Consider the following 121,409-nt stretch of genomic DNA (forward strand, 5'->3'; position numbering starts at 1 on the left):
GTTTCCATTTTCAATGGCAAATCCACGGACAACTAACAGGCATTAGGACGAACGTAAAGACGGCGCTTGAGACGCACAAGTCAGCAATATTTCTGATGATTTATTGGCTTGAAGTTTCGTGCACAATGACAAACAGGAGTGCAACATTCTCGAAAAACAATAAGCAGAGTGGACTGCCATAACATCAATGAAAAACATTACCGCAGTCTTCAACATGGCTGTGTTTACAGTTAGAAATGTCAAACAAATTTCGCCTACGCAGGCGATTGTAGACCGTAGCCCGAATCTGTATCTGTGTGCATGAGACTGTCTGAATAGGCGGATCTTTTGTGGCGTCATTGTTTATGTTTGCCGCGTTGCATCATGGGAATCGTGTGGCAGAAAACACCGCTAGATACATATAAATTGATTGTTTTGCACGTTTGGAGGAGGATTTAGAGAAGAGGATGGTTCACTCTTGCTGTGTGGTGGATTGTACGGCTCGTTGGGGGCCTGATAAAAAGTTTTTTCGAATTCCCTCCGAAAAGGATCGTGAAAAACGAAAGAAATGGTTGTGTGCAATTAGGCGATTGAACCTGGATGCTCCGAAGCCTGGATTCCTAACGTTACTGATCGAGTTTGTGAGGCTCATTTTGTTCATGGTAGGCCTAAGTCTTAGTGACTATGTATTTATAGAAGATTGAATAAAATAAAAAATAATAAAACTGAGTCAAATCAACCGAGTCATATGTTTTCGCGTTCTGATTCAGGTGTCCCAAACCGCGATCCACAGCACCCAGACTACCGTATTTTCCGCACTATAAGCAGAGGCGCACCTTCAATAAATGGCCTATTTTATAACTGTTTTCATATATAGGGCGCACCGGATTATAAGGCGCATAGAATAGAAGATACTGCTGTCAAACGTTTGACTGGGTTTGCGTTATGCAGTGGTCACCAACCTTTTCAAGCCTATAAGATCACATCCAAGTCCAAATGTAAACCAAGATCTTCCACTTGCAAAAAAATATGAAAAAACAAGTGGCTGAGCTGTAAAACCTTGTTTATACTCGACGCGTCCGCATGAGCGCGAAGGTAATAAAAAAACTAGTAATATCCGCCTGCTCGGGCAGATTCGGCTTTACAGCGCGCGCGCCTCCGCCTCCGCATCCGCAGATGCACGACTTTGAGCCGAATCTGCCCGAGCAGACGGATATTAGTACATCTCATCATCACCCAGTTTGCGCGTCTAAATCAGTTGTATGGTCTGGTGTTCAGTCTAAAACAAAACAGTTGCTCAAGTATAAATGCCTCGTCTGTTTGGGGAGTTGCACGCACAGTCAGCGGAGATCTCATATGGGCTTTGAATAACTTCGATTTTGTCACCAATACAAATTTTGAGCTTCTCTCCAAACCTCCTCCGGTCTTCAGATGTTAAAGTGCTTATATATTGTGGATTTTGCCCGCTAACTCTCTTGAAAGTGCTCGTCGCGTCTTTACAGCCCGCAATACTGTTTGATTTGTTGCCACACAACCACTCGCGCATGCGTACAAAGATGTCAACAAAGATCCTCCTATACCGGCAGAATTCACAGTTTTGTAGTAAAAAGAGACACACCATGCAGAAGTATAATTTGCTGGTATGTGTGTGTGTCAGAGCCTGCCGTTGCTGTGTGACGCACGTTCGCTGCGGGCGTATCGTGACGAGCTGGACGCGCTCCGAGAGAAGGCCGTTTAAATCGATTCCCTATTTTCGTTTTCGAAACTTGTGTTGGTTGGTCCGATCTATTGTGCAATCGATTTTCGAACGTAAAGTGACAGCCCTAACACACACACACACACACACACACACACACACACACACACACACACACACACACACACACACACACAACTCTCCACGCACATACTCATATGAGACGCGAGCACACACACACACACACACAAACTCTCCACGCACATACTCATATGAGACGCGTGCACACACACACACACACACACACACACACTTGCGCACATACTCAATGAGACGCGAGCACACACACACAAACTCTCCACGCACATACTCATATGAGACGCGAGCACACACACACACACACACACACACACAATAGCCTAAAGATGTGGAAAAGTCGATCAAAAGTGTGGCTACATTTCTTCAGCCTCGATGCCAACAGCGCGCGATGCAGTATTTGCGGTAAAATAATTGCTGCAAAGACCGGTACCACGACAAATATGATGAAGCCCTTGACAGTGCACGGAGTAAACATAAGAGCAGAAAGTTGCTCCGTCTTCGACTGGTATGAAGAGATACCTTGTTGATCACTCTGACAGTGTTTATATTGCAATAATGACCTACTGAATGTACACTGCCGTTCAAAAATTTGTTGGTTAGTCAGAATTATTTTTCAGTAAGGATGCATTAAAGTGATCAAAAGTGACCTTAAAACATGTGTAATGTTACAAAAGATTTCGTTTCAAATAAATGCTGTTCTTTTGAAATTTTTATTCATCAAAGAATCATGAAAAAAAAAATCATAGTTTCCAAAATATTAAGCAGCAAACTGTTTTCATATTTCTGAAGGATCACGTGACGCTGAAGTAATGATTTTGAAAATTCAGCTTTGACATCACAGGAATAAATTACATTTTGAAATATATTCAAATGAGATTTTAAATTGTAATAATATTTCACAATATTACAAGTTTTACTGTATTTTTGATCAAACAAATTCAGCTTTGGTGGGCATGAGCTCTTTATAAAAAACAACAACATTTTGTTCCTTTGTGCACTGGCTAAGGAGCATGAGTCAAACTGAAAAAAATAAAACCAAAGTTTTTCTGAGGTAATGTGTTATGCAATCTTGTTAAAATGGATTTCATAAAATTGGTATCGAAAAAAGTATCGTTCAGGAACCGGTATCGAAATCAAGGTATCGGTATCAGTATCGAAATTCTTTGAACGATACCCAGCCCTAATGATGAACGTGATTCCAATCAGATTTGAGGGGCAAGTTTACAGTTTATGTCAAGTTTAGAATTACAACAAGGGTTAGTTGTTATAGTGTCTTTACTTTTATTGTTGTTATAATTTAAATATTATCCTTTTGTTGTTATAATTTAAATATTATATTTAGTAGTTTACTAATTTGCCAATAGTTGCATTGACCTCGGTTAATTTGGTTTATTTTCACAGTAATTGTTTTTTTGTTTTGTTATAAAGGCCTGTGAAAGCAGCCAGATGTTCTTCAGCAGCAGTGAAGAGGCGACACCGGGTTTGAGCGCTGAGCCCGGGCCGAGTAGCAGCACTCCAGGTAGTGTTTTACCCACAATGACTTGCAGTATTTCTTTTTGTGTAAAGGAGCCCAACAGCAAACTTTCACCATGAATATATAAATACAAACAATAAACATCAAATGACTGCCAATAATGTTGGAGGGAACATATGGAGACAACATTAAAAATCTAAATATTAAATTAATAATTTGATAATCTTTCTCCTTAGCTCAATGGCAGCTGAATATGAGAGGAAGAGCAGACAGGATCAGCTCTTCTGTGGGTTCGTCTGGTGGTTACAGTAACAGCCGAGCGGTGAGAATACTTTACTTTTTTTTGTTGAACAAATCCATTTCGGGGTTTAACTATTTGTGTGAACTAATTATATTTTGCCATAAAGGAGTCGAATTTGATGTCCTGGCGAATTTTACAGTACCTACATTTAACCATTAGATGGCGTAACAGCGAATCAACTCTAAATGGTAGATTATAGCAAAGTCCCTTTAGGTAGGGTTGGGCAATATGGCAAAAATATATCACGATTTTTTCCAGGAAAATCACGAATTTATCAGTATTCTTTTTATGTTGGTTTTACTGTTCTGCAAGTGTCTGAGCATTACAATTGAGCGTGAGCAGAGCAGACAAAATAGACTCGGCGGCGAAACCCTCGCTTCACTGCTGCTCACGCGCTGCTCCTGCTCCCAGTGTGAATGCACTCATTGATTAACATGCACGCCAAAAATAATATGCGTGAAACGGCCGTAATTCACAAGGTTTCCTACATGTGCGTTCCGTGTGCATGTGTGATGCTGATGTTGCGCGATGTTAATCATGGGGAGCCCGAGTGCATTTGACCGGCATAAAATCGGCATATGTCAGACTGACCGGCCGGTCGCTGGTTATGGCCGATTACGTGAAAATCGGCCAACTCTGGTCACCAGCGGATCAATCGGTGCATCTCTACTCCTAACTTAATAAAATAAGCTTTTTTTACTATGAGGAATTATTACATCAAAATGTAGATCTGTGTGCAGGTAGACTACTTTATCTGAATGAAATACATATACCTCTCTCGCATTTGCTTGTGTGCCAGCGATTAACCCTCTGTGTGCCAGTGTTGGCACACGTGCCTTAGGTTGCCGACGTCTGCATTAAATAAAAGTAATTTTGAAGAATGTGGGTTACCAAACAGTTGCTGGTTCCCTGTGACTTCCATAGTATAGATTATTTTCCTACTATAGCAGTCAATGGGGACCAGCAGCTGTTTGGTTACCCACATTCTTAAAAATATCTTCTTTTGTGTTCAGCACAAGAAAGAAATTAATACAGGTTTGGAACAGTGAAACCTCAGTGAAAAGTGTGTAAATTGCGCAAAGCAAATCATGTATTATATCTGAATGATGAACGTGATTCCAATCAGATTTGAGGGGCAAGTTTACAGATTACAACAAGGGTTAGGTGTTATAGTGTCTTTACTTTTGTTGTTGTTATAATTTAAATATTATCCTTTTGTTCTTATAATTTAAATACTATACTTTATTCTATTTACCAATAGTTGCATTGACCTTGGTTAATTTGGTTTATTTTCACAGTAATTGTTTTTTTGTTTTGTTATAAAGGCCTGTGAAAGCAGCCAGATGTTCTTCAGCAGCAGTGAAGAGGCAACACCGGGTTTGAGCGCTGAGCCCGGGCCGAGTAGCAGCACTCCAGGTAGTGTTTTACCCACACTGACTTGAAATATTTTTTTTTGTGTCTCCAATAAAGCAGCGCTTTACACAGGAAACAGGAAACTTTCACTATGAATATATGAATGTAAACAATAAACAGCTATGCATATAGATAGTACAAATGACTGCCAATAATTTTAGCGGGAACATATGGAGACAACATTAAAAATAATTTATCACTTATTTATATAATTTTTATAAAAATAAAGTTTAAAGTGTTTCTGATAAAGATGAACAAAAATGTACTAATAATTATCACCTCACACACACTGATTTGATTGGTATACATTGGAATACATCACATCGAGCGTATCACATACGATTAGTCGCCTTGTTGTAAACCATCCGTTTGTTGTGTGCAGTGGAAAGTCACCTTCAGACTCTTGAGCCCCACTGCATATCGACCATCTGCACTCCTGATCAGTAGATAAGATGTGTGCATGAAATCCCACACCAGTTAAATAGCCTTACTCTTTCTCCTTAGCTCAATGGCAGATGAAAATCAGTGGAAGAGCAGACAGGATCAACTCTTCTGTGGGTTCATCTGCCCACTCCACACCTGCACTCTCACACCCTAGCCGAACACCTCAGCGAGACCTCAACAGTATGCAACTAACTAACTAACTTATACCTGAAACAAGTTTTGTGTTTTGTTTTCTGGATTGATATCACTAGTCCTGATTAATTACTTTGTTTAGAATGAACGTACTAAACCAACTGATAACTCACTGTGCAACTCTTTTAATATAGTGACAACGTCTTCATCTGCATCTGCATCTGCATCTCATGCGTCCTCTGTGATAGTGGCTGTGGTGGAGGGACGTGGTTTAGCTCGGGGGGAGATTGGCATGGCCAGTATCAATACCAAATGCCCAGAGCTGGTACTCTCACAGTTTGCAGACACTGGAACTTATGCTAAGGTAAAGATGCATCCATTCTCCAAACCCCTTTTCCTCTGTAGGGTCACTGATAAGGTAATAAAGATGAAATCTGTTATTGTGAAAGCAACAAACATTATGTATTACATACATATATAAACATATATATATATATATATACATTTTGGTCGCATTTAAGACTGAAAATAACTGTGTGCGACTGTGAAAAAATATCTAGGCGCACTGGTGCGAGTGACCCGATTCACATGAATATAAGTAATACAATTGGAATAAAAAGTACAACTCCCAAAATGCATCTACACTGAGCAACAGTTAAGTTTCGTACTGCGATCGGCTGCTTTTCATGCCTTCAGTCAAAGAATTTGCTTCAGTCAGCAGAGCAAGTGCAAAAAACGTGTGCAACGGACTTGCAAAGCTAAGATAATGAGTTTTTGACAATTTAATGCAGTAGAGGACTATGCACTTTGTAAAACTGACACCAATGATTTTAAATGTTAATACAGGTAATTACTAAGCTGCATAACTTGATGCCTCTGGAGATTCTGATGCCAGACACTGCTAGTGTGAAAGGACAAGGAACAAAACTCTACAGCCTCATCACTGAGACCTTCTCGGTATCATACTTGTTTTTTATCTCTATTTTGGCTATAAATCAGGCTTTGGTGACTGTAAATTAGCACTATTGTCAGAAATTTTGTACACATCTTATTTAACCGAGTTTTAGAATTAGAATCTTATTAACTGAGTGCAGAATATTTCCTTTTTTACCTGTGCAGTCAGTCACATTCACTCCTCTTCTGAGAAAGTACTTCAATGAGAAGAAGGGCCTGGAGTACATACAGCAGCTCTGTGTCCCTGAGTTCAGCACTGTGCTGATGGAGGTGCAAACCAAGTAAGCCCTCCATCTTTATGATAAACTTGGGTTTTATGCATTTCAAGGGATCTGTTTCATATTTTTGTTTTAGTTCCAGGATTTTGGATATACATAAGATTTGTAGTAGGGATGGGCATTTCAAGCAAAAATAATATTCGAAGATTGCTGGGTGTTATTCGATTATTATTCGAAAATCGCACCCCTCCCCCACATGCACGCACAGATGCATGTATAGGTTACACACCAGAGCATGTGAGCGAAGCGGAGCGGTGTGACGCTTAAATATAACTTTAATTTAAATTTAAAATTAAACATGTTTCATAAATGTTTTGTATAAAGCCTTTCTTTAATGTGAATTTCATTTTGTATAAATTGTTTCTTAATTTTAATTAATGTTTCATCAACCAATTGCTGATTTAATAAAGCCATATAAATAAAGAAGCAAATATAGCAGACAATATAATCAGGACACGAAGGCCCCGGTGCGATCACTTGCATTGCACGTGAACTGGAGCTCGTCTCATAAATGAACCAAAACTCAGCGGATAAGCTTCTTGTCTCACAGACCTGAGAAATATATCTATAGAAAGCTTGAAATGTCTTCTTTTAAACAAAACAATTCAAAACTAAAAGAAATGGGCTACTCTGAAGTGTGCATTTCTCTCTATAGGCGCGTTTACTGGCGAGTCAGCATCGTCAACTTTATCTTTCCAGCCGACACTGATACAGAAAACACTAGTTTATTAATAAACAATTAAAATGTCTCATGCATAATCATTACTTTTGCCGTTTTTTTGTGGCAAGCTAGCTTTATGCGTGCGCTTGAGATGTGGAATAGGCAATATATTACGAAAACGCTCATTATGGTTTAGTATTCTCTCCCATATATATTTAAGTAATTCAATTAATATAAATATGCGATTAGACTAATGGCTTAAATAAACAACTACTAGTCGACTAGAAAAAAACTTTAATCGTGCACGGGCAGCCCTACTTATTTCACACATTTTCGAACCAGCACGTCACAAAGGGCAGGGTTGAGTGAGCGGCGCTGAGTGGACTGAGCGAGCGAAGCGGGATCTTCAGAAAGGCGCTCTCCGCTCTGGAGGAAATATTACCAATCCACTCACATGCTCTGGTGTGAGACAATGTGTTCTTCTTCCAGGGTGGCCGCGGGTCCTTAAAAAGTCTTAAAAAGTCTTAAATAAAGTTTTCCTAATAAAAGGCCTTAAAAAGTATTAAAATGTCTTAAATTCAGATTCGATAGGTCTTAAATATTTCTGGTCACGTTACCGCTAAAATTTCTCCAGTCTGACGGACCTAATGTCCGTTAAATAACCAGTGAAGCATCGAATCGCGAGAATGATTCCGATTTTATTACATAAACAGCTACTGATAATGATAATGTAGGCTTTTTCTGGTAACGCTGTTTCGTTATTTAAAATGTAGGCGCGTTGTAAGAGACGCCGGCGCGACCACAACATTGCCCAACATCAAATGGCAAACGTAAAATGCAAGCGGAACGAAACTGCTCGTTATTGTGTGGTTGAAGGACCATTTATCAGTTTGGACCAAAGCAGCGCAAGCCGATCTTGATCAAGCGACACTGTTACTACACAGCGCTAATAAGAGATCCAGTAAAGAAAGCATTTGAATTCACCACAGAAGTAATAACATCGCTGCGAGATCTAGTGAGAAACATTCACATTTCTCTGTTATTAATGGATCAAACAGCGCTGACGTGGAAACCAGGAAGAAACATTGTGCCATGAATGAACTATCAGTGTCCACAGATCAGCAACATTTACCATGGATTTACTGTAGTAACACTAACTGCAACCATGGACGTTTGGCAGGAATAGTACAGGCTATAATGCTTTCAAGTAACACGTCGGTTTTATTTTGACATTATGAATACAATTGCTGCCCTCAAATGTTAATCTGAAATCAAATAAACCTTTGTTTATAACTACTACAATATTACATTTCATTTTTTCCAAGGAGCTGTTTTGTTTTATATGCTTCTAAGAAGAGTCAAATATAGCTCTAAAATTGCTCAAAGTAAAAAAAAATATCATACTTTATGATGTTAGTTTTAATATAAAAAATTTAAATCAAGGAAATTTCTCTGGCATTTATTTCTTTATGCTGTATCAAAAACGTACCAAACCGAACCATGACACAAGTGTATCGTATCGAACTGAACCGTGAATTTTGTGAACCGTTACACCCCTAATATATACGCATGTAATATAATGTGTATTTCCATCACAGGTTTGGTCTTAAATTTCATTCAAAGTGGCATTAAAAAGGTCTTAAAAAGTCTTAAAATTAACTTGTTCATATCTGTAGACACCCTGTCTTCTGTCTGAGAGTTGATTGACAGCTTTTAGATGCGTTATTGGCAGCGTCACTCTAGTTACATGAACGTGTCACCACCGCATCAGAACCGGAAACATGGTGATTTTTTTAAAGACAATAATCGCACAACCTATTCGATATTCTATAATAACATCAACTAATCGAATATTCGAAAATCGTGACTCCTCCTTAATTTTTAGTGATGCACTAGTATAAGAACTCCACCTATATGGACTCAAGATAGACATTATATCAGAGGTGACCTTTCACTATGACAGTGGGAAATATTTGCCTGTTTCAGTTCCATTTCATACGAGAGATATGAATGCATTTCCATAAATATAACAATTGTCTAAATGTAAGACAGTGGTGCAAAACTCAGCTCCTTGATGGTCACAGCCCTGCAGAGTTTAGTTACAACCCTGCTCCAACACACATACCTGTAGTTTTCAAATAAGCACTTGATTAGATGGATCAGGTGTGTTTATTTAGGGTTAAAGCTAAACTCTGCATGGCTGTGGCCCTTCAGGAACTGAATTTTTCACCCCTGATTGTAAGACATATTAGGATGAATATGACTAAAACAATAACAAATAAAACATGTCTGTCTATAGATACTACTGCCTGGCATCTGCATCTGCCCTACTAAAATACTTAGAGTATGTTCAGAACTCAATATATGCTCCTAAGTCACTGAAAGTGGTCTTCACTGGCAGTGAGCAGACAGCCATGATTGACGCGATATCAGCCAGCAACTTGGAACTAGTAGTGAACCACAGAGATCACAGGTTAGAAATTAAAGACACAGAGCATTATATGTCTGCAGTTTTAAGTTGACCTGAATTCCACAGATAACTCCACAGATTTCAAAAGAATTTGAACACCTGTCATCCACAAAGATCTACACATCCTCTGCCCCAAGATCAGCTCCATTTCACACAGTTTATCATATTTAAATACACACAAAGAATGTAAAAAAAAGCACACAGATTTCATTTTGGTGTGACAGAAGTGACAGTTCCTTTTTTCTGCTTTTAAAGCTTTGCCTAAACTTTGTAAATATAACTATGTGCACATCATCCTACAGTCCCGTCTCTAGTCCCGTCCTACATTGTTCTTGCCATTTCACTCAGATATATGTCATTATAAGGAAGAAAAGGCTATCAAAACTTCTGTTTCATGCCGACTCTAATGTCAGTAACCGTATGCTGTTATATGCAGAAGTGAGCACACTCTGTTTGGGGTCTTAAACTACACTAAGACTGCTGGTGGGGAGCGGCGGTTACGCTCCAATATTCTTGAGCCCCTGCTGGATGAGGTCACTATCAACTCACGTTTGGACACCATAGAGGTGATCACCTGTTATCTGTATGTTTTTTTTTCACTCAGTTATTCTGTCATTATATAAATAATCTTCTCATTGATTCATTTCCAGGAGCTGTTGCAGAATGAAGAGCTCTTCTTTGGTCTGAAGAATGGTAAATCCTTCATTTTATTTGTCAGTTTTAGAGACTTTGTTTCAGGCTGTTTTTCCTCCTGGTTTTACCCTTCGAAGCTGCAGTTTAGCACAATTAAATGTTTATTAGCTCTGTATTGCACCACATGTGTAAGCAGCATGTAAGTGGTTTGCAACAGCAGGCTGATGTTGCAAATGATGACACATTCACACTAATGGTGTTTCTACTGTGTAACAGAGCAATACAGAAAAAAAGTTATTTTTAGGTCACTGTATTGAGTATTCAACCATGGTTATCAGGAGTGGTCTACTGAGAATTATGGCAAACTTGATCGTCATGAAATCTAATTTCAAACAAACCAAAACTACAATTTTTGTAGTCAAGTATTGACACACACAAAAACACAAGAGAAAAACAGGTTATGTACCAAAACTTTACAGTGTATACTGCAAACTGTTTAAGATGCTCTAAGCGATGTTGGGTGACGTCACTTCTTGTTGACGTTCAAAGTATTCTCAAACAAAACGGAGACTAGCTCGACCCTCCCTCCTCCTCATCCCTTCCGAGCTTCCTGAAACAGTCATGAACCATTTAGAAAAACCAAACTGGATTTAACCTGTCCAGCAAAAACAGAGCAATCTGAATGTCGGATTGGAAGCCCTTCTGCCGGCGGAGTTCTCGCCACCTTTTGAACGCTTTTCCGATGTAAATTCGGGACTTTGCGCGTTCCTTCTCCTTTTCCCTGTTATTTGTTCATCGGAACGTCGTCTCTTTGATCGTGTGTCGGCCATATCAAAATTCTCAAGAATATACATTTTTAACATTAGTCGTTGTCTTGGACATCTCTCCTCTAGCTAACTTCCCTCTTCATGCTTCTCTCTCCTTACTTGCTGCTTATGTGTGCAGTGTGAAACAGGCCTTACTTGTTGGTGATCTTAATAGCTCTTCATTTCCTGGATCACACCTACCTAGAATTGCACCCACAATCGTAATGTATTAATGTTTACCAGATGCCTAAATATTTGCCTTGCACCACTCCATGGTGGGACATTATTGATGTGCTTTTATTCACAGCCATTGCACAGTTCCTGGATATAGATGAGCTGCTGTCTGCTCTTGTTCAGGTCCCAAAGCAAGAGACGGTAGGCACAGGAAACACATTTTCCAGAGTACTTAAAGATGTTGCTTTCTTATAAAGGTGATGGGGTGGGTAATTGATTTAGCTAGTTTTTAAAATTCATTTTAATTTAGAATATCATTGCTGAGAGAATTTTACACTGTCTACAGGTCTACACGGAAAAAAAGTAACCTACAAATGGTAACATCTAAATTAACTGGTTTTTAGTCAAAAATAATATTTAACATCACTGAATCAACCTAAATACATTAATTTATACCAATAAAACTATTTTTATGAGATAAATCTGGTAAAAATATCTCTTTAATTGCAGTTTACAAATTGTTACATTATAGTTCAGTAGCAGGCACAATTCAGTAGATTATAGACTACATTCTTTAGCGAGAGAGACATTTGACTTATAAATTCAAGCTTTTCATCTTCAAAATGACTTTTAAACCATTGTTGTTTGAATTAGTGACCCTCAATAGTTTAACAGTTAATAATCTTTTTTATGTTTTTCCATGTAGATACCGGTGGCTGAAGCAAAAATAACGCAAGTAATTAAGCTGAAGCACATTCTAGAACTGGTCCCATCACTGAAGGTAACGTGGGCATTTTTAAAACAGTACTTTAAGACTCAAAAATAATTAAAAGGACTGTACAGAATCTGCAAAGAACCCATATTTTAACTAAACTTTTTATGCTTTCATCTACCAATAAGTCAACATTAAATCAAAATTGACATTATTTAGACATGAAATCACATTTTTAACATTTTGGTCACTGTAAGTAACAATGTTAATGTAAGCAAGTAAATTTCTCCCTGATAAGGCGATGCTGCAACATTCCAAAACACCCTTGTTGGAAGCATACTGTACCTCACTTGAAGACAGCAGGTAATATGTTTTACACACTTAGCTATGTGAACCATTTGAATATGTAATGACATCTTGCACAGACAAGCAACAAGAAAGATGAGTCTGATTTGACGATGTGTTGTGCATACAGCAATAACACAGGAGGCACAAAGAGTCCCATGTATGTGTACAGAGTTCAATCAGCACTTTCATATGTGCATTTGATGGTTTAGTTCTAGTATGCAGTCCATCAGGTTTTACTATTTGATCTTTAACGTTTGTGTTGGATTAGGTTTAACAGCATTCTGGATCAGATCAAATCACTGATTAATGATGACACCAGCTATATGAAAGGCAGTTTGACCATGCGCACACAAAAGTGCTATGCTGTGCGGCCCAACGTCAGTGAATTCTTAGATATTGCACGACGAGCCTACACAGAGGTGATCGATGACATAGCAGGTGAGCTCCTTAACTACTCCTTAACTCCTTAACTACTAATTCATCTGCAATAACCACACCACAACAATATGTTCAATTACCATTAAATACATTCAATATTATTATTGAATTTTAGTTCCTGAGGTCAACTCTTAATGTTCATAATTTAATAAAAAGTTTGTAAGTTTGGTGTTGTGGTTGGCCATGTGTGCATATGTTCAAATGAAACATGTTTAATTTCCAAATTCCATCCTGTTTATATGTTAGTCATGAACATGAGCATTATTGATGTGTATGTGTTGTTGATGATCAGAACTGGTGGCTCTGCATGGAGAGAAGTACAGCCTACCCCTCCGAACAAGTTTCAGCAACACACGTGGCTTCTTCATTCAGATGAGGCTGGAGGGTGTGGTCTTACCTGGGGGCAAGTTACCAGAGGAGTTCATCAAAGTGAGCAAAGACATTAACTTAAAAAAATGATTGAACGTTTTCATAAGTGTTTAATGTAACATATATTTAATACATAATCTGTGTGCATGTAAGATAAACAGTATAATCATTGACAATAAACATTTATTGCACTTTCCTGGCTATAGGTTAACCCTATAAAGCCTTTATCATATTTGATAAGGACATTTCTAATGCCTTTAAATGATCAACATTGCTGAAAAACCTGTTGGGGGGCAATGTAACCAAAATATTTATTTCTTACAGTGTAATAATTAGTAATATAGAGTATATATATATAAACTTACCTGCCACTTTATTAGGTTCACCTTGTTAGTACCGCCAGTTGGACCGACTTTTGCCTTCAGAACTGCTTTAATTTTTTCGTGCCATTGATTCAACAAGGTGCTCAAACATTTTGCAGAGATTTTGGTAAATATTGTCATGATAGCATCAGACAGTTGCTCCCGCTGTTCTAACACATCCCAAAGGTGCTCTGTTGAATTGAGATCTGGTGACTGTGGAGCCCAGTTGAGTTTAGTGAAATCATTGTCATGTTCAAGAAACCAGTTTGAGTTCTGTGACGTGGCTTGTTATGACATGGCACTTTGGTCATAAAGGGATGGACATGGTCAGCAACAGTTCAGTTGGTATTAGAGGGCCCAAAGTGTGCCAAGAAAATATCCAGCACACCATTACAGCACCAGCAGCCTGAACCGTTGAGACAAGGCAGGATGGATCCATGCTTTCCTGTTGTTTATTCCAAATTCTTTCCCTACCATCTGAATGTCACAGCAGAAATCGAGACTCATCAGACCAGGCCAGGTTTTTTCAACCTTTGGTGAGCCTGTGTGAATTGTAGCCTCAGTTTCCTGTTCTTATCTGACAGGAGTGGCACCAGTATTTCCTCTGCTCCTGTTGCTCTTCTGCTTCAAGGTTTGATGTGCTGTGCGTTCATAGATTGTTGTGTGTTCAGAGATGCTCTTCTGTAAACCTTGGTCAAAATGTGTGATTATTCAAGTTACTGATGCCTTTCTATCAGCTGAACCAGTCTGGCCATTCTCCTCTGACCTCTGGCATCAACAAGGCATTTTCACCTTCACAAAGAGCCCATTTTTCTCATGCATATTATAGTTTCCCAGGAAAATTATTAACTGCGCTATATATTTCACTATTATACTTTAATATATTTATATAATATATCTTTATTAATTTCTTTTATATCTTTAAATCTTCCAGAACATGCTTGACATAAAAACAAAAATTAAATGTGTGGCACGTTATATATCACATATGTCGCACTGTGTAGCCCTGTTTAACTATCCATAAATACATTTTTTAGAACAATCATGTTAAAATTTGAGTTTCAAATATGACATGTCTGTGTCTGTTTAGCTTCATCGTGTTTTGGTTTAGTTTAAATCTCAATGTGTATATAAGCCCTTGGTTTCCTCGGATGTTTGGTCTTGTTTGTGTTGTGTAGTTTCTGTTCTGATTCTTCTGCGATTTTTTTTTTATGCTTATTAAAAGTCTCCTGTTTTTATTTGAATTTGTGTGTTTAACTACATTATGTGCAGTTCAATTAATTATATTTTTTCAGACTATTATTTCATATGTCAGGCTTTACAGGATTATAGTGTTGAATATGTGCTAATATGAATATGTGAACAAGTGCTAATGGGCTTAACCTCAACACTATAGGTGACCAGACAGAAGAGCAACTGCTCGTTCACCACTGTAGACCTCATGAAAATGAATGACCACTGTGAGGAGGCTTTGAAAGACATTTTTCACATGTCCTATGTGTGAGTATATGGTAGCTCAAAGTAAGTAAATATTTTTTTTTTTAAATCATTTTAGTCATAGATGGTATTTATGTGCACTGCAGGGTTGTGTCCAAGTTACTGAATGAGGTCTATGAGCACATCCACTGCCTGTACAAACTGTCTGATGCTGTGTCAATGCTGGACATGCTGCTCTCTTTGGCTCACGCCTGCACTGTCTCAGATTACGGTAATGTTAAGCGCCATAAAGGCGTAATGTAGATTATTACATTTATGTGAGGACATACATTTTTCCATCTTTAGATACTGATAGCATTGATTTCTTTTTTATTACTTAATAACTTAAGTATTTGTTTCCTTCAGTGCGTCCTGAGTTCACTGATACATTGGCAATAAAGCAGTGCCGCCACCCCATCCTGGAGCGCATTTCTGGGCAACAACCCATCTCCAACAACATCTACATCTGTGAGGGAACCAATTTTGTGATCCTAACAGGCCCCAACATGAGTGGCAAGTCCACCTACCTTAAGCAGACGGCCCTCTGCCAGATAATGGCTCAGATAGGTACACAGAGTTGCTATTATAAAAATAATATTTACTAATGTTTAATGTTTACTACTCTTTTGGTCACTAGATCACTCTATTATTCCCATACTTGCAAACACCACTAGCATAGAGTAATTCTGTGTGGGTAATGATGAGCATGTTTGGGGTAAGGTCTAGGTCTAGAATAATGGATTAATTTGCATGATTTAGCACCAGCTGTCTCCTAGTCCTGCAGGATCAAAACAACCTTATTCAGAATGTCTTCTTTGTCCCAGGATCCTTTCTGCCTGCGGAGTACGCCTGTGTTCGTATTGCGGATCAGATATTCACCAGAATAGGAGTAGACGATGACTTTGAGACCAACTCTTCCACATTTATGGTTGAGATGAAAGAGGTAAATTGTGGAAGAAACAGTTTTATACTGCTAATCAAGAACATTTTATTGATATTTCATCAATGAAAACTTAAAGTATAGTATCAAGTCTTTAAATGTGTATTTACACGTGTATTTTTGTGTTCATTCTGATATTTCCATGTAATTTTCTACTACACACAGTACTTTTATATAGAGGCATATACAGATAGGTCTGAAGCTAGTTTCACATTCAGTTAAAGTATTTTCTCATTTAAATACTTACTTGCACTCCTAGGTGTCTTACATCATCCACAATGCAAGCAACAAGTCACTTATCATTATTGATGAGCTGGGCCGAGGCACCAGTCCAGAGGAAGGCATTGGTATCTGCCACAGTATCTGCGAATTCCTCATCAATATTAAGGTGTTGTATTTATTTTATCAAGAGTATATTTTGATACAGTGAAGAGGCATATAGAAAACATAAATATTTATACCAAACATACTTGATCGGTTATTCTAACATTGCTCTACTCACAGTATTTCAGTAAGTGGCTAACAAAACTTGTGCTGTAGGCCTTCACGCTCTTTGCCACGCACTATCTTGAACTGTGCCAGTTGCAAACTCTTTACCCCAACGTGGAGAACCAGCACATGCAGGTTCAGCACGTCCGCGGAGGAGATGGCAGAGCAGAAAAGGTGGTCTACACATACCAGCTCAGCCGAGGACATTCAGAGGAGCGCAACTATGGTGGGTTAAGACTATTCCAAGCTTTTCTAAACTGTTTAATCTATTCTATGGTGGTATAGAATTATATAAGTCACATTTGCATATCTGTTGAACGTGTGGAATAAGTGAAGCCAACACATTTGCTGTGTTCCAATTCGCATACTATCTGTTCTTAATAGTATTCGAAATTAGAATTAGTGTGTTCCAAATCGTAGTATTTTGAAATGGTTATTCCAAAGATACCCGGATTGTCTACTCTTTCCGGTTAGACCCTGAAGTGCAGATCGATGCGCACTCTAATGGCTAATATTGCCCACAACCCATTGCGTGTTAGACGAGGATTCGATTAGAACTCAGAAAGTGTTAAAAAAAAAAATGAAAGTGTTAAACTACAAACATGGCGGATGTGCAAAAATGATGGTTAAGTAGAGATCTTAAGAAGTGATTTGAATGATTAATAATCAGTATCTAACCTGACGAAAATATATTTATTCAATGTTATCCACAAGATATTTAATCTGCAACAGCATTGTGAACTTTTATAAAGATACGTTTGGTCATTAACTTTTAAATGCATCAATTTGCAAACACATGAGGAGAGTTCTCTGCATGAAAGACCCACTATTGGCAGCTCAACGTACTACTGCATTTCTCTCCGTTTTGGTAGGATATTAATTAATATGTGGAGGATTTTAATTGATAAGATGATTGACAAGGCAGTTTAAACGGTGACAAGATGCACACAACTAAGCAACAGCGGTCTGTTAAAGACGCAATCATGACTAAGTTGTATGTCCTAAAGCTTGCATTTTTTAACAGAAACGTTGAGGTACATAAATACGTATATACAGGGCATAGTATAAGTATGTTGTCTGCTGTTTTTTAGGGATAAGAGCAGCAGAGATGACCAATTTGCCACCAGAAGTTATTGAGGAGGCCAAAACTGTCGCAGCTAAAATCAGCCAAAAGCTGTGGGTATGTAATGCTTCATGAATTATATACTCTAGAGCAGTGGTTCCCAACAGGGGGGTCGCGGCCCACAAGGGGGCCTCAGCGAGCTCTGTGGGGGGTCGCGTCATATTTTGAAAAGTGTTGAATAAGCATCAAGAACGATCATATTAGAATAGCTAATGAAAAATTTGCTAATTAGCAGACCAAAAAATGGACAAATTTGTAATTCGTCCTCCACAAAAACGTCAGAGTCCCACTGATTCGCCTACAGCTGCTGGTAGCAATGACCCAGACATACTGGACCCAGGTGAGGAAACTCCCACCAAGTCTGTTCGCGGTGCTAGCAGTGCTAGCAATACGAATACGGGAAACACGAAATGCAGGAAATACCAAGACAGTTACCTGGACTATGGTTTTATTTCATTTTCTCGTAGCAAAGACTCTCTGCCCCAGCCACAGTGCATTTTCTGCGCCAAAGTCCTTGCTAACGAGTGCATGAGGCCGTCCAAACTAATAAGACATTTTCAGACAACTCATCCCCAATACCGCGACAAGCCCAGGGCATTTTTTGAACGCAAGGCAAAAGAATTGACACTCTCGCAAAATGAGATGAGGGAAATCACAGCTACTGACAAGAAACTTTTAAAAGTATCGTATACAGTTGCTGAAAAAATTGCCAAAGCAAAGAAAGGGCATACAATTGCAGAAACTTTGATTTTGCCATGCGCAACAGAGATCGTCAAGGAATTATTTGGAGAAGATAAATCAAAACAATTGGCTAAGATACCATTATCAAATAATACAGTCAAACGTCGTATCACAACAATGTCAGAAGACGTGAGGGATCAGCTTTCTGCACGACTTCGTGGTAATAAATTCGCACTTCAAGTAGACGAGTCTACTGATGTTTCAAAAGTGGCACAGCTCCTCGCATACGTTCGTTATGAATGGGAAAACGAAATAAAAGAAGATTTTTTGTTTTGTAAAGAGCTGCGTACCACGACGACGGCAAACGATATTTTTGAATCTTTGGATAATTTCATGAGATCAAATGAGATAAACTGGAGCGACTGTATTGGTGTATGTACTGATGGAGCTGCTGCGATGACTGGCAGGCAGTCCGGGGTAGTTCAGCGTATCAAAGGTGTTGCACCCCTTGCGATTTCAACGCACTGCTTTCTGCACAGAGAGGCGCTTGCTACAAAAGAAATGGAACCCAGTCTCCATGGAGTTTTAGATGTGGCCGTAAAAATTGTGAACTTTGTGAAAGCCAGAGCCACCAACTCCCGGTTATTCACTGCGCTCTGCGAGGAGGTAGGCGCTGATTACCATACCCTGCTGATGCACACTGACGTGAGGTGGCTGTCCAGAGGGCGGGTGCTGATGCGTCTGTTCAGCCTGAGGGAGGAGTTGCGTGACTTTCTTGCGGACAAGAGACCAGACCTTGCTGAGTTTTTGGACGATGACAAATGGCTCGCTCAACTCAGCTACCTTTCAGACATATTCGGTGAAATGAACAAGCTTAACAGAGCAATGCAAGGTGCAAACATAAACACTGTGGTGCAGCACGAACGAGTTGAGGCTTTTAAAAGAAAACTGCACCTGTGGAAAACCCGTGTCTCCTCCGGAATCAGTGACATGTTCGAGCACACCCATGCATTTATTGCAGACAGACATTTGAATTTTAAAATCATTCAACGTCAAATAACAGTGCATCTATCAAAGGTCCTGGAGAAATTTAATAGTTATTTCCCAGCTCTTACTGAGGAGCAAGCAGCTGATTTTCTGTGGATCAGAAACCCCTTCACTGAGAATATTGAAGCAAAGCTTCCAGCTTCTCTGCCATCAAGACTTCTGGAAGAGCTTATAGAAATATCCTCTGATGCCAGCCTGAGAGCCCGTTTCAGTGAGGTCCCATTGGAATCATTCTGGTCTGAAATTGCAGAAGAACACCCAGTCTGTCACACAGCTGCAATGAAGGTGCTGATTCCCTTCAGCACCACCTACCTTTGTGAAGCTGGGTTTTCAACCATGACAGCCCTTAAAACTAAATACAGGGCCAGACTGACCCTTGAGGATGATATGCGTCTTGCCCTGTCAAAGATCTCTCCACGAATTGACAAAATTATTACTAACTGCCAGCAGCAATCCTCACACTGATTGATATTAATCAAATAACATTCAAATAATCAAATAACATTCAAGTATTGAGGTCGCAGACAGCATTCATTTTGAAATATCCTATTTGTTCTTTTGTGAATACTGCTATTTTTGTATTGTATTGAATACTGATATTTCATTTCAAATAGGGCCAATTTATAGGCTACTTAGGAGAAAATAAATAATTACAAATGGCCTATTGATGTTTTTGTTTATTGTATTTTCAGTATATGCTATTATTTTTGCATATATAAATATATTAATTATCTGTTTATAGTAATAAATATACCGTTTGTTTGAAAAGTATTTTTTCTGTCATCCTTGCTGCAAGCTTACAAGAGTGATAATATCATTAAATGTGAAGGGGGGGGCCTGAAATATTTTCTTGGGAAAAAGGGGGTCTCAGACAAAAAAGGTTGGGAACCACTGCTCTAGAGGTACAGGAGAAAAATTATATACAGATAGCCTGCAGAGTTAGTTACCTTGTATCTCCATTGTCTTGTCCACAGGCCAAGCATTATAGTGACCCTGCCACTCGCAAACAAAAGGCAGACTATCGTCTAGCCACCAAACTGCTGCAGGCGGCCCGTAACTCACGGTTGGATCCAGAGGGCCTACGTCAGTACCTGAAGGGCTTGAAAAGGCAGTATTTGGCTGAAATTGAAGATGCGACAGAGTCAGTAGAGATAGAGGAGTGAGGTCTGGGGTGAGAAATAGGTTGGTTGGGTAGGAACATTTGAGAAAATAACATGTTCGTGGAAAAATGTTAAATTACGCTTCTTGAACAAAGTCAAGGAAGTTGTTCTGATAGACAGAATTTTTTTTTGTTTAATTCCAAGTTTTTTATAAAAGTGTTTTTTCACAGTGCAAGTTTGAATTGTTCAACTTATCAAATAAAATGTTATTTTAAACTGAGACCAAAACCATATGAGTCCATGTGTTCCACTCCGGTCTGAGGTGATTAAAACCAGTGGTTCTCAACTCGTTTGGCCATGATGCACCTCTTGATCTCTCTTTGATCACAAAAACTAGGCATTTAAATATCATCTTACTAAGACATATTATTGGGAGATATAGGCCTGGTTTCACAGACAGGGTTTATATTAAGCCAGGATTAGGAATATCCAATCGTATCCTAACCCAGGGGTGTCAAAACTCGGTCCTGGAGGGCCACTGTCCTGCAAGGTTTAGCTCCAACTTGCCTCAGCACACCTGTCTGGAAGTTTCTGGTATCCCTAGTAAGAGCTTGATTAGCTCCAATCCCAATTACACTCCTGAACCAGCAACTTTACAGGACAGTGGCCCTCCAAGAGCAGGAGTACTCCCCTGCCCTAACTTCTATCCCTCAAACCCATTAGACGTCCAGAGAGGAGAAGCTGGACGTCATTTGATTCTGAGTACCACTTGCAAAACAACGGCACTGACATATTTTTAAGATATTCCAGAGGAAGTTGCTTTCAGTTAAAACGGCTCAAACATGCATTTTAGTTTGGGACTACGCTTAAACCTCGTCTGTGAAACCGGGGGATTGAGTGACATGATATTTATACATACATTTTATGTAACTATACTGTTATAAAGATCTGATTGATTTACAAAATTTCATCTTACGTTTCGGCCATATAAATATCCACCAATTTGCTTGCTCAGTTTGGCTCTCAATGAAACTAAGGTGTTTTTTATCCCCCTTCTCAATAATGAGCTCCAAATTCTCTTATTATAAAGGTCATAAAAGCCTGATGCATTCATTATTGTATGATAAAACATGCATTTTTTTTTTAGATTTTCTTTTAATTAGACTTTTTTGACTATTATTGTACGTCAAGCTTTACAGGGTTAAAAAAAATCTATAAAATAAATAGTTCTGTACAGTAGCTGTGCTCCTTAAAGGGATAGTTCACTTTGAAAATAAATTTTGGTATGTTTTAGCTTACCTCAAGGGCATCCAAGATGTAGGTGTCTTTTTTTCCGCAGTAGTTTCAATTTGGATATTTTTAGGTCAAACCGTTCTTGTCTGTCAGTCAGATAATGCAGGTCGATGGTCACTGTATCAAAACACAAGCACAGAGTCCAAATTAAAACAATTCCTCATCGTCCAAATTAAACAATTTCCCATCGTAAGTACACATTGATGGCCTAAGACACAAAACGAGCGGTTTGTGTGTGAAAATGAACAGTATTTATATCGTTTTTACCTCTTGTAACACAGCACACGTCCAAATGATCTGACGGCGCGGGCGGGTATAGATGTATACATAGATGTCGCCTTGGCTACGGTTTCGTTCTAATGAACTGCAGTAGCAAAGGCGACATCTAGTGTATACATCTATACCCGCTCGCGGGCGGGTATAGATATATACACTAGATGTCGCTTGGCTACGGTTTCGTTCCAATGAACTGCGTAGCCAAGGCGACATCTATGTATACATCTATACCCGCCCGCGCCGTCAGATCATTTAGACGTGTGCTGTTTTCAAGAGATAACAACGATATAAATACTGTTCGTTTTCTCACACAAACCGCTCGTTTCGTGTCTTAGGCCGTCAATGTGTACTTACGATGGGGAATTGTTTAATTTGGACGATGGGGAATTGTTTTAATTTGGACTCTGTGCTTGTGTTTTGATACAGTGACCATCAACCTGCATTATCTGACTGACAGACAAGAACGGTTTGACCTAAAAATATAAAAATTTAAACTACTGTGGAAACAAAGACACCTACATCTTGGATGCCCTTGAGGTAAGCTAAAACATATCAAAAATTTATTTCAAAGTGAACTATCCCTTTAAAGAGCCCAACCCATCCACCAACAGCAAGAACTGCTCTTCTCGCGAGATTTCCGTAACCCGTCACCCCCGGTCTCTCTGGCAGAGTTCCGTCTTCTTCCCTCACTGTGCGTTTCATTCCACACTGACCTGACCCTGCCAAAGCGAAACCAGCAGACGTGCCGCCTACAACCGGGCCGGAGCCGCAGTCCACAGCGCTTCCCCTTCAGGAACGCCTTTACACCCCGACAATAACAATAACCGCGAGGACACCGCCGCAGGTACGTGAAGCAGCGGCTTTATACACAGATAGTGAAGTGAAGCGTGAGTGAATGGAGCAGATCACACGGGGCCTAGCGCACTTCTCGCTCCGCAGATCCTTCATGCCATGCCGCCGCAACACAAGCACCCTCACACGGGACAACAAGGGTGTGTATTAAAACCGTGAAGACCTGAGATCCTAGCTGTCGGTCGACCGTACATATGTGCATCGCATGGGGGTTTTAAACCTGCTGAACAAGCTGATGATGTCCGATCAATCCACGGCACGCCTCTCTATATACAGCTAAGCTAAGCTAGTGATACTAATCAGTGCGATAGACCTGAAGATATGTTCTCATTTCCCTGCTGTGTTTCATATTACTTGCTTGACTGGACAGTCTCAGCACACGTTGTGCTTCTGCTGCTCGTTATTCGGTCAGTCATATGAGGTGTCTGTCAGTGCCTTATTAAACGTCTCGACCAACTTTAAATCTTGACTGCCATGAAGTAATTTCAGCGAGGGACAGGGACTTTGCTCCTTGCCCCCACTTTATATTGTCTTATCGTAGGCGTGAGGTGTTAATATGCACCTCACAATGACACAAATATATTGGTTTGTTTGGACTTATCGCTGCCATTAGAGCCTGGCTTGATTTAAGTAGCCCTTCTGCGTTGCACACTTCCCTTGATGAAGCAAACGGAAAGGATTATCTGTCAGTAGTAGATGGGTGGCTTTAAATAGTCGACATAAGTTCGCGCATGCGCACTGACATGTCTTTAAAGAAACAGAAGGGAGCCTATATGCATCCCAGTTGTTAAAAGACCTCATGAAATCAACATTTTGCTTTTTACTCCATGTCTTTTATCTATAGCATTTCTAAAAGTTCTACTATTTAGCAGGTTTAAAATAAACAGTAATTTATAATGGAAAAAATAAACCATAAATTTCTCCGACACATTTAGAGAGCTACTTTTAGGTTCCAGGAAGTAAAAACCCCATTCATTTTCTCCATAGGGGAATTGATTTTGAATGATAACATATAAACCTTTAAAGTCCTTAGGAATTGATTGGGTATTTGGCATTAGCCTATTGGTCTATGCCATTTGAGTGACAGGTTGTCCCGCCCTCGTGCCAGTAAACGCATCATCAGAGAAGAGATGAGCTGCAAGAGGGGGAGGGATGTTATTTTGATTAAAGATTACTTGGGCACATGAATTAAAAAATAATGATGTGCACCGATAAATCATTTATAATCGATATGGTGATGTTTCATAAAAAAAAGAAAAAAAAAAAAGAATTGTCCATTTTGATTTCATGGTGACTTTAAAGACAGACCTACTCTGTTAATTGATGTTATATCTTTCTGTTGAAGCAACTAGTCCTAATTATTTCAATTTATTTTTTTAAATCATGTTTAACAGTGGAATTCCTGGTGAAATATATAATGGCTTAATCAACCTACGCTATTATTCTACTTAAATATTTTAGGGATGCACGATAAATCGGCCACCATATCGGTATCGGCCGATATATGTTCAATTTTAATGTTATTGTTATCGGCCGATAAATAAGATTATTTCCTTCAGCTGAAAGATACGCACTGTTGTTCGCCATGATGGTTCTGAATCACTTGAAATATAGTTGGAATCACTTAAAAAAGGAAAATACAATTAAGTGCAACTTGTGAAAGTGAATGAATGGAAGTCTGTCATATAGGCTACATAAAAGTATGAGAACATAATTATAAATGTGTGCTTGGGACATGGATTCAATGGTGAGACTTTTGTTTTTGCAATCAGGCTCTCAAAAATTATATTAAAATTTGGATTTAGATTAATCTGCCAATATATTGGTTATCAGCTTTCAAATATAAAGAATTATCGGTTATGTATCGCCTAAATTAAAATGTTCATATCGATGCATCCCTAAAATATATAATTTATATATATTTATGTGCATGCTGCCAATGCCATAGATATAGTTTCTATATACATAACATCTTTAATAGTTTTATATATATTTGTCCATCATTTTATTTTGATTGTCGTTTGCAATTTTTCATTAAGGCCATTAATTACTCAGTCGGGCTTGTCAAATGCTTTGTTGCTTCGGATCAAAGTTTTTATGTTGTGCTTCACCTCGTAGCTTGATTGGTTTGGTTTAAGGATATAACTCTGTAACAGACTTATTATTTTTTTATCCCAATGGGAAAAGTATTTTTCGAACCAAGGCTACTGAGAAGTGGGCAACACTATTGCACTCAGGGGTGTGTGCACATTTCTGTCCTATCAGATGCTCTTAAGGTTGAGAATGCCCCTCCCACTATTACCACCTGACTCAGACTAACAACCTCAAGTCTCTAATCATGGTCCTTCGCTGTGATGCTATTAAAATGTATGATTTTTTTTTTAATTTGTGATGTTATTAAAACAAAAAGGATATGTCCAGCCCCAACTTCCTGTTATTACAATGTTATTACAGTAAAGAAAATAGTGTTCTTGGAGCATTTTGTAGATACGGTTAGAGAACTTTGTTGATATTGGTGTGGAGCTGCTCTTTTCACGCTTTGGGGCAATATGTAAGCTTAGTTTCCTCTCTTTGTCTGAATCATTGTTCTAGAGTAGTGTGTGTATTTAAATAAACAAAGAGAGGAGTTTATGTAATTAAGATTAGTAGATGACTTCATTTTAACTTCCTGTGCCTCCTGACTTACAAACAAAGGGTTTTCTTTTTCTTACATGCGTCTGAGAGACTGTTTGATTGTTTTAAATTGTTCAGAACAAATAATAGTAAAACTGGATTAGTGGCCGACCAATATAAATGTTTTTGATGGCCAATGCAGATGCCGATATCTTGGAGAGCTGGGTGACAGATGGCTGACATCGCACTATTTAATTTAAAGATAGCAAAAACATACATAGCAATTACCACAATTAAATTTTGTTTGTTACATCATATTTACTAAATTATAAATAAATAATTTGAAAATTAATAATATGAAAAATTGAACTTGGAAAAAAAAAGTTATACTTTAGATGGCAACTACTTGTTTCTATAATATTAACGCTATTATACTTTTTCGTTAACGGAGACCGTCACCTAACGAAGTGGGAAAATGCTGAAGTTCTCAGTGTCAAAATAAAACTTCCGACTCCCTGGCAAAACAGAAAAACATATCAGCCGATTCTGATAATTAAAAAAATGGCAAATATTGGCTTTGGCGATATATCAGTCAACCACTAAACTAGCGATGAAACAGTTACCAGTTTGATGATAAACCACGATAAAAAATCCTGATGGTTAATATTGCCGTTTCATATTTTACTTATCATTAAAACCATATTTGATTTTCGCAATTTGAAGTACTCACTGTAAATAAATACTGTTCAGCATTAAGCAAAGTTAGCAACAGTCTAACGCAGGCGTAGGTTTTGTTTTGTGTGGAAGGCAATGTGCTGAAATTATATGAAAGAATGTATGAATTAATTCTATGAACATGTAAGAGGGAACCGACTGTCTTTAGAAAAGTTTCAATGGCATTTGCTTTTCATCTTCGCTCTGTGTAATGCCTAATAAACAAAGACATTACATATAGGGAGACGGTGCACTCTGATTACTTATGAATGGGAGAATGTGCAACGCCCAATATAGCGAAAAAGCCCCGCCTTCTAAATGAAAGAGCCAATCGCTGATTAGTAAAGTCAGTGTGTCACCGGTTGCTATAGAAACAGGCAGTGTTCAGAGATGCTCGCTTAGGACTGCACATGCGCATTAGCTTCATCCAGGCTAAAAAATTCCTGATTCGAGCATTTAGAAAAAAAAATTGAGACAGCTATAGTCAAATTTCATTGGTGATTTAAAATATGAGATTTAATCCTAAATTTGGCGAACGGTTTGATGAATTTGATGTTTCCCCTTTTCAAAGAGATAGGAGATGGCCGAAATGTTGCAACAACACGACTGCCTTTATAATGTCTCCTCATATAATGTCTACGACACGCTGCCGCAACACAGTATCTATTTAGTTTACATCTGCTTTCGCGTGAGATCACGTGAGCTGCCAAATCTGGCATGATGATCTTAAAGTCCCCCTGTGGTCAATCATTTTATCCATTAAAACTCATCTTTGATCACCAAAATTACCATTCCTTAAAATAGCCTTAAAATGTAACTCTACATCCTTGCCTCATTTAGTATACGCGGTTCTATGAAAATGCAAATTACCCCCCGCCTCCACTCACTCACACCAGCTCAGAGATCCACTCGTTGACGATCACACGTTGATCTGATTGGTTACAAGGTAGTTTGTGACGTCAGAAACACAAGCGATTTCAAACCGCGTTTTTGAGACTGTCTTTGGTGCAGTTTTAAGGAGAAAATACTCAGCAATGGTGTCGACTTATGAATTTGCTCATGCTTTGACTTGAAGCACATTAAAAACACCACATAGGCATATAAACAACTTTAAAAGCTTGGTTTTCGCCACAGGGGGACTTTAAGAATATCTTGTACTGTAAGATGTGCCATGATTTTCAAATCTAGTAGTGTGTGCAGGTTTGAGATTTAAGAGAAGAAAATCTGTGCAGATTCTCCTTTATATGTGTGATGCAACCAGCTTTCACAATCGGTTAATATTTAAAAACTCCTGTTATCTGAGCACGGCTTAAGCTCTGGTTTACACATTGGAAAATGTAGGCCAACCAGATATTCCATGCATGCAGACAGTTCGCATACTGTACTATTGCAGAAATGGTGATATGATCTTATGCCATTCTGAACATAGCCAGACGAAGTGTTTACGGATCCAGATTAGAGAGATGCATAGGCCTGGTTTCACAGACAGGGCTTAGATTAAGCCAGGATTAGGCCTTAGTTCAATTAGGATATTTAGTAGCTTTTATAAACATGCCTTAAAAAAAAAAAACATTATTGGTGTGTATCTTGACAAAACAATAGGCACGTTTCCATTACAGATTTGCGCAAAACATTTGTGAATTTTTTTTCTTTTCTTTTTCTAAATGTCGACAAACTATTGCAAAATGGCAGCGTTTCCATTAACTGATGTTATGCCACTAAAACTTCATTTTTTCCTCTCGCGATAAGTCATTGGTAGGTTTATGTATATCCCAGCCACCGCACTGGCCATTATTATTAATCAAAGAAGACTCTCGTGTGTGTTATTTGGCTGTTGCCTTTGGCTTGCTCAGTTGGGGATATTTTGGGGATATTTAATTTTAATTTTATCAATCAATAAATTCCACTAGAAACAAACCTTGTTGTATTATTTTAATGTAATACTAGTCTGTGAAGCTGCTTTGATACAATCTGTATTGTGAAAAGCGCTATACAAATACACTTGACTTGACTTGACTTGTTATCCAGTCATTAGTGGCAAGGAAAGACCCTTATACTTGAGAGCGGCACATATGAGGTGTTTCTCCCTCATATCTGCTTCGAGGTCTTGATTGTGGCATTTCTTTGAGGTTTAGAATCCAGTATTCCTGTAATTCTTCTGTCTTTTATGAAATTTTACGAATATTTCTTTTTCGAATTGCCTGAAAAAAAACACCTCATGCTTGCGTAAAAACTTTTTTTGCGATAAATGGCAATTTTTTGCGCAATTTGCCGCGTTTCCATTACCCTTCAAATTGCGCAAATTGAAATTGCGAATTGAAAATACGCCCAGTGGAAACACGTCAATTCCGCGAAAACTCCCATTTATCGCAAAAAAGTTTTTCCACTCGCATGAGGTGGTTTTTCAAGCAATTCGAAAAAGAAATATTTCGCAAAACTGCAATGGAAACAGTTTATGCGCATTTACTGGATTCTAAACCTCAAATAAATGTCGCAACCAAGACCTCGAAGCAGATATGAGGGAGAAACACCTCATATGTGCCACTCACAAGTATAATAAGGGTCGTTCCTTACCATTAATGCTTGGAAAACACACATACATCTCCTTCGATTAATAATAATGGCTAGTAAAAAAAAAGACATATTTTAAGACATGTCAGGGCAAGTTGCTTTGAGTTAAAACGCTAAGCCTTGTCTGTGAAACCGGGGGATAATAATGCTGTTGATCAGATACAAGGCCACAGTTCCAGAGTGCTTCATAAAGCAACAGTCTCTCTCAGATCTGCCATAAACACCTCATCCTGTGGCGGCGTCCACAGACGCATCGCTTCTCACTGACTCTCAGCTTTGTTTTCGCTTTCCTCTCAGCAGGACAAAGAAAAGCACACGCAGTTCAGAGCAAGTGAGCGCACCACACCCATCTCCACTTTGTTCTCCATGCACAGGGCTGTTTGAATCCAACACACGTGAAGCCAAAGAAATGTGTTTCCACTTACTTAACAAGGAATATGCAAGTAAGGGCAATGAGCAGATTTGGCTTGCGCCTCAACAGATGCTTGTCCCGTCTTGCATGTTTCTAAAATTCCTTTCCTTCATTTCCCTTAGTCCAGTATGCTTTCACACAAGTATTTGCTTTTTTATTATCATATTTTATTATATATGTTAAATATGATTAATTCCTGCGATGTAAAGCTGAATATGCAGCATTAATACTAATCTTCAGTGCCACACAATTCTTTAGAAATCATTCTAATATGCTGATTTGTTAAACATCTCTTTTTTTATTGTTAGTGTTGTGCTGCGTAAGATTTTTGTGAAAAACCATTACACGTTTTTTTCGGGATTATTTGATGAATAGAACATTCAAAAGAACAGCATTTATTTTTGTAACATTACAAATGGCAATTTAATGCATTCTTGCTGAATAAAAGTATTAAGTAAAATAAGATAACATTGGTAAGATAACATGATAGTGCTGGTTTCAAATCTACCTATAATGAAATGTGAAGCAATGCAATATTTATACTTTAATGGAGTTACTGATTATTGTAGATTAGTGCCTTACATTATTTCATTAAAGGAGAGGCAACTGCAGCCCCAGACATTTAGGCTCTTGTCCATGCATGTACGCAGATATAATTAGTTGTGTCCCAAAGGATGCACAACACACTATGTACTTACGCATTATGTACTCAACTGTGTAGTGTATGAATTTTGTTATTTTGCCATTCAACATCAGAGTCCCCCTCAGCTAAAATACACATGAATCAAAAATAAAACATGAATTTGGAATATTTTACTATTAATGATTAATCTAATTATGTCATTTTTTTTAATGGTCACAACTTTAGTTTTATCTTTCTTTTCTCTCTTTTTTTTTTGCAGTCTGATTGTTGAACTAAACATTTAAAAAGTTGTGTAATTGTTCAAGCAATATATTAAAGTTGTATATTAAGAACTTACCCATGAATACAGTTTTAGGTACTCACTCACTACACACCCAATGGTCCCATGTATTGTTAGACCCAATAATCAATATACCAATTATGTAAAATGAATATTGGTGGAAAATATTTCTCAAGCTCATTATCGATATATTCCTTATTTTATGCATCATTATCATTATGATGATAAATCTGAGAAAATCTGCAGAATACATTTTACATTGTTTTAGATGCTGACAATAGTACAGTTTTTTTCTGGTAGCTGATAGTATAATCGAATTAGAAAAAATATTTAATGTGCATGAACGGGACAGTAGAATTTTGTAAATGACAAGCATTCCAGTTCCACCCCAATTCTCTCTGTCTGCCTTGGGACTAATTGCTTGTTAAGAGTATGACATAGCCAACAAGAGACTATTTCCAAGAAATAAAGATGCATCTGAACTCTTTACTTCTGTGCACTAAGTAACGTTGTGAGATGTGACCGGAAAATGGAGAATGTTAGACTGATGGCCTCTTTAAGCACTCCTGGGAAATTATAATAGAATGGTGCTCCTAAATGTATTCATAATGTAATCGGCTTATCCAGATTCCCAGCACAGTGGATCTCTCGGACACGCTGAACCGAACAGACTTTTGCTTTTGCTCTCAGACAGAGAGCAAACGGCCGTTCCAGGACCTGGTGCTTCTTGTCGTTGGTTTTCCTCACTGTCCTGAAGGCAGAACTCAGTCATGCGTGTCTTCCAGCACAACAGGGCACTGTTTCTGTTTGCTTCGGATTTTGTACGAAAGCACTCAACCAAACGTCCACTTTTATGGCTTCCATCAGGAGGCTGTCTATTTTTTTTTTTCTCCTTAGGTAATCATTTTTTGATAACACGATACAACAATGAGCAATACATTTGTTACATAACTTTTTAATCTTTGTTAATGATTTATTCTTTTGGTGGATTGCATGTTCAGATATTCATACTACAAAATATTCTGGGGGCCATGACATTTTTGTGAAAATGACCAAAAACGCTGATGGTGGCTGGTAACTTAATATAAAATAAACGCTGGTGGAGAAAGAGTGAACTTTAAGATTAATAAATGCTTTAATGTTAACAAAAGAAACTTTATTGTAAAGTGTTACCATTTTTGTCTGTCAGACTTTGGGTTTTTATACAGATATAAAATATAAAAAAACTTTTATCTTTTATTTTAGCTAGTTTCCAGTGCAGCATTTCTCATTTTCGTTTAGTTAACGTTTAAGTACTAAAATATCTCAAACTAAAACTTAATATAAACTATATATAGGCCTAGACATTAAAAAAAATCTATGAAATTGACAAACACTAAATAACTCAAACTTGAACTTAAATTAAAATGAAAACTGAAAATATAATATTAAAAATTATAATATTTGACCTTTTGACCACGGGGGGGGGGGGGGGGGGGGGGTATTGTTTTCTTCCCCTGGCTTTAATATTAACCAGGCGCAAGATTGACATTCAGCCTGAACAGATTTTTTTCTGCACTTAAGAAAAGGCCTTAAATGGCTAAGCTTTGGACAGATTAGCATTGAGGGGGGAGTCAGTGCCGTTTTCAGATCTGAGACCACTCTGCGTCAGCGTACTGGAGTGACATTTTCCCGGCTGGATATTTTTGTTGCTTGCAAAGCCCCTCTGCACTTGAGTTTAGGATGTCAATTGAGTTAGCAAGGGTGTCTTGAATGACCGTTCTGGGTTGGCTTAGCTCCGCAGTGTCATCGGTTCAATAAAGAAATACTATTCATTTAATTTATTTATACAATATATATATATATATATATATATATTTATATATATATTTATATAGTATATATGTATATGTGTGTATATATGTGTATTAAAAACACACACACACACACACACACACACACACACACACACACGTGTATGAAGAGTTCAGATGCAAAAGCCTCTAAGTGCCATCTGAAATTTTCTTCTAGAATGATCATTTTTATCAAGCTTGTATGTTTGTTCAGTTATTTCACTTTAATGGCAATGAAAATTACCTATTAATTGTCATTAAAGTGAAATTACTGAACCTAAATATATGAGCTTGATAAAAATGATCATTCTAGAAGAAAATTTCAGAGGGCACTTCGAGGCTTTTGCATCTAACACTCTTCATATATAGAATGAATAGTATTTCTTTATAATATAATATAATATAATATAATATAATTATATATAATAGAGGCAGTTTTAGTTATATTAGTTCAGTGATCATATTACTCCTAAACCGTGTCGGTTCATGCTGAGAAAAACGGGCGTGCGTGAGCGAGTGTCGCTTGCTAACAGGTACTTAGCTCGGTGTCAGTAAGTAAACCCAGATTGCTGCCCTCAGCACACACACACTAATTGGCTCATACCGCTGTGAGAGGGTGGAGGTGGAACAGACAAGCCGGAGAAATGGAGGAGGTGTGCTTTTTAGAGTAAAAGAAAGAAGTAGATGTCAAACATAAAAGAGGAGGCGTTTCAATGAATACTGTTGGTTGGCCATATTAGAACATCTTATGCAATTTGCTGAATAAGTGTGCCATGATTTCGATTTTTTTCTTTTTCTAAGGAAGGTGTGCTGATTTTGCTTTGCCTGAGGCGTTCTGTTGTGCACTGCCTTTAAACGGCAACTGGTGAAACAACAAATGGCTGTGGTAGTGGCATAGCCTGATGGCAAATTGACGACACATATCTTTATCTCATGTTGTTTAAGATGATAATGAGATTAATTCAATTCAGGGGTGATCTGATGTGGTGTACATTGTTGTGTAGAATTAGGCCCTGCTCTATATATCCAGATATTTGGGTCAAAACACCTTAAGGTCCAGTGAAATGGCTTGAAAAGTGAAAACTTGCAAAGCCACACTTCTTTTTTAGCTTATGACATCCACAGTTGTATTAAAAATTAAGTTAATAGACCCCCCCCCCCCTTTATATTTATCAAGAAACAGTTACTACAGCAAAACCGTGATATGTTTTAGTAATAGTGATGATGTGTAGTTTGATAAGCTTGCAATGTAGGCTTGTACATGTCACCAGTGTTATATCTTCTTTTTAGTGCTGTCCAAAATGCAAACCTGGACTTCATTCGCCCCAATAGGAAGCACATTATCAGCGTTTGAATCTGTGTGCTAGGGCTGTGTATTGCCAATAATCTTCTTTAAAATGCCTTTACTGGAGTGCTGAATTGCAAATATCCACACCGCTATGATCAGATGCTTTCTAGCTGCTGTTTTCTCACTGCTGTCACTTTTGATGTGTGTTTATTTTGTTATTGAGAGGAAAGCGTGCACTACATATTTACATATTCAATCGAAACGCCTCTCGGAGCAACGCGGATGGCTTCGGGATGTTAAGCGAGCTCTTGGATTCAATGTGTTTGGATTCAGCTTCAGCGCTGTACACCGTATAATTATATCTAGGTTTGCTAATGCTAACGTTAACAATACACCCGTCCCTTGTACTTCTCTACGTCACAGTTTACGCTCTGAGATAACTTTGCCATATAGGGGTCAGAGTTAAACCAAACACAAAGCCACTGACACGAATCTTAGAAGTAAAACAAATAAATATATATCGACAGTGTTTTTGAGAACCTATACAGAATCACTACACTCATACGATGTGCCATTTAGCTGAAGTGCAGAATTGTCATCAAAATCTGTATTGGTGGGTGAGAGAAACTGAAAAGCATAGAAATTTACAAAAGCAAGGTTTAATCTTCTAAATGCGCATTTTGTCATTGTTAGCAAGCACACTAAGCTTATAGATAACCTCAATACTGACATATTTGTACTGAATGCCACGAAAGTTGAATTTTAAGTGGGCTATAAAGTAGGTCCAAATAGACCAGGTGTGCAAAACTGTTACTTGAACCCTAAATAAACACACCCGATCCTGATCTACGGGTATGTGTGTTGGAGCATGCTTCGAAACTTAACACTGCAGTGTTAAGGCTGTGGCCCTCAAGGAACTGAGCTTTGCATGCCTGACATAAACAATGTTGATTCTTTGTAGATTGCAGTATTCAGTTGTTTGTTTGGCCCTGTTGTCATGCATCCTGCTGGACTGAACATTTGTGCTTACCGTGTCTTTCTTCTCTTTATTGTGTTCTTTAAGAATGGCGCTGGACATGGCTGACTCACAGTACCTTCTCATCCTGGCACCGTCGCTGGTAATCGCTCTCATGTTCCTCTTTTTCTGGCTCTTCATGAAAGAGACTTCCTACGATGAGGTTCTGGCCCGCCAGAAAAAGGACCTTAAACTGCCTCCCGCCAAGCCCGAGGCTCGTAAGAAGAACGAGAAAAAGAAGAACAAGAAGAAGGAGACCGGCGGAAGTGGAGTGGGAGAAGGAGGTGGAGGCGGCGAGTCGGAGGAAGACCTGAGGGATTTCGATACATCTGATGCCACTAGTCCTGCCTCAAATGATGAGGATTCTGAGGTGGTACCCATGAGTCCACCTGTTGCTGCTCCGGTCCTGGCAGAACCTCCGTCCGGGATAAGAGAGAGGAAGAAGAAAGAGAAGAAGCCAAAAGCTTCTCCAACTCTTGCCCCAATGGTTGCACCCCTCTCCCGTACCACCCCAACTACTCCTCCTGCCTCAGAAGAACCGGAAGTCAATGGTTCAAAACCTGCAGTCCGTAAAGAGCAAGCCATCCCGCTGACCAAGCAGTCCAGCTCACCTCAGGCCACGCCTCCTGTCCCAGCTGAGACTACCAGCAAAAAGAAAGCCAAGAAGCAGAAGAGTGAGTCTGGTGAGTGGACTAGCTACAAATGTGAATGTGTGTCAAGCAAATGCCATGTAAGTGGTCAAAAGCAGTTTGTGATTTTTCTGTTACAGTAGGAATATTAGGCTTTCACGTCTTATTGCGCTTGAACAACCTAAAATTGCTCGACCGTTTAAACTGGCAAGACTTAAAGGGGTCATATAATGCCATTTTTGTACAAGCTAATATGATTCTTTAGGGTCTAAATTAAAAGTTTGTAATATACTTTAATTAAAAATTCTCATTAATATTGTAAGAAAACACTCATTTTACCTGGTCAAAAACAGCTCTGTTTTCAGCACGCCGTTTAAGTGCATGTGTCTTTAAATGATAATGAGCTTTGCTCACCCCGCCCCTCTGTTCTGTGCGTACACAGTTTGTAACATAATAACACAATAACCATAACACGTTGTACATAGAAAACATGCCGTAATGTACCCTGAGTGTAAACAGCCGCATTCATCGTGAAGCGTGCTAGCGATTTGCAAAGATTAATATAAAGATTAATATAAAGGTCAATAAAATGTTACACTCACTTCAGTTCTTCTGGAGGTGCAGCAGGAACACGAATAGTTGGTATCGATCCTTTTTTCAGGAGCAGCTTCTTAGCAAAACCAGCTTTATACTGACCCTCGTTTGTAAAGCAGTCTGGTGTGTGAAATGATTCCCGCAAACATGAAAGCATTGACGTTGATCGTGGGGAATATTCCCTTTGAAAACAAACTCAGCCACTGTGTCTTCAGCGGTTCGGATTTAGGAACATCATCAACATGACTGCTGTGTTCGTTGTTACACCCAAGAACACCACAATCGCTTAGACGCCATTCTGCTCATAGACAGTGCTCCAGCGTATCAACAATGACGCGCGGACTATGATGACAGACAGCTTGCTCACGAGCGAGGACGGGACTGTGTTGAAACGCTGCTGTCAATCACAAATCGTGGGAGGGGCGTCCGACCGTGTGACGTCACTAGGTCGAACGGCTTGATTTTAGAGATTGGAAAACATACAAGGAGATAAAAAAAAAACCACTGGATGGATTTTTATAATTTTATGATGGTTGTGTACAGGCACTGCCAACACACATTTCAGAACAATCAACTTGTAAAAGTGCTTGTACCATTATATGACCCCTTTAAAAACACATGCGAATGATGTTTCATTTCACCAATTGGTCCAGTGACATTTCCGTCAACTGTCCGAATGTATTTCACCAATAGCCGTGGACTCAACTTGGACTTAAAGTCCAACTCAAGCCAGAGTAAAAATCCATCACAAGTACAAGTCCATTAAAAGTTGTCCCAACTCTACACAATATAGACACTGACACCTTAAAAACATATCATCAGGGAAGCACTAATTAAACGTCAGTGATTTTTGCCAATGATTTCCAAAATGGAAAAATTTTGGCTAAATATTTTAACTTTAAAAGATGTTGCATGGTAACACACTCTAGAATTATGGCAATTTCTGCATGGGCGAGCCACACAATCATTTTTGAATAATTCTCTGAAGATAACTAGCTCTCTTTTCACACAGAAGAGCATCCACCTGAGGTCAAGCTCGATCTGTCTCCTCGTGTGGTGAAGGAGGAGCCTGTGATCATGGAGGTAAAGGTTCAGGACGGAGCCGCCCCTGTTTCTGCAGCAGCGCCACCTAATGCCTCCAGCGGCAGTGGCCGTCGAAAGAAGAAGCAGAAGGTGGAACCTGTTGTCTCAGGTAGGAATACACCAAAATAAGACGAACTAGAGAGGATAAAATTCGCAGTTGAGTCGACAGTGAGAAAAGACTTCTTTGAAAAACATAAAATCATACTGACACCAGAGTAAACTTACTAGCCAGTGGCGATTCTGTTACTTTTGTGTGTGTAGAGGGTGTGTCAAGCTCCAAAACGTCAAAAAAGCACCATGAAAGTGGTTATAAGCTTTCGTAATTCATTCGTACATATTTAAACTGCATATTCAAAAATGTTTCCATGACGAAAATGTTCTTAAGACTTTTATTTTTGCTTTAAAGTGTTGGTCCCCATTCACTGATATTGTATGGAAAAGAGCCGCATGAACATTCTTTCAAACTTCTCCAAAGATGAATGATGACACAATTTTAGTTTTGCATAACTTATTCCTTAAGTGACTCCTGTGGTCATATTTGTTTCAGTGGACGAGGCACATGTCCAGTCCTCTGCCCCAGTCGCTCAGACTGACTCCGCTGCCCCGACAAACCACCAGAGCAACCAAAACAACGAGACAACACCTCCTGCTCCCGCGCCCACCAAACATGGCAAGAAACAGAAGAGTGAAACCAACAAAGGTACTTGGCATCTTCACTGCATGTTTTACAGTAGCACACAAAAATGTATATGGGTATAATATGTGGGGATTATAGTCGGATCTTAATTATTTAAATCAATTTTATTGATACTTAAAGTGATACTTCACCGATTAGCATTAAGCTTTGTATCAGTAGAAACCCGGTAGTATTTTCGAATGACCGTGCTTCCCTCCCTCATGTCCCCTTGAGACGAGAGATTTCTGTATTGCGTGTCTGGAAAAAAACCTCAGATGACGCAAATATCGTAATTTAAGCGTCATCTGAGGCTTTTTTGGCCAGAGGCGAGAGACTCCTGCCAGTAGGAGGAGCTCGTCCCGCATGTCTTCAACCCGCCCATAGGGGGATCTCACCATAAAATGGTGTCTTTTCAGTTTAGAGTCGACTAGTAGCCTAGTTGTGTCATTTCTCCCGATACTGCCCTCTGTAACCGGTAGGCGTGGCTTGGGAGTGGCCTCGTAGGGCAGCGAAGCAAGTGCATTCTGGGAGTTGTTGTCTTTCATCCACATGAGCCAAAAATACATTTTCTTGCTTTTCTCAGTCTAGAAGGCACCAACTTCTAAAATAATTTCACATTTCTATTACATAAATGACCCTATTTAAATACACATTCATCTTTCCAGCGGTGAAATATCCCTTTAAGTATATTCATAATCAGCATTTCGCCCACATTCGCCACCATCTTGGAATATTTGTTCCACTGCGCCTCGTATAAAGCATAATGGAACGGCCTTCTCCACGAAAGATGCATGCAATCTTCTTGACTTAGAATTTGTCCTGAGGGCGGCATAGGTGGCAGCATAAAATACTGCCTACGGAGGGTTTTAAAATGAATTTCCTGAAGACCTGCGGTGTGAACAGGTGGCTGATACGTGTCTGTTTTTGTGCAGAGAACTCTGAGGTGAAGCTGAAGGAGTTGCTGGCCAGTCTGAGTGGACTGGTGCTGTCAGATACTGATGTGGTCAGCCTCGTCTCGCTGCTCAGAGACAAGAGTCCCAATGCTTTGGACAACTGGTACAAGGTTAGAGGATGAGGTTCACTTTTATTTTTTTGTTTAGTGCTTTTTGCCGTCATGCAGTAATGAAATATGTTCAGGAGTGGAAATTTGAGTAGTCAAATTTCTGATGATTCTTCTGGTTTTGTTTTCTTAGTCTGCAGCTAAGTTTGAGCCTTCGGCCCAGCAGCTCGCAGAGAAAGATCGTCTTCTGAGCACGCTACAGGAGGAGGCGTCCATTGCCAAGGGCAAAGTCAAACAGTTAAGCCAGGTTAGTCATTTATGTCTCTTATGTTTCCTGATGTGAGTACCAGGCTTCCTGGTTTGGATATAGGTGGCACTTTCCATGAACAGGGTTCAAATTAATGTCCCGCTTAAAATAAAAAATTTGTTCTTCAGATATATCAAGGAAAGAATCTCATTTCTCTATTAGTAGAACATTGATTTACATTGATTGATTGGTTATTATTTGATTACATTTTTTTTAAAAGTTTATTACTAGAAAATAACCACATGACACAAATCAGGGTTGTAAACTCTGTTCAGCCAAAGTTTGGTTTTGTAGAAATTGCAAACCTCATACAAAATGAACCTGCTCATATAATATTACATTTAAATTTCTTAGAAATAAGGTTCTGAATAATTAGCTATTAGCATCAATTATAACCTATTACCTGATAAAAATGACTAATTAATTAACATTTTCTGAGTTTTCTGACATTTGCATAGTGCCACATAATTGCGCTGTAAGCACGCCATAAATATAACTGTGTCAGCTTTGCTTGGTTTTGATGAGGATGGTAGTAATTTATTGAATGGGACTTCAGGAACTGCAGGCTGAGAAGCAGAAGACAGGCCGTGTGGAGTCTGTGCTGCATGAACATCGTGTTGCCAGAGATAAAGACATCATGCAGGCTAAAGCTCAGAGCTACCAGGAGATGCAGATTAAGGTAATTAATCTCGTTGCGTTGGCTGGTAAGACTGTCATGCAGAGGGCCATGCGTGTCATGAAGGAGCAGGAGGATGGCGAGCTTGATGTATAACGGTTAGTGAGAGCATCCAATGACGTGAACTTTCTCTCTGCAGTTCCAACAGGTCAGAGAACAGCTGGAGAGTCAGATCGCTCGGCTGCAGCAGGAGAACGGCATCCTGAGAGATGCTGTGGAGAGATGCTCCACCACCAACCAGATGGAGAGCAAGTGAGTTTTTTAAATTTTTTATTGACATTTTCCGGCTTTTCTGCTGAAATGTGCTGCACAAACTGTTAAAGGGTTAATTAACCCCAAAATTAAAACTCATCAATTACTCACCCTCCTGTTGTTCCAAACCCATAAGACTTTTCGTTCATCTTCGGAACATAAATAAAGATCTTTTTGATGAAACCTGAGAGATTTGTGTCTCTGTATTGACAGCTACACATCTGACAATTTGACGCTTCAAAAATTTCATAAAGTGATAGTAAAACTAATCCATATGAATTGAGCGGTTTAGTCCAAATTTTCTGAAGAGACTCGATCACTTATATACTTACTGTATATATATGATGAACAGATTTAATTTAGGTTTTTATTCACACATAAACATTTATCAACTCACACATCAGTTGTGGTAAACAGAAGCTCAAGCATGTTCGCTTGACACGCTAGAACCAATGAAGTTCATTCTTGTGTTACGCAGCACGTTTGAGCTTCAGCAAGAACCAATTAGGTTCTGTTTATGTTCGCTGATAAGTGTTTATATGTGAATAAAAGCCTAAATTAAATCTGTTCATCATATAAAATGAGTCTCTTTAGAAAATTTGGAATAAAACGCTCAATTCAAATGGATTACTTTTACGATCTCTTTATGAACTTTTTGAAGCATCAAAGTGGTAGATGCGTAGCTGTCAATGGAGGGACAGAAAGCTCTCAGATTTCATCAAAAAGATCTTTATTTTTCATCTTCATTTTCGACAACACGAGCCAAACTCAGGCCTCAGCTGCAACTACAGTGTTTGTAGGCGGGGCAAAGTATGCGTAGTTTGTGTGCTGTCAGTGAAGGCCATAGGCTGGCATTATACAAATTTGTTACAAACCTATGTTGCAAAAGTGAATCCGGAATAGCTGCCAACTCATTTCGACAATAACTTTTTTTGTCACTGATATTGGTGGAAAAACTGGGAAATTTCCACAATTTTTGCTAACTTAAATGGTTTACATTTAATGTGTGTTTTCAGGCAGTCATCAGAGCTGAATAAACTGCGTTCGGAGTACAATGGCCTGATGAAAGAGCTAGCGGAAACCAAAAACAAGCTGCAGCAGGAAGAGTTGCAGCGGAAGGGTCTAGAAGTCAACTACAAGCAGAATGTGTCTCAGCTGGAGGTGCCGATCACATCACACCCACAAAGCCATTGCACAATACACATCTTTGAACTGAATCCCACTATTATTAGAACACCAAACAAGGCATTCACAAAATCAGTTAGCCCTGTTTTATGATGTGTGAAGTACAATATAAAGCTAATTACGTTGTACTATTTAGAAGTGTGACTTAAAACATTCATGATCAGATATGCTAATTGGCCTGAGTTTTGGAAATTAATATGAAACCAATGTAGCTTGCCAAGCTACTGATGATTTAAAGATGCTGTCAGAACTGCACAAAGAAATGAGTATTAAAAAAAGAAAAAATATATTTTAATGTTTATCAGATTTTAAAATAAAATTAACTTTTTCTGACAACAGTGTGAAATTTAAATGTATTGAAATTTATTGTGTGAAATTTAAATGTATTGAAATTTATTGTGTGAAATTTAAATGTATTCAATTCAGTCGACTTCAGTTCAGTCAAGTCGACTTAATTCAGTTCTGTCAAGTCGACTTAATTCAGTTCAGTCAAGTCGACTTAATTCAGTTCAGTCAAGTCGACTTAATTCAGTTCAGTCAAGTCGACTTAATTCAGTTCTGTCAAGTCGACTTAATTCAGTTCTGTCAAGTCGACTTAATTCAGTTCTGTCAAGTCGACTTAATTCAGTTCTGTCAAGTCGACTTAATTCAGTTCTGTCAAGTCGACTTAATTCAGTTCTGTCAAGTCGACTTAATTCAGTTCTGTCAAGTCGACTTAATTCAGTTCTGTCAAGTCGACTTAATTCAGTTCTGTCAAGTCGACTTAATTCAGTTCTGTCAAGTCGACTTAATTCAGTTCTGTCAAGTCGACTTAAATTGAAATTTGTTTCATTTAGTTGATATTTCTTAATTTTCGACTTGACTTAATTGAATAAATTTCACACAATTAAATATCAAAAATATCAACTAAATGAACCATTGAAAAAAAATTTAAACAGCTGTTAACCAACTTTTTGTTTATTTTGCCACGACAGAAAAACAGTGACAACAACAGTTAAATAAGCCTGAACAATTGACATTTGGCAGATCTGATTTATTATTTGTTTAAATACTTACTCATTTAAGTACCTTTTTTTATGTGTTGATGAAATGAATTGATTTGGTCAAACAAGCCATCCTTGGATTTTCCTGTACTAAAGACAGAGAGGAATCTCAAGGAGGGTGTGTTTGATTATTGCTTCTGCTCACTTTATGGCTTGTGATTTGAATGTACTTTTTCAAACATTAATTTTAATTTTCCATACACTGCTACTTGTCAAAATTAGCTTGTTACAGAAAAAGCTACTCTTGAAAACAGCTACGCTTCTGTTTAATGTCTGAAAAATGTCCCTACATTCAGTTAGCTAATCTCCAACACTAAACCGTTTTGTATCTTTTTGCAGGATGCCAAACGTAGTTGGGAAGATCTGCAGAACTATTTACACAACGTGAGTGCTGAGAGAGAAAAGCTCCAGGTCGCTAAACAAGGTAGAAATACACGTGCACCACCTTAAAGACATCAAATGATCTGCACTGGCCACTCAACACGTGTCTCCTGTGTCCATCTCAGAGCTGCAGAACAAGCTGATGGCTGTGGAGAGTGAGATGACCACGAAAAGCAAGGAGATCCAGAGTCTCCACAGCAGCCTGAAAGACTCAATCTTCTTCAAGGAGCAAGAGCAGCAGAAGGTCATGCAGCTGGAGCAGAAGGTCAGGCAACTGCTGGAGGCAGCGAAGCACACCATGCAACCTGACGACCAACTACAGGAGCAAGTCCAGGTACTTCTTACAAGTCACTGTACACCTCAAACTCAACAGAAGCATGTCTGCATGTTATATCGCTGCTGATCAACACACAATATTATCGTTTGCAGGATCTTCTTAATGAAAACAAAACGCTGAAAGTTCAGATTGATAATCTTCAGACTCAGCTCAATGCTCAGGTATGTGTGTGTGGACTAGTGGATGAGGGTGAATCTGTCTCTGCTTGTTGGTGGACATTAATGTTTGAGTCGTTTCGTTTTTTCTTTTAGGCTACGACAGCATCACATTTCGATGAGCTTCAAAAACTGTAAGTGATCGCCTCAAAGCTTACTTGTTTTTTAGTTTCGCATAGAGGCCTGTTTCACACTGCATATGTAAGCAGTTCATATATATTTTGCCACCCATTTTAACAAGCTAGGTGACAGTATTCACACTGGCGGTGCATAGCAGAAACATGGCTGCAGAAAATATTGAAAATATATATTTTTTACGATATAATAGGCATATATGAAGTAACTTAATCTACTCATCCATTTAAAAAAAAAAAATTTGCTTATAATATCAATTGCTTGTAATATCAAGAAGCTTGATGCAGTTGCAGTGATAAACAGATATAGAACTTCATATTCAGTAAATCTGAGGGAATTCTAATGGTTTAAGCAGTTTGAAGATACAATTTGGGGTTTAAATTCCATTCCATGTTGATTAATTACCCTTTGGATTAGGGCTGTGCCGGTAAACTTGACAACCGCACCACCGCGGTTGTAAAGCGCCACCGCGGTGGCTGAGTAGTACCGGCGGTGTTTTGCCTAAAAAAAATTTTTGTATATGAATGCTGTTTTACATTAATATTATGACACACAAAGCTTTGTTTACAAAAGAAATAATAGGTTTAGCAATTAAATGTTATATCGCAGCCATGGAAAAGTTTGAATTCATGACGAATGAGAGAGTTGTAGCCTACGTGAGACCATAAACTTAAGCTTTGTCGGCTTTAAATTCTGGTTTGCGATCTGGTCACCCGATTATTAGCGAATTTAAAAATATTCCATTAGTTATTCCTTATAGAAAGCTTGAATTATCTACTTTTAAACAAAACAATTCAAAACGAAAATAAACCAACTAGCATTATGTTTTCCATATAAGTGTGCATTTCTCATCGTCAACTTCATCTTTGCAGCTCGACACTGACACACACACACGCACACAAAACACTTTATTAATAAACAATTCAAATGTCTCCTTGCTATATTTGACACGTACATAATCATTACTTTTGCCGGTTCTTTGTGACAGCTGTTATGTGCGTTATTTGCAGCACTGCGTCACCCTCCGGTTACATGAACGCGTCACCACTGCATCAGCACCAGAACATGGAGATTTTATTTTAGAGAATGATCGCACAACAGACATTAGAACATTAGATATTCTATAATTAAATCAACTAATCGAATATTCAAAAATCGTGACTCATCCCTGCATGGAATCTCTTTTTTCTTTTCCCATATCTTCACTCGCGTCTCACCCAAAGACGCGTTAAACGTTTCTTCCTTTGTTCGCTTTTAGGTCGATTATTTTCGTATTCTTTACTGTGTTAAAGTAGAAAAACGCTGTAGGACAGATAGCCAACATTTTTACTTGTAAGTCAAATTATTTTTAACACAGTTTGTGCTTGTTAGACATATGATAATTGGTAAGGCGCGTCAAGTTCATTTTGTAAAGCGCGTTTCACACGCGCGGGTGATTTTAGTTTTGCTTTCTCTGGCAGCGCGCAAACAGCTTAAATGCCTTGCCCTTGTGGAAGATAAAATTCGCTCTTCATACCTTTTACAAGTAGAAAACATGAGGATATCAGAAACGAGATCGATGGTCTCTTTCCTGCTCGTGTCCACATCCCTCTCAAAGCGCAGAGCGGTAGGCTTTATCACGCGCCTTTGTGTGGAAAGTTTTTTTTTTTTTGTTTTTGTTTTTTTTAATAGATTCAACTTTATTATATTATGTAAGTTACCAGTATTTACTGATATTTATTTCAATGCTTTTCAGGCTTTAGTGTGTTGTTTCTTTTTTTTTTTTTTACTCAACTATTTTACTCATAAAGGTAAAATTTAACACTGCCATTCAAAGTTTGCCTCACAAACATGAGAAATGTATCTATAGAAAGCTTGAAATGTCTACTTTTAAACAAACCAAATTGAAAGCGAACACTCTCCAAGTATGCAATCCACATGAAAGGTGCATTTCTCTCTAAAGGTGGATCCACTGCAGAGATGACAAGTCGGCATCGGCAACTTCATCTTTGCAGCTGACACTGATTCAGAAAACACTAGATTATTAAAAAATAATAAAATTTCCCCTTGCTATTATTTTCAACACATTCATAATCATTACTTTTGCTGGTGCTTTGTGGCAAGCTTTATGTGTGCGCTTGATAGTGGGATAGGCTATAGGCCTTCATTACGTCTTTATACATTATTGCCTTATTATAGTTTAGTATTTAGTGATTCAATTAGTATAAATGTGCGATTAGTCGACTAATTGCTTAAATGAACAATTACTAGTCGACTAGAACAATCTTTAGTCGGGCTGGCAGCCCTAAAATATTGTGAAATGTTTTTACAATTGTAAATAGTTTTTATATATATATATATATATATATATATATATATATATATATATATATATATATATATATATATATATATATATATATATATATATATATATATATATATATATATATATATATATATATAACATTTCTTCTTATCGATTTTGAAAACAGTTGTGCTGCTTAATATTTTTGTGGCAACCGTGATACATTTTTATTTCAGGATTCTTTGATGTATAGAAATTTGAAAAAAAAAAAAACAGCATTTATTTGAAATAGGTTTTCTGCTAAAGTCTTCCTCACTGTCACTTTTGATCATTTCGGTGCATCCTAGCGGAATGAAATTATTTATATATATATATATTTTTAAATATATTTATGTATTTATTTATATAAAAAAACGCACTGTAATAAGTAATATTTAACCAAAGAATTGAACCAAAGACTTCACTTTGAGAAGTCACTGAGTGAAAGCATGATTACGCCTGCAGTGTGACACAGGCCTGATGCTGCTGCCGCATTAAAACCTCAGCTTATGAGACAGTAGAGTATTTGATGTTTATTACACAGCTATGTGGAGTGTGATTTGGACCAATTAGACCTGCTTTCTGCCAAAAGTCCTAACATGGAAACGGACTTATCACTTGCCACTTTATCGCACCTCACATGGTTGGGCAGTTTAAGGTGGCAGCTGTCTTAAACCTCATTATACATTATTCTGCATGTGTCTCTCATTAGGCTGGCTGAAAAAGAGCTGCAGAGAAAGAGCCTAGAAGATTCTCTCAATGCTGAGAGGAGCAGCGGCGCCAGCAGGGAGACCAACATGCAGGCAAGTGTCACCACTCACCACCATTGTTTTAGCTCACACCGGTTGAACTGAAGTTTGATTTCCGCTGTGTAATAAACCTGTGTCTCTCTCTGCTCTCTGCAGGCCATGCACAATGAGAATCTGACACTGAAGGCTGAGCTCCAGAATCTGCAGGCACAGATTTCTGAGCAGGTTAGACTTCAGTTGCTTTTCTTTCCACGAATCCACTTATACATGTGAACTTTAACGCACACCACTGTCGTGTCTTCTCTTTCCCCAGGTTGTAACTGTGGATCAGCTTCAGCAGGGGTGAGTGCATTGATAAGCAGATGGTTAGAAATATTAACATTATATAGTGCACACTAGTGCTATACTGATAATACAATTCTGGCCAATACCGTTAGCCCTGTTATTTTCATGTTATGGCCAATTAAAAATCAATATCAGTAATTGATTTTTAGTAAACAATAGTTTTATAAATTACCAGGGTTCGAAATGACTTAGGACTCTTGGGGGGGTCCCCTAAAATTCAATTATTACAAATTCTGAAGACTACATTGCTACACTATATACTGTAGGCAAAATTATATGGACCAATCTTGAAGGTGGGATAATGGTCTTGGGATGTTTTCATGGTTTGGGCTAGGCCCAGTATTGTAGTGGTGCCTGGAGAAGTGGCTATAATCTAACAGGTAAACCTCTAACTCTGGAGCAACAAAGTTGCAAGTTCTTTTTCCTCTTTTTCCCTCAGAATTGCGAGATATAAAGTCAGCATTGGATGAAATAAAGTCGCAATTGCGTCTTATAAAGTCAGAATTCTGACTTTTGTTCTCACAATTGCGACTTTAGGCTATATATCACGCAATATACTGACTTTATAACACATAATTGCGAGTTTATATCTCGCAATTCTGACATCTTTTCTCAGAATTGTGAGATATAAACTAACAATTGTAATATATAAAGTCCAATTCTAAGGGGAAAAAAGACGGACTTTTTTTTTTTTTTTTTTACCTCAGAATAGTTTATATCTCACAATTCTGACTTTATAACACGCAATTGCGACTTTATATCATGCAATTCTGACTTTATATCTCTTAATTGCGTATTATAAAGTCAGAATTGCAAGATATAAACAAGCAATTCTGAGAAAAAAAGTCAGAATTTCAAGTAGCCTATATTTCTCGCAATTGCGAGTATAGGCTATATCTCATAATTCTGACTTTATAACACACAACTGCGACTTTATATCACGCAATTTTGACTTAACACACAACTGCGACTTTATATCAGGCAATTCTGACTTTATAACCTGCAATTGCGACTTTATATCACGTAATTCTGAGATAAAAAGTTAGAATTGTGAGATGTAAACTCTCAATTGTGAGAAAAAAGTCAGAATTGTGAGATGAAAAAGTCGCAATTACCTTTTTTATTTTTCACTCTGTAGCGGAAACAAGCTTCCATAGTCTTCTGTTAGCTGGCAGATCATTTGGCTAAATTGGCTTCATACACATAACCTTACAGCTAGCAAGAAACGTTGACAAACGTAGGCTACGGACCCTACTCTTCTAATCATTACACTGGGTATCTAGTTAATGCAACTTTTGATATAGGAACTCGAACTCGTAATATTTTACTATAAGCAATTATGGAGATATAAACATAACCGAAGCACTTACAGGATTTTCATTCAGGTTTTCACTCTTTGTGAGATTTCGTTTTGCCGCGTTCAGCTACAGTGCGTGTCTGCGGGAGCACCACAACAACAATCTGTGACGCTGTATAGGAACTCACTCGGCTAATAGCTGCCCTGATTGCTGCCTCGCGCTAGGAAATAAATTAATTACTGTTATAAATATAAAACGTCACTAAAGACCTATAATTTTCACAATCATTTTTAATGTTAAAATATATTTGTCGGGGACCCCCCAAAATCCAAAAATAAATTCTTATGGGGGGGTGCCTAATGACTTATGGAGGGTCGGGGACCCCCCCGGACCCCCCTCATTTCGAACCCTGTAAATTACCCATGGTCTATGGCCATCTGTATCAATAATATTGAAATATTTTTTTCTTTATTACATTTTATTATCTTTATGATTACTTTGTGTTATTAAAAAGTGTATCTAAACTAAAAGACAAAGTAGAATGCAATATGAAAATTAGCATATGAAAATCCACGTCATGGATTTTTTTTATAGACGCTTGTGAAACGAAATGGAGATTCATAACGAAAGTATAATTCAGAGCTGAAATAAGTTTATTTTGCATTTCTAAGTAACATTAGTAAAGTTTGTAACCAATTTTATTCACGAACACAACTTTGTGTGGAGATTGGACTAAAATATGCAAGTTCTTCCTGCCAGTAATCTTTGAGTATATAAACGGTGACACATTGTTTATTAAAGATTATTAAGAAATGTTTGCCATATTATGTGTCCTTAGCCTTCAGCACCGAGATGAGAAGATTAGAACGGTGGAGACTTTACTGGAGTCCAGTCTCATTCAGGTGGCCAATAAGGAAGAGGAACTAAAGGTGAACAAGAAGAGAAAATTGTTTATATTTACTTTAGTTTATATTAGTTATAATAGTTTATTTTTTATATATATATATACACATTGTTTTTTTTAAAACTAGCTAAAGCACCTTAAATTCTTATTTTACTGCAGTTAAATTATTAATTTAAATTTGTTGTATTGAATGTACCTTTTAATTTTTTTTTTTTTTTAACAGGGCGTCATAAATGAGTATGAAGCTTTGAAACAGCAACTGGAGGCAGTACAGAAACAGTCCACAGAACAGGTAGCAAGCCACACAGAGACATTATATGTGGAGGAGAGAGTTGTACTGTGTTAAATGCCTGCCAAAGCTGCCCACTCACATTCTTCCTGTTTCGTACCCTCACATTTTTCCAGACATTATCAGAAAAGGCTCTAGAAGAGCTACAGCAAAAGTAAGTTGCATAGTCACGACTAGAGACTATTGAGTGATTATCATCACTCAACTATTTCTTGAGTGATAAAATGTAAACTTTCTGTTTCTATCAGGATTCAAGAGAAGGATGAAAAAATTTGTTCAGTTGAGGGAAGTTTGCAGTCAGCAATGGACAAAGAATCGGAGAGGAAGAAGGCAATAGAAGTAAGTCTGTGCTGCATGTTCTGTTCATCTAGATGATTCATTGCTGAAGTCTGTGCTCATCCATTTGAATGATGGATAAAAGACTGATGCAAATTTGTCCACAGGATCTACAACAGCAGGTCGAGACTCTAAACACTGAACTTGCTCAGCTGAAGAGCAGAGAAACTCAGGAGTCAAACTCAGACTTGAGTGCCAAACTTCAGGAGCTTCATGCCCAGTATGTATCTCTCCTCTCATGTGCCTTTTTAATTGTCAGTCAATTCCAGATTGAAAAATCAAATGGCATCTTTTTTTAAAGTACTTGTTGTACCTTTAAAAGTACCTTGTTGATTATATGGATAGTTCAGCCATGAAACTCTATTTGCGTTCTGATTGGTTGTTTCAGTGTAACGCTCAGTCAATTAAATTTCAGTATTAATTACCACTTCCCTTTATAACTGCAACGCATCAAAACAAATTCAATAACCGGGCGGGAAAAAATCAAACATAAAGCAGTTTCTGAAAAAATTTAGTAGATTTCATGGGGCCATATATTATAAGGTAACTTATTCTGTCGCGTTTGCTTATAAGCAAACAATTTTGCATTCATTCTCAAGGTTTAAAGGAACACTCCACCTTATTCACCTTCTTTCCTACATTTAGATAGGTGGGCAAATGCATTTTTGTCTCAGTGCATGCATTGTTTTAGTTTGACAGGGTCAGCGCTAGCTTAGCTTAGCATAATGAATGGAATCCTTTGTTGCCAGCTAGCATGTCCTGAGTAAAAGTGATATAAAAAAAAAAAACCCACCTAATTACTTCTTGTGGCCTGCGTATTCACAACAAGTACAAATAGCGATGCAGATTAACACTAGGCGATTTCCCTGGCAGATATTGACTTATATATTAAGGACTATATTAAGGGGGAAGCACAGGCGAAGCACTGCTACTTGGGCGTGATATCTCTGCGCCCTAGTAGCAGTGCTTCGCCTGTGCTTCCCCCTAAAATAGTCCCAAGTCAATATCTGCATAGGAAATCGCCTAGTGTTAATCTGCATCGCTATTTGTACTTGTGAAAACGCAGGCCACAAGAAGTAATTAGGTGGGTTTTTTTTTTTTTTTTTTTTATATCACTTTTACTCAGGACATGCTAGCTGGCAACAAAGGATTCCATTCATTATGCTATGCTAAGCTAAGCTAGCGCTGACCCTGTCAAACTAAAACAATGCATGCACTGAGACAAAAATGCATTTGCCCACTTATCTAAATGTAGGAAAGAAGGTGAATAAGCCCTATTTAAAAAAACGGTGGAGTGTTCCTTTAAGAAACATGTAGAATGTATTATCTTCCCTATTAATGGTATGAAATGAATACCATGATGCATTTCAATATCAAATGATGTAGAACAAAAATTATGGTAATAATTTTGGCCATATTGCCAATCCCTAATAAAGACTTCCCAAAGTTATCAAGTTCAGTTCCATTAGTCGTTTCCTAAAACGAAAAATACAATCAAAACACTGAAAACACTTTAAATTATATTTGAGAATATAAATTTTACAAAACTTTTTGCTGAAATTGTGATGCCAATAATAGCTTTTATCTGAAACATTTTTTCTTTCTTTTTGAGCGTCCCAGAAAAAAATCGGTGTTGAATTATTTAGTGTATATTATAATCACTGGATGTAACCCTGACAGATCAACAATGCATATGTATATCATAGGTTAACGGCCAAGGATCAGGATGTTGAGAGACTGCAGAGAGAATTGGAGAAGGAAGTGCAACAGCAACAGGTGAGAATGATGAGAAATTCATAACAGATGCCACAGAAACAACTATAACAACCTGTTAATGCAACATTAGTTTTACTCCAAGTAACTTTGCTGACATTTTGATATTCACTTTGCATTTGCATTGATATAATCATGTATTTTTTCCCCCAAAGCAAACCGTTTCAGCAGCTCCCAGCCAGGAATTATTAACAGCGTAAGTCGCAGTCTTTTAGTTACGATATATGTTGGTGATCTCAAACGTGTTCCAGTATAATAAAGGCTCATCACACTGACATAATACTGACAAGTCCCGTTGTGTGTCTGTCCTCAGGCTGTCAGAGAAGGACAAGCGGCTATCTGAACTTCAGGAAGAACTGCTTGAGTTGAGGGAATCGGTGGAGCTTCAACGTAAGAAGAACAACGTAAGTTGAGTGAGGTTGAGTTTTCTTTTCTTTTTTTTGTTTTGCTGAGCTGCTCCTGTAGAAGAGCTTTAGCCGTTCTTGTCTAATGCACATGCTGTTGAGTATGTAAAACAGGTGACTTTCATTTGAATGGCAGCTATTGACCAGATCCTGTGCATCCCTGAACCTTGTTGGAAGTGTGTTTGTGATAATTATGACCTGGAAAGAAATATAGTGCCAGTTTCTGCATCAGAAGTGTGCACTATGTAAATTTAACCCCATAAGAAATTAAAAGTACTTTTGAAAATGTGTAAAATATTTAAATATGCGTAATATTTGTTTATATTATTTAAAATGTAAACTAAAGTGTTCAGTATTTTCCAGAAGGTCATAAAAATACTGTCACTTATATTCCAAAGCGACTTATGTAATACAATTAATGTCAACCACACAAAGTACAAAAATATACACACACACACACACATAGCATGTCAGTCCTAGCATTGCCTTACTTGACATTGCAATCAATGTCTGTTTGGTTTGCTTGCTCACCTGATTTTCCACGATTTTAGCAGTATTCCTCCAGGCTACACGTGGAATCTCTTTCTTCTCTTCCTAAATCCTCAAACGTTTCACCATCTGTCTTTTTTGCTAGTAAATGAGTCTTTTTTTGGTCTTTTTTTTTTTTAGAAAATGTCAATAAATCTTGCTCAGCGTAACAAGAAAATGTGAATCAATCACCGATGCAACTTTTCATTCTCCTATGTTTGTGTTTTTTACCCTGTGTGAGTTAAATTCAGTTGTGACTTTTTCCTGGAAAATACAGTACATTAACATGAAATTTTAATGCCAGTCATCTAAAAAAAGCTTTTACATAGGGGTGGTCCCCCATCGTAGAGGCAGCCATATTTAGATATGTCAAGCTGAATACTACTCACTTTATCTTGATACATTGTCCCCACATTGTCAGATACTTTTTGTTGAAGAAAGAAATTGATCAGCTAATCGGGTATTCTGAAATCGGCAACTTTGGATTTTGTGATGCCACATCCACACCAGTAGGTGTCAGTGTAACGTCTCATATCGACCACACAAACAAAATGACCAGATACACCTTCAAGAAATCTAATTTTTTTGTCTTGTTAGTAAAACATTACATACAAAATTCCACACCAAAGCTGATATCAGAATGAAAGAAAAACATTGAGAATAATTGGGAAGTCAGTCCAAACTTCAAAGGGGACTCAAGATGACTGAAAATTATTTAAATTAAAAGAAAATAAGTATTAAAACACACTGAATCATCTAAAAAAAGAAGATATTTCATATTTAATTCACCCCCTTAACAACTTTTTTTTCTTTGAAGAAGTTCCCAATGTCTTGATATGAGGAAAAAGTTATGTACATTGATAAAAGTCTCCATGGGCATTTTTATACATTTCATGAATAAATATTGTCTTACAGTAGTCGTGCATTGATCTAAAATATTTCATCAAGTGGAAATTGAGTAAAAATCCTTATCCATTAAATCATGAACAACTGGAAAAGTTATGGGAAAAGCCATTGAGTCAAAAAAGTTGAGAACCACAGGTTTAAATGCTCTAGAAAGACTTGTACATCAGCTCAATACATTTTGTTTTATTTTATTTAGATATTGATTTATTTATTTTGGATTTGATGTAATGTTATAAGTTTAAATAATCCTGCATTTTCCACCGCTTTTTAGCTAAACATTCTTCATGGCACGTTTTCTTTTTCCCCTTGTAATTCTTGAATTACAGGACGATTTTGGTCACTGTTAGGGAATTTAAACTGTTTATTAACATTCATAAACCATTCATAATGTTTAGGCCGTTGTTTGCTTTTTGTGGTCTTTGAATGTCTGTGTAAATCAATGGTACATGGAAGTACCTTGGTTGGGTCTTGGAACTGTACAAATGGTTCTATACATGAATGGGACAATCATTTGTTTGGCAAGAGTTTAGGCTGAACTGAAGTGGTGTTTCTCTGAAACTGACTAGGAGCTACGGGAGAAAAACTGGAGCGCTATGGAGGCGCTGTCAGCCACCGAGACCATACTTCAGGGAAAACTCACCAAGAGCGCCAAGGTTCGCACCACAACTCCCAAACTACTTCACTCTAGAGTCAAATCAAAGCATCTCTCCAATAAGCCATTTATTGACCAGTGAAGTTCTTATTCCTAATTAACTTCCTCATGACTGGCTGCATACTCATTTCATAACTCTGAACTGCTCGGCTGCATGCTACTAATATACTAATGTTGAATGCTGAGAGCTGTAAAAATCTTCAAACGAAAAGCTTTGAAATTTGCCCAGAAATTTTGGCTGGATCTTGCTGATTGTTTTTTAAAATTCTCCTGTGTGTGTGTGTGTGTGTGTGTGTGTGTGTGTGTGTGTGTGTGTGTGTGTGTGTGTGTGTGTGTGTGTGTGTGTGTGTGTGTGTGTGTGTGTGTGTGTGTGTGTGTGTGTGTGTGTGTGTGTGTGTGTGTGTGTGTGTGTGTGTGTGTGTGTGTGTGTGTGTGTGTGTGTGTGTGTGTGTGTGTGTGTGTGTGTGTGTGTGTGTGTGTGTGTGTGTGTGTGTGTGTGTGTGATTATTTTAAACAAGACACCTGAAATGAGTCTGCAGCTATTTTTATTTATTTATTTTATTAGATTAGGAATCATTTTATGCCCAACGTTTCATTTGATCATCCATTAATGACATCCTGTCATTTGACATCCCTTGATTTCTTCTTTCCAAGCATGCTGATCACCACCTGATTTCCACTATTCAGTCAGCACCAATTTATATCTTATCACAATCTATTCAAAGAACTATTTATGTCATGACAACAGCAAGTTCTCCATTAGTTGGGTTGCATCCATCCAGTTTTTCCCCTTTCCCAACACCTTTTATGGTCTCACCATCTTTCTCCTCCTGCCAGATGTGTAGACCAATCAGAAATAAGAGACTCCGGCCCCTTTAGCTTGACGTCTCCTACTGGGTTGGTCGGTCATCTAAATGTAGCGAGCCAATTGAGTTAATGCCTACGTCACAGCATAGAGAAACCAGTGGCTCTATAAACGGTCCTGAAGCTATAACTAGCCTTGCTTACATCATGAGTAATTCTACTGTGGCTCGGCCTGCCGTCAGTAGCCAAGCATGAACTGTCCGGTTTGTCGACATCTGCTCTTAGTCATCTCCAGCTGTACGAATCCCAGGCCTGCACCTGCTGTACAAACTCAGAGTTTGCCAGACCTCTGTGTTCTTCTGTGGATCTCTTTAAATACATTCTAAAAATAATACAAAAGTAGTTTTTTATTTGGTTGTTAAAGCCAACCTGCAATAAAAATGTAGACTTTTTCTTTTATTAATGCACGTTCGAGATCTTCTATTGAAAAACAAGCCAATTATTTATTTGGGAATAACGTGATAGCTTGGTAGTCACTGTTTTAGCAATTTTATTCAATCTGGATACGTTCTGGTAGTTAAAGCTGACTAATCGCAATCCAATCAGTTCCCACTGTATAGAATCTCATACTTTTTTTCTCAAAGGGATAATTCACCCCAAAATAGTGAAAATTGTCATAATTTACTCACCTTCATGTTGTTCGTTCCTCTTTGGAACACAATTTTTGTTTTTGTGAAGATTGTTGGTAACCAAACAGTTTTGACAGCCACTGACTTCCATTCTTTGGACAAAATAAATAAATAAAAAATCTCAAAATATCTTATGTTTCACAAAAGAAAGTCATAAGGTTAGGAAAGAGAGGAGGGTTAGTAAAGGATGACTGAATAGCCAGTGGTTGCCAAAACTGTTTGGTTACCAAAAGTCTTCAGAATATCATCTTTAGTGTTCTGCAGAAGAACGAACAAACATGAGGTTGAGTAAATGATGACTAATTAAATTTTTGGCTGAGCTATCCCTTTAAATATCCTGTTTTTCTTGTCTATAAATAAAATGCAACACATAAAATGACTTTAAAGGCTACTATTTGTCTGTTTCCTTTGTCTAGGTGAAATAGTAATGTTTTGTTGTATGGAGAGCGAGTTACAATTGTCTTAAAATAACAGTAGAAGATTTATTTTATTTGTATGTGTATATAAAATAAAGGTTTAGAACGAGTTGTGGTGAAAAGGTGGACCTGTATACACCAAGCAAATATTCATTTGACGACAGCTTTGTTGTTGTGTTTTTTATTTTTGATTTTTATTTTTTTGATTTGATTGTTTACAATGATTTTTAAAATTCACTGACTAATAAGATATAACCTAATTTAGTCTGGGATTGGTTTAGGATATTATCCAGGACAACATAGTATAATTTGTGTGCATATACGTTATGTGAGTGGTTAAATTTGAGTTAATGGCTTATAGTGTGAGTAAATTGAGAAAGCAGAGTTTATTTTATTTGGGATGTTTTTCTTTTATCTCACTCTTTGGTGGGGACTCTGGGGAGCACCTCTGGTTTTCTACTGATCTGCGCACTGTTGTGGTGTGGAATATGGAGTGATTTTTAATTGAAGTGTGAAGTGTAAGCTGTGTGATTGATGGAGTGTTTGGTCTGTGTTTCTGCACAGGAGCATCAGAAGCTTCTCGAGTCAGCGGAGGCGGATTGCAGAGAGTTGCTGCACAGACTCCTGCCACACGTGCCACTGCCCACCAACCAGGTGCCCTAACACACTACACACACACATGCATGGCAAAGATCTCTTTTATAGATATTATCATATCATTCAGAATCCTCTAATGTATGTTGACATTGTGACTGTGCAGAACCACCAGCAGTGGCTGCAGACGTTCGAGACGTCCATGAGAGCGAGTTCGGCAGGAGAGGTGTCTTCTGTCCACGCCTCAGGGCCTGGAGACTCTCAGGTATAGATGCATTTTAAATCATCCAGAGATATGGGTGTGAACCGTCTTATGATTCAATTCGATTCCGATTATCATTAGATATCATGATGTGTTGCATCCTCACTTTTCAATATTACTGCACATGCTTACATATTCATCAATGAATACAAGCAGTCAATATGAACTCTTTTTATTGTATTTGCTTCAAGAAAGTACACTTCCTGAATGCTGCAAACAACAAACCAAAGTCTGAACACAGCAGACGACAGGACTATTTAGAACGAAATCTAGTAAATACTAAAAGCGCATCAAACTGTCAAGTGTACCTAAGTTGCGGTAATGCTCACACGCACTCACACACACATACGCTTACAGCCTTGCACACACTCACGCATGCACACACTCGAGCTCACACGCAAACTTTAAAATAGTGGGTGCATTTTTTTATTACTCGCTTTTGTGTTTCGCCTCCCTCCGCTATTTGACGCTAGTGCGAGTGTGACGAAAGACATCAGAGAAGCGTCATTAAGCTATAATCGATTATGGTCTATTACTGCATCGATGCATTGAGATGCAACGATTAATTTCAACATCCCTATCCAGGGACAATGTCTAATGAACCATTTCCAGCAATTCATGAATCAAATGGGTGCATAAACATTGATGAAGACTTCACGGTTTGTTTTCTGGGCAGGCTTTGGCGGAGAAGTTGAAGGAGGCTGAGGAGGCTCAGAAAGTTCTACAGAAAGATTGTGAGACGTACAAGAAAGTGCTAGCAGAGACGGTGAGTTGTGTTCATGGCATCTGTCTAAAATGGGTGACAGCTGATAGTATGTCAGCATCACAGTTGTACAGTGGTGTGTATGTTGAGTTTTTTTTGGTGTTGGGTCACAGGAGGGGATCCTGCAGCGGCTACAGAGCAGCGTGGAGCTGGAGGAGACGCGCTGGAGGGGGAAGCTGGAGCAGTCACAGGCTGATTTTAAAGAGGTTTGTAAACACGCACGCACACACACACACACACACACACACACACACACACACACACACCACAACAGCTTTCCTCATCTACACCCGTTCTTAGACAATTAATAGTCAGGTTTAATAATGAAGTCTTGAATCTATAGTGGTGTAAAGGTTTGCGCTGGCAATGGTTCAGTGCAATTATGATTATTCTCTAAATCCTGCAATGCATCATATGAAAGTATTATTTTAGTAAATCAGTTTACATTCAGCAATTGATGCACTGTACACTTATCTATATGTTATTATAATATGTTGTTACTGTAAAACACTACCGTTCAAACGTTTGGGTCAGTACGATATTTAGTTTTCTTATGCTCACCAAAGCTGCCTTTAATTGATCAAAAATACAGAACAAACAGCAATTTTGTAAAATATATTGAATATTATTATAATAAAGCTTTTTTTATGCAATATAATTTATTCCTGTGATGAGACAGCTGAATTTTAAGCATCATTACTCCAGTCTTCAGTGTCACATGATCCTTCAGAAATCATTCTAATGTGATGATTTGGTGCTCAAGAAATATTTCATATTATTATTATCAATGGGAAAAACAGTTGTGCATTTTTTTTGCAATATTTTGTAACATTGTCTTTTCTGTCACTTTTGATACTTTTTTTATGCAATCTTGCTGAATAAATGTATTAATTTCTTTCTTAATCTTACTGACCCCAAACATTTGAATGGTAGCACATTATATTTACATTTTAAAATGTATTATGTATTATTGTTATTATATTACAATTTTAGTTTAGTAGTACAGTAAAGAAAACCTCTGTTTTATAAAGTAAATAACCACATAGAATATTATTTACCAAACAAAACAAACAGTTATCCAAACACATAGTAGTCATGGCAATTAGGAGTGAAAATGTGCTTAATTATCATGAAAATAATAGTCAAAATACACATTTATTTGTGTGTGCGCTTCTGGAGCCTGTTACCTAGTGTTGTTGTGAGATTGACCTAGTTCGACTGCAAAATAAAGATGTTATTCTGTCGTGTTTAGATGACTCAGAGGGTAGTTGCACTGGAACAGGAAGTGGACAGACTGAGCTCAGATGGAGATGTGGAGAGTGTGAGTTTGCTTTCAGTTTGATCCTGCTCTTTATCAGCTCTGCAACACAATACAAATTAAACATAAATTTGAGAAACAAAATAGCTCTAAACTGAAGAATATGCATTTGAATACTGCTTTGCTATGTACATATCGTAGCTAAAGAGAGACAAACAGCAGCTCGAGGCTGAAGTGGAGAGAGCGGCGCGTGAGAGCGCCACCTACGTGTCAGAGGTCAGAGAGGTAAGGCCAATCCAAAGCTTTATGGATGCTTATACTTCTGTCTCTCGTTCTTTTTCTGTTTTAGTTTGTTGCTTGTGGTTGTCGTTTAAATGTCTAACATGTTGGGTTTTGGCAGCTTAACTAAAATCTGTTTATAGCTTTCAAGGTTGGCGTCTACTTATCTATCCTCGGTTCAAACTGTAGCAGCTATCAGCGATAAATGAATTTATGACGAACTTCACATGATCTTCCCAGTACTCTTTGTAGAAAGCTTTTATTGTTTGGACTGAGGATAGAACTGTCTTAGAGGAATGTTCCGGGTTCAGTAGAAATGAATCTTTATGCATTTATGGCATGTTGTTGATTACCAGAGAAAGATATTTCGCCTTGTTCCTTCTTTTGAAGTAGAGGGTTTTAACATTGCCACATTTACTTCCATTGTAAGGGATTTAAAATTCTTTTCTCTGGTAATCAATTCATAGTTTTCAGTCACATGACTGCCGTGGAGCCCTGGAGGGGAAAACATCCATCTGCAGCACAGACCTGTCAATTTTCCATCCGTTTCAAGCTAGAAATATTTATTCGTAAATAAAAGTTTAAAAATATAAAAGTTTTGAGCATTAGCGATCCATATTCAGCACCCAATTCATTGATTTTTAATAGATCAAATTCAATATACGCCTTACTCATGATGCACACTATACACAAGGTAGCAAAACGAACTCTGGTGTGATTGCTTTGTTAATTTAAAGGGACAGTTCACCCCAAAATAAACATTCTGTCATCATTTACTCATCCTCATGTGGTTCCACAACTGTTAAACACAAAAGAAGATATTTTGAAGAATGTTGGTAATCAAACAGCTGACGGCAGCCATTGACTTCCATAGTTTTTTTTTTTTCCTACAATGGAAGTCAGTGTCTGCCGTCAGCTGTTTAATTACCAACATTCTTCAAAATATCTTCTTTTGTGTTCAATAGAAGAAAGAAACTCATAGGTTTGGAACAACTTGCAGGTGAGTAAGTGATGACAATTAAAATTTTGGGGTGAACGATCCCTTTAAGTGTGAACATGCCAACCGAAACCGCACAAAACAAGCTGACCAAGACCACTGAAACGCTGGGTCTCGGTCTGATGTCACAAGATGTGACCGTAAAAAGGACGGAACGCTTAAGCATACCTGCTTCTTATATGTTGGCCATTACAGTTCGGTATAGGGGTCCGAACCGCGTCTCCTTGCAGCAAATCTTCGTTCGTGCACAACGGAGGGATTTCTCCTGCTGTTTTACTCCTTTACACATTCAATACTCTTTGTGAGCCAAATATACGTCATAAAATCTGTTTTTTTGTTGTGTATCTTTACGTTCGGTGTTACAAATGAAAATGTGATGTTTCGTTTTATTTTTTTGGTCAGGACCAAAACAACCAAGAGAACTGAACTACAAGTGTGAACACGCCTTAAGACAGGGGTGTCCAATCCTGCTCCTGGAGGGCCACTGTCCTGAAAAGTTTAGCTCCAATCCCAATTACACACACCTGAACTAGCTAATCAAGCTCTTACTAGGGATACCAGACACTAATAGACAGGTGTGTTGAGGCAAGCTGGAGCGAAACTCTGCAGGACGGTGGCCCTCCAGGAGCAGGTTTGGACACCCCGTCCCTAAGGAGTAATACTGAGTTTGGTCTTTAAATATCACTGTCTAAAATAACCGACAGGCAAAGGAGGAAAACCTGGTATGGCCCTCCAGGTGTGACATCCCGTTAAACTCACCTGGATGTTTCTCCTGGAACATGTCCTACATGTGTCGATCTCATAAATCCGTAGGATAGCACGTTCACCAAACCCAGCTTTTCAATTGTTCAGTAGAACGTTAGAAGTTGGAAATGGCATAGAAAGTCCTACATTTCTTGTATCAAATCCAAATCCGAATCCCCCTCCCAGCTTTTCAGCCCCGCTCATTCCTCAAATATCTCAAACTTCATTGCAGCTCAAAGATCTCTTGACCGAGTTGCAAAGCAAATTCGACGGCTCGTACACAGAGGCCGTCAGGCAGAATGAGGAGTTGAATTTGGTAAGCTGTCCTCATGGTTAAACTGAAGTAGCTTTCCCTTTCTGCTCTTGAGCTCACATGGGTGGGGGCACTTGATTCAAGAGACTGGAATTTTACGGCAAGGGGTTGCTGTCTGTTATCTCTAATTTCTCAATTTATTCTGCTGTAAATTAGAACTCTTAAAGGATCCCAACAATGACTCTGTCATGCTTCAGTAATGGAAAAATGAATGCCATTCTTGAAAAAAAGATGTCATATGAAACATTAGAGATGACAGATACACCTTGCCAAGATTATGATGTGTTAATCTGTCATCTAAAACCTTACTCTGCTGTCAGTTTGACTTACTGCCACCTTTGCTTAAAACTTGGTCCTGCAGGCACAAACACACACTCCTAACGGCTCAGCTCTTGTCTGTTACGTACACTACTGTTCAAAAGTTTGGGGTCAGCAAGATTATTTTTATACTTTAATTCAGCAATGATGTGCATTAAATTGATCAAAAGTGACAGTAAAGACAATTACATTTACAGAATAATACATTTAAAATAAGCGCTGTTCTTTTGAACTTTCTCGTCAAAGAAACCTGATCAAATGTATCACGGTTTCCACAAAATATTAAGCAGAACTGTCTTCAACATTTATCATGATAAGAAATATTTCTTGAGCAGTAAATCAGCATGTTAAAATGATTTCTGAAAAATCATGTGACAGACACTGAAGACTGCAGTAATGAAGACTGCTGAAAATTCCATTTTAAAATATATTAAAATAGAGTAGTCATTGGAAATATAGCAATATTTCACAATATTATTGTTTTACTGTATTGTTGATCAAATAAATGCAGCTTTGGTGAGCAAAAGTATGTGTAAAAATCATATCGACCGTAAACTTTTGAATGCTAGTTTGGTGTTTTTTGTTTTTTTGTTGTTGGTTTTTTTTTTGTGTAGTGTATAATGTTTGTCCATTGTCTGTTCTTATTTTAACCTTTTATTCTCTGAGCTAGAGCTAGTTTTGACATCACCTGCTTCACCCTTTTGTAAAGGAAACTTACATTTACACAATTTAAATGTCCATTTCTTTGTCAGCCGACACTTGAATAAGCTTTTAGAGAGTTGTAACCAAAACTTTAATACAAACATTCATGTGTTAGAGAAAAATTAGTTTCCTCACGCTTTCTACACAGTTGACAGTATTTCTTAAATGGATAGTTCTCTTCAAATTCTGTCACCATTTACCCATGTCATTCCAAACCTGTATAATTGTCCTTCTGTGGAACACCAAAGGAGATGTTTAGCAGAATGTCTGAGCTGCTCTCTTCCATACAGTGAAAGGGAATGAGGACTTTCAAGTGGATGTTTGGCCTTTTTGGCTGTCCAGCTCATTAAAGTATCATTAAAATAGTCTGTTATTTTCATGCGCTATATGTCTTCTGAAGCCGTACGATAACTTTGTATTAGGAACAAACTGAAGTTTTAGACGTTATTCTCTGAAAATCTTCCCTGACAGCTGTGCTCTACTTTTATTTTATGGAAAAGAGCAGCTTGGACATTCTGCTCTAAGGCCGTGTGTCCACCAAAGCGTTTTTTCACGTGGCTGGCGTGTTTTTTTCAATTGTTTTCAATGGGAGCGCCACGTTTTTAAAACGCCATGAGCGTAACGAAGCGCTGAGCGTTTTTTTCACGCTGAAGCACTGAGCGCTCGTCGTTTTTTACAGGTCGCCGAGAGTTGAAGAATGTTCAACTTTGGGTAAAATGCAGCGCTCATCATTGTCCCTTTTTACCCAACCGTCCAATCACAGTGGAGGAGGGGCGGGACTAATACCACACCGACCAACCGCCACATTCTGCTTGTACAACGTCAACAGATGACAACAAGAAGCATAATAACGGAACAAAATCATTTAAAACAAGAAAATACGTTACATTGTATCGACATTTCAATATAGAATCAACACAGAAACAAAATATGTGTCAAATGAGATACTAGTAACACTTTCGCGGATATTCCATATCATAACAAGCAAAGCGTCTCATCTCGCTGTGCCAAAACGCATCAAGCGCACATAGCTAGGCGTTTTCAGTTAGCTATAAACGCTTTGGTGGACACCTGAAGATCTCTTTTTGTGTTCCACAGAAAAAAAAGTAATTTGTACAGGTTTTAAAAGAGTTGGTGAATAATTGATTTTTAGGTGAACTATCCCTTTACGAGCTCCATCTTTGACTTGTGTCAGTAAAGTGATTCTTGACTTGGGTTTTTATTCAGCTTAAGACTCAGCTGACCGAGACGTTGTGTAGGCTCGAGAAGGAGGAGGCTGAGCGTCAGAAAGTGGCTGGAGACCTTTATAAGGTAAAGCTTGATGCACGAGGATCTTTCTGTTAATTAAATGGTTAAGAAGCTTGTTTGCCACCAAGTTATTTCCTTTCAGGCCCAGCTGTCTCTGGAACGGATTCAGGCAGAGATTGTTAAAGAAGCAGACCAAGCTGACCTGATAGAGACCAGCAGCCTCACGCAAACGGTAAGAACTGTGTTAGGTTTTAAATGATAAAACAATGATTACAAAACTATATACTGTTTAAAGGCACACTATGCAGTTTCCGTTTTTCTCAAACAGCGACCCCTAGAGTCTCTGTGGAGTAGTTGTACTTAACGTTACTGTCGTAAATACCACTCGCGCAGAGCCGTCTCTGCACTCTTCCGACCGCGCTTTCTTCGTTTTCTTCGTCGAGTCTGCCATGATTCACGTCTGAAACGTGTGCTAGTGTCTTCCATAGAGGCTGCTTCATATGTTGTTGATGTATGTGACGTCGTGCCGTAAAGCAAGTCGGGATTCTCGCGAGATTTGTCAGGGATTTGTCAGGATTTGTTTACCATCAAAACTATTTCGAAGCTGTTACATAAAGGTACAAATTTTGCATAGTGTGCCTTTAACATAAAGAGCACAGATATGTGGACACTTTCTGGTTGTCTGATGTTAGTGGATTAGGGACAGGGTTACCCTAACTATGTCAGTGTGGTTACTCTACCAGGACACCTGTGTGAAGAGTTGAGGAGAACAGACGTCATAGAGTTCATTTTAAGAATAATAATATAATAGCTGTGTAAAATTACAAAGTATTTGTATAAAAAATAAATTGTAAAGTTTATTTAAACCTGGGAAAAGACAGGTATTTAAACCTGAAATTCAATTAAATTGAGAAAAATATATATATAGCAAATTACTGTTGCCTCCTTTGAGTATCAGTGAACACAGCAGAACTGTACATTGGTTAGTTTATTGCAAAATGGCTGAGAAAAGTGAAGTTAGATCTGAAAAAAAACCAGATTTGATCTTCTGTATTTTGAAAGCGTGGTTATTGTGAAATTTAAAAAATGTCTGCCTTTTTTTGACATGTTCTTAGGAGGAGCTTGACCGTAAGGAGAAGATGACTGCAGGGTTGAATCAGACAGTACAGGAACTACAGGAACTACTTCAGTCTGTCAACAGACAGCTTACCAAGGGACATGAAAGGGTAGGGTCTTTTTTTAAATATTATTATTAGTATTACATATATAAATAACTGACCATAAACCGGTGGTTTTCATTAATGAGCACTCAAAAAAACATAAACGCTCACTGGACTTAAAGGTACACTGTGACGTTTGTCCCTCTAGCTGTTAAACAAAACTGCATGCATTTTTCAGAAGAACATTGCTTTGGTTGTGCTTCAGCTCTGCGTGACTTTGCAGATGAAAATGGTTCTTTCTCATAACTAAAAAAAGAGAGAGAGATTATCCGCTCATAAAACATTCACTGCTAGGCTTAAGAGATATAACCAGTTTAGATGGAGAGGATCTCAAGCGGACAAGCTGAAGACATTACTCTAGCTTTACACATTAATAAACACTTGAAAATAAATTCCAGCACATCGCTACAACAACCATAATGAAATGACCCTTCACAATAGATAATGATTTACAATGATCTCTTTATCTGTTCAATAAAACACCTCACTCTCCTGTTGAGTAATAAAAACATCTCTGCGTCGCTATTATGACATTTCAAAACCCCAGTTCTCTGAAAAGCCATGTTAACGTTGATTCTTGTTTTATTACAAGCTCTGTCACGTTCTCTTTTTCCACATAGTTAAATTAAACCATTCAAAATAATAATAATAATCATATTAATTAGAACTGTATTCTCTTCACTGTAGTAAAATAACATAACAATTACAACATTCCAATATTACACATTTTAAAACATTTTACACTTGGCTTTTTCCAGGTTATTACATGCTATATAAATACTTTATTTAATTTTGTGGCATACAACATTAAATAAACATTACAGAAAATGAATTTATCATCTGATTACTATAAATCCTGTTTCTCACAATTATAGTAAACAAGTGTTTTATTCTCCTTTTTCTTTCAGGATGATCAGGTGGATAAATTATACTCTAATTATAAACTGTAATGAAATAGAGGAAGGCTTCAGCGTGCTCTCATAAAGCCACATGACATCAAACCAGAGTAACCCACCGTCAGATTCCAGCCCTGTTTACTACACCTGATCTACTACGCCATCTCCAGTTAAAGCAACCCACGATCCTTACACACTCCAACCTGGGGTCCCGTTCTCCCAGAAGGGGCTGACGGACCCTGACGACGTGCACTCAGTGAACCGGATCCTTCCTCATGCTGTGTCGACGACTCCACCATGGCATTCCTCATATTCAGTAGACTTAAAGAGTAAAAGCATCCGATAGACGAGACTGTTAGACTCGTTGATGTTTCATTTGACCCTTTTCCAGTCCGAATACTTTGAATACTACTTTTTGTTAGCTCTCTTTGACCAGAGAGTTTTTTTTTATCCTCTCGTATAAAGAACATTTGAGGATATTTGTGTTGTTTTAAATATAAAAAAATAACTGTTAGGATCTACTGACTTTCACCATGTGTTTTCAAGCTCTTGTTTTGAAACCCTAAACTCAGAGGCACATGCAAGAGATCCGTTTAAGCCAATAAATGCTTTTCCTGACTAATTGTGCTGAATTTAGTATTTGTTTTCCTGGCGGGCTGTTGTGATGAGGGGCATATAATGGGTTCATTGGTAAAAGACGGGTTAATTCAGTTGCAAGCAATTCTTTACGTGCTGCTCAGACAGAAGCATCCTCCTCATCTGTTTTCATCACACTCTATATTGTTGCTAATTTCATTAACACTGATATTTCCTTTTTTGTAAAACAGGTGACCAGTAATAAAAGGGATGCTTGTTTTAAAAATGCAGTGTGTGTTTTGTAATTGTGATGACAAAGAGTCTTATCTTGGAAAGCTAGAGTTTTAGGCGGAAAGCAACAGGGAAACTAAAATGTTTATTTTAACAGCCTAACATCACTTACACATTTGGGTGCATTTTAATCATTTTAATATAGATAGTTTGGATGTATTTTTGCTCCTATTGTATATAGTTTTAAAACAAAATATTATTAAATTACACTTAAATTATTATTAACACAAAAGTTTGGGATTGAAGTCTCTTCTGCTCACTAAGGCTGCGTTTATTTGATCAAAAATACGTAATATTGTGAATATCTTTCTATTTTAATATGATTTAATATTTTAAAGCTGAATTTTCAGCATCATTACTCCAGTCTTCAGCGTCACATGATCCTTCAGAAATATTTTTAATATGCTGATTTGAAACATTTATTATCAATATTGAAAACAGTTAAAATTCACCAGAAAACCATTTATTTAATTTATAATTTTCTAACCATGTAAAAGTCTTTACTGTCACTTTTGATCAATTTAATGCATTCTTGTGGATTTTTATTTATTTAAAAAAAAAACTTCTTGCAGACAAACCTTTGAACACTAGTGTATATATTTTTAATATAGTTTTGAAGATGTTTAGTTTTGAGAAAATGAACATGTAATGACTCGTACACTACAGCAGGGGGTGGTAATCTTTTAATAAATGCCTTACTAGTAATCCATCATTTGGACGGTACGATTTCATAATAGGTCTGATTGCAAGAGTGTTTATCATGATGAACATTTTCTCATTCTCTGTGAAACACGAAAACAGAGCTATAGTGATTAAATCAGACTATTACAACAAAGGAATGCAGTTATTTTAATACGCAATTATTTATAATTAGCAATTATTCAGTCACCCTCATCATAACACACATCAATAGATTTATGATTGTTCTTCCTATCGAACACAAAATGAGTCATCTAGTAGAATGTACGAGCTTCTCTTTTCTGAAAGAAGCTGGCGACCGATAGAATCACGAGAGGGTGATTAGATGTTTTTTTGGGGGGGGTACTGTCCCTTTAAATTAATCACGTGTGCTTAATATTCACACAACGCTTCCGATTCAAAGTACATCGCACATGTTCACTTTCCTTAGTTTTTCTTCGATCCCACATGGATATAATGATTTCGACTTTATTGTAGGGTAAAGAACAAGTTAAAGGATACCAACAAGACTTTTGTGTGGCTCTGATGTAGTCTCAGCACATTCCAGCCATTCCCTCCGGTATCACTATTAGCTGATCCCAGACCTGATCTGTCCGTGACATTATACTTTTCTTCCCACAAAAAAATGTAGGGCGGGGCTTGATTTTGTCTATTGGGAATTGATCGGATGGTTGTGGTTTGCTATTGCTGTGATGTCATTTGAGTGACAGGTTGTCCAACACTCCTCAGAGAAGAGAGGGGGTGTTTCTGCTGGAGGGAGGGGGAGTTATTCTGATTAAAGGTGCAGTAAGCGATTTTTGAAAAACTCTATTGAAAAGTGGATCAGACGCGACAAAACCATACCTGTCAACCCTCCCGTTTTTCCCGGGATTCTCCCGTATTTTACATTGCTATCCCGCTATCATCCCGTTTAAATAATTTCCCGTATTTCTCCCGTATTTTTAATCTTTCTATAATTTTTTTTAAAAAAATCCCAAAGGGCGCAAACCAGTTAAGCGGAAATCCCGCCCTACAGCTAATTTCATTGGTTAAGGTTACAATGACGGGTAGGTTTAGGGGTCAGTAATTGGTGTAGGCAATCAGTACTGTGATTCACATGACCAATAAAATCTTTAGAATCGGCTGCAGGGCGGGATTTCCACTGAAGTAGTTTGGGGGGAAAAATCGCGCAAAGAACAGCAGCATCCGAGGATGGGTGAACATGAGAGAGATGGCATTAACACACGCAATTATGTCAAAATGTCCGTTTTGTCGAGTATCCTCATAAGAACAGTCTGAGCAGTCTATTAGTTAAAAAAAAAAAAGTCGTAAATGAAAGTAAAGAGTTGTGAGAGAATGAGACGCGTGTGAGATCCGTCAGCGGCTGTTTTTAAAGAGACAGTAGCCAATAAAGCTTTCTGTCAGTAAAGTTAATCAAAGAACAAAGGTTAAGGTAACAGAGAAAAGCACTCACTGCTCTTGACTAAAGATCTTTTTTTACTTTAATAAGGATTAATCTATGTACAATTTAAATTGTATGCAGTGCAAACTGTTTGATAACTTCAATTTCTGTATATTTTTCCTACCTGTTAGACAAATATTTAAAATATACTGTTTTATGTTTTTCTACATTAATTTGGAGATTAATTGTGAAATTATTACATTATAAAATGTAAGTTTTTTAATGGCAATTAATCGTGATTAATTAATGTAGTTAATTGTTGCAATTGATAAAAATAAAGAAAGAAACATGAATAAGTCTTATGTTTATTTTAATTGAATAGTATGTATGTATTTATTTATGTTAATATCTGCGCAATTAATGTCTATTTAGCCTGCCTCTAACCCCCCCCCCCCCCCCCCCCCCGCGTTCAGATTTCCCGTATTTTGGTATCCAAATGTTGACAGGTATGGACAAAACACACTTGTAGCCAATCAGCAAGGGCCGTGCAGACTCATGATGGGGGAGGAGAGAGAGAGAGCAACTATATAGAAAGAGAGAGATATGGCAGAGAAAATGCAAGGGGAATATAACTTTAAAAGTAAGGGTTACGATCAGGCAAGACCTGCGTTAATATTGGAGAAGCTTTCCAGCGCTGGAGAGACCGAAAACGGACGCAGAGGTTGCTTTATTGCTTCTCAATACACGAGTAACATTGGTTTTGCTGTTTTACAGAACTAAGATATGCTGTATTTTCCTTGAATATACTTGTGTGTCATCTTCGTTTGTTTGTTCATTTGCATTATTATTATTATTATAAGCCTGGAATGTTTAAACCACCTCCACCGCCCGTTTCAAGCACCGGCTCCCAAACTGTGTCCGAAAAGTGAAAACATACTCCTGATATATGGTTTTTCTTTTGGTTCCCGTTTTAGTGATCACAACATAACCCCTTAATCTGGTCACATTTGTATATATAACAAGTTTGTTGGCATAACTTGTATTGACATATTTCTGACATGAAGCACCACAAGAAGTGTTTCCTGGCACTCCTAGCTCTGCACATAAAAACAAATATCCTGTATATGAAGATTCAAAATCTAGAAAAAAATCACTATCATATCAAGTTTGTCCATTAGCGTTTATTTATTTTATTTTTACTGTTAATTTTTGTTATTTACTTTTGATCATTACTGTAATGTGTTTTATTTCTGTATGTATTTTCTTTGTGTATTTTTGATTTTATTCTTATTTTATTTATTTATTATTATTGTAAATCTTTTTTGTAATTTTTTTTCTTTCTTCTCCCTATTGTTGATTGTTATTCTGTTATAATCTAATGAAAATTAAACATTGCGATCTGTAGTCAGTTTCACAGGCCAGAAAGCAACATAGTGTTGGCCTGGATCCGGTCCACATCCGCATGATCTGGCCTGACATTATGTTGCTGTCTGGGAAATGACTCTTAAAGCTGCACTGTGTAATTTTTTAACTTGATTCTTAGCAAAAAACACTTTCAAAATGATATGTACACATTAATGTGTAATTACTTATACCAACTAATCAAGTATTCTCGTAATTGAATCTGCCATTTAGAATACATACGAGCGAGTCACTCGAATGGCGGCAGCCATGTTGCGCCTCCATCTTGAAAATACATTAGCCAAAGAGGGACATACCTGGAAATTCAAGCTTCGCCTTTTGCGTTTTGACACTCAGTGGCATCGTGACGAATGCGAGGGGAGATTACTCGCGACCGCCGGCAGATTTGAAGTAATACGGCCACCGTAGGAGTTAAAACGCCCTCGGAATGGGAGGGGCTAGAAAGTAATATTCAGTTGGTAGTCATAAACAATTTCACCGCTAGATGGGAGAAAATCCTACACAGTGTAGCTTTAAGAGTCGGTTCTTTTAAAGAATCGTTAAAAAGATTCACGAACTCAGGAGCTACAAACTGTGGACACAGAGTATACGCCTGAAGGGTTGCCGCTTTTGTTGTGTATTATTTCCATAAAAGGCCAAAGGTCACTTTTAAATAGTATGTTAAAGTGTACTTCTTTTTCACAAGGGTTTATCGCCTATACTGCAGATAGTATGGAAATATATTCCATAGCCATTATTATTGTACAGAGGCTGCTAAACAGGGTTTTCCTACTTTAGGCGTCCATTTTGAAAGGGGTGTAAAATATCACATGTACAGAGAGCGTGACATTACTCCTGTGACCTGAAGCAATAACTTACATGAGTCAACGTCCTCAAAGATCTTTATGAAGCACTCACAGTCTCATAGACATTTACAGGTTGAGTAATAACAACATAATTAACTTACTCTGCTGTTGTAGAAACAGTCAGTGTGAGTCATACAAATTATTTTAAACTAAATGTAACTGGTAACAATGTGATAGGGATCTTAGTCTTAGGGCACTAAAAACACAGCATAACAACACCCTGACAACCACACACAAAATAACCTAGCATTGCAACATTTTCTTCCGATCATCCTGAGTTATATTTATGTTTCCTGCGTTCATATGAATTGAAATTATGATTCGGGCCAGAAGTTGCGCAATCATTCTCTCTCTGGTCATGCGTCATGCCTAATAATTTCTCCTTTGTTGGTTACATGCAGTTATATTGTCATAGTACACAAATCTAAACCAGACATGGCGTTGAGGAGCAGCAGCTCTTTGCATCTGCTATCCATCAAGATGGAATGAGCGACCAAGCCTTTGATCCTTCATCCCGGCACGTGTGTGGAGGGGTGTACGGGTTGATTGTAGGCTGACTCATAAAAAACCTGCCTATACACACATGTGGTCATAGGACGCTGTCAGCAACTGGGAGCAATTGAGAAATATTTAAGTCACTGACACGGCATTGTTATTCATCAACATCAACAGAAAGTTTCTTGTTTTTTGTTTACTCAGAAGTGGCATTAATGTAAGAACTTTAGAAGCACATTTCTGGACACGACTGTCGTGCAACAAATAGATTAAAAGCAGATTAGTGTTGCAGTAATTAATTACAAGAACTGGAATGTTCTAAATAGATGTTTAATTAAAATTCTAAAACAATATTTTTAAAGAACATTTTAAAATTTACACTACTGGTCAACTCATGCTGTTTCTTTCTTTTTTTCATCATTCTCTTTATTGCTTTTTGAGGAGAGAGAAAGAACTGAATTCAAAGCGCTTGTATACAACATTGCAAAAACGTCTTCTCGCTTTACCTTAAATTGTTTAAGAATATCTTAAACCCCCAATTTCCCTAAAAAAAAAACAGAAAAGGGTGTCATTAGACCCTTTGTTTCTGATTGACTAAATATTGGATGAAAACAATGCTATATCACTTTTAAAATAATCAATGAAATATCTCCAAGTGTCATAGAACTTATAAAATTTACCCTTCATTGCAAATGCAAACCTATTTTTTCTCAACTGGAGATATTGCATAACATTTTAACATGCATAACATCTGGAGATATTGCATAACACCAAACAAAATGAGTCAGTGTATTTTTTTTTTTGTTTCCAATTAAGGAGGATCAGTCTTCATGCAAGAAGCATAACAAATACAATCACAGAAGGTTGACTCTTTAATATCGTCACGTTGTCATCCTTAACTCCAAAGAGAACCAGGACTGGATCTGGATCTAAAGGTCTTCCCATATAATGCTTGATAATGTTTGAACATTTTTAGTTAAGTATTTATTTTAGGACATTTCTTATATGTGTCACGGAATGGTCAAAAGTAAAGCGAGGATACAAGTGCGGAAATAAGGATGTTTATTAAGTAAAACAAAGGCAAAACCAAAGGGGGGAGGGAGGGAAGCCAGTCCAGTCCAGTACCCGCCTAGCGGGCCAGAAAGTCCTTGGTGACCAGGGAGGAACGGGAGGGTTGAGCCATGGAGACTCAAGCAGGTCAAGATTCCTGGCTGTGAGCCAGGGTGGTGCAGGTCGAGCAGGCGTCCAGGGCAGAGCAGACTGGACAGGCGTCCAGGGCACAGCAGGCCAATTATCAGGTGGCCAGTGCGGATCAGACAGTCCATCGGGCGGCCAGTGCGGATCAGACAGTCCATCGGGCGGCCAGGGCGGAGCAGACAGTCCATCGGGCGGCCAGGGCGGAGCAGACAGTCCATCGGGCGGCCAGGGCGGAGCAGACAGTCCATCGGGTGGCCGACGTTCCGGCCACTCTGGCAGAGGACATATAGCCCCCCCCAAAAAAATTTCTTGGGCTGAGCTATCGGGACAGGCTCCGGTACAGCGGGCATGACGTGATGCGCAGGCTCGGTAGGACTGACATGAAGTGCAGGCTCGGCAGCTCCGACGTGACGAGATTCAGGCTCGGCAGACCCGACGTGAAGAGTCTCGGGCTCTGGAACACCCTCCGGGACGGCAGCGGGCCCTTCAGGCGGCCATGGTGGAGGCAACCATGGCGGAGACGATCCTTCGGACGGCCATGGCACAGGAACAGATGCCGGCACAGTGTCCGGGGTGCCAACAGGACTGGAGGCAGCCATCTTTGAGGTGTGTGCTGCCCAGGCATGCAGGACAGTGGCTGCATAAAAGGTGACAATCGGCCAAGGCAGGACTGACGGGAACAGCCTCAGTGTCTGAGAAAGGGAGAGTTGACAGTTCTGGGACAACTGGGTCTGGGACCACCAAAGTCGGGTTCTCCCGGACCACCGGGCTTGAGACCACCAAAGTCGGATCCTCCCGGACCACCGGACTTGAGACCCCCGAAGTCGGGTCCTCCCGGACCACCGGACTTGAGACCCCCGAAGTCGGGTCCTCCCGGACCACCGGACTTGAGACCCCCGAAGTCAGGTCCTCCCGGACCACCGGACTTGAGACCCCCAAAGTCGGGACTCGGGGCCGCTGGACATCACAGGTTCGAGCCACTAGACAGCACTGGTTCAGGGCTGAAGAGAGGTTGAAGTGGGGAATGGCGTCGGGGTCCATATCGACCACGTCCTCTCTTGCGGCCTCCACGGGTCCCAGGGAATATGGCTAGGCGGGTTCCTTCAAAGGATTGCTTGTAGAAAGGAGTGTTAGCTGAACAGGTATCTGTTGTGCTGACGGAAGGGGATTCAGGGAAGCTGCTAGTAGCAGTATTGGACCTTCCTCTTCCAACTTGACAGCTGGCTGCTATGGTCTACTCTTCGAGCACACATGGAAAAATACTCAAACAAGGTCATATGAGACCCTCACTCCGCTGTATCCTCATGTTGGCTGGTTTGTTCTGTCACGGAATGGTCAAAAGTAAAGCGAGGATACAAGTGCGGAAATAAGGATGTTTATTAAGTAAATCAAAGGCAAAACCAAAACTACAAACAAAAACTACCCCGTAGGGGAAAACAAGAGCGATCTCAGGCGGGAACAGGAAACACGAGGGAAACATGGACAACAAGCCAGCACAGGACTGCAAACACAGGGAGACTATATAGGGAGCAAACAAAAGAGGGTAATGAACAAAGCAGGTGGGGAAGATTAATCAATTATCAGGTAACGAGATGGGAGGGGCTAGACAATTGACAGGAGAGCACATGGCACAAGGAATAAAAGACAAGCCGTGTGCTCACAATAAACCAAACTAAACATAAACACAGGACAAACTGGGAATGTCAGCGCTCTGTCACCAACCAGAATATAACCCAGACAGAAGTGACAGAACCCTGACAATATGTGCCAATGAGGCTCCTGGTTGTCCACTATCACAGGTTAAGTCCACAGATGAAAACATCTTTGAAACTTTTCCTTTACTCATACTGTTTCTAATGGTGCTAAATAAACATTTGACCTGGGGCCTGTACCATGAAGCCGGTTTAGGTGGCTAGCCAGGCAAGGCAAGGCAAGTTTATTTATATAGCACATTTCATACACAATGGCAATTAAAAGTGCTTTACATAGAAGAAATTAAAATTTTAGAAAAATAAAAGTTTAGAAAAATAAAATAAAATAAAATACAGTACAGTACAAACAGTCGGACAAACAGTGGCACAGTGCTCATTCATTAAATGCACAGCTAAACAGAAGTGTTTTGAGTCTGGATTTGAAAGTGACTACTGTAGGAGCACGTCTGATCTCTTCTGGAAGCTGGTTCCAGCTGCGGCTGGCATAATAGCTAAAAGCGGACTCGCCATGTTTAGAGTGAACCCTTGGTATTTCTAGCTGATATGATCCTAGTGATCTGAGTGATCTGTTGGGTTTATATTCATTGAGCATATCTGCAATGTATTGAGGTCCTAGGCCATTGAATGATTTATATACCAGTAATAATACTTTAAAATCAATCCTAAATTTAACTGGGAGCCAGTGTAAAGATCTTAGGACTGGTGTGATATGTTCATATGTTCTGGTTCTGTATGAGCTGCAACTGTCTTATGGTGTTTTTGGGAAGGCCAGTGAGGAGTCCGTTACAATAATCCACCCTGCTGGTCATGAAAGCATGCACAAGTTTCTCTAAGTCTTGTCTGGAAAGCATCTAATTCTTGCAATATTTTTCAGATGATAGTATGCTGATTTAGTTATTGCTTTGACATGACTACTGAAACTAAGGTCTGACTCTAGTGTCACACCGAGATTCCTCACTTGATGTTTAGTTGTTTGACCCCTAGAGTGAAGGTATGCGTTCACCTTGAGAACTTCATCTTTGTTTCCAAACACAATGACTTCAGTTTTGTCTTTGTTTAACTGAAGAAAGTCTTTTCTTCAGACTTCGTCAACAGTTAGCCAGGCGTGTTTCAGTTTAGTTTGTGCCAACACTGGGTTTTAGGCACCATGAAAGTTGTTCATAGCCACAGTATCTTGCGCTCCGTGGCAGGTTATGTTTCAGATAAGAGATCTCAAACTGAAATTCATCCAATCAGCTGTGGGCAACGTGTAACATGTCTGACGCAATAAAGTCACTCCCCCTGAATATGAAGTATATGAATTAATGAATTAATACTATCTTGCTATATCAGTTAGTTTATACAGTTTCTCTGTTTCAAGGCATTTGATTGGCTTTTTGCTACTGATGTCACACTTACACGTGCACACGCTCCATGACCTCAGGGTCAAAGTCTGAGTTCATGGTACCAACAAAGCCTGATCGGATTGGTTTGGTTTTGTCAACTCAAAACTAATCCAGTAACCCTGAGTTTGTTCAGCTACTATCATGGCACGGACCCTAAAACAAACAAACAAATAAATAAAAGCATACATAAATACATTCATAAACTATATATTGCAAAATGAAGGCAATTTTTAACCTTCAGTATACGTTTTGCTTTGTGACATTATTTTCAAGCACTTTGCCCCCATTCCCATTATTACTGTAATCATTAATGCAGTATGACAAATACTGTCATACTGTGTGCCTGTTTATATATTACAGTATAAGTAGGCTTCATTCTTTTTCTCTTTTAGTTTTTGTGAAATTCTCCAATATAATGTTTTTTCTTCTTCTTTTTTTTAAGGGTGAGGGAGGTGAAACCCTCGCCAAAAACCCAATTGCTCAGGACAGATTGTGGTGACAGTGTGGGCACATTACAATACTTTACAAACGTGTGGAGGTAACACATTCAGCAGGAACGTGTGAAAGACTGACGAGCCGTCAAAGTACGTGGAGGAGTGCTGATCGGGAGGACTGGCCAAAAGTACTCAAGTGTGATTATCCAGAGAAAGTGAACTGACTACATTCACTCCAATAAGAACATACACTCTGATTTGTCAGTGGAAAAATATGTAATAAACTTTTAATAAACTTTCTTCCAGTGGGCCAAAATGAAATTAAAGTCACCATGAAATCAAAATGGACGATTCTTGTTTTTTATGGAATATTTTAGTATTTATTATAAATGCACATCATTATTTTTTTTAATTCATGTACCTTTAATCAAAATAACTTCCTCTCCCTCTTGCAGCAACATCTCTTCTCTTCTCTGATGATGTGTTTACTGGCGTGAGGGCGGGATCAACCGAGATCCACCAATAGCAAACCACAACCATCCAATCAATTCTCGATAGGCAAAATCAAGTCCCGCCCCACATTATCTCTTATTCAAAAAGCCGTTTCACTCAGATATACGTCTTAATAGGGAAGAAAATCACTACTTCTGTTTCATGCCGACTTTTAAAAAAAATGTTTGCCACAAATTATTAGGCTATTCTGTCATCTTTACTCAACCTCACATCTCATTTGTTGTTCCATGCAAGAAAGTAAGTCATACAAGATTTCAACGCACATGAGAGTGAGGAAATGATACCAGAATTTTCCTTTTTGGGCGAACAAATCCTTTAAGCAGAATAATAAATCAACAATCCTGATTATCAAACTTAAACAGAATCGGAGTGCTGCTGTGGAGGCATGTATAAGAAAAGCAAACTCCTAGCAAATGGCCCATTCATGTGGACTGAGCTGTTAGAACAGCATGATGTCTGTGAGGGAATTGATGGCATTTAACACGCTCATGGTTTACAGCAGAGTAAAAGTCAACAGTTTATATTCTCAGGCCTAGTTTACATAGTTATCGCTGCTAATCATTTGTGCGTAAAAATTCCATCCAGCATATCTAAAAGAATATAAAAATATTCTTAAAGAAAGATAGTCAGATTTTTTTCCCCAAACAATTAAAGTCAAAGGGGTCTAAAGTTGTTAGGACCACAATGTTGTTCAAAATATTTTCTTTTGTGTTCTGAAAGAAAAAAGAAAGTCATACAACTTTAAAGTGACACAAAGGTTTTTAGGTGAACTGTCCCTTTATGATTCACTTCATTCACTGTAAAAAAGTTTTGACAACATATGTTTTTACATTTCTTTAACTCATCAAAATAATTTAAGCAATTATTAATTGTTTTCCTAAGTTATACAAGATTCAACTCATTTTCAAGTCGAATTTAAGTTGAAATAACTTAAACATCCAAGTTGATTGTACTTAAAAATTTAAGGCAGCAACTTTTTTTTTTTTTAAGTGTTGTGGAGGTTTGTTTTAAATCAGAGCATGGAAACACATTTAGATTTGATTACTGATTTGCAGGTTACTGTTATTAGGAGTGCCACTTAAAAAATAATTTTTTTTTTTTTTTTTTCAAATTGATATAATTATTTTGGAAAATATATTATAATAATTGTAGTTTTTATTATTATGTACGTAGTGCACAAAACTGGATAAGCTTAAAATGAAAAACGGCTTATAATTTAGTGTACCACTTTAAATATGTCTAACTTTCAGTCTTTGTTTACATAATTGAAGGTGCCGCCTCAGACCGCCGTAGTGTTGGATTGTGCCGTTAGAGGGGGCGCATTTTTTAGACTGAAAAGTGAAATATCTCAGGATCAAACTTTCCATAACAGTTTATGCAAACGAAACACAGGCCTCAAAAGTATGTAAGCATACACTGATCGACGATGACTCTGTTAGAATATTCGCTTTAATCATTGGAAAGTTTCTTCCCACTCTCCCCCGCGTAAAGTCGTTATAAGTGAATGGTACGGTCCACCCCCTACGAGTACTGTTTTTCTTTCAGCGGATGGAAGCATTAAGTTATTCGCTGTTCCCATGATGAAATGTCTCCGAGACTCAAGGCTTTAATTTAAAAATTTCTGTCGGATGTCCGATTTCATTGATTATTTTTCCTCAGAAAAGTACAACGTAAGATTGGGAGCAGGTAAATGGGTAATATGGCAGTTAGGACCGTCCTTTGAAGTCTTTTCCCGTTTCGTCGCTGGATTGATCGTGTAATTTAGTGAGGGGCGCTGTGTTGTTTGAAAAAGCCTCATGTTTTCAACGGGTCAAGAGGAGCACTGTGCGCCCACCAAAGAGCCAGTGAAGTACGGCGAACTGGTGGTTTTGGGGTGAGTCCATACGCGCAGCTTTTTTTCCCTCATAATGTGTCCAATATTGACGAGTTCACCCGACTTCAGCTGTATTATTTGCTGTTTCCAAGTTCCATACTTTCACTTGCCGTAGATACTCTCACAACAGGGCTCTTCAGAAACTCTCTGGCATATTTTTGAGCCGCTATTTAGTGGATAACCGCGTTTTTAGAGAGTACGGAAATAGTTTGTTTACACACTTGATATTGGTGTGCAGTGCGCGAGACCTCCCAGCTCTTAAAATTCACGCGCTCACGTTACTGCACAAATGAAACACGTGCGGTCTCTATGTAAGCTTACGGGAGCCAAATAAATAAATACATTTAGGCTATTATTATTTGTATGCACGAAAGCCGCCATCTAAAGTGATCTTGTCGATGATGTAGAAACACAATTATTGACTATGATGTGCATTTTGGATGGTTTTGGCTGGGAGTTGGTTTGATCCCAGACTCTTATTGGAGCCCCAGTGTTCGGGTCTTGATGGGACTTTCTCATGGTGCTCGTTCATCATCTGTACGGGAAGTCATAACGAGATGAAGGGCGGTGGAGGAATTCGGAAGCAGCCCACTAAAGTTATTGGTCCCCCCCTCCTTGTAAAAGAGCCTGTCTCTGTTTTACAATACCCCCTCCTAGCTCTGCTGGGTTGTAAATCACAAATGTTCAGTGATCTAAAGCTTGGGGGTTTCAGACCATTCCTGGTGCACCGCATATGATGGATGTCTGCATCATTAGTTCATTAGAAGATGCTCTGTGTGTTGATCTGGATGTGTCACATATTAAAAGATGTTTACCTTCAAGGATCTCAGGTGTACTATAAAATATGTTGTGGTTCGTGTGACTGAAAAGGGATTTTAAACCTATACCTAAAGCCTACTGTACGCACATTTCTAAGGCCTCAAAATTATCAGAACTTTGCTGAAAAACCTGTTGGACACAATGGTTGATGGTTTATACTTTTTAGGAAGTAAAACATCTTTTAGTATTATTTTAAAACCACCCTCTTTTAGGTTGTGGTTCACCTTTTGCTTTGAAATCTTTAGATTTTTTGATAAACTAAATGTAAGAATAACATTATTTCAAGATATGAACACTTACTGGACTGAAGCAACTTAGATTTACTTGATTTATCCAGACTTAACTTTTTTTTTTAAAAACAAATATTTTAAATTTGGATTATTAAATGACATGAAATTTGTGTACATCTCTCAATCATCATTGCATTGCTTTATATGTTTTGCCCCTCACTATAAAAACAGCAGAGTTTTAATCATAAAACCAAGCATTTAAATGATATTATTGAGAGGTTTAGGCCGTTTCTCGATATAAGCAATCTTGCGTCCTTGTTTTCTTGTACATCAACTGTTCACTTCCAATACTCAAGAACGCAAGTACAGAGGATGCATGAAAGTAGCCGGATGTGTAGTCAGGTCCCAAAATAGATAAATAGCCCTGGATAAGATGCAGTAGGCATTTTTGAGGAAAAGTACTTCAAGTGTTGTTTCTATATGATTTTTAGGTGCTGAATCCATTTCTGCCGTATAACAAGTTGTAAACATCACTGTTTTGTCATAAACAATAAAAACAAAATGGCTGCCAAAAAAAAAAGTTTTAATGCATTTATTACAGTTTAAACATTAAACATTAGAACTAAAACTATGCATTCTCAGAATATTTAAACATGTAAACAATGAAAAAACAACATTAACATGAAAGGGATAGTTTTTAATGGCTGCTGGAATTATGCCAAGGAACACTAGGAAGCATATATCAGTGGAAATATGCAATTATGCCCAGCCCGAAGGGGGGGGACTTGGAATACACATGACCCCAGGGGGCTGCATATTGAGAATCACTGGGGTGTCCAGCTGCAGGTGGAATATTTCAAACCCAGGGGTGGCAAGGTAGCTTGCCGAGGGAAAGACACATGCTCAGAGAGGCTTACAGTGGACTACACACGTGGGGGTCGCCCAGAGGCCGTGTTAGGTGTCGCCCAGCCTGCAGATCTACATGTGTCTGTTAGCGAGGCGCCATGCGCTAGAGCCCAAGAGGATGCCACACTCCGGGTGGAGCAGGCTGTCACATCAAGGGGGCATGGTCGACCTTGCTGCTGATAAGCCAAAGCAATGGCGTCCACTATCCAGTGAGACAACCTTTGCTTGGAGAGAGCCTTTCCCTTCAGCTTCCCACCATGACAGACAAAGAGCTGGTCTGAAGTCCTGAAACAATGCATCCTGTCTACGTAAGCATGGAGGGTGCGTACTGGACAGAGCAGTGCCAAGGCTGGGTCTGCATCCTCCAAGGGCAGCGCTTGCAGGTTCACCACCTGGTCTCGAAAGGGTGTGGTGGGAACCTTGGGCACATATCCAGGCCGGGGTCTCAGGATCACGTAAGAGTTAGCCGGTCCAAATTCCAGGCACGCTTCGTCACCCGAAAATGCCTGCAGGTCCCCTACCCTCTTGATGGAGGCCAATGCAACCAGGAGCACTGTCTTCATTGACAGGAACTTAAGCTCCACTGATTGCAAAGGCTCAAAGGGAGCACTCTGCAGAGCAGTTAAAACCACAGAGAGGTCCCAAGAGGGAACGAGAGGAGGGCGAGGAGGATTCAGTCTCCTCGCTCCTCTCAGGAAACTGATGATCAGGTCGTGCTTTCCAATGCACTTACCATCAACTGCATCATGATGTGTGGCAATAGCGGCACCATACACTTTCAGGGTGGAGGGAGACAACCTTCGCTCCAACCCTTCTTGCAAGAAGGAAAGCACGACACTGATCGGGCCTTTCGTGGGTTCTTTAAGTTTAGAAGAACACCAGTTGACAAAGAGGTTCCACTTCAACGCATAGGCATGTCTCGTGGACGATGCTCTAGTCTAGCGGAAGTGATGGTAGCCACCACCGCTGGTGGTAGGGTACTCAAACCTGCCTCGTCCCGTCCAGGAACCACACATGGAGGTTTCAAAGATCGGGACGAGGGTGCCATAGGGTGCCCCGTCCCTGAGAAAGCAGGTTCTTTCTCAGAGGAATTGGCCAGGGAGGTGCTGTCGCGAAGAGTACTAGTTCTTGGAACCAGGTGCGGTTGAGCCAATACGGGGCAACCAAAATTACCTGCTCCTCGTCCTCCCTGATCTTGCGCAAAGTCTACGTAAGAAGGCTCACTGGGGGAAAACTCATACTTGCGGAGGCCCCGCGGCCAGCTGTGCGCCAGTGCATCCGTGCCGAGCGTGCCCTCGGTCAGAGAATAAAACAGGTCACAGTGGCAAGAGTCGTGGGAGGCAAACAGATCTACCTGTGCGTCCCCGAACTGATCCCAAATCAGATGAACCGACTGGGGATGGAGTCCCCATTCTCCAGCGAGAGGCCGAAACCGAGACATATCAGCTGCACGGTTCAGGTCTCCTGGGATATAAATGGCTGGAAGCGACCTCAGATGCTTCTGACTCAATATGAGGAGGTGGCAGGCGAGTTGCGACATACGGCGGGAGCGCAGACCACCTTGTCGGTTGATGTACGCTACTGTGGCGGTATTGTCTGATTGGACTAATACGTGCTGACCCCTGAGCAACGCACAGAAGCGGTGCAGGGTGAGACGTACAGCCAGCAACTCGAGGCAATTGACATGCCAAAGGCGCTGGGGTCTTGTCCAGGAGCCTGCGGCAGCATGTCCATTGCACATGGCGCCCTAGCCCATTATGGAGGCATCTGTTGATACAACAACATGCCAGGAAACTCGTTCTATGGGCACTCCAGCCCATAGAAAACTGAGGTTCGTCCACGGGGTGAAGGTCTGACGGCAGTCACTGGGACTCGGAGCGTGCCGTGTTGCCATGCCCACCTCGGGACTTGATCGCGAAGCCAAAGCTGAAGCGGTCTCATATGAAGCAAGCCGAGCGACGTTACTGCGGCTGCGGATGCCATATGCCCCAGGAGCCTCTGAAATAGTTTCAGTGGAACCGCACTCTTGCCCTCGAACTGACGAAGGCAAATTAGCAGTGACTGCGCGCGCACGCTCATAAGCTGCACGCACATGGCGACCGAGTCGATTTCCATACCGAGAAAAGAGATCCTCTGCACGGAGCAGAGTTTGCTCTTCTCCCAGTTGACCCGAAGGCCCAGACAAGCTAGGTGCCGCAGCACTAGGTCCCTGTGTTCGCAAACCTTGTCTCGAGAGTGAGCTAGGATCAGCCAGTCGTCGAGAGGAACAAGGGCTGCCTCGACAACCTTTGTGAAGACGCGAAGAGACAGGGCTAGCCCGAAAGGGAGAACCGCGCACTGGTATGCCTGCCCCTCGAATTATATATATATATATATATATATATATATATATATATATATATATATATATATATATATATATATATATATATATATATATATATATATATATATATATATATATATATATATATATATATACTGGTATGCCTCATTTGCATATGTAAACATGACATTTCAGAAAACTTGTAATACAAAAAATGTCTGTCTCTATGTAAGTGAAAAACTGGAAAGGTTTTATGGTGATATCTATAACTTAAATTTTTTACCCTATCCACCTGTAGTGTTTTGGCTGTGAATAATGCACCTATTGTTTCAATGACAATTACAAGAAAATGGGACCCTTATTTCAATGTTATACGGTGGATCCTTATTCAGGAGACATTGAACTTTCTAAAAATGTGGTATAACAACTTTTCCTCAAAAATGCCTACAGGGTTACACAATCTTGAAGATTCGGACCTGACTAGTGTTCTTGATATCGAGAATGCATCTAATGCAGACTTGAGAGAATCGAACAGTTAGAGATCCCAGAAGACGCTGCGGTTGGAGGCCTGTAAGCTTTCTTACTTAAAGGGTTAGTTCACCCAAAAATAAAATTGTCATCAATTACTCACTCTCATGTCATTCCACACCCATAAGACTTTTTCATCTTTCATCAAATGAAGATCTTTTTGATGAAATATGAGAGCTTTCTGTCTCTCCATTGACAGCTACACAACTACCACATTGATGCTTCAAAAAGTTTAAGAGATTGTAAAACTAATCCATATGAATTGAGCGGTTTAGTCCAAAATCATCTAGAGACACGATAATTTTTATATGATGAACATTGAATTTAAGCTTTTATTCACGGTTTATTCACACAACATGGCTCAAGCATGTTCGCTTGACGTGTGAGAACCAGTGAGGTTCATTCTTGTGTGACGCAGCACGTTTGAGCTTCTGTTTATGTGGATTAATGTCTAAATTAAATATTTTCATCATATAAAGTGATCGAGTCTCTTCAGAAAATTGTGGACTAAATCGCTCTAGTTTTATGAACGTTTTGAAGCGTCAAAGTGGTAGTTGCGCAACGGTTTATGGAGGGACAGAAATCTCTCAGATTTTCAGATCTCCTTCATTTATGTCCCGAAGATGAACGAAAGTCTTACAGGTTTTGAACGACATGATGGTGAGTAATTAATGACAGAATTTTCATTCTTTAAGAGATTGTCGCTGCAAGCTAGCAAATACGTGATGGCTTGTGAAAGTAAATATTTGTCTGTTTGTTTTGCTTTTAATAAAGTGACCTGAAAAAAATAATCTTAACATTGACATAAGCATAACATTAAACATATACTGATTTTTACAATTACACACAGCAAAATAAAATTATATAAAACAAGATATGAAAAAAAATGCCTGTAATAATGAGAAAGAAATGTTTCAATTGGTTAACATTTGTGATGTGATTGTGCATTGGATGTTACTCATAATGTGCTGGGAAGGCCAGTTGAGTAACAAGATCACAGCACATCTCAACTCTCACAAAGTTGCGTTCTGTGTCCTCTTGTCCTTCAGAGTTCGTTCTTTCAAGATTACCTGGCAAGTTCTCCACGAGAACGCAAGTCCGTCCTTGGAATTGTGAAACAGCCATAAAGTGACAACTTGATATTTAGACCATATGCATTTTATGCAAGTAGTTTGCTGTCCTGTTATAATGATCTCCTTGGTTTACATTACAAGCTATCAGATTTTCATCTTCCTTTTTGGCCGTACAAATATCAGCAACTGCTCAAATTGCATATTTTGGGCCTCAAATAGGTCCATATTCTCACTTTATTATTCTATATGAGCCCTAAAAGCCTGATGTATCAAATGATATTCAACAAAAAACGAATTATTTTAGAGGTTTCAAACATTTTCTCTGAAAGTTCAAAATACTGTTCCATTAAAAACATTTTTTTAACTTATTTTCAGACTTTTACAGGAATAATATAGCAATGAGAGTTGATACACTAGGGAGCCGTGTGTTCTTGAATCCTGAGGTCCACATGTTTTTGGTGGAGCAGCTTGTTTAAAAGCACCGAAACCTTTCAGTCTCCAATTTGTAGGCCAACCTGTCTGCAGGCATCCTGGGTTCCCTCAGGAATTTCCTTTTTTTTTATTGTTTGTTTTTTTAGAATAGTGGTTTTTGATTTGAGTAAATTAAGAAGGTCTGTGGTTATTAACATTACTTGAAGCGAGTTTCATGTTTTGTTTATAACATGGTTTCACATCCTTATGGTTGTCGAAGTCTTAATTCAGCAACTTTCATTTTTAAAAACACAGCAGCTTTAAAATTCACATTATGCGACTTTTGTAGAACAAAATAAAAGGGGTCTTTTCAAGCATGACATTTTATGAGAGAGCCTAATTCTCAGAGTGCAACTACAGTTTTTATTTGTCTTTCTGAAGAATATAATTTCATAGTCAAATTCATGACCCTGACATGACCGCTTTTATAAGAATAATATGCCCTTCAAGTGTAGTCGGAGATATCATAACTGTGGGTTCTGAGTATGTGAATGACCAGCTGAATAAACTGAATTCTACATGAAACACAAGTTTCCAACATCAGAAGTGGCATGTTGATTTTAAAGATTATATAATATATCAATAGTCTATAGGCTATATAGAGATCAGTAAGTGGATAGCAAGTCTGTAGTAAATAATAATTTTGGAAGTTAATCACTTGACTTTCACAGTTTGCTTTTTAACATTTACTTTTTAAATCATTTGAAATTATATAAATGAATAATTTTCTTAATGCAATCTGATGTTGTTTTTCGTTCACTGTATAATTCGTTTGTCTTAAGGCTGCTTCCATTTTATGGAGGTTTCCAACTTGAATGCATGACATATTGTAATAACAAATGCCCAACAAAGGCAGCATAATTTCAGTATCTTCATAAAAGGTAACGCATCTTATGACTTAAATCGCATGTAACTGTTAAGGTTAATCATTAGACTTTTGTGGTTGAGTGTGTTTTTGTCTTTTATATGTAAAGTGAACAATCTTGTATTACACAAATGAATCACATGGTATGGTGAAATATTTGCTGTTCTTGGAGTGTTTGATTCATAGAATTTGAAGTCTTCTGTGTATGAACCAAACAGACCTATCGTAGCATATATGTGACCCTGGATCACAAAACCAGTCACAAGTCGCACGGGTATATTTGTGGCAATTGCCAACAATACATTGTAAGGGTCAAAATTATCGATTTTCCTTTTATGCCAAAACTCATTAGGATATTAAGTAAAGATCATGTTCCATGAAGATATTTTGTACATTTCCTACAGTAAATATATAAAACATTTATTTTTCTGAGTGAATGCAGCACAGTCGCGAACATAAAAGGACAACTTTAAAGGCCATTTTCTCAATGTTTAGATTTTTTTTGCACCCTCAGATTCCAGATTTTCAAATAGTTGTATCTCGGCCAAACATTGCCCTATCCTAACAAAGCTTATTTATTCAGCTTTGAAGTGATGTATAAATCTCAATTTCGAAGAATTGACCCATGTGACTGGTTTTGTGGTCCAGGGTCACATATTCCTTAAAAAAAAAAAAAAAAAGAGAAAGAGATCAACCTACCAACTTTCTGCTGGCCTGATTCATTGGGGTTGCCTGGCATTGGCTGCTGGCACACACAGAGCAGAGGCTGAAAGAGGGCATTATTGATCTGGGCACAGGCAGATCTGAGCCTCCAGTCCTCCTCTCTCTGTTCATTGTTCTCATTAGACTGACTGAGCTTTTTGAGAAGGCTTTGTGGGACACGACAAACCTCGAAAATGCACCTTTTGTAATGTTGTCTTTCCTCTGTGACTGATAGCTGTGGGGAGATGGATCTCGCTGACTCTAAAGTTTCTGCCAACTCACTGAGAGAGCCTTACAATCACTATCATTCAAACTCTGATCTCTGAAAGGAAGACGTGATCAACCTAAAGGATTTCAGATGTATTGTAAAGGTTTTTTTTTATGTAATTGAAATCTAAGTGATTTAACATGGTGATAACAAATGATAGGCTACACTTATTGTGTATGTAAGATTAATGTGTTTTATAGGGGTAGCTTGTCTAACAGCACAGAAAGAAAGTTTGTAGACATAAAATTTGAGGCTAGTTGTTAGAATAGATCTGTGCATTAAGGGTACGTTTACACAACAATAATGATAAAAGCAGAATTTTTCGGTGGATGACAACTTTGTCAAAATGATCCCCGTTCCCACGGATCCCTAGCCTGGGGAAACCCTGATGAACTTCCGCAAATTTGAGATTTGCTCTGCAAGTCCGTCTGGCCAAGTCCATTCAAGCCCATTTCCAATTTTTCCAAATTGAGGCACCAATCACAAACGTTGAGGCGGGCTTTACACGATGACGGTCGCTCTGATTGGTTTTAGGTCTATCCAATTGCGCCCAGAGGTATTTGAGCGACGTCTGTTGGTGACGCCCCTTTGGAAATGGGCTGTGAATTAACCTTCCCCAGACCCACTCTCAGTTACAACTGAGAAGGGTCTGGTGTCAACCAGGCTAACGGATCCCCTTAAATGTTTAAAAAACGCTGTTCTGCTGCCAGGCCAGTAGTTGGCAGTCACTTTGTAAAGGAAAAACTCGATGCCTATAGAATGAACCCATAATATGCATGTGCATGATGTCACCGTTTTCACAAATTCACATTTTTGTAGTTTACATGGAGATTTTAACAGTATCGTTTTCAAAAACTTGCACTTTAAACGTTTACGTTTTCAGGCCCCCAAAACGCTGTGTCAATGAACGTCTAAAACGCATGAAAACGGTGTCGTGGTAAGGGCCGTTCACACAGAACAGGTTTTTTTCATTCCACTGCGCCGCTTTTTCTTTGTAAACATGCGCTTCGATGAACATGTTTGACTTCTGCACTCACATCTTTTGCAGAGTCTTGTGCATAACAAGCATTCTAAAAATTTGAGGCTTAAAGGGGTGACATAATGCCCTTTTCACAAGATGTAAAATGAGTCTGATGTCCCCAGAGTGTGTATGTGAAGTTTGAGCTCAAAATACCGCACAGATATTTTTATATAGCATGTTAAAGTTGTCACTTTTTGAGGGTGAGCAAAAACACACTGTTTTGTGTCTGTTTCTTTAAATGCAAACGAGCTGCTGCTCCCAGCACAGGGGGCGGAGCTTCAACAGCTTGTACTCACACACACACACACACACACACACACACACACACACACACACACACACACACACACACTTTTAGCCTTTTTATGTTCAAACCGGATTCAGACAATGATGGAGAGACTCAAGAAGAAGTGACAACATGTAGAATGCAACAGGACGTTTCTGAATGGTTAGTTGATGAATTTATGTAGCTTATGTGTAGTTATCTTCTAGTCATTGATTAGCATATTCTAGGCGTTTCTCAATGTCAAGGAAGGATCCTCGGAAGCCAGAATTTCGAGGATGCTACGTCATCGACATCCGTCTAAGGACTGTTCCAATGTCGAGGATCCTCGGAATTTCCACCAAGGACTGAGTCCTTCGTTCGAAAAATATCCCATATACAGGAAAGGATGCATATGTGTAGCCTTCGCGCTCTTCGCGCTCTCAAATCACCCACAATCCTATGCGTGCAGTTTTGCTATCTTGTTCAAAAAAATCAAAATGTTGGACGTTAACGGAGTCGGAGCGTTAACGGGTCAATATGCTTTCAAATGTAAATATATTTACGTTACCAAACATTTGTTTAAAAAAAATAATTACATCCATTATGTTATGGGTCAAATTGACCTGCACTGTTTAAACACACTTGACAGTCAAATAATCAATATGATTAAAAAGGAGTTTATTGATTTAAAAACGATTATATTGCCTGAGTGAACAGAACTGCGTCCATAGCAACGCTCTGTTTTTCATTTTCACTGACGTAATGACGCACTGGCGTGCACTTGCTAGCCTGTTCCATTTACGTGTTCTCCGAATGCTAAAGAGGAGCCTCGCCTAGCCTCTGAAGGAAGTGACTTGGAAGGACCAGTCCTGCCAAGGAAGTATCCTTGACATTGAGAAACACCTACTGTCTTGATAATCTATAAATCGTGTTCAGGGGGCGGGGTTTATGTAAATTTTAGGTTTGGGATGTCACTAACCCGGGAGGAATGTCGTGTAGTCTCTACTAGCCGTCTGTTGTAGTCCTTAAAAAGTGATTTCTTTAAAAGCAAATATCTTTCTTTGCTTTGAACTTTGAGCATTGTAACTTTGCAGATGTTGTTTATGCTCAAACAGCAATATTACACACTAACTAAAGTTAGAAAAGTGAAATCATAATCAACTACCCCTTTAAGTTACAATAAATTCAACTTAAAAAAACCCTGCATCTCAATACTTGGCTTTTTTTTCTATTCTACTGCTTGTGTTCTGTGTGAATGGCTCTTAACACTGTGTCTACACTGGAAGAGACATTTTGTTTATTTTTTCATTCCTGTGCTGCTTTTCCATAGTTTTTTCTTTGTAACATGCGGTAGAATAGATAGTTTGATCGTTGCGCTTGCGGATCACATCTTTTGCAGTGTCTTGTGCGTAACAACCCATTCTAAAATACGTTAAAAGAAGTTCAACTTTTAAAAAATGTTTTGTTTTTTTGCAACACCCTGCCCCCCCAAACCTGACATGTTATTGTGTTATCCATTTCAGATAAACACGTCCTTAAATGGCCATCAAACTGTGATGGGCCACTTTTCATACTGCTAGCTGAAGTAGCTGCTTTGCTTTTATGTATAGCAGCACCTTCTAAGAGAACTGGTTACAGACAGACTCCCATGGCACCATCATGTCTAATGATCTAGAACAAATTCAAATGAGCTTTAGTCACAAGCAAGCAAGTATTTAATGACTATTTCTTGGTAAAAATGAAGTCATACTTTGTCTAGTTTTAACTGAGACACCATTCTTTCCACGAGCTGCTCGCACATAATCGTGGGATAAAGGCAGAGAAGAATGCATCTTCAAAATCTGGCCAGATAAAGACGTCTCAGTAGACAGGATGTTACATATTTATTTGACTCAGACATGCCTTGATACTTTCTCAAATTGTGTAACATGTCTAGTGATAAGCATCAACAGTACAGGATGTTGAGGCCTCTTGTAAGTGCGTGCTGACATCATGCACACTCTAGACAGCCGATTGTAGATTAGCATTTTACTCTGAATCCTTGTTCTCATAAATGCTGTATGAAAAGGTCCAGGATGCTACCAGGAAAATCTTATGGAGCAGAACAAAAACCTGACTGGATAACATTAGGAGCTGGACTCAATGGGAAGAAGTCTTTTTATTGACAGCAATTAGTCTAAGGTGTTCTGAACACCACAGTGTGTTTATCTGAGAGTAACTTGTAACTTTTTATTCCTTATTAAATGTAGTGAGTTAAAAAAACAAAAGTTATAAGTATAAAAGGAGTGTATTTTTTTTTTATGACACACATTTCTCCTCTCTATGAATAAGTGACAATTACATGTTACTACCCAAGGGAAGTAACTTCATGAGAACTACACCTGCTGTTAAAGACAGGAACATATTTAAATTAGGGCTGTCATGATTCCTCGATTAAAATCAAGGGCTCTATTTGACTAAAACTTGAATAGTGGCTGAATGTAAGGCTGATATAACAAAATGGCATTTATTTATTTTATTTATTTATTTATTTAAGTGACAATGCATATTAATGAAAGTCTTAGCTTTTCAGCAATGTAAATATACCAGAGTTAGCCCCAAGGCTATAACATCACTATGAAACAGCAGCTCTATGAATGGCATGCGATGCCTTTTCTCTCCAAATGAAGTCCTGTTTTGCTCATTATGCAGTAAAAACAATTTTAATAGCGCTGTAATAGTGTTCACACATCTCAGACCTCATTTGATCTTAAAGTGTAGAAAAGAGTGAGAAAGAACTGCATTCACATTGGCCCTCATTTATCAATCTTGCGTAGAAATGGGCGTATATATTGGCGTAAGATTATGCTTACACTCTTCTCATCGCCTGATTTATGAAGCTGTGCGTACCTTTGAAATTCTGGTGTACGCAATACCTGCCCTTGATAAATGCCGCGGCTGAAATCGATCGTCATTAGAATAACACGCCCCTATATATTCAAGTCTCCGCTCCCCCCACGCCCTCATTTTACGCCATGGACACACGGAAGACGGCAAAGAAGAGAAACTTCTTTGAGAAAGAGAAAGCGAAACCAGGAAAGTGGAAAGAAACAAAATTGATTTCTAGATTTTTATTATTAATGACGCTTATTGTTATTTAGAAGAATAATTTCGTTATTATTTGTATTATTATTTAAAATAAGAAGAATGGCATTTTTATTATTTTGTCAGTCTGAATTATTTTTTTGGTCATTGAAAGCCTTTCATTACTAAACCCAGTCCGTGCACACCTGCCGGGCCTAACCCTGGCCTAACCATCGTTTCAAAGAATAGTACAACGGCGAGGGCGTCGAGTATAAACGCCTTGTCCGTTTGGGGAGGTGTGCGCGCAGTCCGCGGAGACTCGCGCTGCGGAGCCAGGCGAAAGTAAACAAGGCTTGAAACGTCAGGTAAAGCGCACAGGCTCGCAACTTAAGGAATACATATGTCTACAATTCAAATGCTTTGGTAAATTCACACAAATTAAACATTGAAGTCCATGTTGCACAAAAATAAACACTGAAGTTTATAATTACTATGTTGTTGTTTTTTTACAGTGGGTCATAATATATTATATCTTTTAGTTTGTCAGTGCGTTTTGTGGTGTTAGGAATTGTTTTTCTGCGCATTCCCGCACTCAAAACGTGCGTACACCACCTCCTGAGCTGGCGTAGGATTTGAGCGTGCCGTACGCCAACGTCCATATTGATAAATCTCAAAGTCACCGTGGTTTTGGGTGTACGCCAGGTGTACGCTGGAAATTTGGTGTAAGCACTTTTGATAAATGAGGGCCATTGTACCTGGACCATGCATGCAGTGTTCCAGTCAGAACTAATAATTATTTATTTATTTATTTATTTATGGTTTGTTGGAGAACTGACGGAAGACATTTGAGCTTCTGTGTTAAAGTTTCTCATTTTAAATGTGGTGAAATGCTGCACTCTTCACATTTTCTTGTGAATGGGTGTCATTTTATTAGATTTGTATCATAACTTGTGGGCAAAAACCTTTCAGTTGTTGCAAATCTGAAGATAAAGGGCATTTAATGCTCGGTTTAAGCGAGTCGTGTATGGAGATGAAGTTTGGGTGGGCGAACCTCTGAGTCTGCAGGAATCACTGTATCACAAGCTCCTCGTGTGCTGATTGTATAACGCCATCGCTACTCTTTAAAGGGGACCTATTATGCCCCTTTTCACAAGATGTAAAATAAGTCTCTGATGTCCCCAGAGTGTGTATGTGAAGTTTTAGCTCAAAATACCCGGCAGACTATTTTTTACGTCACTTTTTGGGGCTCAGAAAAACATGCCGTTTTAGTGTGTGCCCTTTAAATGTAAATGAGCTGCTGCTGCATGGCACAGGGGGCGGAGCCTGACGAGCTCGCGCTCAGTGTCAGAACAATGTCATCTCACAGAATGATGATAATATCAAAACAGAAACTCTCAGTAACAGTGTTCATTTCGACCTGGAGTCAGACAATAACGCCTACAGAGTCAGAGAATATATGCTGTATGGAGATGGAACAGGTATAGTTTATATTATATACTTGTCATTGCTTATATCCACTATTAAGCCTGCTGTAGAGGACCCCGTCCGAATGATGGCCAAAAATATACTGATGAGTTTAATAAAGTTTATTGTACATCACACAAAAGATGAAGTGTCAGTTTTACTCCAGAAAATCACCGTAAGAGCTGAGTAAACGCAGTATAAGAAGTGCGCAAGTACAAAAACGAATTTCGGTAGAGTTGAGGGAGCATTTTCTTCGAAAACAAAATGAATCCACCTCGTCTTCAGCGGCTGGCTCAGATTTCGGGAGTAAATAGAGAGAGCTATGTGGATACATCCAGCCACACAACACCTACGTTCTCGTCAGTGCAGCAATGGCGGACGTGTACAACTCGCTGTGAACTCGATCAGGGCAGGTCTATGTTAAAACCGCAGTGTCTGTCAACATTTGTGGGCGGGGCCTGTGGCTGTTGTGACATCACACCAGCCCCATGGCTGAAAACAGGTTGTTGGGAGACACTGCTTATAATTTATGGGGATTATAAAAGGAGTGAGTGGATTTTTATCACTATAGGGTGGTTGTGTACACACTCTGCCAACACGCTTTTATGTCCAAAGTGAATTTTGCATAATGGGTCCTCTTTAAAGCACATGGTGCATTCTGTCTAATATACATTAATTTAATTGTGGTTGGATAATCGTTCAGGGGCATGGTTAATTATGCAGCACGTTTTGAATGACTGGCATTCCAGTTCATATGAAATATGTGTGGTTTTCCGGATTCTGTTGGTCTGCTCATGTGGCAGGGATCTGTAGAGCCGTGAAGCACCATTTTCTTGCTCTGGAAAATTATATTCTGTGTTTGACTCCTTTTAAAGTGGTGTTTCCCTAGTCACTCATACGGTGTTGTCTTAATTTTTTTTCTTTTCTTTTTTCTTTCCTTAAACAGGTACAATGGTACACTTCCCAATGGAGACAGAGGGCGAAGGAAAAGCCGGTTTGCCCTTTACAAGAGAGCCAAAGCCAACGGTGTCAAACCCAGCACTGTACACATCCTTAACACACCACAAGCCAGCAAGGTAATCGCATATCATCCATAACTGTGAAACCTAGGCTACCTTCTTTTTCTTTGCATAGTAAAATAAAACATGTTGCTGTACTGCCTTTTTTTGCCAAATAATTTAGTCAGATAAATACCTTAACCAAGTTTAGTGTGTTGATCTTCCCTCATATTTAACATTTAAAAAAATATAGATTTTCCTCATATTTTGATGGTTTAAGTGAACTTGTTGGATCATTTAAAAACAAATATCCCCTCCGGACATCACTTTTGGCTACTACTACATCTGGTTTAAGAAATGCTTTTTTGGGGGGCATTAAATAATGGTGCAAATCCCAGTAAATTGACTAGCGCAAACCTTAGTAAATCACTTGCATGATTCATTTAAATACTTTTCTCTTATAATTTGGTCTGAAAGGGAAACTCCTACAAATGCATATGCAATAAGGTCAGTCGCAAAAATCCACGTCTTTTCAGTGCTGATTTTTAACTGCATGTCTTTAGTAAATCCTGACAGTATTTTAATGCCAAAAGAGGGTTTGCGCTGGTGCAAGCTGTTAGTAAATTTGGCCCTTAGAATTGACACACTTAAGACTAAAATTTTACTCAAGAGCGGCTTTATACATATGGACCCAGAAATGTATTCTTACTGAGTGTGAACTTGAATGAGCCTGAGGTCATTGTGGGGATGGAGAACATCTGGATGCCTGAGTTTTGGGGTCCTACCTTCACTCTCCATCCCGATTACCAGCAAACAAAAAGTACTTTAAGTACCTGAACTTTATTGAGCATCTAGAAAGGATAACACTGAAATACCTTTTCTCACAATGCATATTCTGTGCAATGAAGCCTGAGATTGTCTTTGTATTTCGCTTCATTCATGAAACCAAATGCAATTTTATATGCTTGCTTGATGGTTTTGTTTGTGTGTATATGGCACACAAAAGTGCCATTATGCATTCTGAAGTATTTAGAATCATCGAAAATTGGGATGCATCAGAGATTTGTTTTCCCTCTCTCCCACCCCTATAATATACTATTATAAATAATCTGACATTAATGGCACAACCAAATGCTTTGCCCTTTTGAAGGTGTTGCCTTTCAGTTTATATTTTACAGCAAGGGTGTGTCAACTCATTTTAGATTGTGGGCCATGGAGAAAGGTTAGCTTAGGGGCTGATTTGTGTTTATTAAACCATGCTGTACCCATGCAAGCGCATGACCAACACTTGATTCTGGACTTGACGAGCTCCAGAAGAGCTTTGAGATAGCAATACATGGAATTTGAAATTAATTCTTTCACAAGACTTTCCAACTCCACATAGCAGAGAGAAGTTGTAGAGCATGTTGGATTATTGCCAAGTTGTGAAGCTGCGCAATGCAGTGTTTAGTTAAGTATTGTAACTTTTAGTTTCTCCAACATTGCTACGATAGCATATTTAACCCCACCTTTAAATGGTTGCTACTGGGACATTCTTCAGAGATTTACAGGGAACATTTACTAAACATGGGTGGGGTTGAGTTTTTCACTCTCATTCAGAGCAGCCTTTACCAATAAACAAATCTGTGCTGATACTTGGCCTTCTCCAGATGTTATTGTGAAACGCATGGAGCTGGATCAGAGATTATCATTCCCTCTGACACTTAAAGTTTTTTTTTTTTTTTTTTTTTTTTATGACATGATATCGTTTTGAATGCTTTGAGCAGCCAGACCACAACTTTTAAAGTTCAGCCCACATTGTATTAACTCCAATGGTAGTATTACAGTGGTAGTATTTTGATCGGTTGGGGACTCCTCTGTGATTGCCTTTTTTGCCGCTGTTCCAGTCAACTGAAGGAAAACTGCCAACATGAGTCGGCATTGTCTCAGGAGATCTTTCTCGATGAGAGCCGCTTCATTACAGCATGCAACTATTGTTCTGTTCCAAACCCTAGTGAGCTGTCCTACTAGACCGCATGTCAAGGCATCATAATACTACCACTGTAATCCTACCATTGGAGTTAATACAATGTGGGCTGGACTTTAAAAGTTGTGGTCTGGCTGCTCAAAGCATTCAAAATGATATCATGTCAACACAACGATTAGGGATGTTCTGGTCAGGTTTTTTTTGCAGCTGATACCGACTAGTACCAACAAACATTCCTAGAGCTTCTGAACAAATGTTGTTTTTTGGGTTGTGGACTGATGGGGCAGAACCCGAGGTTACCCCGTGAGTCAGTCCTAGAGCTCCTCCTGTCCGATTTTATGAAGAAATCGGGTCCATCGGAGACGCCAAATGGAATGCTTAGGCGCCGAATAAACACCACAGACACGGTGTGAGAGTAAAACTATATGCAAAATAAGATACACCGGTGTTCTGCCAGATGAGAAGTTTATTCCATGTATCATCTTTTTGCTACTTTAATTAATTTTACTCTAATTCATTTTATAGCTGTATCATTTATCTTTTAATTCCTTTTCTTGTCGTCATGATTGGCCAATACCGATCACGATCGTTCACGTTTCATATAAGTGAAATGTAAGCTCTCTGTTGACTGTCACTGTTAACCGCTTACACCCTGAAGGCATTTTAACGATTTCATGTGACTTCAAGTGGCATACTTAAAAAAATAAAATGGCTTATAACAAAAAAAAAAAGGTATCGTCAATTACATGGTAGAAATCTTTTAAATTTAAAACAAACAAAAATTTGATCATGTTTGGAGGTTATGTTCTGTTAAACACTGCTGAGAAACCCCCCCAAAAAAGCGATGCATTTATTTTGTTTTTATTCATGCCTGACATGATTAGGAGAAAGAATATATGACTGGTTATAAAATCAAGTTTGGGCTTGTCATGTCAACTGGATCTGGGCCAAATTTTGTTTATCTCAAAGCAATTTAAAGATGGCATTTGGAAGCATAGTAGCCTTTTTATTAAGGGTCCAAAAACCTCTCCAAACAAGTGATCTGAGTGTTTTACTGAACAGAACTACTTGCATGTGTAAATGTCACAAAGCAAAAAAATATTTATTATATAGAATAACTAATAAGATTCTGGTTGATGAGTGATGATCTTCCAGCGCTGTTCCAGCCGTGTGCTCCTATTCTATGGCGCACGATTAATCAAGACTGTTCAATCTGAGCGATCGATCCAATCCAAGTGCGCTCCAGCTGTAAAACAGTGTCCGATTGGTTTCTACACATCGTCTCTACCCACCATACCCGAGATCCAGTTTACTGCGTCCTGATCAAGATCTACGCGTGATGTTATTTTGTGTGGACTCGTTTGAATTGAGACAAACTGCTCTAAATGAAAATGTGATCTACTATGGCTCACTAATGTTTATTAAAGTTACAAAGCAGCACGTGGTGCAAAAGCCTCATCTGTATATGTTTTACATTGGCGTCAGCAGCAACTTTTTACGGTTTTACGTCATCAAATTGTGTTGCCGTTTAGGAATGGCGTCTACTAGAATAGACTTTGTAAAAGGGCATAATATGGCATTTTTATTTGAATAATTCGTAGAAAAATATGTAATTTTTTATAGGTTTAAAATAACAATGCAATGTAAACGTTCCAAGTTAGTGACCTTTTCAAACACGTTTACAGAGGACAACCAACTTGAAGGAGGTCATCTACAAGTGGCCAATTGTTCATTGTGCTTGTTTGGTCCATGATCAACAGAGCAGCTACGTTATGTCACATGCTGAGAATAGAATAGCCATGGCATTGTGCCACCTTGCATCCATTATCCTTCTTAACTCCTCAATCTTTACCTGCCTGATTCTAGCAGGGCTCTATGCTTCTCTCTCAAGTTTTCTGAAGTTTAGTCCTCAGTAGAATTGCTACGATATCATAATTATCTCACCAGTATCAGTGTTCAAATGGATATTAGTGCTGGTTAAATGCATTTTTTTAAATGCATTTTTTAAAATGCAGTCTTGCATTTATTTTTAGTTTAAATTTAAATTAAGTTAAACCCATACACTGGTATAGAAATATAACCCCCGGTATCGCCCCCTCACACTGCGAATAACTAGCCTAGAAATCTAGACGCACACTAGTGGCAGTACATTTTATTTTGCAGCCAGTGTTGTCAAGCAACTCTCCGTTGGCTTGCGAGCTGGAAAAACCAAACTCTAGTCAGGCCAATCACATCGTGTACAAGAGTCGGTGGGCGGGCTTAACATAATGACGGCATAGTTGTGACGGTTCCACGTGAATTCCCTGCTACTTGAAAACAAAGAAGAGCTGCTGCTGCTGGCGAACTGCGGTCTTTTGAATCGGCTTTGGCCGTGGAAACGCTCTGGTTGGTTGTAGCGATTATCCTATTGAGTGTAGAGGGAATTTGAAAGACAACCGTTTATCCCGCCCCTTGGATTGAGCCCTGCCAATGGTGTGTTCCCAGACCCAACATCTTGATGTGGGTCTGGCTTGTCAGGCTAGTGAATAACCAGTATTGCCATATAAGCACATGAACCACAACTCTTCAATGCTTTCTCAGTTATATAAAGGCATGGAAAAACAGCCAATTGTAGTGTGAAACATTAAAAACCCTGATATACTCACGGCGAAGTTCTTTGCTTAGGGGTAAAACGAAGTTCGAAACACGTGAGCAGCGATTTATACTGTTATCGAACATCCGACGCCGCCCACACTGTTGAGAGCAGTGGCGGCTGCTGGTCTTTCAAAGAGGGGAAGCTCATTTTCGGCCTACATTATAAGAAATATTCATTTATTTATACGTAAATTCTACGTTCCTTTTCAAGAGAATGCTCTGTGAAAAATGAATGTAATAAAATAATAAAGGTAGAAATAATAATATAATAAAGTATAATAATAATTCTACTAATAATAAGATATTTTTTTTATTTTTGAATTATTACTAATAATAATAATATTAAAAAAATATAGTAAGTAATAATATAATAAAGGTATAAATGTATAATTGTGTGAAATGTATTATAAAAATTGGCAAGAAATTTCGACAAGAAAATACCAAGAAATAAGTTGCAGCAGTTTGTCTTTGAAAAATCCGCGATGGGACTGAGCTCGAACAGCTTCAACATCAGCGACTTTTTATTGTATGAAATCGCTGTCAATCAAAAGGAGACACAGCCTTTCGACAGACCCTCCAATCATCACGCGGAAGCCCAGAGTCCGGGCCAGCCCACTCCCCGTTCACCCCCAGAGAAGCTGAGCTTCCATGGGCGGGACATAATCGCAGCATTTATCCAATGACCGTCTAGTTTCGAAGCGCTGAAAAAAAACGTTTGAAGCAGCCCCATAGAAGTCAATGGAAGCTGGGCTTCAACGGGGAAATGCACTGTGACGCTACGGGAATGTAAGGAAATCGAGTCAGCCGACCTGCTGTATGTAACTGATTCTGAACGAACTCGTCTTTGAGACGAACGTCTTCTAATGCATTTTAGTCAATAAAATGTTAATACAATAGTACATATTTGACCATTCATTTTTTTGACATTATAGGGGAAGCCGAGCTTCCCGTGCAGTCTTAAAGAAATCGCCACTGGTTGAGAGCGACGGTTAGATGAATATGTAAATATGTGCTGCACGCTTTCCTCTCAACAAAATTAACGCACAACAAAATTGAGAAAACAAAACTTTTTTTTTTTTTTTTTTTAATAAAGCGTAAGAAAACCATCTGATCATAGCAACGTGGATATGTTTGAACGAGCTCTGCAATTCGGCACTGTAGTAAAGTCACATCACGTTTATTAATATAGCGCTTTATACTATAGATTGCTTCAAATCAAGCAGATTTACCGTATTAAACATGAAAAACCATGTCAGTGTCTCATTTCATCAGAAGTACAACTTCTTTTTCTACTATAAAGCAGCTCTCTAGTGTGTTCATGTTTTTACTCCCGGATGTCTGTCCTCGACAGTCTGTACCAGATAAATGAACCGGAAAAGATTTCCACGTGAAAGTTCTTTAGACGGTCACAGACACACTTGTGCACCTAAATATTTTTTCAGTCGCACACATTAATTTAGCAAATGTCGCATTGTAGAGCCCTGTTTAGTTAGTTTTAAATGGTCTTTTTTCGGTGTCATAAAAAAAAAAAAAGAATGTGATATATTTGTGATTGTTTGTTTTATACACAGACCCAGGCTCCGTTATTAAAGTCCCATGAACGCAAGGAATGTTTTCTTCTCGCCATGAAACTCGCTGGCATGCTGTATTTCTGGGGATGTTTTGTTACTGTTGGCTGCTTATTATCCGTCCGCAGTGCCTCGTCAGAGCTGAAAATATCCCAGCGCAGAGTCATCTGTGAATCACGCTGTTCTTTGGGGTCACAGCGATCTGAGGTGGAAGGCCTTCCATGTCTTCAGGCGTCGTTCTGAAAGGGTTAACTAAAAAAAACGGCCAGTTCTCCGGCAGTGACACAAGTGCAGCTGCATCATTGTAATGTTAAAGTTGAACAAAGAACAGGCTCTGTGATTACTCACAGTGCACCAGCGAACTCCTTTCAGATAATGGGTCACAAAATGTCACTAAACTATTCCAGGAACAATATGTGATTGTTCACGGATGTCTTGGAGGTTTGTTTCAGAGGTTAGAGTTGTTGCCACTTGCATTGTGGGCTGTCCAGTGCTGATGGAGGGTACAGTTGAATTGGATCCTGTGGCTTGAGGTTGGAGGCCACAGCATCTCATCTCATCATGTGTTTACGACAAACGCGAGGCTCAAGCTGCTCCGGCGTCTCACAGATGGAGCTGCTTCAAATACCCTGTTGCCCAACGGGTGCGGCTCCACTAGCTCTATTGTTTGGGGTGTTTTTTGTAGCTTTTGTGGCCCACTGTAAAACAGCAGTGGGGGATGGAAAGCTGGATGGACCCCCTGTTGTGACCTGGCAGTGAGCATGGAGAGCTGCCTAATGTTTCACCCTCAAGCCTCTTTGTTCCACTTTACTATGGGCACGAATGTGCCACCAACAACAATAACGGCCCAAATTTGAAACTGGATGCCGGTCATACACGCCAAACTATGAGTCCCGTCACAACATTATTGATAGAGCTTTGGATTGAGGCTGGGTGGGTTAGATAAAAATAAACAATATTCTGACATTTTCCCTTTTGACAATGCTCAGTATATCTGTACTTGTGTGTTTGTTCTGAAATGGCTAAAAAGGCAAGTTGTCTTAGAATCCATAATTGTGTTCAGATGACTAACTAACACAGCCAGTTAGATTAAACTATTAATGCAAATAATACTAATGATATTCAATTCTGTGTTTATGCATCAGCATAATACATTAGTAAGCAGCTAGAAAATGGCTTGCCAGAACTTGCCAGCCAATCAGATTTATATATGCATAGCACTGTATAAGTTTAGACACCCATGCTAAAGTTGACTAAAAAGAGGAATAAAAAAATCATCTTTTGGAAATTGAACTTAATGCCTTAATTAAAAAAATGAGGAAAAATCCAACCTTTAAGTACACCAATTTTCTTTGTGAATGAATAATGTATCGTAAATAAATAAATGTTCTTCCTTAAAATACAGGGTGCATAAGTTTGGACACCCCTATGTTAAATTCCCATAGAGGCAGGCAGATTTTTATTTTTAAAGGCCAGTTACTTCATGGATCCAGGATCACATAGCCTTCACCATACCTAGAGATTGGCATGGTTTTATTTCAGTTAGCCTAATTAGCTAGTTTGATTTGCATTGAGAGATGATCTTATGGAAAGTACTCCATGCCAATCTGTGTGATGTGATGATGTGGGGCTATTTTAATATTTGATGTTTGGGCTTTTATATTTATATATTATATTTAACTTTCTGTTAAACTTGCTTGTAGTGTTACGTTTTATTATTTATGGAATATTTAAATCCATTATATTTACTGAAAAAAAAAATCGAATTTCTGTTGCGTACTACATGCTTACTGCTTACATATTTGATCAAAAATGCATAATTTGTCAAGTATTGCACACCTCTCTCTGTTGGGCTCCATCTGGTTGAGCAACACTCGCTTTGTGCACTCTCTGAAGTTTATTTTATCAAACTTGCTTGTTGTTAAGAATAACAGTTTAGAAATTTTAAATATGTGCTGCCCTTTCAATTCATAACATTTACAGAATGTAAAATGTAATAAGTTATGCACTGGCTAAAGTATCTCTACATGCAAAGCGTTTTATATGCTTAAACGCATTTCAGATCCTGTCTACATTGATTTAAAGAACTGAATTTGCGGAAGGGAATAAAACTCTAAAATATCTGCCGTAACTCTTATACTTGTGAGTTGTGAGACACGAGTGAAAGAGTGAGCACAACCCCCCCCCCATTTTCTTTTTTTATTAAAGTTGCATAAAGCGCATTTACATGACTTCGATTTCAATGTTGAACTCGCTGAACAAAATCAATTTGAATTGACCATTTTTTTTGGATTAGAAAATATACAGACTCAGCCAGCATCCATATTTAGTCTGGGATATTACTGGGCATATGTGGGGCGTGAAATTTTGGCTTTTAGTATGCATATGTGAACTGCTTGTGACCTCCAGTGTTATTGAGAACAGTGTTATGCACACTCACACAATCCTGTGCTTGGCATACGAGTAGACAGTGAGTTTTAAAAACAGTAATGCATTAAATAGCGTTGTGCAGAAACAAACCACCTTCCTCTCTCGGCTGTGTTTTTCCATTGTTGCACAGTGTAGTAACATGACCCAGTTTCCACTCCCTTTTGAGCACACGTGATAGAGATGTGGGTAATTTGGAAATCACAGATTAGAGGAGAGAAAGGGTGAATCAGGAAGCGAGAGAAAATCACGCTGGGAAATTGGCTGTTTAAACACTGTGGTTTGTCTCAAGCCACCAGAATAATGTTCACACACACTCTGCTTTGAAGTGAACTCAATTCAGATCATGCATGCATGTCTGCGATGGCTAATTTTCTTACTTCAAGTAGAAATGATAAAGAGTAGATCTCAAACCATACTTTTTCATGTTGTTAGTCATGTGATGCTTGCCTCTTCTTACACTCTTGACTTGAATAATGTATGATTTATTTATAACAAGCCGCATATGACAGCTGTCTCAGTAATGAATGTTTGATGGGGTGTGTTTCACATACACACAATAAAACACTCAAATTCTACATGCTGGTTACAGTGGTATTTTGGACCAACTTTAAACATTTTTAAAAAGGCCAAAGTTATTAGTAGTGCTGCTTGCTAACCTTTTCACATTTCCGTTTAAGAGGGTAAAGGGCATATAGAGGGATCATGTGAGGCCATAGCAAATATTATTGCAGTCTTCCCTTTTGCTCCACATCAAAAAGATTCATAGCAAGTTTTCATAAAATTCTAAATAGAAAAAGACATTGGTTATGCCATTTTTCCTCATTGACCTTTGCCACTTTCTCAGTACCTATATTTGAAGCTTTAAAGGTTTTAAAGTTAAAGGTTTGAACAATGCAGTGATTAACAAACTACATTTTCAGAAAGTGAAAATGTGTGCCACTGTATTCGATGAGCAGGAAACCCTCCCTGACAGACGCTTTTGTGTTGTGTTGTGACAGGCAGTGAACTGTAAGGGCCAGCACAGCATCTCCTACACGCTGTCCAGAAACCAGACGGTGGTGGTGGAGTACAGCCATGACAAAGACACAGACATGTTCCAGGTACTGTTCTGCAAAAACAAAAAACACCCTGAAATATCTCCTCCACTGTTCAGTGTCTGCCTGTTGACTGGGAGTTGGCAAATCTGTTTCTCCAACTTTAATATGTCTGACCTCCACCAAAGCTAATCAAGATCTGTATATGGGACATGGTTATATCAGCTCCCCAAGACACGTGCTCAGATACAGGGTTGCGCATGTGTGGTGGTTTTTTTGGTGTCTGGTCTGCGCACGAGGGATCGAGTCATATAGATTGACTATAGAAGAAAAGCGAAAACAGGAACTAGCAACAGAGACAAAACAGAAACTCTCTATAAAAAGGAAATAAAGTGGAGACCGTCGCATCTTTATTTCAGTACAAGTATTTATAAACAGGATTTAGTGCAATAAGCACCTTTCTATTCTTGGGAATTTCCATCCCACTTTTAAAACTAAAATAAGCTCTTCAAACAAGCCCTGGCACATGCATGACTGTTTTCAATCTTGTTTACTGTTGAGACAAAATAGTGTTGGGACAATTGTCACTCAGCTCAAAACCATACAAAGCAAATTCTGAAACACACCTGGAGATTTACAGAATCTTCAGCTGAAATGTGGTTATTTTTAGTTCAAAAGGGACCATTTTTGTAACCATGTATAAGTCTTGACTATTTTAAATAGATGCTGTACTTTTGAACTTTCTATTCATCTCATAATCCTGAAAGTAAAAAATGTCAGTTTCCACAAAAATATTAAGCAGCATGACTATTTTTAGCTGTGTTAAGAAATGTTTCTTACGCACCAAATCAGCATATTAGAATGATTTTTAAACAATCATGTGACACACATTGTTCCTGTCTTCATTCACCTTTGCCATCACAGGGATAAGTTACACTTAAAATAGAGAACTGCTATTTTTTCACTGTATTTTTGATCAAATAAATGCAGCGTTGGTAGCATAAGAGATGATCAAAAACTTAACTGCTCAAAAGTTTGGTGTTTATGGGATTTAGTGTTTATTATAATTATTAATAATATAATAAAATTGGTTTTCCCTAATATTGTTCTTTCTGTCATGACTTAGAATATAATTAATCAGACAATTGTTTGTAATGAGAACATAATATTTTAAGTTGTAGAAACTTGAATTCTTCTTTTGTATCTTAGATCGGCCGATCGACGGAGGGCCCTATTGACTTTGTGGTGACTGACACTGTGTCAGGTGGAGGGGAGGGTGAGGAAACACCCATCACTCAAAGCACCATCTCCCGCTTCGCCTGCCGGGTGGTGTGTGAACGTAACCCGCCATACACGGCGCGCATCTACGCTGCAGGCTTTGATTCTTCTAAGAATATATTTCTCGGAGTAAGTGTGTTTTCTTGCCTGGTCTTGAAATGGAATTGTCTGTGGGATACATTTCTCATCGGAGATACAAGAAGCTTAATTAAGCTCTTATTTATAAATGCTTGTGTATGTGCTGTCTGGGTAAGTATCCACTTCTGCTGATCCAGTGGAACTGATCTAAACTTACCTGGTAAATATAGGTGTGTCAGGCTAACTGGAATGACTCACCCATATGTAAACTGAGCGCACACATTTTTTGTTCATGTATAGTAATTAAGTCTCTCTCTGTAGGAGAAAGCAGCCAAATGGAAGAATCCGGATGGTCACATGGACGGTCTGACAACCAATGGTGTGCTAGTCATGCACCCACGGGGCGGGTTCACAGAGGAGTCCAAGCCTGGTGTGTGGAGGGAGATATCAGTGTGTGGAGATGTTTACACACTGAGAGAAACACGGTCTGCTCAAACGCGAGGCAAACTGGTTAGTGCGTCAGCTGCTCAATTTAGTGTACAATGTAGCCATTCTCCTTCACTCGTCAGTTCACTCACCATTGTTTTTACACTTGTGATATAAATTCAAACTCAAATTTAAAGGAATGCCCCACTTAAATTTTTCAATTATCTTATTTACTCGCCCTCATGCCTTTCCAGATGTTTATGACTTTCTTCAGATGAGATTTTAGAAAAATCCAAACTCAAATTTAAAGGAATATCCCACTTTAAAAATGTAAATTCTCTTTTACTAACCCTCTCATGCCTTCCCAGATGTTTATGGACTCAGAGATGGATTATAGCTCATTAAACGATGAGAAGATCCTTAAGCAATCATCTAGATGTGATTATCTAAACTGCAGATCAAGATCAGTCAGGAAGTTAATTGACTCTCGTTGAGGTTCCAGACTATAAAGTTGGTGCGCTACTAGTGTAGCAGTGAGGACTCTAGGAATGCGAGGTGTACTGGTTCAATCATGTTATGGATGACCCCTAAGCTGAGTATTTAAGAGGTCATCATCATCACCATACCCTGACTAGGACACTCTAGCTCATTCTCATTCAGACCATGTTTGTTTGGCTGTGTTCAGCGTTTAGAAATTCATAGTTAATCATGTGCAATGTTTGAATTTTGGGGGTTAAAGGTGTTTTTTTTAATGGAGTGTAAAAATGTTTGTTGAATTTTAGTTATTAAGAGCCATGCTATAAAAGCCCCAAAGTATGTTTTGAGTATTTGAACCTCTAGCTCCTCCTAGAGCACAAATGTGGTTCTGCACTCTTTCATTGTTACCATAGCACCAATTTCAACACCACAACAAAGTGTTTTGCTAATGAACACACCACTAAAGGTAACTGACACACATTTGTGAGGTTTGATTTATTATTGACTGTTTACTTGAGAAATAAGAAAAACTGAAACAAATTACAAGCAATAGAGAAAACAAACACAAATACACAATTTAAATAAACTGTACATTACTTTATACTCTTAGTAGAGGCCTGATTATTTATTAGACATATACTAAGAGTATGTGATCCAGAAATTGAAAAACAATATCTATTCATCCATCAAACCGCTTGCCTTCAGTCGGGTCGTGAGGATGCTGTTGTGAAGACCTATGCAAAATTTAGTGTCTCCAATTGACCAATGCTGCATGTCTTTAAATTGTGGGGAAAACCAGAGCACCAAGAGGACACTGGGAGAACATGCAAACTCCACACGGATGCCACTTTTCCACTGACATTTTTCAGGTGTGGGTTTCGGGTCTGTCCCTATCTCGAACCGTTTCGTGTTTCCGTTGCATGAAAAAGGAGTTCTGGGCCAGAAGATCGATTCAACTAAAAGCTAAAACTTGCTGGTCTTGAACTGAGCTGGGGGTTTGAGAAATGCAGTGTTGAACTTGCACTAAACTGCTCCTTATGTCTAAATATATAAAACGGTGCGCGAGTGACTAAATTAGAATCATGTAACCATTCGGTTCTCAAGTCTGTGGAAACGGGCTCCAGTTTGCCTGATCAAAAATTGTCTGTCGCAAACCAGCTGCTTAAGAACGGGCTCTGGCGCACATGAATTTATCATCTACACTTACTAGAGTTATGGTTGTAAAGCCTAACGGTGTAATTCATTACTGATTAGGTATTCAAACACTACTGGCTGCGTGCTGCTAATGATTATAACAAACCGTAGGCTAAACCATAACCTGTATCCAAATTTGCTGACCAGCTCAATTGGAAAAACAATTCTGAAAATGTCTTTTTGCCCTTCAGGTATTCTTGTTGTAACGCAAACTAGGTTCAAAGGTCAAGACAGACATGAGAACAAGCCTCAGACCTGCGATAGGAGCAGTTAACTAGTTAGACTTATATAATCTGAACATCTATAATCCTTGGTTCGACTCCCAGCTGAGACAGGAGGACTTTGCATGTTTTCTCAATGTTCCTCCGGGTGCTCTGGTCTCCTCGCAACTCTACATAGGACAAGCGTTTTTGGCAAATGGATGGACTGCTTGTAATGAATGCATTGCTCAGATGTTTGCTTTATGTGCCACTCAGGTGGAGAGTGAGAGTAACGTTCTGCAGGATGGCTCTCTGGTTGACCTCTGCGGAGCCACGCTGCTCTGGCGCACAGCTGATGGCCTTTTCCACACCCCCACTCAGAAGCACCTGGAGGCCTTACGGCAGGAGCTGAACGCAGCCCGGCCTCAGTGCCCCGTGGGCCTCAACACCCTGGCCTTTCCCAGCATGCAACGCTGCAGCCGTGCCCTGTCCAGCGGACCCACCCAGGAGGACAAACAGCCCTGGGTCTACCTTGCCTGTGGCCACGTTCACGGCTACCACGACTGGGGCCACCGTTCCGATCGAGACGCCAACGCTCAAAGAGAGTGTCCCATGTGCAGAACCGTGGGCCCCTACGTACCGCTCTGGCTTGGATGCGAACCGGCCTTTTACGTAGATACTGGAGCACCGACGTATGCCTTTGTACCTTGCGGTCACGTGTGCTCTGAAAAGTCAGCCCGATATTGGGCGGAGATCCCTTTACCGCACGGCACCCATGCTTTCCATGCGGCCTGCCCCTTTTGTGCCACCCAACTCAATCTGATGCAAAAGTGGGCCAAGCTGATCTTTCAGGGGCCTGTAGACTGACAGCATAGAGGAGGTTATAATGAACTGCTGGACAGTGGAGTATGTAATTGAAGTGGAATCAGGTATGCTGAAGGACAGGTGGTATAAGGACCGCAAGCTGTGAAGCTGCCCTTGAAATGCTAATGCAGGAGAGCATGCGTTTGCTCCGAAGACATGGTTAAAATGACAGGAGGTGTTCGTCATGATTTCCAGACTGTTATTTTGTCTACCGGCCCACAAGATGTCAATTCACACCCAGCATTACCACATCACTCAGGATATTTAATACATTTCTATATAGGACACTTGGCTTTAGACTCAAGGTGCTTCGTTTGGTTCTTGGTGATCCTGTGGAGTTTTGTTGCTTTAATGATCTTTCCAGTGATGTCCAAAGAACTTGATTTTCTGGTTCTAGTGTGTCGAGTTGGAACTAAACTGTGCAGGATGGTCCGGAACCCCATGAGCAGGATCCATTATTTTAAGTACTTCAATGTGTGGGAACTCCCAGAGGTCAGAATCCCATATCCCAAATTCCACTGAGGGCTTCTACCAGGATGTACTGTTGGAGGCAGTGTTTTGGGAACTGCAATGCTAAAATGGCGGTTTCCAAAGATTACAAAAAAGGGTGATTCTGTTTAGTTTGTTTTATTTTATTCATGAAGAGCTACCAAAATAACACTCCTACAGGATACTGCAGGAATACCGATCAGTGGAAGCTTCATTTTCAGATGTAATTAGCCTAGTCCTCCATGTTCACCTACTTCAGTGAGCGCAAGTATTTGGAAACTAACACATTTTTCTTTCTTTTTTTTTTGTCTCCGTGGTCGAAGATTTTAAGCTTTGATGTTAAAGGTATTTTTATTCATACCGGGCTAACCGGTAACAAAATTAAAGGATATTGCCAAATATTTTTAACATAAGTTTGTAACTAAAAGAATAGTTCCTTGAAAAGCGTGTTCCAAATATATATATTTTGGTGCTGTTCATTGCTTGCCACTTGTTCATTTTCCACATGTACAATCAAAGCAGATGTGAAAACTGTGGACTATTCTGCAATCAGCTTATAGTCTCTTCTCAAACGTGGAAAATTATTAGATTGAGATTGAAAGCAATGATGGTAGAGGTTTATGACGTACAAGACAGACCGTGATCGCTTGCTAACCATTTCTTATTGGTCAAAATTCATCCCATTTCAACTGTTTTATAAGCTTGTTATGAGATTAAAATGACTTATTCTACTATTTTCCTAAAATTTATACAGAGATGGTTTCTTATGCCTAAAGACATTTTTACAGGGGTGTCGAGAAGCTTTTTTTAGGCACACTGAAGGGGTATTTTTTTAAACTCTTGCATTTAAAGAGTCTTTTTACTCACTGAAAAGTATTTTACTACACACACAAGCCCATGTACAGTTTGTTTGTTTTAAAACAGATACTAATATATTTATTCAGGTATGTACTTTTACTGTGTGGTAGGTGTCTGTGTGAATGTATCCGCTTGATCAACATTCATTGAAGTGTGTGTGTGTGTGTGTTGCGTCCACGCTCAGCCTGTGAACAGTCATTAGTCAGATATTCTTTAATTAATGCTCAAACCTTCTGGCCTTGCTTGATTTAGCTAAATAACCCATGATTCCTACCACACTCAATGTTACTTTCAGACCCAATATGAACACTGTAAAATCACCGTAGATTTTATTTGTAAATGAATTATTGAAATGTTCTGTTGTCTCTATATATTTGTCTGGATATACAGGCAGTTGTTGTGGTGTGATATACATGCATTTAGAGGGATGTTCTGTAGAGCGGATGTTTTGCTTTCTTGAAACATATCATTGTGAAATCACAAGCAGAATGAACTGGGAATGGGGAGTGTATTTACTTAAGCAAAGCTACTGTTAATTAACAATGATGCTGATATGAGGCTCTTCCATGTAGCATTAACGAAAAATAAAGCCAAACATGTTTTCTGTTTAAAACGTCAAAGGATTTTGTGAATTTTTTTTTTTTTTTTTTGTCTCTTCAAATTCCAAGGTCGATTCATGTGTAAGCATTTGTAAATTTCAGCAAAATTAGGCACAATAAACCATTACACAACAGAGCTTTAGTGTTTTCATTTCTGCGTTTGAACACTAATAGTGTAAAACAACAACAACTGTTCAGTCCACTTGAACATTCATACACTGAGGCTATTAGCTATGGCCGTTCTTAATGATTTTATTTTTTTAATTGGGTTTCAGATGCAGACAAAAGTGAGTCTTGGAAACAGGGTTGTAATTTAAAAAGTAGTTCATCATGTAATTATGTTTGTCTTTGCATAATCACACTCTAATCTATGGTATGCTTGAAAAAGCATGTTTAAATAAAGGACATTTCTCTATCAAAGAACAGATTTAGTGCCGTTTTCAACTAAAAGCGAACAACTTTTCATGCATTTTAGCCCTTCATTTACATGACAACAGTGTTTTGGGGACCTGAAAATGCAAACTTTTGAAAACCATACCATCGTCGTCTCCAGGCAGGGGCAGACAAATACAGAATTATAAGAAAAGCAGTACAAACACAATAGTGTTCCAGCAACATTGGTGCTTGGACCCCTAATGAAACGGTGACGTGTCTTCGAGACATGCATGTATTGGGAAAAGCTTCTGTCACTTTCACTATGTCAGAGTTATATGTTCATTCAAAGCAGAGAATCATTTTTGAACGAACTAGGTGTGGTCAGAGCATATTAAGATATAGGCTACTTTTTCTAGTTTGAACTATGCAATATGCATTGTGTGATGACCATCGTCTGCACATCAAAGTTTAGAGTACTTGCACACTGATTTCAGACCTATAAAGAGCATCTCTGTGCTTCCTCCTACTCATCTCATTCTTCAGTTGCTCTCGCATTACATCATCAATCCCATTATAAAGTTAAAAGTTTCGAATTTAGTTCAAATCAAAATGAACTTTTTGAAGATAACGCTCTAAAGATTGGCTGCTGAAAACAAAAATCATCACTAGAGATATGATATTATGAGATATGAAAATGTTGTTAAGATTAAAGAAATGCTAACAGCATTGAAGTTAACAGTTATTTGAAGTTACTGTATGTAATTATTACTCTCAGCCGCCAGAGGGAGCTGTTATCATATCAACTAAACTGAAAAAAGAAAAGAAAATCACACTAACCACCTTTTTGTGAGCTAGGCCTAGAAACATGCATGCATTTAACAATATATAACATAAATGTGAATTACGTTTCTTTTTAGTGCAACATTTATTTATTACTTTTTACTGCGAGGTAAACAGCAATTTTTAACAAGTTAAATGCAACTATTTTGTTCATGATAATACATCTCATTTGTAAAGTGAACCGTGTCAAACCATTTTGATTATAATAATCTTTAATTGTGCAAAACAAGAGAAGAATAAAAAGCACCTTTTTTAAAACGCATAGGTCCGGTTTCACAAACAAGGCTTAGATTAAGCCAGGATTAGGCCTTAGTTCAATTAAGACATCTTATAAACGAGCCTTAGAAAAACATAACCGATGTGCATCATGAGACAAAATGGCACTGACGTATTTTAAGATATATCAGTGCAAGTTGCTTTGTTAAAACAGCTCAAACATGCATTTTAGGCTGAGACTAGGCTATAAACTGAACTAAACTTTTACTGACATTTAATAATAATAATAAAAACAAGCTTTAACATGATGGTTCGTCTGGAGCCGTGCACGTTTCCTGTTTAAAACTCACTATACGCATTTGAAAAAACGCACTAAAATCCCAGTGTGAAAGGGCTTCGAATAATGGCAAGCGCATTATCCATCAAACAGTGATGACATATTCGTCCCTTTCATACGCGCTCTCTCTGCAAAATAAGGGCATATAAAAGGATTTCGATTTTCAGCATGCCATTTAGCTGCTTTGAAAGGGAAGATCAGTGGGACGCCATGACTGCTAATTAACATTTCCTCCTGTAGATGCGGGAGAGATGGGATACGTCTCGTCCCACTCGACACTGACAGTCATCGTGTAGTAAAGGTGACGGAGAGCTCGTCGGGAAATCTCTGCTTGGCTTGCCCTCATTTAAGAGGGTTTATTAAAAATGACATAACGTCTGCATTTGTGATGAGGTCTTTTGTGCTTCCTGAGGAATGACATTTTGTAACGTGCTAAATGCTCAAGTGTGATGTAATGTTATACGGCTGAAAAGTCGTGCACAGAGGACGCCCGTCACCAGCACTGTTAATGTGTGCACCTGTTCGGTCATTATTCCAAACCAATGCCATATTAATTACAGCTGAGATTTCACTATATGTCTCTTATGAGATCTGTGCATCCACTAACAGTGCTGGAGATGTAGTATGGAAGGATATGGATGAGAGAGAGAGAGCGAGTGGTGTCTGCTAGCGCTCTCCTTCAGGACGCCTGCCAGCTCACACAGTCACTGTTGAAGGATCAAAGCTGCAGAAAATCAGCAGTGTCAAGATACACACACATGTGACATCAAACCAGAGCATGGAGAGCAGCGGAGACCTTCAGAAAGGTGATCTTCACACAATATAGCTTTCTGCATCAAGCTTTCAGAACAAACACCACGCACAAAGTGAACGCTGATGACTAGTTTGCAGAGATCATCTTAATTATGTTCCATTTCTATTGTGTGTATAAGTAACATGTACACAGTCAAATCAGATGAATGCACCTTTATCGGTTTTAGTGATTTAAATGAGTTTTAAATAGAGATTTTTGGTTCTTTTATATGTTAAAAAATATGCATTGCGAACACAGAATACCTTTCTGTCCTTATGTAATGAAGAAAAAAGCCTCATTAAAAGGAATTAAATCGATAATAATCCAAATTTATGATATATTAGAACCTATAATCTCATATTATTATTGTTTTGAAAAAACTGCTGCACTGCTTATAATAAGACCATTAAAAAACAACACAGGAAATGATGTCATAGAGAAGACCCCTGCGTGTTAAATTTGATCTTAGATGGAATAAGTATATTTAACAAAATATGTAATAGTAAGCATATTCGACAAATTCTTTAGAAAAAATGTTTTCATAACGTTCCTAAAGGGAAATTTTACTAGGAGTTTATTAACTGGAAGGAAGCCTTGCATTCCCAATAAGACTAAAGACGTTCATTTTAAAATATATCCTGTGAATGATATGGTGGCGAAATGTATGGATGTTGACAGTTCTTGCTCATTTTGTGGGAATAAGGATGAAACACTGATCCTTTTATTTTTCCAGCGTGAAAAAAAAGTTGAACTCTTCATGGTATTTATCTCACAGCCTACGTATTCACATTTTTTAATTGAAATTGACGCATTTCTCAAATCTCTTAGGTTGATTAAAAACAAGAAAAGTGACAGATTCTTGAAATATTATGATTTTTTTGGGGAATAGCACTGATGCATGTGTCCTCTATGTGTTTAAATGTTATCTTTCTTTTTTTCTTTCTTTCTCTTATTTTAGCCTATTTGTAAAACTTTACATGAAGATTTGATGGATTTCATCCCTGTAGAGGTTCTGTCTGTTCATTGTTCGATGCATTATAATAAAAAAGGCTCTTAAAATATCAGATGAATTGACCTTTTTATGACAAGGCTAGGTTAGTTCAGAATCTAAAATGTCATGATGCGACTCTTCAAAACCAAAATTATATTAAAATTACAATCTACACTGAAAAAATACATTTAAAAACTTTTTTGTAAAATAATAATTGTTACACAACATGACATTTTGTCATTAATTGAACTCTTCATGAAAGCGACATTAAAGCCAAAACCAGCATGAACAAAAAGAGTTTGTTTTGTTCAAATCTTTCCTTTTCTTTCTCACACTCATTGATCCTGTCCTTTTTGGATAAACTACATCATGGCCAGTCCTGACCGCATGAGGTCTTTCATAAAGCAGCAAAATATCCCGAGGGAATGCTAATGGAATTTCTATCATAATTTGGAAATCTTAAATGGGATAAAACAAGAATCCTCAAAGAATCAAATATGATCCTACTGGATAAATTGAAATTCCTAGTGTTCCATTTAATTTGTCAGAATGTCACTATGCAGAAGGAATGCGGTTTGATCCCATTAGCTTCCAAATGATGACAGACGTCAATAGCGTTCCTTCAGGGCTCTTGATAAGGGTTAGTGGTGTCGTGTATCTCTAGAAGGAAGGTGTTGACTGCTAAACTCTGTTGCTCTTGCAGGGGGGAACAGGTCGAACCACGAATCACGATTTGTCTCACCGTGTTTTCTGTCCACCGACAGGTGAGCTGGCAAGGCGATATATGCCACACAGGTGGCTGGAGGGAGGCTGGACGCCAAATGATCAATAGGACACCTACATTCGGACGGGTGGTGCTCTTGATATTCACCTCTTCCCCCCCCAGCGTGAGACCCCGAGAGATGATATGCAGATCATTGCCTGTAAATAAGAGATAGTAAAGCTTCAGACACGCGCACGCGCACACAACAAGAAGACGCGCGTTCGTTTCCCCCGCGCTCTTAATTTAGTAAACTTGGCAGTCGTTTTTAATCTCCCAGCAAATTGAAGCGGTAGGGGATCGTGGCAAGTGTTGGATGCATGTTATTAATTCCTCGCTATTTCTGTCTAGCGCAATTAGTCACTGTTTGCCGCTGAAAATGTCCCATTAATTATCCACGGCCTGTAAGTGGAGCTGCTCGTGGCTACAGTGACTGTCTGCAGATTTAGGGAGAGGTCCGCGTTCACACACACTCACCTCTGGAAATGAATGACGGGTCTGAAACGTCTCTTTAATTGCTTTTAAAACGCGTAATCTTTGCCTCGGTTTGAAAGAACGGCGTGAGCCTTCGCGGTTTGTCTTCTGTTGTCATCACAGATTGTTTACGGGCACCCGAGGGCGCGCGCGTCGTGGCGCACTGCTGTTTCAATACAAATAAAACCCTTTTATAGTAGGCCTACACATGACGTCAGATTAAACGTCTGCAGAGACCAGGACTGTCACATGAGCTGGAGACAAAAACCCTATTAACCTATTATCTATATTGTTTACAAGCACCTATCGTTGGAAACTTAATTTGTGAAATTTATCCTAAAAAAAGGTGAAGAGTTTTGTTTCATCATTGTTTTACTGATTAAACAACACAATTACCATTTTAAAACAATTGTATTGTGGACCATGGCTTTTACTTCCAACTAAATAAATTTTTTTGATAAATTAAAAGAAGTTTCTTTGGTCAACTTGTGTTAAATTGTATCTTTTTCCTAGGCAATAATGATGGAAATTTTCAACCTTATCTCTTGAGGAAATTGTTGGGACTTTCGTATGAATTTGTATGATATAATTCATACGTTGTTGTTTTGTTTTTTATTTTTTTAAGTATAACCCCTAAACCTGAGTGGGGCGTAAGCAGATTGTATGAAAACGTACAAATGAGATTGTAAAAATTCATATGAATTGGCGAAACGTAAAATAGTTATGAATTGCTATATGTGGAGTTTTCTTGGATTAGTCTTTGGAAAAGACTACGGTAAACAAAACTTCACTTTAAAGGTACACTATGTAAGTTTTGGCCATCTAGCGGTTAAAAAACATTTTGCAGAAGAACATTGTTTTGGTTGTGCTTTGGTTCTTTCTCACAAACTCCAGCACTACTTCAACCTTAGTGAAATGCCCCTTCACAATAGATAATGCTTTACAACTCTGTTAGAGAGCTACAAATGGCAATTAATCTGTTCAATAAAATGCCTTACTCACCTGTTGAGTTATAAAAACACCATCTCCATGTCACACATTTCAAATCCCTCAGTTCCCGCCATCTCTGAAAAGCCAAGTTAATGTTGATTCATGTTTTATTACGAGCTCTGTTGCGTTCTCTTTTTGCCAGCAGATTTCCTCAGTTCTGTGTGTTTTTTTGTAACGGGTGATTCCCCAGAGCAGCCAGAGCAACTTTTCAAGAGACGTATATATGCAGTTCCCCACGAAAACCAATCCCAATAGGTCTAAAATATAAACACTAATAATAGGCTAATCATAGTGAAACAGTGCCAGACAAAACACGTTTCGGAAGAAAGAATGATGATGTATTGACTCATTATTTAAATTTTGAACAAAAAAGTTACACAATGCACCTTTAAAAATGAGCCTGTGAAGTATTACACGGAGTAAAGAGTGTGACAAGCCCTATTCTACTCATGGACCACAAAACCAGTCACATGGGTCATTTTTTTTTAAATTGAGACTTATACATGATATGAAAGCTGAGTAATTAAGCTTTTCATTGATGTGTGGTTTGTTAGGATAGGATAATATTTGGCCGAGATACAGCTATTTGAAATTCTGGAATCCGGGGGTGCCAAAAAATCGAAACATTGAGAAAATCTCCTTTAAAATTGTCCATTTATGTTCGCGATTGTGCAGCATTCACTCACTAAAATAAATGTTTTATATTTTTACAGTAGGAAATTTACAAAATATCTTCATGGAAAATGATCTTTACTTAATATCCTAATGATTTTTGGCATAAAAGAAAAATCGATAATTTTAACCCATATAATGTATTGTTGGCTATTGCCTCAAATATACCCGTGCCACTTGTGACTGGTTTTGTGATCCAGGGTCACAATTATTAAATATAATAACTGCGGAATAGTGCTGTGAAAAATATAATTTTTAAATTAGAGCAACAGCCCCTGATAATAATCTTTAATAATACATTGACCAAGCCTGTTCTCCTTTTTTAACGCAACAATATAATTTCAAAGTAGGGCGAATTGCTTCTACTAACCCACATCGTAATTTCCATCTATTTATGCAGTTTCTTGTCTTCATGGCCAATGATAAAACAAGCAGGAGAGTATTTATAGGGCTAGGGCTAATACACAAACACATCACAGGCACTGAGCCCCTCTTCTTCCCCCTCTCTAATTTACAGCTCTATGGCAGCAGTGGCACTCTCAGCTCCACAAGAGGACAAATGACTTTAATTACAGAGTAATTGCCGAGCGTTGTGTTAATTAAATCTTGATCAGTTTAAGTAACTGGATTGCTCCCACATGGAGCCCATGCTGTGATGTGCTGTCTCACTCTCCCTCGTGCACATCTTCAGTCTCACACACACACACACACACACTCCTCACACCTGCACTATCTGCTACGCTAAAACCTATTCTTTCTTGAACCGCTTCATTTAGCTTTATCCTTTTGGTTGAAATTTGTCATACTGTTTTGTGCAGCATTTATTAATCCAGGTTAATGTTCATTCTATACCGTTCAAAAGTTTGGGATCGTACGATTTTTTTTAATGCTTTTGAAAAAAGTCTCTTATGCTCGCCAACACTGCATTTATTTGACACAAAATATTGTGAAATTTTATTACAATTTCAATCACTCCAGTCTTCAGTGTCACACGATCCTTCAGAAATCATGCTAATATGCTGGTGCTCAGGTAACATTTCTTATTATTATAACTGTTGAAAACATATGTTGCTAAAATTGTTTAAAAGAAAAGCATTCATTTTAAATAGGAATCTTTAGTAACATCATGAATGTCTTTACTGTCACTTTTGATCATGTGCCCTTGCTGGAAAAAAAAAGGATTAATTTCTTTTAAAAAAACTGCACTGACCTTAAATGGTATATTGTTATTGTTTGTACATAATACAGTGTTCAAATGTATTAGTATATGTATAAATTAACAGTAACCTAGATGCCGTAAAAGTATTGTTCACTGTACATTCATACCTAAAGCATTAACTTACAATAATTGCACATTTGTGTAAAGTGTTTGCAAATCTGACTTTTTAGTTAAAAGAACATCAACTCTAAATTGAATGTGTTTTAAAAAATGTTTCTTGCTTTATACCAAAACTCTCTCAGTTACATTATGTTTTCTTAACCCACCCCCTTAATGAAGGTTTGTTGCAATGGCTGCAGGTAATTTGCGAAAATGCCATAACAAACATGATAGAAGCAGAATCAAGAGAGTGGCATCTACTGCAATTTTAGATACATGCATTATCTTTAGGTTCCTGTTGCTTTGGCCAAATTGAATCCTCTTATTTTAATTGGCCGCCATTAGGTGTTCTGCTCAAGGCAATTCCAAGCAGCCCTTGCTTTTGTTGTGCCTCATACTCCTGGACCCGCTAAAGAATATTAATCACAATTGTCCTAATCTTTGGGATTTTAATTGGAGTGCTTTGTAAACCACAAGGAGGTAAACAGAAGACAAAGGTGGCCTAAATAGTCGGTTGATGTGCACAAGAATCGCCTTTTTGTTTTGCGTCGGCTTTTAAGAAACCGAGATCCCAATGAACTGTATATCATTACATGCTTGTCTCGGAGATTGTAAAAAGCTTGTCTGATAGAGCTGTATAATAATAAAATATAGGGTGCACTAGTAATACATGAGAGACATATTGCATTTACCACTGCAATTAATCTGTTGCAGACCGAATCCTTTCATTGCTGTGCATATTTGTGTAGCTAACACAGAGGATCATGGGATTTTTCTCTACAGATTTTAAAGGGCTTTATTGAAAATCCACTTGTTTGCTAGGCTCTTGGGTTTAGATTAAAACAGACTGTCAGTGTACAGTAAGTAAGCAGATAGGTAAGCAACAGGCTGGAGCCGAAACATATTGCAATGAGTGGTGGATTTATCTGCGATTTAGGAACTCTAATCCAGTTTTCACTGATGCATTGAGCGATTGAATTCATGTGCAGATGTCGATATGTGTGATGATGGCTTTGCTCTTAACATTCTGTGATTTTCTGGTGTCTTCTCTGCACTGGCTGTTCACACACAAAAAAGGGGTATAGTAAATACTTGGCATTTGTAAAGTGTTTTGAGGTCATCAAATAAAGATAAATTCTCATCAAATGTATTTTTTTCCTGACTAAGTCTAAAAAATTATTCATACTTGCATTGAAATGGTAAAACAACCCCCTGAACTTTCAGAACGGCAGATTTACCAGTTACAGATTGATGAAGAATTAAGAGGCACCAAGAATTACCCAGATTAACCTGTCAAAAGAAAAAAAAATTAAGCCTTCTCCTTTAACATTTCAACCCAGATGAATAATTCTCACATTCTTTGCATTTAAATTGAATGAATGCAGCACTCAAACTGACTCTTAGTGTAGAAATGTACCTAGCACTGCAGATAGTTGCCTATGTGGTTACTTTCTGTTTATGTAGCATCAACTCACGTCAAATCACCTTTATTTTATTATCAAAAATTGAGTGTAAACTATAGAGTGTAACAGCCATGTTCCATTCATTTTCTCCATAAGGAAACTTGTGCACATGTAAAGACAGCCCTACTGTGAGCTATGGGGTTTTTAATCGATGGTATAGCCGCCAACCCACATTATTTCAACTTATTTTCTCAAATAATCATTTAACAGCAGAATTCTTGGTGAAAAACTACATTACCCATCATGCTATACAAATAATGTCACCAATCAGAGTCGAAAAAAGCAAAACATGCCAAAGGAGCTCTTTAACTCCGCCTACTCTCATAAACGTAATCGAGTCTTATGTATATGTGTGTGTGTGTGTATATATGCGTGTATATATATATATATATATATATATATATATATATACATATATATAGGCTATATATAATTTATATATGCATATTTTGCAGTAAACTTGAAATATATTGTTTATATATATAATCAACATTATGTAAATGAGTTACTGTTAAGTACAGTCTTGTACCATTGTATTTTTGTGCGATTTTCAAAAACTTTTTTGTAATGTTATGATTCTCCTAGCTGGTTCGTTTGGCTAATGGTTTATAACACTTTAACAAGGACTTTTTAAAAAAAATCCCTATTGAAAAAATGAATGGAAAAAACACTACTCTGTTTCGAATCCTAAGTGTTATGTTTTATATTGGTTTTAAATTTAAAGTAAAATAGCTGGGTTATGTATTATTTAGGAACTATAATTATGATATAGGATTATAATACAGTATTTGTAATTTTGTATCATTTTCATAACATATTGACCTAGAAGCGATTTTAATTTTTTCTAAAGAGCAATTAATATATTTTGCTTTGGGGAAAGAGGTTTGTGGATGTGTGTTATAAAAAGGAAGACAGACAGTGCACGTGTGTGTGTGTGTGTGTGTGTGTGTGTGTGTGTGTGTGTGTCAGGTAGGTGGTTGAAACAGTGATTAGACAGTAGGGACAGTAGTAAAGGGTGGAGGGGAGCGTGGAGGATTATGAACTCGGAGGTGCTGACACATCTCTACCTCTCAGAGCTCTCAATTTAGTCAAGGATCAGACTCAGTTTAGATAGTGGAGGATTAATGATCAGTCTAGCATGACATTTTTATGAGGGTAACACTTCCACTCTTCAGGCACAGAAGGGTCTCGTTTTACATCCACATCTCGCAACTGCCACCAGAAAGAATTTTACTAAAACTACGAGACAAATATTTTCAGCGCTGAAGCCTGATTGAATGAGTCACACTCAGGAAAATAAACGGAACACACTAATTAAAGGTCGTTAAAAGTGTGCACAAGGATTTTAGTAAGGGCAGATGTCATTTCATTTGACACAAACTAAAATAAGGCTGTGGGGAATGAATGTTTATGATAATTTAAAGTCCCCCTGTAGTGAAAATCAAGCTTTTAATGTTGTTTGTCTATGTGGTGTTTTTAATATGCTTTAAAGCTACACTGTGTAGGATTTTCTCCATCTAGCGGTGAAATTGTTTATGACTACCAACTGAATATTACTTTCTCCTCCCATTCCGAGGGCGTTTTAACTCCTACGGTGGACGTATTATTTCAAATCTGCCGGCGGTCTCGAGTAATCTCCCCCTCGCATTCGTCACGGTGCCACTGAGTGTAAAAACGCGAAAGGCGAAGCTTGAATTTCCAGGTATGTCCCTCTTTGGCTAATGTAGTTTCAAGATAGAGGCGCAACATGGCTGCCGCCATTCGAGCGACTCGCTCGTATGTATTCTAAATGGCAGATTCAATGCTTACGAGAATACTTGATTAGTTGGTAGATGTAACTACAAATTAATGAGCACATATCATTTTGAAAGAACAAAGTGTTTTTAGCTAAGAATCAACTTAAAAAATTACACAGTGTAGCTTTAAGACAAACCATGTGCAAATTCACAAGTCAACACCATTGCTAAGTAATTTCTCCTAAAACTGCTGTGAAAAAATACGTTTTGAAATCGCTGGTGTTTCTGACGTCACAAACTACCTTGTAACCAATCACGTCACGAGGTGGGCGGGCTTTAGCATATCATTAACTGCACTGCAAAGCAGGGCAGTCTCAAGAGAAACTATGTTATCCTGGTATATTTTTCTGTTGATATGAAAAATCGGGTATATTTAGCAATATAGCGGGTGAATTATGTATATGATGTATATCCTTTTGTCCACTGACGTTCTGAGTTGTTCAAAGTGTTTCTAAGGATGCTGATTGTTAGAAGGCATCTGTCTGACTCTGAGATACGAACTTGAACATGGTTTGTGTAACATTACCAACACATTATTAGCTGTTTGATAACGTAGTCAGGAAAAAGACTAATCATATTAATTACCGTTATGTGTCCGACGCCGTAGAAAGAGCATAACCATTCTGACGCATCGCCTTGAATACAAGCCTGTATAATTCACTCTTTCTCTTCTTCTTCTGAATCAGTTTATGGTTCAAACATTTATGGCTGAATTAAACCAGTATTTCAACTTGCCATTGTGCAGCGTTTACTACAGTAAAGTTCACGAGTGGATCAGATAATCTGAGCTCCTGTGACTAAGTGGAGGCGGGGCTAATTTGCATATTCATGTGTCCGCATATCCTAAATGAAGCAAGGGTGTAGAGTTACATTCATGTGGAAGATTGTTTCTGCCACAGAATAAAAAGCCTAATTGTGACTTTTTTTCTCATAATTGCGAGTTTACATCTCGCGATTCTGACTATTTTCTCAGAATTACATGATATAAACTCGCAATTGAGAGTTATAAAGTCATGTTATGAAGAAAAAAAGTCAGAATTATGAGATTTAAACTTGCAATTGTGAGATAAAAAGTCATTCTGGCGATCAAAGATGAGCTTAAGGGTTAAAATTATTCACTACAGGGGGACATTAAAGTTGTTTTGTCCAATGTAATTATTCAAATGTTTAGAAAAATATTTTCAAGGTTCCATATACTGTATATGCTTAATGATCTATATCAAGTTACATAACAGTGCTATCTATACGCCGTCTACTTGACCCTAAAAAATTATAATAACCATATAGTTACAAGCTGTAGCTACTGTTATTAAACTATGATAAAATAATATGTATTAATATCCTTTAAACAGCATAAGTTTATTTGTGTCACTTTCATTTATTATTTTGATAATATTAATAGAAAATACCATGTTTTATTGTAGTAACAGTTAAAGTAACATTTTTAATGTAAGTATGTTTATAGTAAAGAAATCATTATAGTAGGCATGAGTTTACACATCACCGGATTATAATGGGATTAAAGCCTGAAACCATGGTCCCGCATCTAGAATGGCACAAAATATAGTAATAATAGTTTGTTAGGGTGAATAAAAAAGAAAAGAAATAAACAA

At 38.5% G+C, this 121,409-nt stretch overlaps 3 protein-coding genes across 6 annotated transcripts; all 3 read left to right on the plus strand.

The window, feature by feature from the left end:
* Window positions 1–5,760: 5,760 nt before the first annotated feature.
* On the plus strand, window positions 5,761–20,662 carry msh4 (mutS homolog 4; the record flags this gene model as incomplete). Its single annotated transcript, XM_081393972.1, has 19 exons — window positions 5,761–5,902; window positions 6,385–6,495; window positions 6,658–6,773; window positions 9,731–9,904; window positions 10,338–10,467; window positions 10,552–10,594; window positions 11,648–11,715; window positions 12,221–12,295; window positions 12,525–12,589; window positions 12,843–13,012; window positions 13,305–13,441; window positions 15,140–15,243; window positions 15,327–15,451; window positions 15,586–15,786; window positions 16,044–16,162; window positions 16,419–16,547; window positions 16,700–16,874; window positions 17,740–17,828; window positions 20,474–20,662. The coding sequence occupies exons 1-19, from the start codon at window positions 5,831–5,833 to the stop codon at window positions 20,660–20,662; spliced, it is 2,292 nt and encodes a 763-aa protein (XP_081250098.1). The 5' UTR covers window positions 5,761–5,830.
* A 2,170-nt stretch (window positions 20,663–22,832) lies between these two features.
* Window positions 22,833–65,720, plus strand: ktn1 (kinectin 1). 4 transcript variants are annotated; one of them, XM_081394154.1, is made up of 36 exons: window positions 22,833–23,012; window positions 34,437–35,071; window positions 36,624–36,803; window positions 37,242–37,394; window positions 38,303–38,433; window positions 38,564–38,677; window positions 39,234–39,356; window positions 39,493–39,605; window positions 40,622–40,766; window positions 42,173–42,257; window positions 42,340–42,548; window positions 42,644–42,712; window positions 42,803–42,840; window positions 45,880–45,970; window positions 46,073–46,141; window positions 46,230–46,258; window positions 48,398–48,488; window positions 48,687–48,755; window positions 48,869–48,906; window positions 49,001–49,091; window positions 49,196–49,308; window positions 50,795–50,864; window positions 51,017–51,057; window positions 51,175–51,265; window positions 53,266–53,352; window positions 55,825–55,914; window positions 56,021–56,119; window positions 56,793–56,882; window positions 56,993–57,085; window positions 58,132–58,200; window positions 58,339–58,422; window positions 60,390–60,473; window positions 62,718–62,801; window positions 62,881–62,970; window positions 63,854–63,964; window positions 64,867–65,719. In XM_081394154.1, exons 2-36 carry the CDS (start codon window positions 34,438–34,440, stop codon window positions 64,906–64,908), a joined length of 3,810 nt encoding a protein of 1,269 aa, XP_081250280.1. In that variant the 5' UTR covers window positions 22,833–23,012; window position 34,437; the 3' UTR covers window positions 64,909–65,719. The 4 variants fall into 4 exon arrangements, with proteins under 4 accessions (XP_081250280.1, XP_081250277.1, XP_081250279.1 ...); XM_081394151.1 differs by lacking the exon at window positions 60,390–60,473 and having other exon boundaries at window positions 64,867–65,720; XM_081394152.1 differs by lacking the exon at window positions 60,390–60,473 and having other exon boundaries at window positions 22,854–23,012; window positions 36,627–36,803; window positions 64,867–65,720.
* An 11,609-nt stretch (window positions 65,721–77,329) lies between these two features.
* Window positions 77,330–108,902, plus strand: peli2 (pellino E3 ubiquitin protein ligase family member 2). Its single transcript, XM_081347351.1, has 6 exons — window positions 77,330–77,677; window positions 92,625–92,754; window positions 102,273–102,374; window positions 103,518–103,715; window positions 103,986–104,174; window positions 106,238–108,902. Exons 1-6 carry the CDS (start codon window positions 77,601–77,603, stop codon window positions 106,826–106,828), a joined length of 1,287 nt encoding a protein of 428 aa, XP_081203477.1. The 5' UTR covers window positions 77,330–77,600; the 3' UTR covers window positions 106,829–108,902.
* Window positions 108,903–121,409: the final 12,507 nt, after the last annotated feature.

This window comes from Scardinius erythrophthalmus, assembly GCF_964197995.2.
Source record: "Scardinius erythrophthalmus genome assembly, chromosome: 19".
In the NCBI taxonomy this organism is placed as follows: Eukaryota; Metazoa; Chordata; class Actinopteri; order Cypriniformes; family Leuciscidae; genus Scardinius; species Scardinius erythrophthalmus.

What these genes read in the sequence shown, in the direction of transcription:
- peli2 (XM_081347351.1), top strand. Translation starts at nt 77,601, where the DNA reads ATGTTTTCAACGGGTCAAGAGGAGCACTGTGCGCCCACCAAAGAGCCA. An exon ending in GGCGAACTGGTGGTTTTGGG is followed by an intron (nt 77,678 to 92,624) that starts GTGAGTCCATAC and finishes TTCCTTAAACAG; the next exon opens with GTACAATGGTACACTTCCCA. An exon ending in CTAAGAATATATTTCTCGGA is followed by an intron (nt 103,716 to 103,985) that starts GTAAGTGTGTTT and finishes CTCTCTCTGTAG; the next exon opens with GAGAAAGCAGCCAAATGGAA.
- ktn1 (XM_081394154.1), top strand. Translation starts at nt 34,438, where the DNA reads ATGGCGCTGGACATGGCTGACTCACAGTACCTTCTCATCCTGGCACCG. An exon ending in AGCCAGGAATTATTAACAGC is followed by an intron (nt 51,058 to 51,174) that starts GTAAGTCGCAGT and finishes GTCTGTCCTCAG; the next exon opens with GCTGTCAGAGAAGGACAAGC. An exon ending in CAGGGCCTGGAGACTCTCAG is followed by an intron (nt 56,120 to 56,792) that starts GTATAGATGCAT and finishes TTTTCTGGGCAG; the next exon opens with GCTTTGGCGGAGAAGTTGAA.